At 36.0% G+C, this 133114-nt stretch overlaps 3 protein-coding genes across 7 annotated transcripts in view; all 3 read left to right on the top strand.

The window, feature by feature from the left end:
• garz (Sec7 domain-containing protein garz) overlaps positions 1-2594 on the top strand; it is a 146625-nt gene extending 144031 nt beyond the window's left edge. For both annotated transcript variants that reach the window (XM_089089637.1, XM_089089636.1), the window contains one exon: positions 2456-2594. In XM_089089637.1, the coding sequence (XP_088945763.1) occupies positions 2456-2500 (45 nt within the window). In that variant the 3' untranslated portion in view covers positions 2501-2594. The remainder of the gene's footprint in view (positions 1-2455) is intronic.
• A 14781-nt stretch (positions 2595-17375) lies between these two features.
• Cds (CDP-diacylglycerol synthase) lies at positions 17376-126459 on the top strand. Of its 4 annotated transcripts, none has more exons than XM_089089629.1 (11): positions 17376-17457; positions 27910-28055; positions 43426-43568; positions 44920-45016; positions 50284-50460; positions 56056-56258; positions 65948-66104; positions 90691-90843; positions 92906-93037; positions 95638-95772; positions 124378-126459. In XM_089089629.1, exons 2-11 carry the CDS (start codon positions 27942-27944, stop codon positions 124465-124467), a joined length of 1401 nt encoding a protein of 466 aa, XP_088945755.1. In that variant the 5' UTR covers positions 17376-17457; positions 27910-27941; the 3' UTR covers positions 124468-126459. The 4 variants fall into 4 exon arrangements, with proteins under 4 accessions (XP_088945755.1, XP_088945757.1, XP_088945756.1 ...); XM_089089631.1 differs by having other exon boundaries at positions 17439-17457; positions 27927-28055; XM_089089630.1 differs by lacking the exon at positions 17376-17457 and adding an exon at positions 17613-17633.
• Positions 126460-128420: 1961 nt separating this feature from the next.
• The window catches only part of LOC148952166 (uncharacterized), an 81007-nt gene continuing 76313 nt past the window's right edge, over positions 128421-133114 (top strand). Inside the window, exon 1 of the mRNA XM_089089633.1 lies at positions 128421-128574. Within this exon, the coding sequence (XP_088945759.1) occupies positions 128517-128574 (58 nt within the window). The 5' untranslated portion in view covers positions 128421-128516. The remainder of the gene's footprint in view (positions 128575-133114) is intronic.

Here is a 133114-nt window from a genome sequence, read left to right as displayed (position 1 = left end):
AAATGGAGAGGGGACTCTTTGGGGGGGGCCGGGGAAGTCTTTGGGGATCCGGGGGCCCTTGAGCACCGATTGGTCCCTTGGGAGCCCGGGGGGGATCTTTGAGGACCGGGGACGGGCCTTTGGGGGCCCGGGAAGGGCCTTTGGGGGTCTGGGGGCCCTTGAGTGCCGATTGATCCTTTGGGAGCCCTGGGAGCCCGGTGAGGGCCTTTGGGGACAGGGGGAGGGCTTTTGGGCGCCTGGGGGACCTTTGCGGACCGGGGGCGCGCCTTGGGGGGGTTGAGTATGGCCTTTTTGGGGTCTGGGGGCCCTTTGGGTGCCTGGGGGGCCGTTGGGGACTGGGAGAGTGCTTTTGGGGACTGGTGGCGGCCCTTTGGGGGTCTGGTGGACCTTGGGAGCCCGGGGGGACCTTTGAGGACCGGAGAGGGCCTTTGGGGGCTCGGGAAGGGCCTCTGGGGGTCTGGGTGGCCCTAGAGTGCCGATTGGTCCTTTGGGAGCCCTGGGAGCCCGGTGAGGGCCTTTGGGGGTCTGGGAGACCTTTGTGGACTGGGAGAGTGCCTTTGGGGACGGGTGGAGGGCCTGTGGGGGTCTGGTGGACCTTGGGCGCCCGGGGGGACCTTTGGGGGGCTGGGAGACCTTTGTGGACTGGGAGAGTGCCTTTGGGGACTGGTGGAGGGCCTTTGGGGGCTGGTGGAGGGCCTTTGGGGGTCGGGGGGACCTTTGAGGACGGGGGGGGGGCCTTTGGGGTCGGGGAGGGGCCCTTTGGGGTCCGGGGGAGGGCCTTTGGGGTCCGGGAGGGGCCCTTTGGGGTCCGGTGGGCCAGTTGGGAGCCTGGGGGCATTTGGGGACAGGATGATGGCCTTTGGGGGTCCGGGGGGTCCTTTGGAAGCCCAGAGAACCTTTGAGGACCGGGGGCTTCCTTCGGGGTTGGGGTAGGGGGATCGGAACCCTTGGGGTTGGGGTAGAGCAATCGGGGCCCTTTGGGGTTGGGGTAGAGCTATCGGGGCCCTTTGGGTTGGGGTAGAGCAATCGGGGCCCTTTGGGTTGGGGTAGAGGACCTCACAACACTGTTCAAATGAAACTTGTGTATTATAACGACCACACTCAAAACCTCCTCCAAAATCTCTTCAAAAATCATATTTTATAATGTCTCTAAGTGTTTCGCCGAAATAATTCCATAAAATAGCTAAAACGGTTTCGCCAAAATTACCCCCCAAACGGAATTTCGGCATGTTCCTTTTGTTTGGCATCCCTGCGCTAATGCATTTCAAATTATTTGGAAACCTTTTCGCGCGCTAAGATCAAAACATCTGCCTCGGAATCAATTCTCTTGTTAGAACTCCAAATTAATTTCCCTTTCGTGAATCAATTCTCTTTAGAACAACAAATTAATTCCCCTTTCGTGTCAATCAATCAATCATGACATCAAGTGTGATCTAACTGTTTCTCGGTGACAATTCTCTTTGGAAATACAAGGACATTAATTAACTTGACGTCATCTGTCAGACATTAATTAACTGTTTCCGGGAACCTCATAACATCTGGCTCGTATAACAATAACAAATACTATTTCTGGATCATAACATTTGCATCGAGCGTGCACTTACAACAACAACAACAACATTGACCCCATTAACCATGTGTTCTCTCTAATTACTCTGTTCAAAACAACAACAACAACATTGACCTTGACATTTTGCCTCGGAAACAATAACAAATACTATTTCTGGATCATAACATTCGCTGAGGGCGTGCCAAAAACACACCTGGAGAAAGAGGTCATGGAGAAAGAGGTCATTGACCCTGTCCTCATTAAACTATGTAAAAAAGTTGTAGGTGGCAGCAGGGGTGAGCGATCGGAGTTATAGGGTCATCTCTACTGTCTGCGAGGTTGTGAAGGACCCATTTATAGAGCGGAAAATGACGTTCCCCCGCCCTTTTCTAAAGGTCAGATTCCTGTGCACGTATGGTCCTTTAGCCATCTACATTTACCGACTATGCATGTAGTATATAATGTCTGTGATATATATATATATATATATATATATATATATATATATATATATATATATATATATATATATATATATATATATATATATCTACATTTACCGACTATGCATGTAGTATATAATGTCTGTGATATATATATATATATATATATATATATATATATATATATATATATATATATATATATATATATATATATATATATATATATATATATATATATGTATATATATACTCATCTTTTTTTTACTCTTTCTTCTTTTTTTTCTCTTAGTACATTGGTTTCTTTCTCCTAGGAACTTGAATTTGGTTCTAAGGACAATTACTTGGATAACTTCTGAACTCTATATAATGTGTAATTATCCTGTCATGTTTGTTTTCTCTTTCATCTTGTTTTTACTCTTTCTTCTATTTTTTCTTATTACATTTTTTTCCTTTCTCCTAGGAGCTTGAATTTGTTTCAAAGGCCAATGACTTGGAAAGCCTCTGAACTCTGCCAATTGTGTGACTGTCGAGTTGTGATTTTTTTTTCATTTCGTTTCATGTTTTTATATGATATTGGAAATACATTTATTTTAACGGTGCTAGTTTCCTTACTTAGTTGCTCTAAGTTTTCTTTTTCTTTTTTTTTATTTGGTCCTAATTTTAAATAGTTTTTGTCGTATACAACCATGTAGAAGGGCGACATTAAAGTTAAAAAAAGAAGTTTTTCAAAGAAAAGTAATAACCATATTAAAGTTAAGATCAAAAGGAATAAAAACCTACATTAACTGAAACTCAAAACGACCAGAAATTACTATTAAAGAATAAATGAAACCCAAAACGAACAAACATTAAATAAATAATCATAGAAAAAGAGCATACAACAGGTACTAATATAAATGAATAAATATATCTTAAAACGAGTAAAGGTTAAATCCAATATGCAAATCAAGCTTAAAATGAACAAAAATATTTTGCTATGGAAGTATAAATGGAACCCAGACAGAACAGCAATTAAATAAACAATCATAGCAAACAAACATACAATAGGTACTAATACTAATGAATAAATGAATCTTATATCGAGTGAAACTTAAATTGAATATGCGAATAAAGCTTGAAACGAACAAATATCACTAAAAATAAGAGTTTGGGTACCGCCTCCTTCTCTTACTGTGAAAGTCTAAAACTTGTGGCGTTATTTGCGCTTTACTAAAAACTATGGGTGTCTTGAGCAGTCTTAGAAAGCACTTGAGCAGTCTTAGAAAGCACATATAGAATCAAACTGAATATTTGATATATAATGATATTCATTTGAAAAATCATCAGTTCAAGATCTTTTTTCAGTGTAATTTGTATTTTCATTTTCAATGCTGTAATAACTGGAAAAGAAAATATTTGTAATATAATTCGTTTTCAGGGAAGCGGCAATGACGCTTTAGGCTTTAGACTTTAATAGTTAGGGAAGGGGTCAGTATCTAAACTCTTGTTTGTAGTGAAACTATAACTGTCTTGAACAGTCTTGGAAGAACTAATAAAATTAAACTGAATATTTAATATAAAATATTATTGATTGCTGAAAACTCATTAGTTGAAAATTTAATTTTTATGTATATTTTCGATGTTGTAATAAGTGCAAAAGAAAATATTTGTAATATAATTCTTTTTCAGTAAAGTGCTAATGACGCAATAGATTTTAGACTTTTACAGTGACAGAAGGAGGCAATACCCAAGCTCTTGTTTGTAGTTACTTTTCTTCGTTTCAGGCTTGATTTGCATATTCAATTTAAGTTTCACTCCTTTTAAAATTCATTTATTCACTTATGTTAGTATGTATTGTATGTTAGTTTACTATGATTGTTTATGTAATTTCTGCTCGTTTTGGGTTTCATTTATCCTTCAATAGCAAAATATTTTTTGTTCGTTTTAAGCTTGATTTGGACATTCAATTGAAGCTTTTCTTCTTTTAAGATTTATTTATTCATTTATATTAGTACCTGTTGTATGTTTTTTTGCTATGATTATTTATTTAATTTGTGTTCGATTTGGGTTTCATTTATTTTCCAATAGAAATTTCTGGTTGTTATATGTTTGAGCTATTGTAGGTTTTTATTTCTTCTGATCTTAAGTTTAATATGGTCTTTACTTTTCTTTGAAAAACTTCTTTTTCCGGAAGTTTTTTTAATCAATTTCTGTTCGTTTTGATTGCCAAAGGTTCAAGTTTTTCAAAATTTCCTATCTCAAAACAATTTTTATTCCAAAATAAAACTATATGTATCTTGAACAGTCTTGGCAAGAACTAAGAAAATTAAACTGAATATTTGATATATAAAAATATTAATTGCTGAAAGCTCATCAGCTCAAGATTTTATTTCACTGCAATTTTCATTTTTAATTTTTAATGTTGTAACAAGTACAAAAGAAAATATTTGTAATATAATTCGTTTTAGTAAAGCGCCAAATACACAGTAGACTGTATGCTTTTACCGTTAGGGAAACGGGCAGTAGTCAAACTCTAGTTTGTAGTGAGAACTATAGGTACCTTGAACAATCTTGGAAAGCGCTAATAAAATGAAAATGAATTCCCATGATTTTTGGAATAAAATAGTCTTAATGATTTTTTTGGGGGGAGGGGGTTGGGCCGTGGAGGGAGGCCCAGGGGTCAGATGCCATAATTTGTGGAATAAAATATTACTAATAAGTTGTATTTGGGGGGGGGGCATGGAGGGAGGGCCAGATCCCATGATTTTTGGACGATAAATAAAAGTTCAAATAGGGATAAATCCTTTTAACTGACAGTGATGGTGATAACAGTGATAGAAATTCACAAAAATACCAGATATCACTGTCTACTAAAAGGATTTTATTTCTATTTGAACTTATATGTATCGTCATGGAAAGGCAGTGTGTTCTCCGAAATTATCTATAATTTTTGGAATAAAATATTGTTAATAAGTTGTTTTTTTTTGGAGGTTTTTGCCATTCCATCACTTTTGACTCTTAAAAAGGGGATTCGAACTTTCAATTTCTTATCATTTGAGTCCCGTCCGAAGTTGATACGACGACCTTTTCCATAAAAACCTTATATTTCCCGGGGGTATAACTTGCGACCCTTCCCCCAGGCTCTGGGGGTTGTGTTGACCTCAAAGTTTTTGTTATCTTAACACTGGACTATTTCGAACAAAATGGCTATCTCAAAATTTTTATCGGCTGAATTTGGAGAAGAGGGGGTGTGGCGGGGGGCGGGGGGCAGAGTCCTTCCGGTCACTTTTGACTTAAAAAAGGAACTAGAATTTTCAATTTCCAAGCAAATGAGTCCCCCCTGAAGTCTATACGACCACCCTTTGCATAAAAACCTTATATGCCCCCGGAGTATAACTTACCCCCACACCTGCACCCGGGTTCTGTGGGGCTGTGCCAACCCTGGAGTTTGTTATTTCATCTTTGAACTATTTTGAACAAAATGGCCTTCTCAAAGTTTTGCCCGGATACATTTGGGGTAAAAAGGGCCTTGGGGGGGGGGGGGCTAGTTTCCCACATCACTTTTGACTCTTATAAAAGACACTAGAACTTTCGACTTCCAATCGAATGAGCCCCCCCCCTGAAGTTTATAAGATCATCCCTACCATAAAAATATATATGCCCCCAAGGAATAACTTACAACACTTGCCCATGGACCCTCGGGGGGGGGGGGGTAGGTTTCGACCCTGGAGTCTTTGTTATCTGATCTTTGGACTATTTTAACAAAATGGCTATCTCAAAATTTTTATCAGATAAATTTGAGTAAAAGGGTATGGGGGGGGGTGGGTAGTTGCCCTCCGATCACTTTTGACTCTTAAAAAGGACTCTAGAACATCCAATTTCCAATCAAATGGGCCCCTCCGAAGTTTATACGACCACCTCCGAAGTTTATACGACATTCCATATGAAATGCCTCTGGAAAAAAACATTGGAACCTTATGGCCTTTAGTATAGGCAACGCTATAGCGTTGCCTCTGATTTCTGAGACCACACAGGCTAATCATAACAAAACGGAAGTCGCAAAGAAGAGATAAATGTGGATAAAAACAGCCAGTGAAAAACAGAAGAAAAACTATGCAAATATTTCGGTCGAGACCTTCGTTCTGTCGTTCTAAGTGCAGAATAATAAAAAACATACAGATAATAGTCCTAAGGACAATAAAAAAAAAAAACTCAAAACCAACAATGAAGCTAAAATAGGACCCTTTCTGAGCAACGATAAAAGGATAACTGAATAAAAAATGCAATACTGAATGGCATTTAAAAATTTTATTTTCGAAATGTCAAAAAAAAAAATGAAATTTTGAAACGTCATTCAGTACTGTATTTTTTATTCAGCTACCCTTTCATCGTTGCTCGGAAATGGTCCTATTGTAGTTTCAGTGCTTCTTTTGGGGTTTGATTTTTATATTGTCCTTTGGACTTTTATCCGTATATTTTTGTTATTCTGCACTGAGGACGGTTGAGCGGAGGTTTCGACCGAAATATTTGTATAATTTTCTTTTGTTTTTCACTGGCTGTTATTATCCTCATTTCTCTCTTCTTTGCAATTTTTTCGTTTTGTTCTTTTATTTCTTAAACTTTTCGTATAAATTGCCTATTTTTGAAGTCCATTTTGAAGTTGTGCTCACTTTCCCCCAGAAATAAATTTTTGCGGATATTCTTGGCTTCAAACATATTAACTTTGATTTTGTGATCATAGTGCTGTGTTTTTTTTGTTTTTTTTTTTAATCCATATTGTTTTAAAAGGGTTGGGGCTATCTATACCTTAGAATTTAAAATGAGAGGCCCGGGGATTATCCCCCTCTATCATGTTTGACTTGTGCACGTCTCGGTTTTTAGTCTAGATATATACTATCTTTAAGTTAATGTTTGTAGCTGGTAATGTCTAATCGCATCTACGCATTTATGGTTTTACTTATAACGGTGTTGTTAGTGCGTCGTTTTCAAAATTCAGAAACCTCATTATTTTCTGACTAAAATCTCAGCTGTATTATTCTGAGCTAGTGTCGATTAAGCTAATTGAGATTATTGAATGTTAGCACTACTAATGCTGTTACTAACAACTCACGGTAACACAGAGCTGTCTGAGGATGACAGCGGTGTATGCTCCTTCTGCACCTCAATTTATCCTAAGTTTTACTCTTTACCCCTTCTCATTAAGTTGCAGTTTCCTTATAAGCTTTCTTATAACCTCGTCTCACATCATCTTTTGACGACCTGATTATCGTTTGGCCCCAAATGGATGGTTAAAAAAACTCGGTTTCTGGTAATCTACCATCTTTCGTCAGCTAAACGTGGACTAGCCATTTTAACCTTTTTTTCATAATAGCCTTAGAAAATAGAATAAACTATGTTTTTCGAACAGCTTATTGTTTGATTAACGATCAGTTAAAGGAGTACCTATCCCTCGATTTCAGAACTATCGTTTGACCATTTCTCTTGAAAATATCTGCCTATCTTCCTCGATCTTTCAAAATGCAGGCGTTTTAGGTTTCAGAGCCAACTTCACTGTTGTCGTTACCATGGCTTCCATATCTTAGTACTCTTCCAAACTCTTTTTAACTGCAAAAAAACCTTGTGTCTTGGCTATTCTACTTTTCATATCTTCACTACATCCACTATTTTTACCATTTATAATAAGCTTCCCAAATAAGTGTAACTACCTACTTGATCAATTTTCTTGCTACCTTCCATCACCACTTCATCCTCATTTGTTCCTAGTTGAGTCTCTTGGTTTTCTTGACATTAATTTTCTAATCTGTTCTCGAACCTTGAACTCTCAGCACCTCCAAAAACTCATATGTTGCTAGTCTTTTGTACACTCAAATCTGCTTCATGATCTTGGTCTACGAGAGCCTTACCTTCCCGTTTGATTCCATATTCTCCCTTATCCTTTACTGTGTTCCTTAGGAGTAGGTCCATCAAAACAACTCATCCAAACGAGGGAAGGATACAGCCCTTTTCAACTCCTGATTTCACACCAAGCCATCTACCAACTTCACTTCCTACCTTAACCACAGTAGTATTGTTCTTGTGCATATCACTAACCACTTAAATGTACTTAGCTGGTATCAGTGTTGTGCCAAGTACTTTTACATTTTACTTAAGTACAAGTACCAAGTGCTTACGTATAAATATCACGTGTTCCTCCAAGGTTATAATTAAGTAATGAATATTTTTTAAAAGTACTTTGGCACTTAATTACTCGAGTATTTCCACAATACTTCAGTACTTACGTAATGAAATACTTAAGTTTTACTTCCCCTCCATAAGTGATCACTGTAGTATCTACTTGGTCACTAACAAATACCAAACGAGCCAGGTAAACATTAAGGAATACGACTTACTGTTACCTCACAGAGTTGACTAACAGAAAGTTTCAATGCTGATATTTGTAAGAAGAACTCCTATGGGAATGGTACCACGAAGGAAATCTTTCCTTCAGACCCACAAGAAGAGCATATACCAGTGGCTGGCAAAACCTCACTAACTCTTTCAGCATTTTAAACTTATTTTCAGAAGAATGAAGGATAAATTGTACCAAAGTAGCATATTTTTTTTTTCTGTGAAGGATATTCAGAGCAACCGCTAATGGCTCCATGACTTTCGTCACGAGAACCAAACCTAGAAATCCGTAAAGTATCGCAAACATCATGAAGCTTTTCTTTTTTGCTATCCATCAAATGTTTGACACTGTTGTATTTTGAATTCCATCGGGTCAGACGCAGCCTGGTGAGGTGTTTATTGTATGCCTTTTTGACTCCATTTTGCGGCTTTTGAGCTCTTGTCAATAGCTTCAGAGATAGCAGTACACTTGGCAAAAGCGGCATTGTACTGCCGCTTATGTGCATTATCATTCCATGCTTTATCAGCATATGTGGATACAAGCCAAATGAATGTATGGCTGACATATCTGAAATGAGAAGGAAGTGGGAAATACTCAAAGCATTCTTGCTCATCCGATTTCTAAGAATCTCTCCAAGGTTTAAAAACGAGAACAAATCATTTTGACATGCTTTATTCTCATTGCTGCTCGCTTGAGAAGCAATCGTTGACGAACACTAGAGATCGTCGGAAATTCTTTAAATTACTGAAGTTTGAAGCTTTGTCATTTACTAATCCGTGCACCTTTCCTTCATCTGTGATTTTATTTCTCCCAAGGACACCATTCAATTGCTAGCCCTTAAAACCTGAACAGCATATGAAACCTTAAAACATGACCATGCCAGAGCAAAATATTTCCACCTATGATCTACGTCAAGCAAATGGGCACTCATTCCCAGGTAGCTTATGTTGTAAGCAGACCAAAGGTGTGCAGTCAAGGACACGTAGTCTGTCAGTTCAAACTCACAAATTATAGCCTTGTGTACTTCACAGCTGAAATCACAGCCGCAACTGTATCTATTTTCTCTGTTAATCTAAAAAAAAACTGTCCATTCAAATTGAAAGGTAATTGAACATACTCCTTGGTGTCCTTATTAAAAATTACAGTAGCTGGGCAATATTTCAGAAAAGTAGAATACCTTGTGAAAGGATTAGAAAGCTTCGCAGAGCGACTTCCAAATAAATCTGGTGTCGAAATTAAACACTGGTCTAAAAGTAATTAACTACTTAAGTACCCTCGAGTAAAATATGTAAAAAAGGAAATATGGTTTAGATGTTGCAAACTATCCAAGGGTCCTGAAATCATTTCTAATAAATGAGATGAGTCTACTACAAATTTCATGTTGACTCATAATACCTAATGAAATATGGCAGAAAAATTTGGTATGTTGGTCTATTTATATCAGACATCATTTTGGGCTTCTTGAGTTGTGGGCCACTTCTATGTCTTAGATACCGTTGCTGATACGATAAATTTAAATAAAATATTTTTTATTTTACTCAAAAAGTCTATTTTTTCTTTTAAAAATGCCTTGACTTTTTGTCAGTTCCTGAAGTTGGAGCTAAGGTCTCAGCATAATGCATGTAATTGTTGTGGGTCTAAAGCGCAAAAGGTGTTTCATAAATTTAAGAAAAGGTGTGACTACGCTTACAATGGTTTTAGATAATACGCCAGATTGGAAAACAAATATTAACAAGTATTCTTCAGAAAAAATGCAATAACAAGGATTAAAAATGGTTCTTTTATCTAGGTGTTCTAAGCCCTCTCTTCATGCAAACTACTTTACGTTGTGCGATGTTCTGTAGTTTGGGACAATATTTTAATTAGGAAATTATTCTTCTGTTATCTTGTCTTAAATGTATTCTATCTTTATTTCTGAATGAAGTTTGTGCACTTGTCTGAATTTTAATATTTAAAATTCGAAGGTTTCAAGAATAAACTCTTTGTCTGACACGCCCATCAAAGGAGCACTGAGACTGGGCTCATGCACATGAATTTGTTTTGAGGCGAAGGGCTGGATCAGAAATTAAAACGACAATAATTGCAAAAAAAAAAAAGTAAGGGGAATCAAAGAACAGTTTAGATACGGTTTGAGCCTGTGGGACAAAAGCAAGTATGTAGTCGATCTAGGTCAGATAATTTAAAGAATTTATCCCTATTTGAACTTTTATTTAACTCCTCCTAATCTTTTCTGATTTGCAGAATAATAATCAAATGAGGAAAATGTGAAGGCGAAAAAACGAGGATATTTCTAGCCAGTGAAAAAAGCAGGATAAATGTGCGGATATTCCGCTCGAGACCGCTCGACCTTCCTTCCTTTTTTCATTGGCTAGAAACATCCTTGTTTTTTCTTCTTCGCAATTTTCTTCATTTTGTCATTTATAGCCACTGTTGTCTTAGCAATTATTCTAATTATATTTCTTTATAATTCACAAGCCAGAAAAAGTTAATTAACTATAAATGGGTGAAAAATAAATTAAAAAAAGGGTAAATTAAAAAGGACAGCAAAAAAGAAAAAGTGAACCAAAGTTAAAAATATAGTATACACTGAAAGAAATGCACATATTCCGCATTAGAAGACATGGGTCAGGACCCTGTACAACAAGGCTACCTTACCCGATGTATTGGGAAAATAAAACTTATGCATTATAGTTTGCTACTTTTATACAAGTAAAACTTGAGGAAATTTGCAGAATAAACAGTTCGAACATAGTTTGTATCAACTCTTTCAAATTGTCAAATTTTAAAGCAACTACTTTTCTAGCCAACCTTGCCACCACCAGGAGTCGCATATGGTAGCCATCATCACCCGCGATAGGGGCCCGCTTTATTAGGAACTGCTTTGCCGCCTGGTTCTGAGATATCTCACCCAGCATTTGGAATGCATTCTATGGGAAATGAAATGCATCACCACTATTCGTAAGTACTCTTATTTTTAGTTATTTGCTAAATATGCACAAACACAGGAGAGAACCAGAGCGTATTGCCCTAGAAGTTAGGATTTTGCGGAGCAACAAAGATGCATAGGTACTGAGAATTCGAAAAGAGAAAGCACCGAGAAAATGGAAAGCTGTGTATCATTAATTAATCTTAAGGTAAAACAAAAGAAAAATTCTTTGTGGATTCTATTCAAGGAAAATTCTAATTTCTATGGAGAAGGCAAAACAGATGTAATATTGGGAATAACATTTCCTAAGACAAATCACCGGATAACTAAAAGATTCCGCTCTCCTAATGCATCCAATTATATGTGAAACTTGAATGGTAATGGTAAATAGTAAATAGGTAAAATGGTAATTGGGAATGATAAATAGGTATATTGGGAAAAGTAAGATGGACAAAAACCTCTTAGTTAAATTACAAATAGAAAGAAAGGAGAAATAATTTGAGAACAGTGTTGTTTATCCAGTTTAAGTTATTATTTTTTTCTCGTTCTTCTTCCTTATTTGTATCGTGATAAAGCCTAAAAAATCGTTATTTAAAGTATCTAAAGTATCGTGATAAAGCCTAGTGCTAAATAATCAAGGAATAAATTATCTTGGACGGGTTAACCAAACTTAGTCCAACCTCAGGCCAAATGGCCCATTGTCTCCAATTAGATCCTTCCAGAAAATTTGAAAAAACCAAATAACTGTTTAAAAACCAACCTGTTTTCTCTTTTAGCTGTTCTGAGGTGCTGGAAAAAAAGGCAAAGTTTAGTAGATGTCTTTCCCTGAAAAATGCAAAAATATTGGCATAAAACTACGCTTAGGTGTGTAACCTCTTTCTTTTCCAGCATATTAGTGTTGCTGTATAATCAATTTAACAAAGTACGTTTAATTCCCAATGTTCTATGCTGATTTATTTGTAGAGATGACTAAGTGAATAGCTCGTTTGATAGTTGAATAATCATACTCCTTAAAAAGGGAATAAAAATATATAACTTTATTCAAAGCAAGAGTTCTCTCATTGCTTCCAGAAAGTGTACCTTGATTTACAATTTTCTGCATTAAGATTTTATGATTTTGACGTATATGGGAAGTGAGAGGCGATGCTCAACTGAATGTCAGTTAATCTTTCTGTTAAAAAAAGAAATAAAAATACTATTAATTTTCAAAGGAATATTTATCACTTTTTCTATTTATGTAGTCAGGTGGAACTGATCTGTTTTTCTTTCTTTGTAGGCACCATGCTGGGATGCCAAGGAGCATTGAAGGACCTATGCTGCCACCTCACCAATGGCCTCAAGCATCATTCCCTCAGCCTCAGTAGGTTTCTGCTGTTTTCCATGGATTGGAGTTGATTTTGTGCCCATTTTTTTATTCATTTTAAGAAGATGGCGCTTTAGTTGACGGTATATTATTACATATTTCCTTTGTTCAGCTTTTTTCTTCTTTTATTTTTTTAGGGATTTTAGCTGCTTAAAGTAACCGAGTTAGGCCATGTTTGTTTTGTTTTGTCTTCTTTTTTTTTAATGGTCCAAAAATCATTGGACCCATTTGGAACCATCTTCTTTTTTAATGGTCCAACAAATCATTGGACCCATTTGGACCCATCTTCTTTTTTATGGGTCCAAAAAATCATCGTCTGATACTTCCACATAGAGAAAAGTTGGCTGGTGAAAGGGGGACATCCCTAGATCTCTAAAAGAAGACCCCCTACCCAAGCCCCAAGAAAAATAAAAGAAAACTCTGGGTTAAAAATGCATTTTTTTTTTTTTTTTGGCATCTTTGACCTTCCTCTTTGATGAATTCAGCTAATCCTCCCACCTTGTGAGGCATAAATCTACTTGTATGCATGCTGTGGCATGTATTACAAACATATTTAGTTGTGGTGTAACTTTACCGTAATGTGTACAGGACTTCTGACAGAAGGATTTTGGTTCACTTGACTTCATAAATTCTTCTTTTTAAGAGAATAATGCAATTGCAATTCGCTAGTTTTATGTTCCGTTCTTCCTTTTATTCCAAATTATTGAATACTCGTTTTTCATAATTTTCGTTTGAGCATAAAATAGTGTAGGAGATTATATATTTTTCTGTTTTGTCTGCTGAATAAATCCATATCCGTTTTAAATAGTTCACATATTTTTAATTCAAAAAATTGATAGTGTACTTTTATTCTTTCTTTTTCTTTGGTTCCTTATGAAAGAAACTGTCACGTTTGCCCAACTTATTGTCTTGTATTGCTTGCAGAGTGATGTGTTTATAAATTGACTACGAATACCACTCTGCCTTTACCGCAAGAACCAATGAATTCCGAACCATGAGGTGCTTTTTTCAACTAAGACTCTAAAAAGAAACCAACATAGGCTATATGAATGTTTAGGCTATGTAACCAATGGCTGTCCTCCGCCAAAGAATAAAAACGATAGAAATAACGAAGAAAAATGGGAATTAAGTTGAAAGAATCTTAGTATCATAACTCCAAGGGAGATTGGATAATGCTTTGATTAAGGATATGAACGCTCCTTTAATTTAAGTCCTGTTTTTATTTATGAGCTATTTCCATCGTTTTAATTAACTTCTTTCTCTTGGTTACATAATCAAGCCATTCGCATATGTTGGTTTTGCTTTCACTATCTTAATTGGAGCTCCTCATTCTTGACATTATTTTGTTCCTTTGTAAAGAAATCTTCTATCACTCGGTATCATATATTTTGATATCTCGTCTGATACATCAGTTGTCGTGCATCACTGCGAAAAAAAAAAATCACGGACTATCTATAAATTTGTGGATTATCTACTAAATGTGATTTAATCCCTGTGTATAGGTCCATGAAGAACGAAACACTAAGATGGTCTGGACGCGGTACAGATGGATAATAGGCTACCAAATAATCTGCTTTTTTGCAAGTGGCGAAAATAAGAAAGTCCTCAAATGGGGTGATAAGAGGTAGTAATTGGAAAGAGTAAAGAGTGAAGAACTGAAAAGAATGGTGGGGGGAGTGTACGCATTAATGTTGCCCTCGTATGGCTTGTCTCGTGACGACTTATGGATAACAGTAGTATTAATGTGAAAAAAGTTCATCTGTCAATGAAAGACCTTAACCAGGTTCAAATGGATCAGAATCGTAACCCCACCACTCGTACAGATCCATTTATTGCCATTTATTTTTATATTCTGAGTATTCTAATAATCTATAAATTTTAATTCATTATATGTTGTGCTCTTTAGACATTCATTTTTGACAGTTAAATTTGAAGATTTGACGTCTGATTAAAAATAAAAATAGAAATATTCCCTAGACAGTCCGATTGACGAATTTGGTTTTTGCTAAGGAATTCAACAATAAAATTTTCCCTTGATTCGTGAAATAGATAATCTCACTTCTGCGCAAAATTTGCCATTTTTATTTGTCGGATTAAAACACAATTATCAAAAATGTGCATAAATATACTTCTATTAATTTATGATATTTTGGGGATATTTGTTGTTGGTGAAAAACATTCATTCGGCTTTTATGTTTTCATCATTGTTTTGCTGTTTTTCTGTTCTCTTTTTGTGTGGCAAAAAAAAGAGTTACTGATATTGTCATATTAACTATAACTACGGGCCTATACCGGGCCTTATTGGTTTTTTGTACAAATAAATTATTCAATTATTACTATAAAAGAAAATATTGATGGGTTATATTGCCTAAACTTTCAAGTCTGATTGAAAGAAAGTTTACCCTTGTAGGTTTTTTAATCATTCAACATTGTAACTTTTCATTTGAGGATGCTGCTTTAAATCTGGATAGAGTAGTATATATTTGACAAAAAATTTAAGTTTCCGACATAAATACAACGGAAACTACTAATAAAGTTTTATCATTTATATTTACCATTTAAATTCTATGAAAACTACATTTGAAAACTACGATCAAATAATAATATTTATCATTTATTTTAATCATTTAAATTTTATGATAAATATTTTGATTACGATAATTTGACAAAATATGCACACCTACATCTATTTATGGAGCATAAATAGAGAAACAACTTTGAAAAAAAGTGTAAGTAAAATGCATTATATATATATATATATATATATATATATATATATATATATATATATATATATATATATATATATATATATATATATATATATATATATATATATATATATATATATATCTATATATATATATATATAGAACAAAAAATATATATATATATATATATATATATATATATATATATATATATATATATATATATATATATATATATATATATATATATATATATATATATATATATATATATATATATATATATATATATATATATATATATATATATATATATATATATATATATATATATATATATATATATATATATATATATATATATATATATATATATATATATATATATATATATATATATATATATATATATATATATATATATTTGGTTGCTTCAAAATTATAAAGTTTTAGGGGCTCTTCATCATTTAGGGGCATTCATCAATCCTTTTAAATAAACTTGCAAACCTTGGACTACCCCGCAAGCTAGTATCTTTTATAAAATCTTTCATAGAATTTCGAAGTTTCATTGTTTGTGTAGGTTCAGGCTCTTCGCCCAAACATACATGAATCACCGGCCGGCTTCCGGGAGCAGTCTTGAGCCGCCTGCCTTGTGCCCTATATAACCGGGACATGACCCACCCCAACACGAATGTCCAATCTTCTAATGATTTGGTCCTCCGTTCATCTGGCAACACCTTGGAGATTGCACGGTCAAAGCTGCAAAAGTCACTTTTCCAATTTGAAAAATTCTCTCAACATTCAGATTTACCCATTGCACCTACCAAGTCAAAAATAGTCCAATTCCACCGAAAGTGAAATCATGTTAATGCAAGACTAACTCTAAATGGAACAACTATTCCAGAAGATAATCACATTAATTACCTAGGTCTCATGCTTGACTGAAAACTTAATTTCCACTTCCACATTTCAAACACAATAAAAAAATGCTATAGGAAAACAAGTACACTAAAAAGACTTCTTTCCACACCCTGGAGCTGTAAGGAGAAAACCTTACTCCAATTATGTGAATCAAATATGAGACACCATATTGATATGAGGTTCATTCTATATGGTGCATATGCAAAGAACCAGATGCACAAAATTGAAAAAATAAAATGATATAATATGTACCATGTTTGGTCTTTAGAAACCCACAAGCACCAATTTTCTGCTTATGGAGAATGGATTAACAACAATAAGGGAGAGAAGTAGCTTTCTCTTGATAAAACATCTTACAAAAATTGAATCAAATAGCTCACACACCCTACATTGTAGCAAGTGGTGCTTTCCTTCCTCACCTGAAAATTGCAATGGGTGAGAGATTGTAGACTAATGTACCTATAATGTCTGCAGATTTAAATGCTATAACCATGATATTAGAACACATTAAGGAAAACCAACCTTTGATCGCAATTAAAATCATATAATAGTTTTTTCTGAATCTTTATCAAGCCTTGAGTTGCTGTCTTCAGCTCCTCAGTATAAGTTGGATATTGACACTTATCATTGTCTTAGTATTATAGATAATCTTGCTTCAAGTGGAATAAGAACTTATCTTCAGTATATTCCTAGCCACTCTGGTATAAGTGGTAATCATCAGGTTGATGAAAATCAATTCCCCTATTCCCTCTTTGCAGGCATCGTAATATGAATAATGAAACAATTGACCATTGCCTATTTGAATCTAATATGCTGACGTCTGCACAACATACCTTGCTTTGTAAACTGTAAAAATGCTTCAAACACCACCAAATCTCACTATCAGCCAAGAGCCTAGCCAACTATACCTGCACACAGAGCACAGAAATCGATATCTATCATCTTATATTTGAACTCCTTGAGTCGAAAGATCTACTGAAAGATATCTGAGAATATCTAATAAATAAGAGACAATCAAGCCAGTAGCTCTGTAGCCCACAGAGTGAAGCAAAAAGAAAAGGGCTAAATAGTACCAACTGAATAGCCCGCCTGCTGTGAATTAGAAGAAGAAGAAGAAGTCCTGAACAGAAAAGGAAAAGTCTTGGTAAAATAGATCATAGAGATCTTCTAACTGGTAAGTATTTTAGATATGGGTGAGATACTCAGTGGCAGCTAGAATCACTGTAAAATCTCTTCTAGCCTGTGCCAACTTGAAGATTTCCCAATTTGGATAGGAATCTGAAAGGTCTTATAGTCCTGAACAGAAAAGGAAACGTCTTGGAAAAATAGATCATAGAGATCTCCTAACTGGTAGGCCTAAGTGTTTTAGGTTAGGGTGAGATACTCAGTGGTAGGTAGAATCACTGTAAAATCTTCTCTGGCCTGTGCCAACTTGAAAATTGATTGTTTCACCATTTGATTTGTCTGAATATTTTGGATAAGCATATAATTAGCATAATTTTTAACCATATACAACTCTTAAGTTTTAATTACACTAGACAAGACTAATGGTAAATAGTAGAGTGGCATTAGGCTATCAGAGTGGTAAGTTATTTGCAGTTCATATTATTGATGTACAAATAAAGTAAACCTAGCTTACCATTTGATGCTCTTTCCAAATATAATAATTATTTTGTTGCAAGTTAATTTTACCCCCACTCCTATATATACCAATGCAGGGTATTTATTTGCACATTAGGGGTTAGGGGTAAAGTTTATTTCTGCTGCAAAAGAGGGGTAATTTTAAACTTTACCAACCCCCCCCCCCCCCCTTAATGTGCAAATATACACCCTGAATTGGTATATATAGGGGTGGGGGTAAAATTCATTTGCAACAAAAATGATTATTATTTTCATAGAGAGCATAAAAAAAGGCAGTAATTTTTTTGCAGTTCATATTATTGACTTACAAGTAAACATACCACTTGATGCCTTTTTTATGTTCTTTCCAATTATAATAGGCTAATCATTTTGTTTGAAATGGATTTTACCCCCACCCTATATATACCAATTCAGGGTATATATTTGCACATTAGGGGGGGGGGGGAGAGGTGGTGAATTTCATTTCTGATGTAAATGAGAGGTAAGTTTATACTTACCTCTCACTCCCCTAATGTGCAAATATATACCCTGAATTGGTATATATAAGGGTGGGGGTAAAATTAATTTCTGACAAAAATTTCACTGCAAAAAATCTTCTCATCCTGAATCCAATTATGACATTCATTTCCAGTGCAAATTTAATTTTAAGCCCATTATGGACCCTTAAAGATGATACCTCTTTCTCTGATCTTAGATACAGCTAACAGCTCATATACCTGTTTTATCATAAATTTTGTCAAAAACAATGTACCCATAAATTGAATTGATGGCAATAAAATCAAGAATCAACAAATACATGGGAGATAAATAATACAGGCTATATATTTGGGAAAGGTTAGGCTAAAATTGAATTTGTGATGGAAACAAATGTCATAGCCTATTTGGATTCAGAGTGAAATTCTGATGACAGAGGTAAGAGAAAAGGGTATCATTTTGAGGGTTTATAAAAGGATTAAAATTAAATTTGCAATGGAAATGAATGTCATATTTGGATTCAGGATGAAATTCTAGGTAAGTTTATTGCTTGGCTATTTGAATATTCTGTTAATACATACCTTTACTGACAATTTTTTAATGAAGTTCAAATTTTCTATAAAATTTTAGATGAGTTACTTTTGTCTATATTGCAAAGGGAGTTAGTTTTGGAAAATGAAACTTACAGGGATAGATCTACAGACTAAATTGTGTCCTTTGAAGGTACTTTAAAGTATTTACCTCCACTCATTGTCTCTCAAGAGGGCACTCATCATTGAAGATCTTTGTGTTATTACCTTAAAACTTACCTTTAATTGCATTGTCCAGCAACTAAGATGAATCCTGTGATGTTGCTGGTGAGTGATGGCAATGATTCCAATTGGCAGCCAGGGGCAGGGAGGAGCATACTGGCCCTCCAAAGTTTTTGGTATTTGATAAAATTTTTGCCAAAGGCAAAAATTTTGGCAGAAATGTTGCAAAGTTGCCTGAAATTTAGCAAAATTCTTGATTTCTGCAAAAAATTTGGCATAAATCAGATAGCAATTTGGTAAAATTTACAAAAATCACCCCCCCCCCCCCCACCAATGAAATGAATCTCAGGATGTCCCTGTTGGCAGCATCCCATTTTGTTTTCCATGGTTGATTCAGCCATTCATGATCAACTCCAGATTTGAAAGCATTGGGGGTAGGTGCTGTTACCATCTCATTAGTTAAAGAATTCCAGAATGACAATTCTTTTGGAGAAGAATTGTTTGGGGTAAGAAGGAGGATTGTTGCTGGTTAAAAATTTCTTAGTCATAATCATGTTTTCCCTTTGTCTTCTATAAATTAGTGAAGGTAACTTAAGTTTTTGTAATCTTGCAGGCCCTGTTGCCTATTTGTTTTGTATTATATTATTATTATACATTTTGTGGCCTTTCATTGAATGGATTCAAGGGTAGCTACATCATATTTATTGATAGGGGAGGCAACAGTCATTCCATATTCTGTGACAGGCCTAACTAGGGCTTTGTACAACTTCAGATTGGTATGAGGAGCTCTGGAGCAGATTGTCCATTTTTTTAACCCTAGTCTTTGTGATGCTTTACCAACAATCATTCCTGTATAGGATGTGAATTTCAACTTGTTATCAATAATCAGCCCAAGATCTCTATCTTCAGTTGCAGCTGAAATGGGCTGGGGTTGTGTATTAGTTGAACCTATATTGTACAAATGACTATGGTTGATTTTCCCAAAATGGATAGTTTTGCACTTTTTAATGTTTAGTTCAAGGCATCAACTCTATCCATTTAGAGAAAGAGTCAATATCACCTTGTAAGGTGGTGTCTGCATTTACTGGGCCAATTATTTTAGAATCATCAGCTACATGTGGGGCATCATTAATATAGATATTGAAAAACATTGGCCCAAGCACAGTACCTTGGGGGACTCCACTGGAGCTCCTCAAGGTACTGTGCAACTCCAATTTCTCACTATAAAAATGAGACCTTGCAAAATAGATATTCTACTTAAATAAAAAACAAGGAAAGTGTTTTCAGCTGCAGAACTGTGCTCAATCCCAATTTATTAGGTTTCAGTGGTCTGCAAATACATTTCCTAAATTTAGAAAAAACCCAATGATACAGCTGAAAATTCTATTCAAATAATAAGAAATGCATTTTCAAAACCAGAGAAAAAGAAACTGAAAATTAAGGTATAATATTGTTTTGTCAAAAGTCCAACAGGAATTTTATTGGTTTAAATAGTTTAGATTGACTAATAATTAGGTTTAAGTGACAAAATAGTTTAGATTGACTAATAATTAGGTTTTTTGACAAAACCAATGGTGAAACAATCCGCTTTCTAGGTGGCATGATATTAAATACTTTTTTTTATGGAAACAACAGCCAAATTGAGAATTTGTGGTAAAGGTGTATTGAAAGACATCATGTGTTTCAAGAACACGCTTTAAGTTTTTGCCTCTTCATTATTATTTCAGTCAGCAGTTTCTCCTTCTTTCTACCAATTGAAATACAAAACCAACATTTCATAGAATTCTGCTGGCTGCTGTGTCTGTCTTAGCTGTCCAATGTAGTAATCTTCCTCTGCAAGCCTTTTTATGGCTCACTAGCATGCTGCCTATGATCAAAAACATGCAGCAGAACTAAGTCATTTTCTGCGTGGCCAGGAAGAAAATTTTCTGCAACTCCAGTGCATGTATCATGAAATAGGCCTCCAATTTAACTCTGATAAATTTACTATGTTGTTGTTTATTTCAAAAGAAAGTGCACATGTGCCAGCTTGATTAGGTAATGCTAAAGTTGAGCTAGTTAATTCTATTGTCTATCTAGGTCTCCTGTTTGGGCATTCAATTACTGAAACCTGTTGGCTTCTTATGGCTCACTTCCACAAACACGCATCATGCACCTACAGCTATATTGTTACACATAAGTGGAAATTTGATTGCCAAACTCTATATCATGACTTTATAACGCTATGGTTCTCCCTCATTTGCTGTACCTGAGCCCATGCTGGCAAATTTTTACTCTGAGTGATAGGCATAATCTTCGAGCTACATATTATAGGTTTGCAAAGTTTTGCTGTGGGTGCCCTCATAGACCGGCAATTGGTACATGTCTAGGTTTAATATAATTGGCCTAGAGGATGCTATGGGAGCACACATCCAGTATTTTAATTTGTGTATTTGCAGCCACTTGACTTACTTTGACTTAAGTCCCATCCAGCCTTTGTGGCTGTTTTGGGGCTTCTTCTCTTCTGAGCAAATGATGAATGTGGCGACGGTAGTTTCATCTGTCTGGCGCTAGACAAAGTAGCTGGGGGAGGTTATGGGCTGGGAAATTGTTGGTCTGTCTCTTACAAGGTTGGCCTCTGGAGCACATGCCATGAACCTGTGTTCTTCAAATGTGATTTTTGGAAGCTGGTTGGCCGATTTTTGCTGGATATGGCCAAGCCAGTGGAGTTGTTGGCTTCTGACCCTGTCCATGATGGTGCAGGGACAACAGAGTAGTTTTTGGAGGTCTTCATTTGAGACTTGGTCAATGTAGGTAATCCCCACAATGCATATAAGGCATTTAGTTTCAAAAGCAGAGATTCTTCACTCATCATCAGCCTTTATTGACTAAGTTTCACTTGAGGATAAAGCTATTGGGATTATGAGAGAGTTGAAGAGTTGCACCTTCAGAGAAGTAGACAGAGTCTTGTTTTTCCAGATTGGCAAGAGGTTCTTGAAGCTGGTGCTTGCCAGGCCAAGTCTTTGTTTGATCAATTTCAATCAGTCATTATCTGAAGTTAGGAGGCTCCCTAGGTAGACAAAGGAGTCAACATTTTCTACTGGCTCTCCTTGGTAATTGATTCAAGTTGAGGAGAGTGTGATAACTGACATTTTCAGTGATATTAAAATTTCCTAAATAAGATAATGGACAAGGCAATTAGAAATCGCAGAAACAAAGTGAAGTGTTAATATGCTAGAAATGTGCATTTGTAGCTAATGTGATAGTTGCCCACACCCCCAATGGGGTAAGAGATAAGGCTAGGCTATATGCAAAACTGGGAAAAGATGGATTAAAATGGAAGGAATTCTGAAAATACAATTGACAGAAATTTTCTGTATGTTTTACAGCAAGAAATTTGTTATTATAGGCTAGCATTTTCTTGTGGAGTTTTGTCTGTAGCCCAGGACCATATAATGGCCCCATTAAAGAGGGGGCAGGTAAAATTGTCTTTCAGGGAAGCTTATATTTTGAAAGATTGTTGAATAGGGAGTTGCATGGCATGTTTCTTTTGTTCTCCTACAGTGTTTTCCTACTTCAGACAAATCTCTATGCAGGATTACCAGAAAAGGAATAAAGAGAGGTTTTGTATGTGTCTACTTCAGTGCCTAATATTGGCTAAAGTAACACTGTCTGATGCTCTAACACTTCCAACAAATTAAATCATTATTTGATTTTACAATAATTGACCAATAATTTTATTATCTATTGAGACTAAATTGCTGTAAATTGTACCTTTGTCTGAAACACAGTCATATTATTTGGTAAAATTCAGGATTATAGGCTTTGATAACAGTCTTTTTCATGCCCTCTTCTAAGCTAAACACTATAATAATAAAATTGTTACTTCATTGTCTTTACAAAAATAATATTAAAATTTTTGGAATTGCTTCCAGTTTAACTGCATTACAGGCCTATCCCTCCCTGGGCTATATACATAAGCTGCTGATTTCGTTGATTTGCATTGTTTTTTATTCACTTTTCATCAACAGCTAGCTCATAAGGTCAATTTGAAAAAAAGTACAGATTAATGAGATTCAGTGTTTTCTTATATGACTTAAAAGATTGAAATGTTTACTGAAAGAAGTATTGCTCTGATTATCTTATGACTCTAGTTAAGATGCTTTATATTTTCTTATATTTATTAATTAAAAAAACTTTTCCCACAAAATAAGATTTTCAAAGAAAAGTAAAGAACTCCATTAAACCAAAAGTGAGCAAAAATAAAATCAAATAATCTACCAAGCGTGAAACTACCACAAATAAGCATTGATAAATAAATGAAACCCAAAACAAACAGAAATTACAATAAATAATAGAGTCAAACTCAAAACAAGCAGAAATTAACATGAGTAGGGCTAAAAACCCCTATGCCATCCCAAGGCCAGAACATAATTTGTACTTTACCAAAAAAATATAAATGTTTTTACTTTTATAACTTTAATAAGTCAAACAATAACATTTTGATTAATAAATATCAGTATATGTATATTAAACCGACAATGCACATTCATTTGCATTTTTTTCAGTAAAGTGCAAATTATGTTCTGGGCTTGGGAAGGCATATGGGGTTTGAGTCCTACTCATGTTAATATCTGCTCGTTTTGAGTTTGGCTTGGTTATATATTGTAATTTCTGTTTGTTTTGGGTTTCATTTATTTATCAATGCTGATTTGTGGAAGTTTCATGCTTGGTAGATTATTTGATTTTTTTTGCTGATCTTTGGTTTAATGGGGTTCTTTACTTTCCTTTGAAAAAATTATTTTGTGGAATAGGTTTTTTTAATGAATTTCTGTTCTTTTTATATTGACATAGTCTTTTTAGGGAAAAAGAAAATAATACTTTAAATCTTTTCCATTTTTTTTAAGACTTTATAGTTTGGCCTGCTATTTTCATTCTGGAGAAAATTTTCAGCAATTTTTAACAACATACACCCTTTTAAAAATCTGGAAACAAATAGTAATATTTAATTTAGTTTCTTGAGGGCTGTGAGGGGGTTGTCATCCTCAAAGACCTAATTACTGGACCTTTCAACTATGTTGAACAAAATGGCTATCTCAAAATTTTAATTGGATGTGTTTGGGGAAATGGTGGGCTTGAGAGGGGGTTACTTGCCCTCCATTGACTTTCGACTATTGAAAAGGGCACTGGCCATTTCAATTTCCAATCAAATGATTCCTTTTTGAAGTTTCTACAACAAAATTTTCTATATAAACCTTGTATTCCCCCAGGGGATAACTTGCAACCCTTATCCTGAGGGCTGTGCGGAGAGTGTCATGCTCAAAAACATAATTTCCAGGCTTTTTAACTATGTCAAACAAAATGGCTATCTCAAAATTTGATTGGATGTGTTTGGAGAAATGGTGAGTGTGAGAGGGGTGTTAGTTATCCTCAAATAACTTTTGACTGTTAAAAAGGGCACAAGCCCTTCTAATTTCCAATCGAATGAGCCCTTTTTGAAGTTCCTACAACATCACTATCTATAAAAAAACATGTATGCCCCCAGGGCATAACTTACAACCCTTGCCCTGAGGTCTCTGAGGGGGTTATCATACTCATAGACCTAATTTCCAAAACTTTTAACTATGTTGAACAAAATGCCTATCAAAAAATGTTGATTGGATGTGTTTGGGGAAAAGGTTGGCGTGAGAGGGGGGTTAATTGCCCTCTGATCACTTTCGACTATTGAAAAGGGCACTAGCCCTTTGAAATTCCAATTGAATGAACCCTTTTTCAACTTTCTACAACAAAGCTTTCAATGAAAACCTTATATGCCCCCCCCCCAAGGCATAACTTGCAACCCTTACCCTGAGGACTGTGGGGGGATTGTCCTGCTCATAGGTATAATTTCCAGACCTTTCAACTACTTTGAACAAAATGGCTATCTCTAAATTTTGATAGGATATGTTTGGGGAAATGATGGGCTTGGAAGGGATGTTATTTGCCTTCCAATACCTTTCGACTATTAAAAAGGGCACTAGTCATTCCAATTGAATGAGCCCTTTTCAAAGTTTCTATGACAACTCCTTCAATACGAAGTGCCCTGGTCTAAAGGAAAAAAAATAATACACTGTGCCAACATCGTTCTTTACTTAGGCAGTGCGAATGCGCTGCATATGATTGATATTCTCTATAGTGAGGTGTCTAATTTTCAACTTTAAAGGTACATTTTTCATATCAGTACAATCAAAAGGGGATCTCATGCCATTTTTAGAGTATTTTCTGCAATCAAAAGACAATTTTCATTTGAAATTTTATTGAAATTGAGCAGAATAGACCTAGGTCTTGTTCTGGATCTTTTTTCTTAAGAACCTTGCTTCAGTTATGAGTAGACAACAAATGTTTCAAGTTCTCAGTATTTATTATTTTTGAATATTCATTATGTCAGTCCTTTTCAATTGTAATTTTATTAATGAAAATTAAATTAAAAGACAGTGATAAGATGCATCAATAATGATAACCAAAATGTAAAGGCATTTCATATTTTTGTAAAGGCAAATCAGAATGCATATATAAGAAAACGTTTATCTCTATGAAATGCATGGATACAATCACAGATATAATTCTCAATTCTGAGTCAAATAATTCTAGATACATAACACAAAGGCACATTGATTTTAAATTATTAAAAGAAATAAATTTCTAACAAGTCAGGGGAATATCACTGATAATATAAAAGAAAGACCTTGAACAAAATAAAAGACAAATAAAATAAAATCACAGACTCAATTTATGTACTTCTTTTTGCCATTCTTGTTAATAAAACATAAGGCAGGGGGAAAAACCAGTGAAATATATGTAATTAATCCATTATCCGTGAGCTCTCTTTTTTTTAGCCACTAATATTATACACATACATATTTTGTAACATGGTCAGAGAGGAAAAATGCTTCCTTTCTTCATAGGCTACTTGGAAAATTTTCTACCATTTTATTGCATTGTAGAATCAGTTACTGGTCTTCATCATTGTCTTTGTAAATTTATTTTGATTTTGCTTAGATCAAATCTTGTCTTAATTAATAAATGTGCGAACCATTTTTTGTATTTTTTTTGCCTCTCCATCAAAGAACTTCCCTATGTTCTCTATTTGCTTATTTCTACTGGACAATTTTTTTTTATTATAAGATGGCTGTAACTAACATTAGTTTTAGGTTTAAGGAATACAGTTGCCTTTCCTTCATACTAGGAAAATCTTCTAACATTTTATTTCATTGTAGAATCAGATACTGTTCTTCAACATTATCCAATATTCCTTCATATGTATTTTATCCTTCATATAAATCAAGATTATGGGCTTATAATCCAAACTGTTGTTGAAAAATATCTCAATAGTCTGGAACTGAGTGCCCCCTCCTTTGTCCTCTTTGGTGAGACAGTTGTTTGATATTGCATCACGTGTAACAAAAGATGTTAATTATGTTTTTTTTTGTTTGTTAAAACAATTTTTTAGACAAAAATTCATTTGCAACTCTGTCAATAGATCTTTTAAATAAAAGTTGTTTGATATGTTCTAAGCTGTTTAAATAATTCTGTTTGTCTTTATTTGACATAAAATGATATAAACTAGCTACCAATTTTGACTGAAATGTTGGAATCTGGCTTTCATTTCCTGGTCCTTCCTCACTTCAAAGACAACTTGCTTACTAAGTACCATACACGACTGACTAGAAGAAATGCCGAAAAAAACGTCTACCACAGGGAAAATATATTAAGTATTTTCAGGACTAGCACTAGAGATTTCGATGGCATGAAGTTTCTACATATTTGCCTTTTTTGAAAGTTTAGTGAAAATCTTTGAATGTGTAAAATTTTAAAATCTAATATATGCTGTAAGTGTAAATAACTAGAAATTTTTCTGTAGAATTTAAACTTGGCTTAGGAAATATTATTTCCACAAAATTCAGTTCTCATAAATTTACTCTAAAGTACATATATTTTTTGGTATTGCTCAATAACTATTTTAAAAATGTAACTTTCATGCCTTCAATGTTACAAACTTCTACTGCAAATCTTCTTTATTCAAATTATTTCTTCTTCATTCAAGTCTTGGTCTATCTCTTTGTATGCAATTCAAAACCTTTATTTAATAATGTCTGTATTCAATATCCCAGTAAATAACTAGTTCAGAAGTACGTTGAAATAATAAAAACGATGCTCAAATAAAGTGCATCTTAGGCTTGAATATTTGGACCCTTTTATATTCTAACCTATTTTCAAAATTGTTCAAAGATACTGAAAAGTGAAAACAATCTGTGTAACCTGCTGTGATGCAGTAATACAAAGTGTATTTTTTGAATTTAATACCACAAAATTTGCAAGGCTACCCTATTTTGTTTTACTGTGCGAAATACTGTTTTGTTCATTTGCATGTTAGTGTAACTTATTTATACATGTATTTGACAGAAGTGTTACATCTATGGCTTGTCCTTCATGATGTATATTCAGCTTCTTATATCTTGAGGATTATATTTGACTTCAGTTTATAGTATTTAAACTGCCATGATGCGTTTTGTACAATTATCAAAGATGGAAATACATTCATGTTTTGGTTACAACTTTTGCTCCTTTAAAGTTGTAGTTTTAATTTTTTTTTTCTTCGATTTAGTGTCAGGTTTTACTAGATTCGTTGGTGCTTAAAATTGAAATCATGATTTGAATTTTTTTTTTTTTTTTTTTTTTTTTTTTTAATGTAAAAGCGTGTTTAAAAATTGCACTTAGGATAAGATGTGCGTTTTTTTCAGTTATGTTCTATTAATAGTTAGTACTAACTGTCATGGATGTAAGAAGAAGAATACCTGTTGAACCTCAAGATGTTAAAAATGATCCTGGACAAATTTCTGAAATTGATACTGACCAAGATGAAAGAGTTGCGCTAGATAGTGATGCTGTAAGTAATGCAAATATTTCTATAATGCTTGTAGAGATTTAATTGATCTCATCTAACAGTGGTTGATATAGTGGTATAATATGTGCTCTGATCAGCTTACGCAATTAGTTGTTACGCAATCAGATAGATAAGATTTGATTTGTAAAATTGAGCTGCTGCTTGGTAAGTTCTGTATGACCATATACTTGAAAAGTTCTTATAGCCATATATTTATTTTGTATTCTCTTGTGTGTTTGACAGACCCAAAAAACTAATTTCATTTTGTAGATATGGGTTTGAAAGGTATGATTTCAAAGATGCAAAATTGGATGCACAAGGGCGTCAATAGAATAAGAGAGTAACATGGAGAGTCAAATCGGAAAAAAATAGTAGTTTTGGGAGTTTAGGGATCTTTTAAGACAGAAAGAATTTTTTTTAGCTTTGCCTCCCACTAAGAAAATTTCAGTGGATGTCTTCGTAGATATGTGTATTGAAAGGTGCAGGTATGAGGTTGTTTGATGTGGGTATTAAAGATGTAAATTTCAAAAAGAAAATGACTAGTTAAAATGAAGGTCCAGAATTTCTTCATCTTGTCCTCGTCTTCTTCCTTAATATCCACTGGTCAAAATTGTTATCATTTGTTTATTTATTGCGATTTGGCCCTAATTTTGGCAGCCATATAAAATTTTCAAGGCTAATAATTGAAGATAACTACTAGCAAACTTGTTTTTTTTTGTACTTTCTGAGCCAAAGATTGAGCTGTCTTTTTTCTTGTAAAAAAGACATTTTTTAGGGACTTGCAGTTCAAATCACATTCAAGTTTGTATTAATATTGGAAGCTATTTTAATTCAGGTGCTAGGAGAGTATAAGCATTGCACATGAAATAAATAATTGGTATAAACATCAAACTTATACTCTGGAAAAATAAAATTTTGTTTTTAAGGCCAAAAAACTAGGTAGGTACTATTATCCATTTTTAGAATTTCTTTAAACAAAAACTGATGGCAACCTTGCTTGTAAATAATAGCCGTAGTTGAAAATATTATTAAACTTCAAAATCTTTCAACAAATTTGAAATTATTTTAAATCTTCTAACAAAATTGATTGACAGTTTTTGTTATCCAATGATCAGTGTCAATGTGGTAACATCGACTAAGTAAAGACCGATGCATTTCATTTTTTCCCAACTGCTTTAAATAGAAGGAACGGCTATAGAAGAAGCTTACGAGTGGGCTAATTTGATCCGAAATTGACATTTCGAACTCAGCAGCAATCTTACAAGAAAATTAAAATACATTTTATTGTGAATTATTATCGCTTCTAATCAGCAGTTTTACGAAACCAATCCTACTCAAATCATCCTCAAGACTATACTTTGGTACTTCTCATCCTCATATTATAGGGAAGGGGTTTAGATTTCTTTCTATTTTCACCTTTTTGTTTTAGTTTTGTCCTTTATTTTTTTAAATCTTTTTCCAGTAAACACTGTTTAGAAGTCCTCAAAAAAAAAGTCCCCCCAGATCCCAAATCAAAATCAAGTGAAAGTGTCATAGTGAAAGATACCCATCTTGGCTGGTCAAGCACAATATCTCAAAGTTCAAATGATAGCTCCAATTCGGAGAATAGGACAATGATAAGTGTATGGGCTAATGTAACCATAAATGATGATAATGGGTTTCAAGAGGTCCTCTCTAGAGGCTCTAAAAAAGGAAAAAAATATCCCCAATCAAAAGCATTTCCCATCTCCCTGCCCAAGATGCTCCCTCCAAAAACTTAGCAATCTACCTTAAAATTACTCCCACTACCCCCTTTGAAATAAAAATGATCACTGCAATAAGAGTTGCAATTTTTAAATTGCTAAAATCAATGTTTTCTCTTAATATTAACCGTGATGGATCTCTGCTAATAGCTGTAGAAGATCAGAAATCAGCAGATACAATAATTAACCTTAAATCCCTTCTGAATACCCCAATTATTGCATCTAATTAGAACCCAAAACAATCACCAACAAAAATAGTAGTCTATAATGTTCCCCCAGAGATATCTACTCAGGAGTTAAAAGAAGGCCTCTCAGATAGGGCTGGAAACACAATCCCAGTTGAGGATGTCACCCAACTTGGAAAACCTAATTCTAATGGCCTAAAAACTAGTAGATTCTTCTTATTCACACTGAAGGATGAAATTGATATCCCAGAAAAATTATTCCTATTTGGGCAAATCAAACCACACAAGGAATACAAACCTAAGCCTATCCAGTGTCAGAAGTGTTTCAAACTGGGACACACAACAAACAAATGTAATGAAATTCTCCGAGAGTGTAGTAATTGTAAAGTCTCCAATCATAAAGAGCTGACAACTTGCAACAACACTCAGCCTACATGCATTAATTGACAAGGTCCACATGAATCTACAAATAAATCATTATGCCCTGCCTACAAGAAAAGAGATTTATCGCTCCAAATATAAACAGAATAGGCCATCCCATACCCCTTTGCAGCAACAGAAGCAAATGCTGCCCAACGATACCAAACAAAGCCTGTATTGAAACCAACCAAAACCCCCAAGTCAAATGCCCCCAATGCATCAAGCACCCCATATAAAACACCATCTTCTAAGCCCCCTAGCTAAAATCCCTATCAGAAGGAATCACCAAGCCAACAAGCCTCCTTGTCTGGTGAGATGAGGTCAGCCTTGCCCCCCCTCCCCTCCCCAGAAGAAACAAACCAGAAACACTACCAGGAATCAATCCCTTAACCAACAAACAAGATGCACTACCAAAAATGCAATCCCCAAATATATGCTTATTCATTCTAAACTGTAATGCAGTTCAGGCCATGAACATACATCAACTACAGAAAACAAAAATTATTGCAGAATTGGCAAAAATCTACATCCCAGATGATATGCTCATTCAAGCAAAAAAGATCTTGTTTTACTTTTAACAAAGCTGAACATTGATACAAAGTCATATGAAGAATAAATCAAGAACGCAACATTTATCAATACTCCAATGGAATGTAAGATCACTCACAGGAAATAAGCTAAATGAACTAATATCATTTATGAATAATAATTCCATTAATATTGCTTGCCTCCAGGAAACTCATTTAACCCAAAATCACCAAATAAAGTCTCTGGAATATACTATCCTCAGAAAGGATAGATCTTCAGAGAGAAAAGGAGGCGGGGTAGCTTTATTATTTAAAAATAATGTGAAATTCTGTGGTATCAATTTTCCAGATTTTGCAAATGATGTTGATGTAATTGGTATCAGTGTTTTGCTGAATAATTTAAAAACCTATATAATAAGTTTTTATAACCCTAATGGCCAAACTACAGATGCCAAGGATTTCTTTAATTATATAAATAATTCTAATATGTAAAAAAATGTAATTATTTGTGGTGATTTTAATGCCCACAGCCTTTTGTGGGGGAATAAACCAGTAAATAAAGCTTGTAAATTCATTGAGCATATAACTTCAGATAATAATGAATTAGCTGTTGCTCCCCCTCCAAACCGGAATATATAGTTCAACCCCAAAAGTGGCAGATTCTCCACAGTTGACCTACAAATTGTGTCATTAAATTTTTTGAACAAAATTTACATAAATAAAATTGATAGTCTATGTACTGATCACTTTGCTATAGTTTGCTCCCTAAATGAACCTGCTGAAACTTCATTTCATACCTCAAAATATATTAACACTAAAGCAAATTGGTCTCTGTTCCAAAATAAACTAAATAATCAAAGTACAAGTTTCAGCCAAAGTTCATGCATTTCTAACACAACAGTTGACACACATGCTGAAGCCTTGACATCTTTACTAATAAATGCAGCTAATCGTGTTATCCCCAAGACAACACCTAAGAAAACATTCCCTAAACAAATTCTTAAAGCATGGTGGACAAATGAGTGCCTAAATAAATGGAGAATAAAAAAGGCAGCTAGGATAAAATTCATAAAAAAACCATCACATTCTACATATTTAAAATAATTACAAGCATAATCTTATCTTAAAAGACTATAATAGATGCCAAATATAACTACTGGAATAATTTTGCAAATAATCTCTCGAGAGAAACGCATGAGCCAATAATACATAAAGTCATTAGCCAAATCTGTGGGAAAAAGACTTCCCCCAACCCACTCCTGTATGAGCTTATACATAATAATACCCATTATGACAATGATAATGAAAAAGCTAAGATATTTGCAACTCTTTTTGTTAATAGGCTAACATAAAATAATCAAAGCAAACTGTCCACAATTCCTATGAACCCAAGTTCCTACCAACCACGGCCAGGATCTGAGTGCATAACTAATCCATTTTCAATCCAGGAAATGAATAATGCAATACATCATATTAGAACCAAAACTAGTGGCAGCTGTGGCAATTTACCCTCTACATGGAAAAAGAATCTCACACCTTCATACAAACAAGAATTGCTAAATTGTTATAATCAAGCGTGGGCATCTTCTAGATTCTCCAATGTATGGAAATGTTCGTCCCTCCTACCAATGCTAAAGAAAAATAATCCAAAAGATAACCCTGAGTCTTATAGGCCCATAATGATTACTCCTGTGATTAGGAAAATAATGGAGAAAATGATCTCTCAGACTCTTCTGGTTTGTTGAAAAGAATAATATGATCCCTTACACTCAAACTGGATTCAGGAAACAACACTCCTCAACAGATGCTTTCATTTTGCTAACAAATGCAATAAATGAATCTTTCTCAAAAAATAATGTACTAGTTGCAGCTTTCCTAGATTTTGAAGGGGCATATGACAATGTGAACCACCAAATCCTTATAAACAAACTTGCAAACCTTGGAGTATCCCCTAAGCTAGTATCTTTTATTAAATCCTTCATAGAAGTGCGAAGTTTCATCGTTTGTGTTGGTTCAGCCTCTTCACCCCAAAAGACAATAACCAAAGGCCTACCTCAGGGAGCAGTCCTCAGTTGCCTCCTATTTGCCCTATATCTCTGGGATATGAACCTACCCCACACGAATCTACAATATGCTGATGATCTGGTGCTCTGGTCATCTGGCAACACCTTTCAGATAGCACAGTCAAATCTGCAAAAGTTACTTTTCCAGTTTGAAAAGTTCTCTCAACATTCAGATTTACCCATTGCACCCACCAAGTCAAAAATAATCCAATTACACCGGAAGCGAAACCATGTTAATGCAAAACTAACTCTAAATAAAACAACTATTCCAGAAGATAATCATATTAATTACCTAGGTCTCATGCTTGACCAAAAACTTAATTTCCACCTCCACATTTCAAACACAATAAAAAAATGCTCTAGAAAAGCAAATATACTAAAAAGACTTCTTTCCACACCCTGGGGTTGTAAGGAGAAAACCTTGCTCCAGTTTTATAAATCACATATAAGACCCCATATTGACTATGGGCTCATCGTCTATGGTGCATGTGCAAAGACCCAGATGCAAAAAATTGAAACAACACAAAATGATATAATACGTCTCATATTTAGTCTTAGGAAACCCACAAGCATCAAGTTTCTGCTTATGGAGAGTGGATTAACAACAATAAGGGAGAGACGTAGCTTTCTCTTGACAAAACATCTTACAAAAATTGAATCAAATAGCTCACACACACTACATAATTGGTTAAGAAATCCAGCCATGTATAGAAGCATTACAGATGAGTATGCCAATATTCAGAAGAAATTCCCCATACCAGCAAAGTCTATGGCACCCACTTTCCCCCGCTCCCCCCCCCCCCATGGAATTGGTCATGTATCATAATAAATAATTAGTTGTCAAAGTGGAATAAAGATTTAACCCCCATTGCTTTCGTCAAAAAAAAATTGCAGAACCTAATAAAATTACATATAAAAACCATTTCCAAATATTTGTTGATGGGTCAAAAATGAATGAGAAGGTTGCCAGTGGTGTTTTCCTTCCTCATCTGAAAATTGCAATGGGTGAGAGATTATATAATAATTTATCTATAATGTCTGCTGAGTTAAATGCCACAATCATGGCATTAGAACATCTTAAGGAAAACCAACCTTTGATTGCAAATTCAAATAATATTATCATATATTCCGACTCTCTATCAAGCCTTGAGTTGCTGGCCTCAGTTCCTCAGTATAAGTTGGACATTGACACTTATCATTGTCTCAGTATTATTGATAATCTTGCTACAAGTGGCATAAAAACTTATTTTTAGTATATTCCTAGCCACTCTGGCATAAGTGGTAATCATTAAGTTGGTGAAATAGCAAAAAATGCTATAAATATTGACCAGCCAAGTGGGATACCAATCCCAATTAGAGATATTTACCGATGGAGGCTATCAGATATTAATTTTAATAAAACTAATCCTATCCTTTCCCCCTTTCCCAATAAGTATTTTTCTAAAATTTATCATAGAATTCGTTCTGGAACAAATGGACTAAATTTCCTTGCATTCTCATATAAGTTTTCTAATTCAAGTTGTTCAATTCCCCTGTCCCCTCTTTGCTGGCATTGTAATATGAATAATGAAACAATTGACCATTGCTTATTTGAATGTAATATGCTGACGTCTGCACAGCATACGTTGCTTTGTAAACTGTTAAAATGCTTCAAACACCACAAAATCGCATTATCAGCCAAGAGTCTAGCCAACTATACCTGCACACAGAGCACAGAAATCGATATCTATCATCTTATATTTGAACTCCTTGAGTCAAAAGATCTACTGAAAGATATCTGAGAATATCTAATAAATAAGAGACGACCAATACAGTAGCTCTGTAACCCACTGAGTGAAGCAAAAAGAAGAGGGCTAAATAGTATCAACTGAATAGCCCGCCTGCTGTGAATTAGAAGAAGAAGAAGAATTGAATGTTTTAGTGGCCTATTAATGGTCAAAAGGGATCGGAGGGCCAATATCTCTTCGTTTGTGCTCTTTTTTGCCCCCATAACCCCTCATGGCCCTGCATCGAAACTTTGAGCACCGATTTTGCTTGAAATGGTCGCGTGATTAAAAAAAAGAAGAATGTACCCTCTAAAGAATGAGAGGTAAAAAATACATAGCCCCAAATTACGAAAAACGGACTATTCTCAACATTCAGGCTTACACAAAAAGAATTGACATGTTGTACCTTGATAAAACTGGAATCGTGCAAAAAATTTGGAACTATAGGATTTGAGGTAAAATTGGGGCTCGTGACGTGACCTCTTCCTACTCGCTTCCTCCAATCTCCATTATAATTCTGTTTTTGCAGAATGGAAGGCATTTTTGATCTGCAAGGACTCTGAATTTCAGTGTAAGGACAAGCTTTATGGGCTGTTTTCTGAAATTTTTGACTTATTGCCTTTTGTATTTTTATTCAAGTAATGCTATGAAAAGTACACAAGATGACATGAAATTTCTTATCTACGAAACTGCTTTGTTCACTTAGAAATAATCTCTAAAGTTGTCACTTCACTTGTATTTTTTTTTATATCCTACAGGTAACTTTTTTTCTAGACAAGGTTGATTTTTTCCTAACATACATGGAAAGATCTTGATCTTTTCAGAACTGGAACTGGCATTGGTTTTCTAAAAATAAAATTCCTTCTGTGTCTTTTTCTATTTTGAAGTTTGGATTTTGTAAATTCCCTTCACGTTGTCCAAGTACAATATCCGAGCTTCGAAGCTAAACTTTTTAGAGATCAAATAACTTTGTATACTGATAGAAATTCATACTATCTCTTCGAAAACCTAAGCAAGATCTCCGTATCTGTAATAAATTCTAGGAAAATAATACTATAAATTCTTATTTTGAAACACAGAAGCTCCGATTTTGTTCTTTTTCTAAAATTTTCAATTTTGTTGTGTATTATATTTCAGACCTTTAAAGCCATGAAAAATAAGGAAGAAGACATGAAATCTTTTATATTCGAAAATAAACAGTACACTAAGAAATAATTTCTAAAGCTGTCATCGCGCATTGATTTCTTTCACATCCTAGAAGTAAATCTTTTTCTATTTAAGGTAAAGTTTTTTCCCAACGCAGATACGCAACTCTTGATTTTATCAGAACTGGAGCTGACATTGGTTTTCCAAAAGTAACATTCCTTCCGCGACTTGAAGTTTTGATTAAGAGAATTCCCTACATTTTGTCTAAGTAAAATCCCCTAGCTTCGAAAATTAACTTTTTAGGAATCAAACAAATTTGAATACTGATAGAATTCCACATTATCTCTTCGGCAACCTTAGCAAAATTTCTATATCTCTCATAAATTCTTGGGAAACAATTCTTAAAATCTGGATTTCGAACCAGAAGTTCCGATTTTTTTTATTTATTTTCTAAACTTGTTGATTTTGATGTTTAATATATTTTAAACATTTAATACCATGAAAAATAAGTAAGAAGACATGCACTGTAATATATCCGAAAAATGAACCATACACCTAGAAATAAAAGTTTACCTCTAAAATTATTTCACAGATGTTCAGTAGCCACAGTAAATAGCATAAAGTTTTAATACAGGTAAAAACAAGACGGATATAGGGTTTGGCATTACTTCGTAAATACAAAACTTATTTCAGAAGTTCTCTAATTGCACGTGGACCTTACAAATAATAACTTACAATAATCATAACGCATAACGTGATACGGCAGCATTCAAATTTGTTACCCATAGAATATATTTGCAGGGCTTCCAGAAGCTTTTTAAGCGGGTTTTAATGGTAATATTTCTCATTTCCTATTAATATACAATTTATAATGTCTTCTTGTTTTCCAGGGGTGTTCGCCCACTACTGGTGCTCAGGGAGAACATCCCTATAAACGGGTTTGTTTGACCGTGGAAATGATGATCCTACAAATAAATTTTGATATACGATCCCCAACCTCCTAATAAATATTCGAGGAGTATGTTTTTTCAGGGATTAATGTCATCTTCGAAGCATTGTTTTACAAATGTTAAACTTGAATATAAAAAAAACGAGTTGAAGGTGGAAGTAGTAGCCGTCCTTCACATTTAAAAGAACTTCGGGTAATAGAGTTCATAGTAACTAACTATAAGTAAAGAGTAACCCTTGTTAATAGAAACCTAAACTTTAAAAAGTTTTGACTTCAACAAATGCAACAGCAAAATGTACTATTCTTGCTGATTCTGAACATGCAAACGTATTAATTTTGAAGTTACAACACATGAAAATATGCGAAATTTTATTTCTTTTTCTTGAAGCATTGCTTTGCGAAAGTTAAATTTTGATTTAAATTATTGGGTTTTAGGGATGGTAGCGTTCCTTGCATTTAGGGTAACCCTGGAAATAGTATGAAAACTTTGACTTGACTATGCCCTGTTCGGCCTTTGTGGCTGTATTAGGGCTCGTTCTCGTCTATAAATTCGATATATTTGGTGGCGATATTCTGATCAGTCTGGTGCTAGACGGAATAGTTGCTAGAGGTTAAAGGCCTGGATATTATCACCGTCTCTTGTGAGGTCGGCTTGCGGGCGCGTACCATGTAGTCGTCCATCGAAGATGATTCTCTGTAGCTGGTTGACTGACATTCATTGAATGTGACCAAGCCAGCGGAGCTGTTGGCTTTTAATCGGGGCAATGATGGTGCAGGAGCAATGGAGGGGTTAGTAGAGATCTTTATTCGATACCGGCGTAGGTAATCCCCGCTAAGCAGTGGAGGCGTTTGATATCAAACGCGGTTATTCTTTGTTTATCATCAGCCTTTTTAACCAGGTTTCGCTTGAGAATAAAGCAATGAGAATTATTAGAGAGTTAAAAAGATAGGCCTTCAAAGGTGTTGACGGCGCGTTGCTTTTCCAGATTGTTAGAATGTCTTTGAAGCTGTAACTAGCCAATCTACGTTTTCGCCTGGTCGATTTTTAATGGTCATTGTTAGGAGTTAGGAGGAATTAGCGTTTTGAACTTGCTGCTCCTTTAATTGTTATCGCTGTGCCTAGGAACTGGTTGAAAAGGTGGGGAGACAAGAAGCAACGCTGTAGAACACATGCTGATGTAAGAAATTTATCGGTTAGTTCCTGGGCCCGGCTTTTGAACTTTGAACACATGTCCTTGATCAAAAAGATCATATTTTCAGGGACTCTGTAGTGTAGCAGAATGTGTCTGAGTCCTTTACGGCATATCAAGTCGAAACCCTGCTTGAAATTGATGAAAAGTAATAGCAGCTCTTTCGCTTGCTCGGTGTATTTCCACATCAGTTGCCGAGTTGAGAAAATTTAGTCTATGGTGGAATAGTCTTTTCGAAGGCCTCGCTAATATTTCTCTTTAATATGCTTTGTTTGAGATTTCAGTCGGTTAAGGGGTGTTTTTTTTTTTTAATATTATTTGGTTGACTTATGAGGCTTATTAATCTGCAGTTATTACATTCGATTTTTCTCCCTTCTCATAAACGGGACAACGGTAGCTTCCGCCCAGGACCTGGGGAAATGGCCCGTTTCCCTTCTTTATGATTGTTTTTGTAGATTTCTACCAATTTTTCTAGGTTTGATTTTAACAGCTCTGAGTAAATACCATGCGGACTGGAGGCTTTACTAGTATTCAGGAATTTTATGGCCGGGGATACTTCATCTCATAGTGGAGGAGGGCTTGACTCTCGGGCACCGTGGTAATGGGAAAAGCGATAGGACACTGGGGTCGGGCGTTATTATGAGGTTTAGCTTCTCATATCGTTTTCTTCTTTCCCCCGAGTCTATGATGGGTTATCTGTCTTTGTCTAATAATGTAGAAGCAACTGAGGACTTTTTTTGGCGGGTTTCACAGACTTTCTTGTACTTCAAGTGACTGTCACCTATAGAAGACTTCTTCAAACTTACAACACTTATCATTGACGTACTGTCTGTCGTATTTGTTAACGTTGGTGCGCTTCTGTCCAGTAAGATATTTGAATTTCAGGGTTTATACATGGTTTATCCAAGTGAATCTGAATTCCCAGAATCTACCGAGCCATGTTTCTGATGATGGATGTGCTTTCGTCGACCAATCGGTCTATTTTATTTGTGGTTGGAGCTTCCATAGCTTGGATGCTTGAAAATTTGTCTGAGAGTGTTGTTTTAAACTTGTTTCTGGTTTACATGTTTTTAAGTAGATTGACACGATATCTTGGAATGCTTTTCTTTGGCCGTTTTGGTCTCCGAAGGTGCCCCCATTTTCTTACAGTCAATGATTATTTCACTCCTTTGGGTTTTTCTCCTATGTCTAAAAATACCCGTGACGTCTTCAAGTTCTTCATTGAGTGACCTACAATGGTGTCGAAGTCTCCAATCACGAACATAACATCATCCTTGGGAATATTATCTACGGTTATTTTAAGCTGAGCGTAGAAGCCTTCCGCTTCTTGATCACTCCGGGACGAGTCTGGGGCATAGAATTGGGTAGTAGTCATGTTGGCAATTAATCTCTTGAGACAGATGGTGATGAAGCGCTCGGAAACTGGATTAACGGCAAGGAGACTCTTCGATTCGCTTAGAAAGTAGTGAAGCAACACCTTGGTGGTGAACTGCATCTTTTCTTCCAGAATGTAATGAGGTGGCTTCATTTATAGTTTCTATTCCTGTTGAGACGAGGTCAGTCTCTGATAATCCAATTAGGTTCCAACGGTAGTGGTTGAGCTCATTTGGGGCTGATTACATTTTTCCTGGTTTATCTAGTGTGTGTAAATTTTATGTTCCAAGTTCGATTGGTTTCTTAGGGGGTCAATATAGGTGAGATCTTCTCCGACTGAAAAGTAGTCAAATCGGATAAAAGATCGTCGGCTGCCTTGGACACGGTAGCATGATCAATATCATCATCGTCAAAAATATCATTTGTACAATTTGGAGCTCTAGTCAAACTGTTGGTTGTCCTAGACCCTGTAGCACAAGTTATTTTGTTTTTCACCTTTTTTCCACCAAAACGAATAGAATTCAAATTAAAAACAAAACAAGTTTTTTTCAAATGAGAGTAAAGATCGACATTAAACTTCAAACGTGTAGAAATTATTCCATATATGGGGGGCTGCCCCTTCCTCAACCCCCTGCGCTTACCCCCTGCGCTTCACGCTACAGTTTTATAGTGCTTTAAAAATATTTCCCATTCCAATCGACTGCTCAATTATGTTTGAGCAGTCGTTCTTAAAAATTCTGGACAAAAAGTCCAACTTTATCGTAAAGAGCGGGGGGGGGGGGGAGGAGGGGGTGGCCGCCCTTATATGCGGAATAATTTTTGTTCGCTTTAAGTTTTAGTGTTTCTCTTACTTTCATTGAAAAAAATGCGTTTTTGTTTCTTTTTGGATCAATCAATCGGGATTTATTTTAAAAAGAAAACGAAATAAAATAACATAAAAGATACTGCCGTGTCACACATTGGACGTTGAGACCCATAAATATAAATATTCATCACTATCAGGCAGAACGGCTCTCACTTCACTCCCAAGACAACCACACGCATCCTCCATATTTACTCATTATTTCCTTAACTATTGGGCTCCTCCCTTCCCCCAGAAGCACAATCACCTCACTATAAATACTATAAAATAATAACAATAATCTTGAATACTAAACTTGGTTTAATCCAAATTAACTTCTAATTAGTTGACCTTTCACTAAACATTTCGTTAAATTATTTTTGAAGGACCCAAGTGAGCTCTTACATCTTAGCTCTTGCGGAATTATGTTCCACTCTATAGCGCAAGTCACATCTGGGGGAAAATCCGAGCATACCGTTGGTGTTCGTCTCACCCGGATGTCAACAGCAGATCGGATGTCTTTATTATGCTGTTCAGATGTCAACCTAAGGAGACAGTGGAAAGGAGATGGAAGTGACCCTGAAAAGAACCTAAAAACATAAACTGAGCACAACAGACGGTAGAATAAACCAAGAGAGAGACAGTCATCTATACTCCCAATTATTTTCAGTGCACGCCTATGGATTGGATCAAGTCTCTCAAGTGTGATTTGAACGTTGACTGCCAAATTGTTGCACAATATTGGAGATGATGATGTTTCAGAAGTCCGTTGTAAAATAGACGAAGGGTTTTTGTAGAAATATGTGCCTCAGTTTTATGATAATGCCAAGATTGCGGGAGAGCTTCAGTTCCACAGCGTGGATGTGGTAAAACAAGGAGACGTTTTCGTCCAGAAGTACACCTAGATACCTGGCAAAACTCATTTCTGGTCGCCTAATCGTTCCTCGAGAAGTCGTAATTCTAGTTATTTCTGGATAAAGAGTTCCGATTCTCGAAAAGAAGAGAACACACGATTTGTCAACATTAATTACAAGCCGATTTGCGTCCATCCACGCGTAAGTTTCTCCAAGATCACTTGTAGTTTACTCTGGAGTGCTGCCTTGCCAGTATCACAGGAGGCCATTGTAGTGTCATCTGCGAATGCCACTAGTTCATCAGAGTCACTATCGTCATTAGAAGTGTCTTCACCACAGCATAGTTTGCAGCACCTTGAAGTTCTGAAATTTGGGTTTAGGACGCGACTTTGGTCATTCACGTGAACTAGAAATAACAGTGGACCCATTATTGATCCCTGTGGCACTCCGAAATTAACCACGATATCATTCAACGGATCTTCTCCTATGTAAATGCGGTAGTTGCTAAGGTAAGACTGGAACCATTCCAGTCCCTCTAATCTAACTCCGATGTAATTTAATTTACTTAGTAAAATTTGATGATCCATGCTGTCAAATGCTTTTTTAATGTCAAGCAAGATAACAGCTGGCACATGTCCCAGGTCAAGTGCTTTGATCACAAATAAGCTCAGTGACGTCAGCGGAATGTCCTGGTCTGAATCCGAATTGCCGTTAATTCAGGAATCCCAACTTTCGACAGATGGGTCGGAAGTTGGACGGGTTATCTTGAGGGCCCCCTTTATGGAGTGGGACAATTCGTGCTTTCTTCAGGAGGGATGGAAATATTCCCGTATGTAAAGAGAGGTTTATCAAGTGTTTTAACGGTTTCAACATGGTTAGAAACACTGCTTTCAACACTTTTGTGTGAATACGGTCGAAACCAGTTGCAGATATACCTTTCAAAGTTTTAATTATCATTGAGACCTCCATGGAAGTTACAGGAAGTATTGCCATTGACTTGACACACGCTGGGCCCAGGAAATCCTTGTAGGATTTGCCTTGGATTGTTGTAGTCTTTGCTGTTTTCTCTCCAATACTGCTGAAAAAGGTACAAAGTGCTTTAGCAACTTCCGGTGGTTCAGTCAGCGTTTTCCCATCAACAGTAATTTTTGTTGGTAGTTCTTGTTTCTGGTCATTGGGTCGCAGCACTGTATTGATGGTCTTCCACACTTTCCTTCCATCCTTACCACTTTCAACTAGTTTTTTATTGAAGTAGTCTCTTTTGGTTTTTCTCAAAATTGACTGTAGGCACTTCTTGTAAGATTCATAGATTTCCAGGCTAGCTATAATCGGTCCGTTACGGTATTGGATCCATAGATTTTGCTTGTTGTTGAAGCATCTCAGTAAACTTTCAGTAACCCACGGGCTTATTGGTGCATTGTTTTTCTTCCATGCTTAGCTGGTTTTTCTTTAAAACAATGCTTCTTGTATAGAGTTTTAAATATATTATCGAATTCTTCAAAACCTTCATTCACATCTTCTTTTCCATAACACTATCCCATTTCGTTTTTTCCAGTTCATCATTTAGTGACCTTAGATTTTCTACGCCCAGGTTAAGAATCGGCACATTGTCTCTAATTTTCGAAAATGACCTTGCTGCCTTTTGATCGAAAACGGTGCAGAGGGGGAAATGATCCGACATATCACTGACGATGACTGAAGCTGAGAGTGGAGAGTGAGAGTGAATCCGAGAAAATATTGTCTATTGAATATTGTCTATAAAAGATATTGCCATTTTTTGGATGTTACATTACATACACAGCTTTTTTTACATTTCTATAGCATATTGTCGGATTGTTGTTTACTTGTAAAAGAGTCTAAGTTTATGTGCTCTTAGATTTTATTTTGTTGCTCCTAATCTTCACTATTTGAATGTTATTCAACCCCACACTGTCCTTAAAAAGTTAGCTCAGATTTTGCCGAACTCTGGCATTAATTTACTGTTTTTCAGTGCAAGTACAGCATAAGAAAGCAATTTTGGAACAAAATTAAAAGGGTTACTTTATTCTATTTTCTACTATTTTTTGCAGTGTGTGGTTGTGAAAAGTTTCAAGAATAAAATATTCACATCTTATAATGGTTTTATTGAAATCTATATAGTGTTGGGAAAGTTTTTCTTTTTACTATTAGTTGAAACAAACAAAGCATTTCAATACTAGGTTAGGATTATAACCCCTTCAACACCATGCTATAACCTATGTTGACAAAGAAGAAAAAATCTTGATCTGAGCTTTTCACCGGGGAACAATGTGAGTGATTATGCCTGTCTATTCGTAGGCCCAAGATGTGGAAATACGCGATGAATCAGAAGACGACAAATCAAGAAAAGGGGCAAAGACTGATCTTTCAAAAACAATTCCAAGTGGAACAAACAAAGTCCCAGATTTTCTTCAAGTTTATCTATCAGTATTGCCATTAAGGTAAGAAATCCTGTTAAACAACTAATTGTTATTTACTCTCAATAAAATTATGTTTTTTGTGTGTTTTTTACTATGATCCTATGCTGGCCTAGAAGGATATCTATCTCACTTACTCGTCGTGCTTAAGTTTATAGGCAGATCCGTGAAAAAAAAATAGGGGTTTATTTACTAAAATGTTGGAGATTATAGAAAGAAAAAGAATGGTTGTGTTTTGCCGTTATTGCTCGATGCTGTACTCATTTTCCGCCACCATCATTGGTCGGATTGCTATTATTGAATATTATTTAGCAAGAACGCTTAATTCATGATAAACATTTTTAAGCTGCATGGGTTTCCTTCAATTATTAGTGATGAGTAATACCCTCTGATGACCACATATTCCAATTATCGTATACAAATTACGAATATAGTGTCAAAAACAGAAACCGTTACTAGATTTGAGGCCAGAATTAGGGCCATACCGTTTTTAACCTTTTTTCCAGTAAATGTGCCTATGCTATGAAGTTCAATAGTTTTGAGTTTTTATATCTTTTAGTTTCAGTTTCGGTATGTTTTCCACAAAATTCCCCTATTTTTGCTACTTTTTCTCAGTTTCACCTCCGCCACCATATAAATTTCAGAGCCCTCAAAACAGAATCCTATGTGTCTGATCCAGTATATGCAAAATTTATTTCCATAGACAAGAGACCTGATAGTCTGTCATATATTACTGCTTTTATCGAAAAGAAACCCTTTAGAAGCCGTTATAGTCTTAAGTGGTTTAATTCACCATCTTTATTGAAAGTTTTTAAGTTTTACTTTACTTCTAAAGACACTTTTTTTTAGTTAGGTATTCCTGCTAGAAGACGGTCGTACTGACAATACTAATCAGCTAACTATTGGTCGATGCCAATAACAAGCAGTTCTTTTTCTATACTTCTTTTCATTATGGTCGTTCGAGTTCTCACTGTTGTAAATGAAGCCGAATTTTTCCTAAAGAAGGATGCTTCTTTTTAGTTTTACCTCGATAAAGTTTTCTGGCTCGCTTATCATTCGCCTTAAAATCTGTGATTGGCGATGCCTTTGAAAATGTACAAACCAAGTATCTACTTGAAAACTAAGCAAGTTCTCTAATTCTATTTATCGCTTATGCATCTTTTTCTAAAATAATCCTTTAGAATTCACTGTAACATTATATCTTGATAAATCAACATGGATGGTTCGTATATAATCCACTTCCAGTCTCGTTTTGATTGGTCTCTATCTATCTCTCTCCCTCCCCCTCTCGCTCTCTCTCTTTATCTCCCTCTTCCCCTCTCCCCCTGGCCGACTCTTAATGTCCCTTTTTTGATTGTCTTGTTTTATTTTACAGATGGCAAAACTGGGTGATTCGCGGAATATTCACACTGCTAATGTCTCTATTCTTCGCTTTTGTTGTTTATTTAGGACCTCTTGCGCTAATGATTACGGTAAGTATCCTGGTGTACCTCTTTAAGATAAAGTTAGGTTGTTTCTTTCTTGTTAGTTAATAGTATTAATAATTTCATTGATGTATCCTTGTCTTGTCATGGAAGAACACAAGGAAGATTTAACAAAACGGACACACTCAAATTTTATTAGAAATATCTGCAGAAACTTAATGCTTTTTAATTGTGTTTTCTATGCGTATGGTAGAACTTAGCAGATATTGACAAGTTCACCAGTCTATCTGTAATTAATAACAGAAAATCAATATCTTTTTGACTAGGCCCTTATACACCTGTTGATCAAATAGCCAACTATGGCGGAGCTTGGACCTCGGCTAGTCAGCACGATGATGTCTTGCCAGTTTTATGTCTGAGGTTTTAAGCTAACTGTTGATAGAATATATTATGTTTAAGAGGTAATTACTTGGCAAAAAAAAAAAAAAAAAAAAAAAAAACTGTCGTCCTAATCTAGCAATTGAGACAAATGTGCACTTGAACAAGGCTTTTACCTTACCCATCTATCCAACTACCTAGGACCAAACAGTATACCCAAACCGTCAACCAAATCGAATTGTCCAAATCCATGCAAAGTCGTCATCAATAAATGTAAGTCGTTATAAATTTACAAGCAAAAGCACGTTAAATTTAGAAAAACATTTCCAAGTAGAACCTTCCATTTAGGGCTCATCAGAAGAAATACCACCTGCCTTAACGGATTTCGAAGCTTTACATTCTTTACCCGGCACGGTGGAGCCTCTACCATAAGATCTTTATGGTAAAACTATGTCATGTAAAACTTTTGAAATACATGCATACTAGTCAAGCTATTAAAAATTACATACAAAAAGTGTTTCAATGTTTCCATAATAAAATCCCAGAGGTCACTGAAAGAGACCATTCTGGAACAAATGAAGACATGTCCAGATGTATATTTTATTGGTATCTGGAACCAATTACCAATTTAAAGATCCTCAAGCTTGTTTGAAAACCCCTACAAACTCAAACATCCAAAAAAGAAAAGCGCAAGAGAAATTATAATAAAATATCGGTCAGAATTTCTTTATAATTTTTTGTATATTTACTTAAAAGTTCATGATGCATGTAACTAAATTTTTTGAATTGAGAACTAATTTTTTTGGCAGAAAAACCTCTTAAGATCAGTTTTTCGCTCAGCTTTTTACATCTATTTTTAAAATCTGTGTAATTGCTGCATATTTTTGCATACCTAAATAATTGGGAATAATAAGCCGAATAAGTAATATTTGAATGTATATTACTTTCAAGAAATGGAAAATTAATTACTTCAAAATTAAAATCATCCGTTTTATTATATAATTTAATAACTAATTTATTATTATTTGAAATATTAATATTTAAATCTAAGAAATGGTCGGAGTGTCCCATCCCATAGCTAGGCTCAAGAATTAACTCTTGTGGATAAATATTTTTTGAAATCTCAATAAACTCGGCACAATTTATTACTAAGAGGTCGTCCAGATATCTTTTATTATTTGAAAGGTTATATTTTACATTGCTTGGGCTATTTTTATTTATCATATATTCATATTCTAATTGACTTAAAAACAGGTCTGCTATAAATGGACTCGCATTCCCACCCATAGGAATACCTACAATTTGTTTATATAAATTCCCATTGAATCTTATAAATGTATTAAATAGAACAAATTCCAATAAATCGCATACCATATCCAAGCTATAACCACCCCACCCCCACCCCCCAAAAAAAATATTTATTAGCCATTCGCTTTCTGCTTAACTGTTCAAAAGGCTAAGAGACAAGGTTCTTTTGAAACACAGGTTAAGGCTCTTTTAAAACACATTATTGAGAAACGGATTTGTCAACTCTCGGGTGAAATAGAAGTGAACCTAATATTCTCTCACGTGGAAGGTCCTATCTGGTGGCCTGAAACCTGCTAGAGCAGAGTTCAACTCAACTGTCTGAGCTTAGTTTAAGAGATGTCCTTTTTAGAGATTTTCCGTATTATTGAGGCTGTCACTCCTCGCTGCATAAGCCTGGTCTAACCCTTTTTCCCTCTTGCAGTTTAATTTTTTGCGCAATGTATATGATGTGCTTATTTATTTCTTATGTTATTCATGAAACATTTCAGAGAAAAGAACTTGGCCGTAAAAAAGCAAACCAAAAAAGTTGCCCGAAAAAAAACCTCATTAAAAAAAATGTTGTGAAAAAAATTGTAAGAGCATGGACCTCAAAATATACAGAATTTTATCTTTTATCTATCGATATGGAATTTTTCTTGATAGCAACCGCGATTCTTCCAGGAATTTTAAAACTGCCATCTTCTGTATTTGTTTCAAGCAATTTTATTTCACAAAAAAAAAACAAGACAAGTAATGTAACAAGTGTATCTGTTCACACTTAAGAGATACTTAATAATTAAAAACTTCAAAAAAGGTGCAAAAAAACCATGGGAAGGGTCTTATGGGGCTGACAAAATACAAGAAACGCAGAATAAAGAGTACAAAGATGTTTGAGATCATGACACGGTTTAGTTAGCGACACGTTTGGTTTGACGTTTCGATCTACGAATTGAATTTGGTTTTAGGCAAATCAATTTTGCCAAGATCAATGGATTTAGTCAAATCAATTTACAAGCCACTAAGTATTTAATTTTTTCGCTGACTGAGTGAATCACTCATGTATTTGTACCTTCAATAAATGAAATTACAAGGCCTGTTGCTTGGATATATTTGACTCTGATTTTGTGTTGTTCAAACATGTTCTGTTATGTAAGGTTGAACTTCAAGGGATTAAATAACTTTGAAGCGTAAACGACATGCTTTAGTTTTTAGAGCAGGAGGGGGGTGGGGGTTAATGCTACTGCTACTAAAATACGCATGCTCCTTCTCTACCCTCGATCTGTTCAAATATTCACTCTTTACCTCCTCCCATGAAGTTCCAGTTTCCTTTAAATCATTCCTTATGATCCCTTCTTACCCTACTTCGGGACGACCTGCTTTTTTAATGGCCAAAGATGGCCAACCAATACCATCTTTAGTAATCTGTCATCCTTAATCTGTAAAACATATCCAAGCCATCTCAATCTTTCTTCTATTATAGCCCTAGATAGTGGAATCGAGCCACATTTTTGTACAGCTTGGTATTTGACAAAAGGTCCGTTAAATGAGTACCTAAAACTGTCCGTGGACAATGCCCCTGGAAAATATTTAACAAATTTCCTTCTGCCTTCTGAAGCGTCCACTTTTTAGTGCCATATTTGGCCACTATCGTTGCCCTAACTTTCAATGTTCTAGTCTTGATTCTCACACTAATCTTTCTATTCTTCCATTTTTTTTTCAACTGTGAAAAACGCCATGAGCTTTGGCTATTCTACTTTTTACGTCTTCACGGCCCTTATAATTTTACCCATCCAGATGAAGCTATACACTTGATCGATCACCTCATTATTAAAAATCACCTCTTCATCTTCATTTATTTCTAGCCTAAGCGACTTAGTATTCTTAACATGAATTTTCAAGCCTATTTCTTGTAGCATCAACTCTCAAAACCTCCAAAAACTCTATCATTTTGCTAACATTTTTTATAGAGGATATTCAAACCATCTGCAGGATCTAGGTCTAGGAGAGTTTTAACTTCCCATTTGATTTCATGCTCTTTCGAGCTTTTGTCGTGTTGCTTAGTGCAGAATCTATTCAAATAATCTATTTAAACAAGGATAGGACGCAAATCTGCTAAGTCTTGATGCAACACCATTCAAGCCACTAACCTCGATTCCTACCTTCACCGCAGAACATAGTACTAAGCTCTTAATTGTACTTATCTGGTTGTTCTATCGGCTGAATCAAATGCCTGCTCATAATCTATGAAACTGAGGACTAAAAGGAGTGTGATCATCCAGGAACTTGTTAATTTTTAATCTAGGAGTGAAATTTGGTTAACCGCATCCTCCTCCTTTTCTTAAATAACTCTGTTCTTCTCTTTAAGTTTTATATTCGATACTTCTTAATTAATGAGTATCATCATGCTAAACAATTTGCTTTCGACACAATCCAAGCTAATGCCTCTATAATTACAACACTTAATCTTATCACCTTTCTTAAAAAAGGGCTTTAATTAAACTTTTCCTAAACTCACTAGGTACTTTCCGTTTTTCAGAAATCATCTTCATAATTTCCTGTAATATATGTCTTAACTTCGTAGCCACCGTATTTCATAAGCTTAGTTACCAAATTATCAGCATCAGAAGCATTAATATTTTTTATCCTTTAGTACTGTCTCCTATTTCCCCTTGCAAAATAAATTCTCGTTCCCTTCCAAATTGTCGAGATTTTTCATTCTTTTCTATGACAATTCATACAACTTTATAATGGTTTAAAACATTCTCGAAATTTTCTATCCATCTTTTTTTAGCACTTTACTTGTTACCAATTGAGGCCCCGTTCATCTTTAACTGGGACAAGTCCAGACTGTCTACTTTTTCTTGATTTCTTAACATACTAATACAATATTTTACTATTATGCCTTCTTGCTGCATCTTCCAGATCCTCGGCAATTGTATCTATGGCTTCCATTTCATACCTTCTTATTTCATACTTTAATGCCCTCTCTTCTTCCCTTACTTTCCTCCTATTCTTATATGGTCTATCACTCGAAAACTTTTTGTACAAACCTCTCCTTTTTTCTACCAAGCTTAAAGTATTTTTGCTTACATTACTTGCTGCGTTTCTAACTTTCCTCCCTAAGATATCTTCTGCTGCTTCGCAAATTATTAACACTGTAATGAAGGGTGCATACTCCCGCCCTTTCTTGTATTTGGTCATCATATTTTAATAATTCTCAATCTCAACTAGGGTTGAGTCAAATTTGGTCAAGGTAAACTGTCTGATAGTTTTACAGTTTATTAATGTGCAAGAAAATCCTGTGGCAGCGCAGTGGACTGATCCTCTACTTGGTAAAATGGGGCCCAGGGTTTGATCCCAGCAGCCTCAAGACTGGGTGACAAGCTTGCTACCTGTCGCTGTAAAAAAAAAGACCTGGCAATGGATACGTTGACAACTGTCAATGCCGTATGTGCCATCAATGCCTCTAGAGGATCTTTATCCTATACTTTTTAATATGTAAGAACATAGCGAATGTACTTTTTTAAAGTAGGCCGCCAAGATTCTATCAATGATTTTTGAGTAAATTAACATCACGTTTAAAATTTATTTTTTACTTCACTTTTTATTTAAATTTTTGTTATGCTAATAATGAGTTACACTCTTTGCAGACTCTGTGTGTACAAGTCAAATGTTTTGCTGAAATTATCAATATTGGATATGCTGTCTATCGCATTCATGGATTACCATGGTTTCGATCCCTGTCTTGGTACTTTCTCATTGCTTCGAATTACTTCTTTTATGGCGAAAATCTAGTGGATTATTTTGGTATTGCTGCTAATCGCACTGTAAGTTAAGTATATCTTTCTACTTTTTTCTCGCTTCGTCATGCCCACTGTATCCTCAAAGAACTGACTCAGTTGTTTATCGTACTACTTACTTTCATCACTTTTTGTCATCTCCATCAGGAGCGGGACACCCCTCTCATTAGCGTGAAAAGTGGGTTTTGTTCAGACTCTTTTTACTAGCTCCTTGTAAACTTTATTAGGCGCTTCTCCGAGATAATGTTTTTGTAAACCTCTTCTCGGCTTAATACCTTGAATTAGGTATATTTTCTAAGAATGCACTGACTTTCTACTACATTTTTCTAAGACCATACGTCGTATATATGGGGAGATGTGACGAATCAAGTATATAATTTCAAATTCCACAATATTTCTTTTGCAAATGGAAGAAGATGAAGTTTGTGCAACCTTCTTTAAAAATTCAACTTATCTTTAGGCAATATTGAAGAAGAAAATTTACAACTCAAGACTTTGAATTAATCCTGTAATGAACTCTCCCAGACAGATCTAGTGAATGACCCGTAAACTATTTGTGACCTGAAAGTATTTATTTTGTTCTGTATAAAAACGTTTGTTTTGACTGTAATACTTTAAGTTTTTCTGCTGAAGACGACCACTGGTGTATGTGGTGGAAATATCCAGATTTTTTATATCTGTATTTACTGTCTAATAAAAGGACTTGTCCCCATTTGAGCTTTTATTTATTTGTTTAGTAAACCTATTTTTTTTTGTATATAGATTCGAACCATGGCAAATTTCACTGGAGGTTCCATTTAAAATTTTGAAGTGCCATTTTTACATAAATTTAAGCAAATTACAACATTTTTATAAATATTAACAATATTATTACAATATCATTTTAATTCGTGGCTTACATTGTATATATATATATATATATATATATATATATATATATATATATATATATATATATATATATATATATATATATATATATATATATATATATATATATATATATATATATATATATATTTATACGTATATATATTTATATATATATATATATATATATATATATATATATATATATATATATATATATATATATATATATATATATATATATATATATATATATATATATATATATATATATATATATATATATATATATATATATATATATATATATATATATATATATATATATATATATATATATATAGACCCCGGTGCCGCACCGACGAGAGGCCCGGTTGAACGCCGCCGGCGCGCCACAAGCACGCCACCACGGGCAGAGGCGGCGGCGTTTGGTTACCATTAACGGATTTTTACGGCTAGTCCTTAGTGTTTCAATTGCTAAGTCAAACATTTTCCTTCTCATTTGGGTTATTATTTTAATTTTTTTGATAAAAAATCAAACAGAGCGTGAAGCATCCCCAGATTTTCGGGTGTATCCCCAAAGATGTATACGTCACCCCCAAAAAAAATTTGGTTCCCCGAATCCCCGAAAATCACGCAATCACGGTGCCACCCCTAGTGATTTATCACCAGTGACTTTCCCTGCCAAATATCAATTTGTATCCCATAATTCTTCACTGCTCTCTTGTTCATTAATTTTCGTCTCTTTTGTTACTTTGCATAAAAACCAGACAGATGCAATATGCAAATTCCGATACTGCAATATACACATTTCTTCATATGTTTACAAAAAAAAAGTATCCTCTTTATCAAATGCGTTTAAATCATTTCGAATGCAGTTTCCCAATCACTATTTCTTACATCATTCGTAGTCAAGAATTTTATTTTCAAGTTGAATAGAAATATAGAACGCATTCACTACTATACAGCTTCAGCCTTTTGTTGGATTTTGAAATTGACAGCCGACAGATTGTTTCTACAGCTTAATTGTAAGTTTCAAGATTTTTTTTTTTTGCTGTTTTTAGATAAGATTTTATTAATTCTTAATACTCAATTACTTAACACATGATATAAAATACAATCTTATGTCTGGACACTTTTGACCCCCCCCCCCCCAAAAAAAAAAAGCCTTCGGGTGAGACCAAAGTTTTAATTATTCGATGGTCGGGAACAGGTTTGGGAATTAAATATTGTACCGGAAGTTACACCAAAAAAATGGTTCATAAATAAATTGTAAATTATTGCCCATAGAGGAGGGGGATAGGGGGCTATCATTTTTAAATGATAATACCTCAGGGATGCCAAAAAGATAATTATTTTTTTCATTTTAAGTGGAGACAGAAGAAAATGAAATAAAATTCCCTGGGAAACCATTGAAATATTTTGATAGACCCAGGGCCCCCCATTAGGACTTGTTCATTGTCTTGGGTATTTTACGATTTCTCATAGGCTACTGGCCTTATTTGGCTTTTGTGTGTGCTCCCTTTTAATTCGATTCTTTGGATCTTATGGAATGCCATGGCGAATCTATCACTCAGTTTTTCAGTAATTTGATGTATATCTTAATAATTTCGACATTTTTGTTTTTGTCTTTGTACCCCTTTACTCATACCCTCAATTTTTTTTTCAAGGAACAATAAGCTATTTAACGTTATTTCGCGTGTTTGTTTGAACGATATAGTGACCTAGTTAATTGTTCAGTAAATTATTATTCTAATGAAAGCTGAGATGGTATCCTATCAATGTGGTATCCAGAGGGGGCGGGGTAGGGAGGTATTATATTTAAATGATAATAGCTCGAAATTTTATTTATTGAAAGCAGGGATCCCAAAAAGTTAATTTTTTTTTAATTTAAAGCAGAGACGGCATCCTATCAAGGTGGTATCCAGAGGGGGGGGGGGGGGGTATTGAGCTATCAAATTTAAATGATAATGCCGGGATTTTTTTTTTTAAAGCAGGGGCGCCAATAAGTTAATTTTTTTTTTATTTATAGCAGAGACGGTATCCTATCAAGATGGTATCCAGAAGGGGAGGGGCATAGGGAGTTATTATATTTAAGTGATAGTACCTTGATTTTTTATTGAAAGGAGGGATGCCAAAAAGCTTAAAAATCGACAAAATGAACAATATTTTTGTGAGTTATACTTGATACAGCACTTGCATGGTTTTATCGTCCAAAGGGAAAGGGACATATGCGTCCAATCCGTTTTTTTTTTTTTTCTATTGATGAAACGGGTTTACTTTGAAGATATTCATTCATATGTGCCAGGCAGATTTACACTAAAACGAATTGGTGTGACGAAAGCGATATCGACATCCCCACCTAACGTTGCGCTCGAGTAACAATGGCGCCCTTGGTCCAGTGCCCAAGTTACATTAAAAGGCCAGGTCATAATAAAAGCTTTCAATTTGGGAAGTTCAAGGAGGAGTCTTTGACAGTCTTATAACCTCAGGGTACTAGATGTTGCAACGTTATTACGTATCTACAGTGGTTTAGAAAATTCGATCACCCCACAAATGATTACCAAAAATATGTACAAATGTAACATTTGGAATATTTTAACACTTTTTTCAAACCTTTGAAGAAAAGCAAAAAAGTCTAAATACCCCTAACTACGCTTGAAAGCTATTTTAAAAAGAAACTCTTCGGAGATTTCCATGGAAATGACCTTAGCAGAAGCTTTGAGCCTGGGTGGGGATCAAAGAGGAGTCTAAGTATTTTGACCACAAGTGACTTATTGTTGCGACTTTTTTAAATTTGGTAATTCTTGTGAGCATTTGGAAATCAAAGCTTAAACTCAATAACTGATACTAAGTGTCCTAACATTTTGCTTGGATTAAAAGTGACGAACTAGGATGAACATTTCAACATCTTCCTGGAGCTACTTCAGTCTGCATATTATTTCATTTAATTACACTTAAAACGGATGAGCCTTTCATTTTTTACCTAAGAAAATAGCTGGCACCTCATTTTTCTTCATAGCGAATAAACTATTAAGTGTTTTTTTGTGTCATTGTAATTGAAGTGTTCTCATGTGAAGTGTCCATCATGTATTTTTCAATTTGATAAATTTACTCCCTTTAGATACAGTTTATAATTTGACTTATATTAGGTATTTATCAGTTTATAATTTGGAATGAATCCCCAAAAGAAAAAATTAATGATAACCAAAAGAGCAGCCAAAAGTGATAAAAAAGCAGCAGTTCAGCCTTAGCCTACATGACATATATTCTATAAAGAAGCCAAAAAAAACCCTTAAAATGCATTTTTGTTAAATTGTAATCAAAAACCAGTTCTTAATACAAGAAGGCTTCTTAGGAATCCAAAAGAGCAAAAAAAAAAAAAAAACCAATATCAAAGTCGCCCATTTCAACTGTTTCAAATGTGACAAAACAGATATAGGCAAAGGGTATTATGAAAACATTAAGCTTCTAAGTTCAAAGTTATATTCAAAGTTTTTACCCAGATAACTGACGAATTTTGTGATACGGTATTTGTAGTTTTATATGCAGTAATGCTCGATGAAAAAAAATACTAATTTTGATAATTATTTATGTTAAGAATACATAGCTAATAGTACTTCAACTACTCGTATTATGCAAGGGTTCTACTGTCAGCTGTCAGAACAGCTTCTTCTTGCCTCATGCTGTATTTTATATAATTGTTTACACGATTTTGTTACGGATGCTTCTGGAAAAGAGTCTGAATTAGTAAAGAGGAGTTCCCGAATAAATAAGAAATAATAAACAAATTCAAAATCAAATACGTATAAATCAAAATACTTTTTTTAGGGGTATGTCTGCATCATAGAAGATTTACTGAGTAATCAAACTCTATGATATTGAATAACATCTGGGATATTAGATAGTGCAATAAGAATTCATTTTTTGAATTGTTCTAGGTTTGTCACAAAATCTTTTTCCCCTATTTGATAATCTTTGAACAAAGCTTTACAAGTGTTGTGACTAATGCATTTATCGTGAGAAACTCAAAAGCCTTACAAAATTTGGAAACAAGCTTTCTTTTCCAATCTCATCCAGAATACATCGTTGTCTGATTTGAAGGAAATTGGGGGGTCAGATTGAATGACTAATTTTGAGAGTTACACCTAAGACGAAAAGAGAAAAAGAGGGATAAAAAATATATAATTTTTGTAAACCTCGGGACCGACAAAACCAATTTGATTAGCTTGCTTTGTAATATTCTGTTAAAAAAAATTGCTAGTGGAATGACGTACATACAACAGTAATGAAAACCACCTATAATAATATGGATGTTGGGGGGATACCCTTACAGGACATGAATAGAGGGAAAGAATAAAATTTCATATAAAGTAAAATAAAATATTCGTTTAAATTAAAATTCATTTGGATGCTTTATTTTGTTGAGATATTCGAATAATATCTAAATAAGTGGACAAACTTACTCACTACATACAAAAATAAATCAAATGATATAAAACCAAATGAAAACTTTGGTCTCTACTTCCTCCCCCTATTCTTTCCGAACATATAACAAAATAGAGAAGATCTCTTCAGTCAACATTATAGGGTCATTTAGGAAACAAAACTGATTACCATTTTCACTCTTGCTGTTTCAACTACTACTATCTTCCTGACTAGTTTTATTTTTCATATGAGCGGGTTTTACTCAATTCCTCTAAATCTGTTCAAGTGAATGACTTAGCTAAGTCTTCGATTCTTTCTTTACAGGAGCTGCTCAGGGTCTTGGTCAAATACCATCGCTTCATTTCTTTCAGCCTCTACATAGTTGGATTTGTTTGGTTTGTCCTATCCTTAGTAAAAAAGTATTATATGAAGCAGTTTTCACTTTTTGCCTGGACACATATTGCTCTTCTTATTGTTGTGACCCAAAGCTATTTCATCATTCAAAATATTTTTGAAGGACTCATTTGGTAAGTAATATAAGGGGACTATCTAATTCATTTGAAAGAATATATTCCTGCTATCGACATACTAGTTTTTTAAGCTATGTTGAATGGTGCAAATATAAAAAAAAAACATCCGTAATTTTGCTAAAAAGACGTAACTGAAAGATGAATATTAGAAAACAAGACATGGTTTTCACATCATTTGTCACAATCACTGTTGGTCTTCTTATTTTCAGGCCAATTCTTGTAATGATTATAATAAAAAAAAAAGAAAAAAGATGCGCATGGAAGTAGAGCAAAGTTGAAAGCTAACATAAATATACATGATAAAACTAAAAAAATATTTAAAAAAAGAAAAACGAGGATTATACAAGCCAGTGAAAAATGTGGACTAAAATGCAAATATTTCGGTCAAGACCTCCGCTTGACCGTCCTCAGTGCACGACAATAGAATAAAAATTACTAATAAAAATCCAAGGATTCTCTAAAACAATTCAAACGTTAAAACAAAAAAAAACTGAAATTTGACGACCCTTTCCGTGTAACGGTGAAAGGGTATCTGAATAAAAAAAATACAGTACTGAATGGAAATTCAATTTTTTAATTTAAACAGAGAATTTTTAAAAGCTAAACGCTTTCCAGGTAAAACATCGTCACAGGTTAGTTTAGGTTGCAAGACGTGATTTTTTTTTTTATTTAAGTAAAAACGATCAGAATTAATTAGTTCATTATAAATGGGGCTTAAATAGGTTTCTCCAGTATCCCTATCGAGAGCTACCTTTCGTTGAATGTACTTTTTTTTTATCTCAACTGCCTCCCTGAAAACTTGGATGAGACCTTTAGCAGGGGTAATAATGAAGGTATTATCGAATAAAACGAAATGGTGCGTGTTGTCATACACGTGTTGAGCCAAGGCGGAATCAAAAGTCTCAGGCCTTTGCCGTAGCCTCATAGTTGTGTCGATTTATGATCTGTGTTCCGATATTCTCTCCCCTAATTGCTCATGGGTTCTTCCAACATAGAAACAGCCGCAAGAACATGGAACCCTATAAACACCACTGCCCAAAATAGGGCTCGTTTTATCTTGGCCGCTGTTAAAATAGTTCTGAATTTTATTAGAATTTTTGAAGGTGACATTTAAGTTATTTCTTTTTAGAATTCTTTGCAGTTTGTCACCTAATTTGGGAAAATAGGGCAAAACAATAAAGAATTTCTCATCACCCACTAAAGGGATGATATCTGTTGGAGTTTGTGGTGATAATGAATCCTTTTCTGCCTTTTTTTTTGTCTTTTTTCTATGATGGATTCCAGTAACTTGATGGGATATTCATTGCAAAACAAAATGTCCTTCAGATAATTCAATTCTGGGATTATATGAGCTTTTGAACAAATTCTTATAACATGATCAACTAAAGGTATAACTACTCCTCTTTTTACACAAGGAAGGTGGTTGGAAGAGAAATGCAAATACCTATCATTATGTGTAGGTTTTCTATAAATCGAATATTCAAGGCTGAGAGATTTATTGAAGATTCAGACGTCTAGAAAAGGTAGTTTATTATTATCTTCCAGTTCCAAAGGGAACTGAAGGTTGGAATCCAAACTGTTACGATGAGACAAAAAAGTGATAAGTACTACCTCTCGGTGATTCCACACAGAGATAACCTCCACTTTGAATACTTTCCCTCTGAAACACCGGTTCTGGGACCGGTTTGTCGGTAAAGGTATAACTACTGCTCTTTTTACACAAGGAGGGTGGTTGGAAGAGAAATGCAAATACCTATCATTATGTGTAGGTTTTCTATAAATCGAATATTCAAGGCTGAGAGATTTATTGAAGATTAAGACGTCTAGAAAAGGTAGTTTATTATTATCTTCCAGTTCCAAAGGGAACTGAAGGTTCCCCTTGGAACCTAACACTTTTTTGTCTCATCGTAACAGTTTGGATTCCAACCTTCACTTCACCTTGGAACTGGAAGATAATAATATACTGCCTTTTTTAGACGTCTTAATCTTCAATAAATCTCTCAGCCTTGAATATTCGATTTATAGAAAACCTACACTCAATGATAGGTATTTGCATTTCTCTTCCAACCACCCTCCTTGTTTAAGAAGAGGATTAGTCATATCTTTAGTTGATCATGTTGTAAGAATTTGTTCAAAAGCTCACATAGTCACAAAATTGAATTATCTGAAGGACATTTTGTATTGCAATGCATATCCCATCAAGTTACGGGAATCCAACATAAAAAACAGACAAAAAAAAGGCAGAAAAGGATTCCTTATCTCCACAAATTATCACCCTTACTTTCAGTTAAAAAAAAAATCTGTTTTATTTATTTAATTTTTGAACGTTTTTGAATTAATGCAGATTTTGATTTTGGCTCACCGTACATGAATAATTAAAACAAAATTTGTATATTAATTTTACTTTTATTTGGTTAAATGGCTTTCTCGAAACTTGTTTAATTTTATTTACGAACGTTTTTATTAGTAATAAATATATGTAACTTACGAATTAACTTACATAACGAACTTCTATATTCGTAGATTTTTATTACGTATATTAGGGGGTTCGCCCCCTAGTCAATACCTTTCTCTTTAAGCTAAAGTTCGAATTTTGTTACAATTCTTTAAAAATGACCCCCTTAATCACAAAGGCCGCTAATTAGAATAAATAGCTCTTATGAAAGTACTAAAAAATCTTTGGCTTAAAGAGCGAGGTATAGACTAGGGGATGAACCCAATCATATATTTAATATTTTCTGTTCGTTTTAAGTTTTGATGTTGCTCCTTACTTTTAGTTGAAAAACTTGTTTTTTTTATTTAATTTCTGATCTTTTTCTTTAATAATATTGTGAAATCGGGCGCCCCCTTCATAGCAATGTCCCTTCCCCCATGAAAACTTCCTTCACGGAAAGATCCTCCCATATAACCTCCGACCCCCCCCCCCCCATCTACCAGAAAAAATCCCCCCTGAAAACGTCTGTATACTTCCCAATAACCAATACTATATGTTAACATTGGGTAAAGTTCATAACTTTCAGCCCTCCTCCCGGGGACTTCTGGGCATTACGTCATCCTGAAAGACATAGTTATCATATTTTCGACCATGCCGAACAAAATGGCTATCTCAAAATTTTGATCCGATGACTTTGGGAAAAATGAGCGTGGGAGGGGGCCTAGTTGCCCTCCAATTTTTTGGTCACTTAAAAAAGGCACTAGAACTTTTAATTTCCGTTTGAATGAGCCCACTCACGACAATCTAGGACCAGTGGGTCGATACGATCACCCCTGGAAAAAAAACAACAAAAAAACAAATAAACACGCATCAGTGATCTTTCTTCTGGTAAAAAATGCACAATTCCACATTTTTGTAGATAGGTGCTTGAAACCTCTACAGTAGGGCTCTCCGATACGCTGAATATGATGGTGTGATTTTCATTTAGGTTCTATAACTTTTAGGGGGTCTTTCCCCCTTTTTTCTAAAATCAGCCAAATTTTCTCAGGCGCGTAATTTTTGATGGGTAAGACTAAAATTTATGAAACTTATATATTTGAAATCATCATTAAAATTTAATCCTTTTGATGTATCTATTGGTATCAAAATTCCGTTTTTTAGAGTTTCGGTTACCATTGAGCCGGGTCGCTTCTTACTTACAGTCCGTTGCCACGAACTGTTTGATAAAAAAAATCACATTTTGCAACCTAACCGAATCTGTGACAATGTTTTACCTGGAAAGCGTTTAGCTTTTTAAAGTTCTCTGTTTAAATTAAAAAATGGAATTTCCATTCAATACTGTATTTTTTTTATTCAGATACCCTTTCACTGTTACACGGAAAGGGTTGTCAAATTTAAGTTGTGTTTTGTTTTAAGGTTTGAAATTTTTTGTAATTTCCTTGGATTCTTATTTTATATTTTCATTTTATTATTGTGCACTGACGACGGTAAAGTGGAGGTCTTGATCAAAATATTTGCATTTTAGTCCACATTTTTCACTGGCTTGTATGATCCTCGTTTTTCTATTTTTAAATATTTTTTTGTTGTATCATGATTAGCCAGTGTGGTCTCAGTAATTATTTATAAATATACATTGCCCTAAATATGACAGGGACTGATGTCTCCTCACACTTGTCAACAGCCTCAGCCAGTAAAGCCAGTAAAAGAAGTTTAGCATGTATATCTACTGAAATTTTTTTTTTAAATAGAGTAAACACGGTTGGTTGGTAATTCCGATTGTTTTAATTCACCTATTTCGTTTTAAAACGTTCAGTCTAACATTACTGCAACTGTACTTTACTTTAAACAAATATGCTAGTGGACTGCCGCCTACCCTCCTTCTTACCCTTCCTCCCTCCCACATTTAGAACTGGAACAATACTTACAATTCCTCAGTTCTGCATTTAGAAAAAGTTTCTCGATGCCATTTGAATACAAACATTTCACATAGTCTTAGGTTGTTGGCAACATAGTCGTATTTTGGCCAAAATTATAAATTAGTGGCACAAAATGGTGGAAGACGGTGCTTAACGTGGAAATATATTTGATGTTAATTTAAAAGGGGGATTGGACCTGATGCCTGATTAAGCATAAACAAACGCTTGGGGTATTTATTATCAATTAGTTCGTGGTAACGAACTGTAAGTAAGGAGCGACCCGGCTCAATTGTAACAGATACTCTAAAAAACAGAATTTTTATACCAATAGATACATCAAAAGAATTGGATTGTGATGCTGATTTCAAATATATAAGTTTCATCAAGTTTAGTCCTACCCATCAAAAGTTACGCGCCTGAGGAAATTTGTCTGATTTTTGAAAAAAGGGGGAAACACCCCCTAAAAGTCAGAACCTTAATGAAAATCATACCATCAGATTAAGCGTATCAGAGAACCCTACTGTGGAGGTTTCAAGCTCCTATAAGTGACAAAAAAATGGACGGCAACTAGGCCCCCTCCTATGTTCATTTTTTTTCCCAAAGTCACCCGATCAAAATTTTGAGACAGCCATTTTGTTCAGCATGGTCAAAAAGTGTAATAACTGTGTCTTTAATGATGACTTAATCCCCCACAGTCCCCAGGGGGAAACGCTGCAAGTTATGAACTTTCTCTAATATTTACATGTAGTATTGGTTATTGGGAAGCATACAGACGTTTTCAGGGGGGGATTTTTTCTTGTGGAGGGGGGTTGGTGGATCGGGGGTTGCGTGGGAGGATCTTTCCACGGAGGAAGTTTTCATGGAGGAAGGGACATTGCTATGAAGGGGGCGCCGGATTTCCCAGTATTATCTAAAAAACGATCAGAAATAAATAAAATAAAAAAAAACTTGTTCAACTGAAAGTAAGGAGCAACATCAAAACTTAAAACGAACAGATATTATTACGTATATGATTGGGTTCACCCCCTAGTCAATACCTCGCTCTTTACGTAAAATTTTTTTTTAGTACTTTCATAATAGCTATTTTGTGATTAAGGGTTCTTTTTAAAGAATTGGAGCAAAATTCGAACTTTAGCGTAAAGAGCGAGGTATTGACTAGGGGGCGAACCCCTGATATACGTATTAAAAATATATTTATATAGAAGTTCGTTACGTAAGTTAATTCGTAAGTTACGTATATTTATTACTAATAAAAACGTTCGTAAATAAAATTAAACAACTTTCAAGAAAACCATTTAAACAAAAAAAAGTAAAATTAATATGGAAATTTCGTTTAAATTATTCATGTGTAGTTAGCCAAAATCAAAATATGCATTAATTCAAAAATTTTCAGAAATTAATTATAAAAAAAAACAATTTTTTTTTAAATCTGAAAGTAAGGAGCGACTTTGAAATTTAAAACGATTAGAAATTATTCCGTATATGAAAGGGCCTCTCCCCTCCTCAACGCCTCGCTCTTTGCGTTAAAGTTTGGCTCTGTCTCACAACTCTATTTTTAAAACAATGAAAAACTTTAGCATAAAGAGCGAGGCGTTGAGGAAGGGACAGCCCCTTTCATGTACGGAATAATTTCTGTTCATTCTAAGTTTTATTGTCGCTCCTTGAGTTTCTCAGTCTCTCCACTGAGTTGTTGCAACAGACAATACAACAACAACTGTAACAACAAATAAATGAAAATTTTTTCAACATAGACAAATTTCAAAGAAAAATTTAGTTTATAATACCTAACTACTTTCAATGTAATTAATAACTGCTCAAAAGAATCTTCCGAGCTGCCTTGTAGTATCATAAAATTCAATCTCAGTTACAGTTAAAAGCCGCTCTTCATATTTCACATACCCAAAAATATTCACTCTCAAGTCTTTAGATATTTCTAACTTGCTCATCTAATGGAACTGGTATCCCCTCCAGAAAATCTGTCCACGGGAAGTTCCCCCTACCTGTGGAAATCCCCCCTTCCCCGACATTTCTCCCAACATGGAAAATTGAGCAGCCAAAGGGAAATTAAGGCAAATACAAAGAATGAAGAAAAGAAGAGATTCTAGAATATTTTACCTATATTCCAAAATACATTTAGAATATTAAACAGTTTTTGGTAACGCATTAAAAGTAAGGAGCGACCCTGGCCAATATTAACCAAAACTCTAAAAAAGGAATTCTGATAAAAATTAACACGTCAAAAGAATTGGCTGATTACAAATATTTAAAATTCATTGTGTTTAATGCTACCCATGGAAAACTAAGAGCCTGAGAAAATTTGCCTTATTTTTTAAAAAGGGTGGAAACGTCCCTGAAAAAGCTATTGATATTGATAAAAATCACACCATTTTATTCAGCATATTAGAGAACCACACTTTGAGGTTTCAACCACCTATCTAAAAAATATGGAATTTTGCTCCTTTTTTTCCCAGAAGAAAGATCACGGATGTGTTTGTTTTTTTTTCCAGAGGTGATCGTATCGAACCAGTGGTATTGGAGAGGGCTCATTCGAACGGAAACTGAAAATTCTAGTGCCCTCAATAAGTTACCAAAAAGATTGTGTAATGGAGAAGTGTCCTTTCCCGCCATTTTGTGGCATCAAACCGTGATTTTGCCTCAAAGAGGACCAAGTGGCTATAGATAGAAAATTCTGAGAAAGCCAATCGATCTATAATTATCAAAAAAGCTATATATTGAGACTCCCTGAAATTTCTGGGGCGGGGGGGATATTGGCAAGTGCTACTAGGAGCTTTATTTTCCGCAATTTCGGTTTTCCTACTTATATGTACATATTAAAAAAAAACGCCCCTCATTGATACTTCAGACGGGAAAACGTTCTAACTTATGCCTAGTGGATGCAGTCTTGATCGCAACGGGGTGGACTGATATCAAGTACTATAGTTTTCGGTTCAGACCAAGCCCATGTGAATTTAGCCAAACAAAGCCTCTTAAAAGTGTTTCACGCCTTATTTGGAATTACCAGTTCTGTCAGTTTCAAATTAAATTGGTTCCAACTTTGAGTTTGACTCCATATTATATATATATATATATATATATATATATATATATATATATATATATATATATATATATATATATATATATATATATATATATATATATATATATATATATATATAGGTACTTCAGGTGGGAGAATACTTTGACACACGCCTAGTTAGACGCGTTCTTGATCACAAGGGGTTAGCTAGTACCATGTAACGTTGTTGTCAGTAGGGACTTCATGTATGGGAAAGGGAGGAGCCCCCCTGCCAGTGTTTCCAGCCATTCGTTAAAGAAAATTTGAGTCTGTAAATTAGTGGCTTCAGTTGCCACTATCTTACTGAATAATTTCTTGTTTTTAGAAAAATCACGAGGTAATACTTCTAACACATCCACAAATCGGGCTTGAATGTGGACCTAACTTTACTTTTTACTAACCTTACCAATATTCTTTCACCTTTCACAGAGAGACTGTCATTTTATGTCGTTTCTTTCAATACGTTTTTTAAGTTTTTTAACCACCAGTAGCAAATTTTTGTTCAGGTTAAAGCCCATGATGAAAATAAGGTTTTGCGCACATGAGACACCTAGACTTTTATTATTATTATTATTTTTTTTTTTTACCTTAAGAAGAAAAAAAAATGATTCGGAAACCCAAAACAGTCAAATTATTCTCTAGCTAGCTAGATAGATAGATATGTATTCAAGATAATTATTCAATGAATTAAAGTCACTAATCTCCACAAAAGCTCCGTAACCTGTGAAGACACTTCTTAATTTGGTATGTTATTCAGAATTTCTTTGTTTCTCTAAAAGGTGCTGTAAAAATTTATTTTGCATTGTGTTTGGAGCAGATCCTCTTTTATCTATAAATTAAATACAATTTTACTAACTATAGTATGCCTTACTTTAACCGAAATACCTAGTCCAATGTATGTCCAATAATCCAATGCAAGCTTATCAGTGTGAATCTTCTGGATATTTAATTTCTGGAGAGAAAGTTATAGCAGAACATTCCTAATGTATCCGTTATTTTAATCTGTAGTCACTGCCCTTTTATGCACCCAATATATCTTTCATTACTATAGCTTTAGAAATTCCCATCCAAATCTTCGACTCTTATTGCCTTATAAGGTTTAAATCAAAAGCTTTTTTTTAATTTTTATGCTTAGAATTGTGTCAACCTTAACTATGACACTGAATAATAATAATAAGCAGACAACTTTTGACACGTGTGTATAACGAAAGGGCGCTGTTACGGAAATTTAAATCTTTGGTTTTAATGCTGAATGTACGTGTTCTCTCCAGCTGCGTAGAGAGCAACAGGTGGTTGGATGAGGTACGGGCTGATGCATTCTAATGAAGATAACTTCCCATACACAAGCATCTTTCTCTTTCCAAATATTATTATTTCATTGTGATTCTTTGGTTTAAACTTTACGATAGTTTGGACATATTTTAGCGCTTGTCGTCATATTGTTTATTCTGTTGCTCAATAAGAATAAAAACACCTGCTCTTTTTCCAGGAGGATCGAGCTGTTTTGATAAGCTGTCAATAGAATATGTAGAAAGCTTCAAGTGTAAGGAAGCAAAAGTACTTTGTATAAATAAGATGTATATATAGAGCTATGAAACGGCGCGATTGGGAAGGGGCTTCGTGATATGAGTAATGGAATGTATAGGCAGGGGGATGTGCTGAATATCCCTCCCCCTTTTTTCAAAAACAAAAGTATTAAAAGAATCACCTATATTTGAAATCACGTAAAGAAAAAAAAATATAAATCAGTGATAGATCATCTGTGGTGCTAAACCCTGACTAAATACTGATGCGTAGGGGGGCTAGAACCGGCGAAACTTCTAACTTTTTATTCTATGTCAATCGATTATATTGGGAAAAATAGAACTTTGAGACCAATACTAATTTGCAAGAACAATGGAGATCGAGCAGCGTTGCTTTTGTTTATATAGAGTTGTTCTTACTCAATGTCTATATAGTATTTAAAGGTCTTTAGGGTCAACGTGCTGACCCTTTTGATGACCAGTATGTACAAATTAAATAGCTTGAGATTTTTCCGCTTTTGTATTTTATCGATTGTTTATAATTCAAAACATATTTCTACACTTCTATTATGTAATTTCAGTGTTATGCCATGGGGTTCTGTCCCCTTTGAAACCCTTTTCTTCGGTCAGATAATAGTTATGAGAAAAGGCAATTATTAGCTCTATTTGTATTGCTGTTTGTCTTTGGCCTTTTTTTCAATCTTCATTTTGTTTAATGTTAAATTTTTCTTAAGGTTTATTGTCCCCGTGTCCATGATCATCATAAATGATGTTTGTGCTTATATGGTTGGATTTTTCATTGGAAGGACTCCTCTTATAAAACTCTCACCCAAGAAGACCTGGGAAGGCTACATTGGCGGTGGTTTTTTTACCATCATTTTTGGTTGCTTGGTAAGGATTCTTTGCTGATATTCTAATCCTTCTAAAATGACTTAATAGCCGTAGCAAAGAGAACATGTCCAGAAATCGAAATTTTTGAAGAGGAAGAATATTTTTTTCTAAAAGTAAATTTGAAACAAATGTAATTAAGTGTATCTCAAATTTTTCTAGTCTTGGCCCCTCGGATCTTGGATAAAGTGCGTTGGTTTTCGAATAATTTATTGTTCTAGGAAATGATCTTTTGTTCTTATTTTGTTTTGGTTTTCTGCTCTTTTTTTGGAATGCTATATTATAAATAATTTATTTTTATTTTAAGGTTTGGTTTTATATTTTTATCAGTTTTATTCTGCACTGAGGACGGTCAAGCGGAGGTCTTGACCGAAATATTTGCATAATTTTTCAATTTTTTCACTGGCTGTTAATTGTCCTCGTTTCCTTTCTTCGCGATTTTTTGTTTAGAATGCTATATTAGATCATAAAATTAAACTGAGTTTCTAAAATATATTGCCGGGAAAAACACAATCTCCCTGAAAGTCTTAACAGTATTTTGACTTATGTAAATGCAGTAATTAAAAAAAAATTGTTCAAAACACATCGTGTTCTCAGTTGCATTCAAATGGCGCTTAAAAATTGTTTTGGGTTGTTTATGGAGGCAACAGTATTTTGACTTCTTTAAATGCAGTAATTAAAAAGAAATTGTTCAAAACACATCGTGTTTTCAGTTAAGTTCAAATGGCGCTCAAAAAATTATTCAAAACGCATCGTGATTTCAAGTAATTGTTCAAAACGCATCGTGATTTCAGTTAAGTTCAAATGGCGCTCAAGAATGGTTTGAGTTGTTTATGGAGGCACATTAAAAAAGGAGAAGATACTAACTAAATTTACTGCCGTATTAGACTACCAAGACTCACTTGATTGTCTCAAACACACTGATATTGTTAACAAACTTTTTCTGGAAGTTTGAGTAGTATTTTTGACTTTTTTACTTGTTTGGATGATAAAAATAAAGATGAATCTATTAAAAATTTATTTCGCTTTTAACAAAGTGCAAATGATATTTTAGCCTTTACGAAGGTTTGAGGGGCTGCAACACCGCCGTAATTTGTGTTAATTTCTGTTCATTTGAGTTTTGTTTCACTTTTGGTGTATATTCTGTTAGTTTTGGATATCATTGCCTTATTCATAACCATTTTTTCTTTCGTTTTAAGTTCTGAGTCTCATAAAAGTTAATATTTGTGCGTTTGAAGCTTTGATGTCCTAAAATTATGTATGTTACTTATTTTTACAAAAATTTTGCCATTTAGTTTAGGTTAGTTCGTTTCGAATTATGTGAATGTGTATGTATGCGCTACTGTGTTTTCTAATGGGACTTGCAACATTAGCTGTAAATTTTTATTCATTGAATTAAGAAGCCCTTGGATACAACCTGTGACAAAAATCGCAAGTTATTTTTAAGAAAAGTGTGTTGCATTCTCTGGTTTGCTTTAAGACTCCCAAATTACTTTTGTGTCCCATTTCTATTTAGCGAATTCAAAATTTGGAAATAAAAATTAAAGAAAATGTAACACTATTTGGGAAATGTTTACTTCCGTATGTTTCTTCCAGACTTCTATGTTGCCATATTCCCTTGTCTATTGCTACAGTTTATAACCTTGAACACCAATTTGGTAGAAATTGGATGTCATTCCTGACAAATATCTGCTAGTATTCTATTGTAGGACGCTTATATTAAAGTTTTAGCCTTATATTTGTGACTAGTGACTTCCTAAGACTTTAAACAGCATTTGTAGCGAAAATCAAATGCCATCTCTGAAAAGACATAGGGTTCGATGATGTATAAAAAATATATACATCATCGATTCCCTGAAGCAATGCTTGTGCGGGAGAAAACCCTCCTAATAAATAAAAAAATAAAAAAAAAAAAAAAAAAAAAACAAAATTAGAGCACAAATTACCGGACCCCAAAACCAACGAACCTCCAAACAACACCCAACAAAATTATAATAATTATAATCATATTCAGCTGCAACTAAACCCTCCTCAAAAACAAAACTTAAGTGGCGTAGAATAATCCATTCAAAATATACACATCAAAACAATGGTTCTTTAGCGACTTACGAAAATCCTGCAAACCCACAACATTACTCAAATCCTCTGGCAAACTCTCCCAAACTAACGGAACAACATGGCGAATTGAAAACCTAGACCTAGACGTGACCATAGCTGGTCTTCGCACCAACTGAGAAGATCGTGTCAAATGATCGTGAGTAGTAGACGCAAGACTAACCATTCCTGAAAAACATGATGGTAACTCCGAAGCTAAATATTTAAACGTAAACAGAGCATTATAGAATACACATATTCCTGCCAACGGTAGAATTTTATACTCGCGGTGAAGATGTCTCACCGATACAGATAGGTCAATTTGATTACCATAAAGAACTCTAATTGCCATATTCTGTGTTACGCAGAGCGGATGGAGGTGAGTTACGAATGTTTTCGACCAAACCATACAACAGTAAATGAGATATGGTTGAACCATAGAAAAATACAACATTCTCAGAATTTCACACGGAAAAAGATACCTAAGTTTACGCATAATACCAATATTACGAGACAATTTGCTGTTAACAGATGCAATATGGTCTTTAAAACTAAGGCTTTCATCAATTATAACACCAAGGTATCTAGTACTAGTAGATCTTACAATAGTATGGTGCCCTACTTCTATATTATTAATCCATGGATAATGTCCAGTAATTCTACCATAAATCAAAAATTCGACTTATTATGATTAAGCTTCAGATTATTTACTCGTATCCACTTTTCAATCGAAGAAATACATTGCTTCAATATAGTCACCAACTCATTTTCATTTCTAGCAGCTACAGTAAAATGGGCATCATCAGCAAAAAAAGGTGGAATTCCTTTAGTACCGTAAGTATCAAGGTCTAAAAAACAAGACACATTACTTGAAGCTCTACAAAGGTCATTAATATAAACCAAAAACAACAAAGGGCCCAAAACGGAACCCTGGGGTACTCCAATCGAAATATATTCAATTTTAGATGTAATTCCATCCATCACGACACACTGAGTCCTTCCACTAAGAAAACTAACTATCACATTTAAAAAATCACCACGTATACCACTACTATATAGCTTTTGAACTAGTATATCATGATCAACAGAGTCAAATGCTTTAGTAATATCCAAAAATATCGAAGCTATCTTCAGACCCTTGTCTAAAGCATCATTAATAAAAGTTGTTAAAAACAAAACTGCATGCTCTGTAGAATGATGACTCCTAAACCCAAACTGACTAGAACTAAAAAATTGTCTTTTTTCGAAAAAACTTACCATCCTACTATGAATCAACTTTTCAAACACTCTAGAAATAAATGGCAGTAAAGAAATCGGTCTATAACCACTAAAACATTTATTATCCCCTCCTTTAAATATCGGGATAACATTCGCGCACTTTAGACAGTCGGGAAATATTCCAGCTTTTAAACAATTATTTATCAGTCCTAAAAAATTACTAGATATAACAGGTAATATCGACTTCAAAACCTTCAACGAAATAAAATCACCTCCTGATGCACCATTTTTCATATTATTTATAACATCAAATAATTCATCAATAGTTACAGATTTAAGGTACGCAGACACATCACAATCTTCAGGTAGGAACTGACGAAAATCTCCATCTTGATCAAATACTGGCAACGATGATGACACACGCTGCCCAATAGTAGCGAAGTGATTACACATCTCATCTGCAACATTATTATTCATTCCCATATTATCTGGATGGATCAAGACGCTACCAGGGCAAGTCACCGACTTAATCAATTTCCAAGTCTTACTCGGGTTACCCTCAACTTGTTTAAATTTAACCTTATAATATTCTACCTTAGCCAGTCGGAGTGCAGCATTTAACCTACTATTATAAACTCTATATATTACATTATACGGAAGACTTTTGATACAAATCGGAAGACTTTTGATACAAATTAGAGTGGAAACTGAAATCAATTTATGAGCCATGTGGGGGTTACATACTGTATTTTCTTGTCGGACACGTGTATTGTCATTGCAGCGTTAGAACTGCTAACAATGACTTTAGATACTCTCAAATATCATCTTTGTTCAAAATAAAGCACCTTTCGTGAAATATGGATCTGGTGTATTGGTATACTGACCTTCCATATTTCATTTTTATCCTTCAAATCAACAAGTTCGGAAATCTTTGGATATAAACTAAGTGAAATTAGAGTATTTTGCGAAGACTTTATGTCGAGGAGGATATGGATAGGGAGGGGGAGGGTCTGAGTTTCGAAAGAACAAGTTATACTTCGATTACATGAAAAATACTAAATGTTATAAGAAAATCCAAAAAATCTACACATTTTAGGATAGAAGTGCAAGGGCTTAGCTCATTGGTAAAATCTACATTGCCTCTAAGGCTGATCCAAACAACCCCTCTAAGAAATTTTCCAGAACAGTTTAAGCCTGCATATATTTACTCCCAGTTTATTCCCAATGTATTCTACCCTTAAATATGTATTAAAAACAAATAATAGGCACTTAGCTGAGTATCTAACCTCTTCCCCTGAAGTTGAACCTGCTTTATGATTCTAGTTCTTTGGTGACGTGTCATTATTGTTTAAAAATCTCCAGATTATAAAAGTCCTTGGCCTACGAGCGCCTGGGCCGTCAAAGTCAACAGTCTAAAGTTTCCTAGACAAAGTCTTCCTTGTCATAGGTACCTACCTACCACATGTCAGGTGAATCCGGGCACTTTCTTGCAAAGAGTACCGAAAGTAGTGTATGTCTCTGAATATACGTCCCCTTCAGCCTCATAAGTTTAGAGTGGATTTTCGTGTAGACTTTCGTGCAGAATCCGGAGAAGCGCTATAAGCCTCTAAAAACCCTCCGTCTCGTGTCTCGTTGGCCAAGACACTTTCCCTGTATAGTCAGTGATCCTGGGACCGTTTTCTTTCAAGGGGTGGCTCACATTTGCCGCGGTTGGTTTGAGGGTGGATTCTTGGGTAATCAGGAGCGCTGATAACGAATATTGGGGTGCACAAGTTCGGACGCGTGTAGAACATGGTCATTTTACCCTATAAAGTCAAATTTGGCCTATAACGACGTCATACGGCTCTTGATTCTTTTTTTACACGGTAAAATAAATGAAAACTGTATAAACTTGACATATTCTGAATCCTAAGAACAAGTACTTTCACCTGGTATTTTTAGTTTTTCCCCACGACCTTTATTCTTTTCGTTAACCCCTATTTAATTTTGAAAACAAGGTTTTTAAATCTACTTTTTCTTAGTTTTTTCGATTTTTCTAAAATTTTGGTTTAAATTAAGTATATTTTTTTATGCTTCATTTGAACTCTGCTCGTTATTACGAGTCAAACCATCTACCTCTTTTTAAAAGAAATCTTAATCCTTGAGCAACTATTTATTTTTTTCTAAATAACGTCATAGCTTTCAGAAATTAGCCTACAATGACCAAGTTTTTTTTTTTTTTTTTGGCTATTAAAAAAAAATGAAAACGAATCAAACTGCACATCATTCAAACCATCAGAATGGCCTTTATACGTTGTTAATAAAAACAAAGTCATGACTTGAATCTGCAAGAATATACAAGCGTATGAACAAGAGAGTTCCCCCCCCCCAAAAAAAAAAAGAAAATATTCTGAATAGTGGTATTTTACTCGAAATATTTTTAAGACAACTTATGATTTTTATCTCACCAAACGATAGATCGCTTTTTTTTAACCAAATCATGTATTTACATTCTATAGAACTAATATATTTAACCAGGAAAAAAAAAAGCGAATTTGGTATATTTTCTATACTTTATTTGATTTCTGCTCGTCATTAGGAGTCAAACCATGTGCCTCTTTTCCAAAAATCTTAATTCTTGAGCAACTTCTTATTTTGTCTGTAGTAGTAGATACAATCTGTCTTACGTAGGCTCATATACGAGCCTCAAGGTGGCGAAGCCGTTTGAACATGTGGTGCAGAGGTGACTAAGGCTGATTTAATTTTTATTTTCTTTAACTCCTAGCATAGCAGGGGCAAATAATCCAATCGGTTAGATTTGGTCAACGGCCACTGATGTAGTTAACGATAAATGTCATGATCAGCTGAAAGTAAGGTTTAGACGACTGCATTAGCAGTTTAATATCAAAACAAATAAAAAATCAAATATTAAAACTGAACATGAAACGGTGGCTCAAATCTCTTTTTCTTCTTCATCTTGGTCTTCGGACTCGTTCTGATTCACATTGGAAAGTAGGCATTTTTGCGGGTCAGCTCCGCACTTGCGTGCGCTGTCACTGAAACCTATTGTGGAGCATTTCGGCTGTGATAATTAAAAGGGTGACGATATGCCATTTTAGTCAGAAATGAGTTATGTGTGTGTAATGGGTAAACCCAGCACAAGGAATCGAATGGTAAAGTCAGATTCTCCTATCTTCTACTATTCCAAAGAGAAAAAAGAGACATATGCCACTTGGACATGGAGTAGCTTGCCCAAAAAGGAGATACGTGCAGAGCACGTATCTCCTTTTGACCCTGTTCTTTTGAACTTTAATTTTTGCCTTATGTCTCCTTTTTGGCTCAAGAATCAGCCGAATTTCAGCATAATCACCGTGATTTGAAGAAAAGAAGAAACAGTTGTTGTAATGTGATTGAGACCACAATGCATTCCAGAAGCTTTGTTATTTGTCATTCCAGAGGTTAAATAGTTTCATCCCAGCTTATTCAGAACCCAGCAACGATAGTCAACAGCGAACTCAGTTTTCAACCCAGAGCTGGGGAATTTATGACAGTGTAAAGGAGCCATTTGACAACACCTCCTTTGTCCGTCACTGGCTTGATCGTCAAGTGTTGGCAACGGAATTGAACAATAATGGTGATGCAAAAATAGAGAAAAATCTGTCTCTAAATGCAAGTGAACTTGAGTTTTTGCCTGATGGAAATATACTTGATTTGGATTTGGTTCAGAGCTTGTGTAGTGACGAAAATGCTGAGACGTGATGCTCAAACACCTGAAAAGACGAGGAACTGGACATATTGGAAATTGTATGTAGTGATGGCACTGCCCGAACTCAAATTTCAGACCACCTCAAAGATGAGGAACCAAACGGATTGCCACCTGTCGCTGCCAAAATAAAAAATCTGACGGCTTATTCAGACACCGACGAAGCTTCTAGCTTTGGTTCAGATGAGTATTTGCCGGTGGAGGAAAGTTCAAGTGAGAGTAGCGGAAGTGAGAAATGCGATATAAAAAGAAAGAAAACTAAAAAAGTACGAAACAAAAACAACATAAAAACTTCTGCAGTCGAAGAAAATTAATATCAGCTGGAACAAGGCCCCAGTAGAGATCAAGACAAAGATTCTCTACCAGAGTCCAAGAAGAATCCTGTATTCAGAAGTGAAAAGGAGAAAAAGAGAAAGGAAGTGAGAAGAAAAGCAAGCATTGAAAAAGCCAAAATGAAAAGTTCTTTTATAGATAAGGAATGCTCGGCTGGCTGTAAAAGGAAATGCTCTATGTTGTCTATGGAAATGCGGAAGAAGATCCACAGCAAATACTGGGCTCTGGACCACGTGGAACGCCTAACCTACAAAAAGCCACTGATAGAGGCAGAGAATATTTTCCGGAGAAGGGTGAAAGCAGATGGCCGTTTGCCTTTCAAGAAAAAGCTCAGTTATTGCTATTTCTTACCTTTGAAATCCAGTGATGACGGCAGTGCGAAACAGTTACGTGTCAGGGTCTGCCGAAATTCTTTTATGTGGACACTAGGATTTTCTAGTACGAAGCGGATTGAGAGAGTCTGCAAGAAGATTGGCAAGGAGTCTGTGACTTTTCCAGTCAAGGAGAGACGTGGTAGACAAAGCAACAGTAAAGAGACATTAAATAAAGAACTTATAATGATGCATATCGAGTCTTTCAGGCAATGCCTGCCGCATTATCGTCGAAAAAATAGTCCAAATGTGAGATACTTACCACGAGAACTTACTGTTCAGTTGATGCTTGATAATTTTCAGAAAAACTATCCAAATGAAAACTGCTCTCGCGCTTCTTATGCCACTGTGATGCCGACCATGAAAGTATCTTTGAAAATTCCTAAGAGCGATACCTGCGAACTTTGTGACACCACAAACAAAGAGAAAAATGAGCAGCTAACTGAATCAGACAAGGAGGTAATGGAAAATCATAAGCAAATGGCAAAGAAAGCAAGAAAGGAGTTAGAAAAAGATGCGCAACACCCTCATGGGGTGGAAAAAGTGGTGTACAGCATTGATATTCAGAAAGTATTTTTGCTACCTATCACACCAAAAATCAAAGAGTCACACTTCACTACCCATTTAGAAGTCCTTAATGAGACTTTTGCTCCTGTAAAATCAGGAAGTGTGCCGGAGACCGTGTATTGTATAGTATGGCATGAGGCCATCTATGGCAGAACTGCTGAGGTTGTGGTCTCAGCCAAATACAGTCGAATTAGGAAGTCGGGAGAAGTGAAAGAATTTGTCTTGTGGCGCGACAATTGCTCAGCCCAAAACAAAAATTGGATTCTGTTTAGTGCACTTATTTTCATCGTGAATCAGAGCTGGGGACCCAACGCCATTACTATAAAGTACCTTACTAAGGGTCATACACATATGACGGCGGATGCTATCCACGGTTGCATCGAAAAGAAGATCAGGATGCTGTCGAGGATTTGAGGGATCTGGTAACTCTGATGCAAAATTGCAGGAAAAACACCCGTGTGAAGGTCCTTAACACTAAAGATTTCTTCTTGTGGAATAATGAGAAGGCACCTAAGAAGAACCCTGAAAAGGATTTTATCCTGCTGAACAAAATTGTGCAGGTTACTTTTCAATAGGGGCAGAAAGATCTATGCTACACGTACGATTTCGACGACACTTTACAACGTTTTGATTTTCTTAAACAGAAATCGAAGCGCATGAAAGGTTTGCCAGAGAACGTGAAAGGTCCAAGAGGGATTTCAAAAGCAAAGAAGCAAGGAATTTTGAGGCTACCCGTACACATTTCTGATGAGTGGAAAACACAAATTTGGATTGACTTGCCGGTGAATGAAGAGTCGTCAGATCTAACCACGTGTTTTGAAGGATGTCAAAGTGATGATTTTTAAACAACGACCTAATAAGCTACCTTGTGATTCATTTCTTCTTTTACATTCAAGTAGAAGTAGCATAAGTAGAATTTTGCACTAATCAAAATCCATTTTTGGTTCTGGGATACTACGAACTGCAAACGTGCTTAGTCATTGTTTAAACATCATCACTTTGGTGTGTCTTGTGGAAGTAAATCTTCCAGTGTTCCAAACAGGTCGTGCCAATGATTGAGTTTTTTATATTTTACTTTGCATTATTCGAAGTTCTTTCAAGAGGTTGTGCCAATTCAGTTCCTTATTTTTACTCTTGTATTATTTGAAATAAAACAGGTATATTATTTGAAGTCCTGGAGTACAAAAAGAGAAAGAAGAAGACTACGAATAGTTAGAGTCGGGCGAAGAAAAGTTTCAAAGTACTTTGACAAAACGATGAATTAATATAAAAGGAGGGTAAGATGTGCTCGGTCTGATAATATGAACAAAATGGCCACAATTCGGGAGGTTCTTGTAAGTAATTCTGTAGTACACCAAGGGAAAGGAAGAGGAAGCTAGTGCAAAAAGTAAGATTGTATCAGAAGTCTCTAGTACTTCAACGGAACGATGGTCGCAGGTAAATTTCATATCAAAAGAAACCTCAGAGGCAGCCTCTGTTTGATATTGCAGACAAAATGCCCAGATTCCTTCGTATTTTTTGGAATTCGGAATGACAGAAGAGGATTTTCTTATGGAGTTATAACACGGGGACCTGGCATATGTCTCCTTTTTTTGTCAAGGAAAAAGGAGACATACGCCATAAAATGGAATGATTTCGAGCTTGCTCAGAATACTTGAATTCAATTTATACCACTGGAAAAAGCTGGTCTAGAATATGTTCCCTTGAACTCCATTAGCCTCGCCCTTCAGAGCGACCACAACCAACAAACTTTTTTCCGTTTTCTGGCTCTCCTGAAAAGTAGCAAAAATGGCGTATGTCGCCCTTTTAATTATCACAGCCGATTTGCAGTGCGAGCCGCACTTCGTCTTGTCACAGTTGCAAAAAGAAAGCGATGCTAGCCCATGCGGCATCGCAGAAACTAGATCTGGCTTTAGTTCATGATCTTCAATTCTCCAGCCCATTTCGGTAGACTGAGGTAAATCAATACAGGGCTTGTGGCTTTGGATCCAAATCAGTAACTGGAAAATGCACCTTTTCAAATGAAGCAGAAACGAGGTATCAGTTGGTGGTAAACGCCGCAAAACCTCCAATCTTGAGTACAAAAGTGCTCGAAGATAATTCAGACTATTGAAGTTAGTCGCACTTCTGTCATACACTGTAACCACAAGCTGCTTACAGATATTGGCTAAACCATCACTTTGCGCAGATGATGGCTTTTCTGCAAGGGCTCGAACTTCATCACCTAAAGACCCCAACAAAGTTTCCGAAGACTTCGCAGCTCGAAAAAAGCGGACCTTTCCAAATCCATGAATAAAGATTGTGGTGTCAGATTCGCTCTAGCTGTGGACAAGCGACAAGGCGTTGCAAAATTTTACCCCTTGTTTTTGTGTTGCCGTATGAATAGGTATGCAGTAGGACGGAAACTTAACCCAGAGCTGCTTGAGGCCGAGACTAGCAAGATACTGGAAGTAGTATGCAACTAGTAAGACTATATCAGTATTGTTGGCTTGTATTATCAAAAGTGTGCTCTTTCGTCTTACGGAAACCGCTGTGTGGTATAATACCCGAGTGTCTGCCCCCTCATGGCAAGACGAGATATCGTCATCAACAGAGCTTCCATGATACGTAACGGTAACAGCTCTATATCGACTCTCGAAACCTCCAGCGAGATAAACCATCAGACGGGTCAAAAAATTGTACTCCCAGACCTCGAAAAGAACTTTCAAGAGTTGACCTTTGGCTGAGCGACTACTGAGAACCCCGCCTCAGAGTGTTACAACTTTGCTGGAAGAAGTGAACGGACTGGAAATATTTCCTTTAGGATCTCCTGTTCTTTTTCAACAGCCAGATGCTTCTTTGAGGTTGAACGAGTAGTCATCATGGGTTCTATCGTCACTAAGACCGTCATACCTGTCACCAACCAAATGGATAGGCTGACAAGCTTCGGGTATGTTTTTAAGAGTCCTATCGTAAACTCTTATTCCAAAATCTGCTAGTGTCTCATTTTGTTCTGGTCGATAACACCTTATGACACTCATGATATCAACTATATAGTCAGATCGAGGAGAGTCTCCAAAAAGCGTATGTGGAATAATTTTTGGCCATGACTGCAAGCCAGACTGTTACAGAATGTAGTTCAATGCTGTTGACTTTGTACCAGTACGTAGCTGAGGCTCCCTACGACTTGATGATAATACTGCAAGTGAGGCCGGATATGGCAGTAGCTCGTACTTCAGTAGCTTACAGACGGACGAAGTTTGTGTTGAATTTGCAAGATGCAGAGCTTGTCTAAGCGGCTCAGTTTCCCCCGAAAACTTTTTTTGGCTCGTTCTTTTTTCCTTTTTTGGCAACATAGGTAAAAGTTTGTACTATACCACAACTTTTACTTTCGTGGATGTCCCGTCGAGATACAGCTCATGGCTTCGAAGCCAATGTCTCGGAAGTTCAGCAGACTATTTGCTACGGCTTCTGGAGCTCTATCCCCTGTCATAAAGTTGTACACCTTTGTTCTCGTCGTCTTGAATGGGTGTCCGAGCAACTATACAAAGTTCATAACCCGATTTTTACCTTTTATTAATTAAAAAAAAACTTCCGAAAAAATAAGTTTTTCAAAGAAAAGTAAGGGCCATTTTAAAATTAAGCTCAGCATATACAAATACCTTTTAAAATTCAAACTCAAAACGACCAGAAATTACAATAAAGAATAAATGAAGCCCAAAACGAAAAGAAATTAAATAAACAATCATAGCAAAAACATACAACAAGTAATGATATAAATGAATAAATAGATCTTAAAGCGAGTAATGCTTAGATTGAGCATAAAATCCAGGTTAAGACGAAAAAATATTTTCCTATTGAAGTACAAATGAAACTTAAAACGAACAGAAATTAAATAAACAATCAATGCAAACAAACATACAATAGATATTAACAGGGTTCGGACTCGCCTATAAATTCCAATAAATTCTTATATTTTAATGCATTCCTATAAAATGCCTATGTTTTGGTTAAAATCCTATTATTCCTATATTTATGGCTAAAGATCACCAAGAACATTGCTCATTATTTGCAATTTTCACTACTCTTTAAGTAAGCCAAGATGTGCTTTTCTTTGCTTTTTACTCTGCTTGTAGACTGTGCTGTCTTCCGGTGTAGATCGATAATTAATTACAACTGTTGAGCTGTTTGAACTTAACTAATGCTTTGTGTTGGGATTAGTAAGCTGCTTCTGCCTGGGCTATGCTGTTGGGTTGACTTAGTAGCCTATGTTTCGTTTTTGTCATGTTGAGCCTGTCCGAAATGAGCGAAGATCAGTATTTAGGCTAGCAGTCTCTGCTTAATGAGACTGTGAGTTCTTGCGACTTATGTGTTTCCTCGCTGAACCCTATAAAAGGCTGCTGCGAATACGGCCCAGTTTTGGACATATCCACATTTTTTCTTTTTATGGCCTTTTAATTGCGGGATGCTATTTTGCAGGGCATGCTTGGTAATTAAGTATGGGGCCTACCAAGTTCAATAGTTCATTGCTTGCTAAGACGGATTGAAGCGGTAGAAAGATTGGCGAATAGTGTAAGACTGGGAACGACCAGTACTCTTTCTTTTGTAATCTCTGCTTGAAATATCTTGGTTGCACAGCTGGGGTTGCTCAGCTAAACCAACATGTGCGATCTGCAGAACACAAAGCCGCAGTTACTGCTCAACTACATCCCCTACAGCTTCACCTGACCGGACAATCTCGAGTGGATGAAACAACCAAGGATAAACCATTAGTTTGTAAAAACATGTTTTGTGAGTGTGATGCCGCTTATAAAGCTGAGTTAATACGGGCACTTCAGACGGTACAGAGTTCCACGTCTGCTAACTCTTCAGACCATATTGTCGCAACCTTCCATGTGATGTTCCCCGGTAAGATCCCCGATGGAATTTCCCTATGTGCGAAGAAACTCACGTATCTGATCACAGAAGCGCTGCATCCTTACTGTAAGCAAATGTTTGTGAAGGACATTCAGTCATATTCTGTACTAGAATATGACGAAACAACCAAAAACGCTGGTATGAAAGAGTTACAGATACGTGTTAGATGTTGGTCCTCATACGGAAACGAAATCCATAGCAGACACTTATGCGCATGTTTTATGGGACATGAGACAAGTGATGACCTATATATGAAGATTATATCAGCTATTGATCAGAATCAGATTCCATTTGAAAAACTGATCCCGCTTGGCGAAAGAACAAACGTCAACAAACGTGTTTGGAAAAAGTACATTGCCGAAAAAAAGAAAGTGACGGGGAAGGGAATGTTGAACATTGGTACTTGCAACATCCATATAATTCATAACGCTTTCTTGAAAGGTCTTTAGGTGTTCGGAGAAGAAAGTTCCGACTGTTATGTAAAGTTGTTATTCTTGTGCATTCATTTTTTGACGGCTGGCCTGCACGTTGTGAAGACTATCGAAAGTGCCAAAATAAAGTGGGAGTGCCAGAGAATGCTTTCATGAAGCATGTCCCAAGCCACTGGCTGACGATCGGACGTGCCCTTGCTAGAATCATGCAGCAGTGGCCGGCAATCTTAAAGTACTTCCTGAACTTCGTGCCAAGAGAGAAAAAACTGAAGAATCTTCTGTCCACTCCCAAATTTCTGAAGATTGTGGCTTATATCAAAAGTTTGACGATGAAGGCCCAACTCGAGTTTGTTCTAGCCTCACCAGAACTGTTCATGGGTTTCACCCAACTGTTCCAGAAAGAAGAGCCCCTCATTCATTTCTGCACTCAGAGATCAAAAGACTAGCTATGACGCTTTGCGGACGGGTCTTTACTCCAGATTTCGTGACTGAGACTGCAAATATCTCACCAGAAATGTTGGACCTTGCTGAAATATTTACAGATAACGCCATAGTTTCAGAAAATGTGGAACAAGCTTTTAGTGAGAAAGCAACACTGAAAGACAAAACCATGTTCTATATCAATGTACGAAAACATTTTATTATGGGCATTCGACATATTTTGAACAAATGTCCTCTGGAAAAGTAGAGTTTTCTAGAGGCTTTACGCTGTTTGAGTCCGATCAAGATGAAAGATTCAAGAAGCATTTCAGACAAAGCCGTTGTGGCACGCGACATTACGGTTGGAGTAAGCTCAGACATCGCCTAGGCTGAGTGGCTGCTTTTGCGAACGGAAACTGAACCCCATGAGGACATTACTCGGATCGATCATTTTTGTAGCCATTATTTTGGACTGGTGAATGAGCGCAGGGACAGCAAGTACCCGGAACTTACCAAGCTTATCAAAGCGGTGCTGACGTTGTCGCATGGCAGCGTAGATGTTAAGCCTGGGTTCTCGCGTTCTGGTAGGATTCTCGGTGAAGACCAGGCCTTGATGTCTGAACGTGTTCTGGATGTGAGACTCATGGTATATGACACGTTGAGGCTTTATGGAGGAAAACCAGAACGGTTTGTTATAACAAGAGAGCAGTTGAATCTCGCACGATCCACACGGTCTCGGTATCAACAATATCTGGATGAAAAGAAAAAAGAGGAGCTATCCGAGAAGGAGAAAGCAGCTTTCGAAGAGGACGGCAAGCGGAAGTTGCAGGAGGTCCATGACAAAAAGAAAGAAATAGAAGACCTGGAAAGCAAAAGGAAAAAACTTAGAGCATCAGAGCACGAAAAGAGAACAGTAACAGATACTCTACTTCAGGAAGTGACCGACAGAATGAAGAAGGCTGCCGAGTCCAAGAGTTCCATAGACATTGCCCTAACTGTTTCTTTGCTGGAAGGAGCTGTCAAGTCCAGAACAAGTGAAAGAGAGCAGATGGTGGAATTTTCGAGAATGGAGCAGTTTCTTGCAAAGAGAAAAACTGACCTCATATCGAAATTGATGCCCAAGAAGCAGCAAGAGTGATTCCAAATATTTTACCTGAATCAGTCAATCTTTGGCCCAGTATGTGTATCTGATTTTTTTTACTGTTTTTTTACTATTTGTACAGTTTGTATTTGAAATAAAAAAAAATAAAATAAATAAATGCAAAAACTCGGAAAATGACGAATTTATGTGACCAGGCATCCCACGCCATCTACCACAGATCTGATCCCGAGGACTTCTGAATCCTATATTTGGCCTATATTTGGGCCCGGGAAATCCTATAAAAATAGGACAGAGCCTATAATTTGAAAAGAACCGACCTGTCCGAACACTGTATTAATGTAAATTAATAAATAAATATTAAAACGAGTGAAACTTAAATTGAATATGCAAATTAAGCTTGAAACAAACAAAAATCACCACAAACAAGAGTTTGGGTATGACCTCCTTCTCTCACTGTAAAAGTCTAAAACCTACTGCGTCATTGGCACTTTACTGAAAACCAATCTTGTGACAAATATTTTCTTTTATACTTATCTCTGAAAATAAACATTAAAATTATAGTAACATTTTGAACTGATGAGCTTTCAGCAATTAATATCATTATACATCAAATATACAGTTTAATTTATTAGCTCTGTTTAAAGTTGTTAAAGACGAATATAGTTTCCCTACAAACAAGTATTTGGATACTGCCTCCTTTCCTAACTGTAAATAAAAACCAAAAGCCTACTGCGTCATTGGCGCTTAACTGAAAATGGATTATTACAAATACTTTCTTTTCCAGTTCTTACAGCATTGAAAATAAAAATACAATTACAGCGAAATAAATCCTTGAACTGATGGATCTTTCAACAATTAATATAATTATACATCAAATATTCAGTTTGATGTTGTTAATACTTTCCAAGACTTTTCAAGACGCATATAGTTTTCAGTAAAACGTCAATGACGCAGTAGGTCTTAGACCTTTGCAGTGAGAGAAGGAGGTCATGCTCAAACTTTTGTTTTTGATGATTTTTGATTGTTTCAACCTTAATTCGCATATTCAATTTAAGTTTCACTCGTTTTAAGATTTATTTATTTATTTACATTAATATCTATTGTATGTTTGTTTGCATTGATTGTTTATTTAATTTCTGTTCGTTTTAAGTTTCATTTGTACTTCAGTAGGAAAATATTTTTTTCGGCTTAAGGTTGATTTTCATATTCAATCTAAGCATTATTCACTTCAAGATCTTATTTATTCATTTATATCATTACTTGTTGTATGTTTTGGCTATGATTGTTTATTTGATTTCTGTGTGTTTTGTGTTTAATGTATTCTTTAATAGTAATTTCTGGTCGTTTTAAGGTTGAATTTGAACAGGTATTGGCATCCTTCGAGCTTAAACTCAAAATTGTCCTTACTGTTCTTTTAAACATTGATTTTTCGGAAAGTTTTTTTTAATTAATTTGTGCTCGTTTTTGATTGCAAAAAATTTAAAGTATGTTAAAACCCCTCACCTAAAACTAGTACTTTAAATAAAGAAATCAAATATTCACCAAAGTATCAAAAGTGGCACCAAAATAACAATATCAAAGTGAAAAAATGAGGTTGTATCGACCTTTGAGTTTCAAAATTTTTATCGGATGGGTTTGGGGAAAAAGGGCGTGGGGGGACTAGATTAAGCTTCGGTCTCTTTAGACTCTTTAAAAGTGAACTAGAACTTTCTATTTTCAATCAAATGAGCCCTCTCTGAAGTTTATACGAGTATCCCTTCTATAAAACCATATAAATCCCCAGAGTATAACTTACAACGCCTGTCCCTCGGCCCTGGGAGGTTGTGTCGGCCCTGGAGTTTCAATATCTGATGGTTGAACTATTTTCAACAAAATGGTAACCTGAAATTTTTATCGGATGGCTTTATCCATCCGATACGCCCAAAGACGTGGAGGGCGGGAGGGGCTAGTTGCCCTCCGATCTTTTTCACTCTGAGAAAATGAACTACAGCTTTTAATTTCTATTCAAATGAATCCTCTCTAGATTTTATACGAGTATACCTTCCATAAGAACCATATATGCCCCCAGAGCAATACTTACAACGCCTGTCCCAGCCCTGGGGGGGGGGGGGGATGTCGACACAGGAGTTTTTATTATCTGACCTTTGAACTATTTTTAACGAAATGACCATACGTAAAGCAGTTTTGTTATATGATCTTTGAACTATTTTTAACAAAATGGCTACCTCAAATTTTTTATCAGATTTATTTGGGGGAAAAGGGCTTGGGGGGCCAGTTTCAATTTCCTTTCAATTTCCAATCAAATGAGCCATCTAAAAAAATTTTACGATCATCCCTTCAATAAGAACCATATATTCCCCAAGGGCATAACTTACAACACCTGCCCTCGGGCTATGGGGGGCTGTGTTAGCCCCTGAGTTTTCGTTATATGGTCTTTGAACTATTAAAAAAAAAGCTATCGCAAAGTTCTTATCGGATGGGTGTGAGGAAAAAGGGGCGTGGAGGGGGGGGGGTTAGGTGCCCTCTAATCTCCTTTAACTCTTAAAAAGTGAACTAGAACTTTCAATTTCCAATCAAATGATACCTCTTTGAAGTTAATACGAGCATTCCTTCCATAAGACCATATATGCCCCCAGGGCATAACTTATAACGACTGCCCTCGGACCCTGGTGGGTTGTGTCAACACCGAATTTTTTATATAATATTTGAACTATTTTTAACAAAATAGCTATCTAAAAAAATTTATTGGATGCATTTGGGAAAATAGTGTTTAGGAAGGGGGAAGCTGATTACTCTCCAATATCTTTTGACGCTTAAAAAGTGAACTAGAAATTTCAATTTCCAATCAAATGAGCCCTCTGAAGTTTATACGACAATGTTGTCTATACAAAACCTTATATGCCCCCAGGGCATAACTTACAACCCTTGCCCCGAGGGCTATGGGGGAGTTGTCATCCTCAAAAACCTAATTTCTAGAACTTAAAACTAGGTTGAATAAAATAGCTATCTCAAAATTTTGATTGTATGTGTTTGGGGAAAAAGTGGGCGTGAGAGGGGGGCTAGTTGCCCTCCAATAATTTTCCACTGTTAAAAGGGCACTAGCCCTTTGAATTTTCAATTGAATAAGCCTTTTTTGAAGTTTATACGACACCGCCTTCTATAAAAAACCTTATATGCCCCCATGACACAACTTAAAACCCTTGCCCTGAGGGTTTTGGGGGAGTGTACTCACCACATAAATATTTTCTATCTGGAAATCAACTACGCTGAACACAATGCCTCTCTCAAAATTTTGATTGGATGTGTTTGGATGAATGATGGGCGTTGGGGGGGGGGGGGTAGTTGCCCTCCAATCACTTTCGACTATTCAAAAGGGCACTAGCACTTTGAATTTCCAAACAAATGAGCCTTTTTTGAAGTTTCTACGACAACGGCTTCTATAAAAACCTTATATGCCCCCAGGGCATAACTTAAAACCCTTGCCCTAAGGGTTGTGGGGGAGTATCCTCCTCAAAAACATATTTTCTGTCTGGAAATCAACTACGCTGAAAAAATGGCTATATCAAAATTTCGATTGGATGTGTTTGGGGGAATGATGGGCGTGGGGGGGCTAGTTGCCCTACAATCACTTTCGACTATCAAAAGGGCACTAGCCCTTTGAATTTCTAATAGAATGAGCCTTTTTTGAAGTTTCTGCGACAACGCCTTCTATAAAAACCTTATATGCCCCCGGGCATAAATTAAAACCCTTGCCCCGAAGGTTGTGGGGGAGTTTCCTCCTCAAAAAAATATTTTCTATCTGGAAATCAACTATGCGGAACAAAATGGCTATCTCACAATTTTGAGGGGATGTGTTTGGGGGAATGATGGGCGTGGGGGGGCTAGTTGCCCTTCAATCACTTTCGACTATCAAAAAGGGCACTATCCCTTTGAATTTCCATTTGAATGAGCCTTTTTTTAAGTCTCTACGACAACGCCTTATATAAAAACCTTATATGCCCTCAGGGCATAACTTCAAACCCTTGCCCTGATAGTTGTGGGGAAGTTTCCTCCTCAAAAATATATTTTCTATGTGGAAATCAACTACGCTGAACAAAATGGCTATCTCAAAATTTTGATTGGATGTGTTTGGGGAAATTATGAGCGGGGGGGGGGGGCTAGTTGCCCTCCAATCAGTTTCGACTATTAAAAAGGGCACTAGCCCTTTGAATTTCCAATCGAATGAGCCTTTTTTGAAGTTTCTATGATAACGCCTTCTATAAAAACCTTATACGTCCCCAGGGCATAGCTTAAAACTTTTGCCCTGAGTGTTGTTGGGGAGTGTCCTCCTCAAAAATATATTTTCTATCTGGAAATCAACTACGCTGAACAAAATGGCTATCTCAAAATTTTGATTTGATGTGTTTGGGGGAATGATGGGTGTGGGGGGGGGGTCTAGTTGCTCTCCAATCATTTTGACTGTTAAAAAGGACACTAGAACTCTCGATTTCCAATCGAATGAGCTCCCTTTGAAGTTTCTACGACGGCCCCTTCCGTATGAAGTGCCTCTGGGGAAAAAAAATAAATAATAAATCATTGGAGCCGTATGGCCTTTACTATAGGCAACGCTACAGCGTTGCCTCTGATTGTCAGATTCGTAAACACAGTGGTATCTTCATGTTGCTTCATTGCCTCGTCATCCATATTCAGGTTTGCTTTCAGCGTTCTGGTGGCTGCTTTGAGAAAGGGGAGAGTTGCCAGATATCGATCCCTGGCATTTTCATTCGTTGTCGCACGAAAGATACCAGAATCTCTTCGATGACCTTTGATGTCCAGATTCAAGGTTCGATTCTAAAGCCCGATCACATGCAATGCTGCAAAACGGCATGGTTGTTTTCCTAACAACAAAATTGCCACTTAAAAACTCTCTGTGGACTTCTGGCACTTTTTCAGGCAGGCGTAGCATTTCTTCTAGGTAGTTACGCACAACTGCGGCGTATTTATGGTTTCCGGGTGTGAAGAAAATCGGAACCATCTCTTTTGTGGCGTTTAAGTGTGATCCCTAGTCCGCAACTCTTTCAGCATAAAGATAGTCGTTTCCGGTACTGATAAGATTTAAATAGTTGATCCAGAGGCTATGATTCCTTATGGTAGATCTGGACTCGTTGTGCTTCGAGAAAAGCGGAGCAATGCTGTCCAACGCATCTCCTATCTGTTTACATGCTTCAGAACTAGTTGTACCAACATGGTGTGCCTCACGCAAGACAACTGACACCTCCTAAAATCGTTGTTGCCGGAATCCTTACCTTTAGCCAGATCAGATAAATATCCCAAATCCTTTCCTTTTATGTCGTAGTTTTCAGTTCTTTATGCAATAGTCAGTGATCCAAGGCTCGCTATCGTTCAAAAAAAGGGAGGGGATAGCTCACATCAGCCACAGTTGGTTTGAGTACGGATGCCGGGATAATCTAAGGTGCTTAAAACGAATATTGGGGTGCACATGCTCGCACTAACGTAGAACTTGACGATTTTAGCACATAAAGGAGAAATTAGCTTTTTATAACTAAGTACGTTATGCAACTAAAACCCGATATGTAAGATGCTCGGCTTTTTTTATTGCTGTGGAAACCAAATTCGCGCTTGCGATCGCAGAACGAGGCATCTGCTGTTTATTTTTTTTCTGGTTAAAAATTTTAGTTGTATAGAATTTAAATAAATTATTTGTTGATTCAAAAAAGAGCGATCTATCCTTTGGTCAAATAAAAATTATAGGTTGTGTTGAAAATATTTAGAGTAAAACGCCACTACTCAGAAAATTTTCTTTTTGGGGGGAGGGGGGGGGGAATTCCTTGTTTAAACGCTTATATATTCTTGCAGATTCAAGTCTCGACTTTGTTTTTATTAACAACATGTAAAGGACATTCTGACGGTTCAAATGGTGTGCAGTTTGATTCATTTTCATTTTTTTAACAGCTCAAAAAAAAAAATAGTTACTTAAGAATTGATATTTTTTGAAAAAAAGGCACTAAGTTTGACTCGTAATGACGATCAGAATTCAAATAAAGCATAAAAAAATATACTTATGTTGGCAAAAATTTCAGAAAAACCAAAAAAACTAAGAAAAAGTATATTAAAAAACCCTTGTTTTCAAAATTAAATAGGGGATAACTAAAGAAATAAAAGTTGTGGGGAAAAACTAAAAATATCAGGTGAAAGTACTTTTTCTTAGGATTCAGAATATGTCAGGTTTATAAAGTTTTCAGTTTATTTTACCATGTAAAAAAAATCAAGAGCGGTATGACGTCGTTATTGGCCAAATTTGACTTTATAGGCTAAAAAGACCATGTTCTACACGCGTGCGAACTTGTGCACCCCGATATTCGTTGTAAGCAACCCCGATTACCTTAGAATCCACCCTCAAACCAACTGCAGCTGATGTGAGCCACCCCTTCCCTTTTTTTGAACGATAGCGAGCCTTGGATCACTGACTAGTTAGTATCATGCTGATTAGAGGGGAAAAAACCGCTAGAACTGAGCTTTCCTTTCGAAAGCAGGAATATTGCTTGAAGAAACTAAAACCTGGTGGAATATCTTCAGATTTTCCTATCCAGCATAAATTTTAAAACTCCACTTGATCTCCCACGCCAAAGGCTTTGGGTCAGGGACAAAGGAAATTCATGCTTTTGACTCAGGACAGGAATTATAAGAAACTTTTCAAAATTAAGTGTCATTTTCATCTTCTGGCCTAAGATCCACACTTTCTATAAAAACTGCAGACTTTAGATCCTTGCTACCTTGTCGCAACGATCCTAAATTACTATAGTGGCATAGAAAAAAAAAAACAAGACAAAATAAAACTGTTGTTCCAATAACACAAAAATTAAAAATATTAGCTGATTTTGTTCTGATTAATTGGATTTAGCATACTAGTTTGTCAACAGGATTTCTTGATCACTATAGCGTAGTCAGATTTATATTTGGGTCTGAGCTATTTGTTTCGAGGGGGGCTAGGGGTCAAAGTCTATGTTGCCGTAATAGCGCAAACCTAGTAAAAAAATAGTGTATGGTCTATAGTAATTCAAGTATCTGAATTTGGGGAAAAGTATGCACTAACATAATTTTTTGGGGGTCTTTTTAGTGACCCCCAAAGGCCTCGACCGAGTCCGTTGATTTTGAATTGAATTTATCAAGTATTTTGGGCAATAGGTTGCATCAAGACTGGGCTGGCAATGCGTGTCGAACAGGGAATTTTCAGACATATCTTCAAAAAAGTAGTGAGAACTGGTTCTTTATCTGGTTCTCACTAAAAAATTAAGTAGTAAGGAAGTGTAACAATCATTGCCGTAAGCTGTTCACCTAAATTTTTAAACCACAGCAAATTGCCAAAGGGATCTATGACTGAAGATGTCATAAATCCTAAGAGGTACTAGACTTGAATAACAGCTTTCAACTGCATAAAAAGGATAATTTTTACTAGGTTCATGTTCTGTTAATCAAACGGACTTATGAGTTTGCGGCACATTTGGTGATCCCTATGCCGCTGCCTGATTGAAAAAAAAAATATTAAAATATTAGTACTGTTACCAAACCCTAGGGTCATTTATAGTTTAGGAGCTGGGTCAATACAAGTGCTTCATTTTCCCTGCTTCTATTAGTGACCCTGCTTACGTGGGCTATCCTGGAAGGTTATTTCGCATGTTTTGTTGTTGTTGTTTTTTGTTTTTTTTCGGTTTGATTGCTGTAAATCTTTGGTGTAGCCAAAATTTTATATCAAACGGGGTTCCACTAAACCTGGGGGGGGGGGGGGGGGGTGCGATTAAGAAGGGTCTGAACCCCAAAACCCTTTGACCGCTGAATAGAATTGTTGTATGCCGACATTTTTCTGTCTTTCGTACGAATAGAACTCTCCATTGTTTGATTTGTGGTCTTCTTAAATTAGGTAAATCTACTAGTATTTATGGAAAATAGGCTGTGGCTTTATTGTGTGTGAAGGTAAATAATGTCAAATGCATTTAGTACAATTCGGACGGATAAGCCAGGCTCTTTTTAGTTTTCTATGGACCACCCTGTACAAAAATCGCTATTGCTTTATTTTGCGCCTTGTGGTCGAACTAGGCTGATCATATTATGGGATTATATAATGTGACTGTAGTGGGAAAACGGTGAAATTGAGGCTCAAAACAAGATGGGCATCAAAGAAGAAAGGAAAAAAAAGAAAGAATAGTGAAAGTCAAAAGAATAGACATGGAAACTCAAGTGTATCACATTTCTACGATGAATGTAATTTGTATTGTAAATTTCCAGTTCTGGAAACCAATTTGCAGTTTATATGATCTTTTGTGTCAGGATAACTCTAGCCTATTTTAGCTGCCGGTACGATCAAGGTTTTTTTGTGGCAGTTTTGTTTGTGGTTCATTATCTAATTTTTTTCAACCAATGCTTATTGATGACCAAACTTGAAATAACATTTGTAGTATTATTCAGGAAGATAATTACATATTACTCTAGTTTTGTTTCTGAATTTAATCATTTAGCATAATGTTACCCACGGAATGAAGGAAAACGAACAGGAGTTGATTAAGCGAATTTTATCCTTTAGAGAGTGATCAAAGAGCAAAATTCAAACATGAAGCATGCAAAATTAGCTAGGTAAAAGCCCTGAAATTTCTTTTGTTTGTTAAGTCGACAGTATCGTAAGAACGCGTATATTTATGTTTTAACATTGTAGAAAATTAAGCAGCAGTGAATTAAACAGGCCATTATACTAGTTTTACTTTCGCCAATAATTATTGAATAAAGTTATTCAGCTTCTAAAACCCTTTCCCGAAATTGTTGTTTGTTTTTCAGACTGAGAACAAAAAGATCAATTTGTATTGACAGGGTTTAATTGTATCAGAAACTAAGTATTTTGGGGGGATTTTTCTTCCCATATGCTCATGAGGCTTCGAAGGATAAATATCTAGAAGGGCCGTAGTGCCCCCTGTATAGGACTTTTCCATGTTTTACAAGGCAATCTCTCCAAAATTTCAAATGGCAGGCCTCATAAATAATTTTTTTTTGACATCCCCATGAGAAATGAAGCATATTTTTCTTCTCTTTTTTCTACATTTATAAGTACCCCAATCAAAAGTTGAGCATATGGAAAACATTAATTGGGGTTCAACTGCTTGCAACTTTTTACCGGAGAATTTTACCAATATTTGCATGCAAACATGTATCATCTTTCATTTAGAATCCCTATATATTTCATCCCTATAATTCATTTTTTTTTTTTTTTTGTAGCAATTGCCATAAAAAAAATTCCGAGTTACTCCTGTAAAAGGTACCAGGGCCCCTTCTATTTTGCTGTACTTATGATAATAAAATATGCAATATTTACTGCTTTGTCACTTTTTGTATTAGTTTTTTTCTAGTTTAATGATCTAAAATCTTTCAGATATCTCACTTTCTATGTCGGTATGATTATTTTGTTTGCCCAGTCGCATTTGACGAAGATCTAGGGAGGATGTCTATGGCTTGTGAACGTTCGTACCTGTTCCGACTGGAGGACTACGCTCTGCCTTCGTTTCTCAGCGGAATTGTGAAAATGGTAAGTCCTGGCTTAACATAGCTATATAAGACCATCAGTAGCTACCAGACCATTTTTCAAAAAGACAGCAATGCAATAGAAAAAATCCAAAGGAGGGCTACTAAATTTGTTCCATCACTTAGAGACTTATCATACCAAGACCGTTTGAAAAAATTGTCGCTCCCAAGTCTCTCATACCGATTTTTGAGAGGAGATCTTATTGAAGTATTTAAAATATGCAACAGATACTACGACAACATCCCTCCAGAAGAGATAACAACATTCAAGAATAATAACCTGAGAGGTCACGAGTTTAAGCTAACCGAAGAACGTTTCAGAAGAGATGTTGGTAGATGGGCATTCAGCAACCGCACTGTCTCCGAGTGGAACGCACTACCATCAGACACTATCAACTCTGATTCAGTCAATGCATTTAAGAACAAGATTGACAATATTGTAGTGAAAAGGCATTTTATTATTTAAATTTTTTAGATAGAGGCGCAAGCCTGTTTTCGCAATATATTATTATTATTATTATTATAACTAATTTTAAATGTGGAGACTACCCAGTGTTTCCAGTTCATTTTTTTTTTTGAAATCCCCTCTATTATTCAGAAAACTCCTAACAATCCCTTTTTACTCGACGAAAGCCCCTAAGAAATCCCTGCCCTGCCGTACGTTTTCTAGGTCTAATTACAAGATGCGCAAAAAATTGCCGCTTTTTGGACTAGTTGCTCTCCTTTAATTTTAAAATTTAAAAAGGGCGTTAGAACTTTCAGTTTTCAATCGAATGAGCCTTTTCCATAGCTTAGAAGACCATCAGTACGAAGAACTAAAGATAATTAGGCGTGTTGAAAATTATTGAAAAAATACAACCTATTTATAATTAGGGATTAGGGTATATACTTTAAAACTGACCATTAGTATGATGATATTAGACTAATTTGGGGACTTTTTAAAATGATATTGCATAACGGATATTTTAAAAATCTTCCTCTTTTTTCTCCAAATGTAGCATTCGCATTATATTTATTATGTTTTTTTTTTACTTACGTATTAGGGTTTATTAGTTATGAGATTATGGTTCATTTTGATTAATCCAATAGAATTACGTGTGTAATAGTCTCTGTAACTTGCAAAATTTATTGTAATGTAGGCAAAAGCTCTTTAATTCTTGGTTACGAACATTTTAATGAAATACTAACTGCACTTAGTAAGTACTAGTACAAGTAGTTGGTTACGAACATTTTAATAAATCGCCAAAAGTATATTTTCTGTCATAATTTTCTGACTTTTCGATGACATGGCTCTTAAGAATATTCTTTTTCTTAGTGGATGTCACCAACTCAACCCCCCTGAGCATGTAAACAAACAGGTGTAATCTTCTAGTTTGGATCCAAAATGAGTAAGACTAGCATCCATTTAGGATACGTCTTATTTTTTTTTGTAACGATTTGTCTGCTATAACTTAGGAATATTATTAGGAAATAGTACAAGGTTCATTGACTCTTTAATTGTCTTTGTTAACTGCAAAGTGGACATGTATACTGGGATTAAAATCGAAGGCGGGGGATACTTCACCCCCCCCCCCCCAACTATGTTTTGTGAAAGTTTAAATATTTCTACATTTTGGAAAAGGAGAGTGAGTCCAAATCTCCACGCCTCCTTGTTCATGGCTGTACAAAGCCCAGGTCGGTCATTTGTAACAGAAGCACGGCTTTTTATTTTCAAACATGAAGATGAATTAAATCTTATGCGTTTCTAAGATAAGAAAATCCATATAAAGAGTTATAAATTTGGACCGATAATGGCAGTTTGAAAATATAAGAATACACAGGCTCATCAAATATCATATTATGTGTTTATGTTCGTAAAAAAATGGTATTGGTGTTATGTTTATTCATAGCTTTGAATAAGTGGGTAATCACCTAAAACTTTAGAATATTTTAAAAATTACCTCCGTTTTTTGTTTTTATATTTATTTCTTCAAACTGATCTACTTAGTTTTTTATTTGTTTCTTTAATGTGTAGATCAATAATCGCTTCCAATCTTTCCATGTCGACTGACACTTTTATTTTTTAGCTGAGTTTTTACCCGGTGATACGAACCTACCCATTTGTTATCCACTCCTTCTTCTTTGCTCTCTTCAGCAGTATCATAGGACCTTTTGGTGGACTTTTCGCCAGTGGCTTCAAAAGGGCTTTTAAGATTAAGGTAAGTTGAAGATTATGGTTTTACATTAAGCAATCCGAATTTTCGTAAAAGCACAACTTAGACTGTATAAATATTAAAAAGACTTGCTTTCTGTTTGACTTGTAGTATTAAGCAGGCCTGTTGACACTTGGAGAGGGGAGTTGCAAAACTAGTCATATTACGTGAAAAAAATAAATTAGCAGCTTAGGTACTATTTAATCATAAATGAAAATGGTTGCAGCAATAGAATAACATCAACAAAAACTGTTTTAACGGTATCTTTGCAATATGCTGTTTTAACGCCCCAAACACATCAACCCACCACTAGATTTTTGGTGAAAGGTAGGTATGTTGCAACGTATTTATGCGGAATCATACAAGAATTTGCAATTTGTATCAATGTAGATACAAATTGGACCTCTGGCCCCTCCAGCTCTTGGCAATTTTTCAGCAAAAAATGTAGGTTTATATTTTCTCTGATTAGCTTGAAACTTGCGGGTTAAAGACCTTGGGCCAATAGGACGCGAAGAAGACTATTAACAAAGGTTTACGTCTTTCTCCAAGTTTTATACGAAAGTTCTCCAGTCTTCTTGAAACTTATGGGGTGAAACTGGGCAAGGTGACATTAAGGGTGGATTTTCAGAAGGCTTAGGATACGCTAACTTCCGAGTCCCACCTGCTTCTCACCTGAAAGGCCCGGATCCATTGGAAATTTTAGGGATATGTAGCTATAGTCAACTAAACTTCTTCTAAGAAATTTCCGACTATTCGCTCTTGAGGTTTTTTGGTTGGAACCTTAGCAGGCTTTAAAGTTTCAAAGGTCCGAGACTTTCCGAACTATGAAACTTTTGAGTGTGCCAGTGCCTGGACTGTAATCGTTAGTAATCTAACATTTCTCGTGGAAAGTTTGTTTGGTTATAGGTGCCTGTCAACTAAAATTCAAGTGGATATCACCACTTCCGACTTTTAGTCATTTCCCCGGAAAGCTACCTCAGAAGTAAATCAATTAAAAGAATTTTCTATTCCTAACTTTCGTCTACCATGCTATAGCCTGCCGGCTGTTGGCTACGCAAACTCCGTGCCACGCTCTTCAGCCCTTAGATATCTCTTGATTGCCTCTGTGTATTCTTGTGATTGGATCTTCTTATGATTGTGCTGTATGTACTGGAGACATAAAAAGGGCTCGTAAATCTGCTAGCCTCCCCCAACGAATAGTGCGCTATTTCTTTATTGGCGTCCCTGTAATAATTGCATTATTTTAACTTAAAATAGAAGCTCGTTCTTGCTTAAGGTAGAATTTAGACGAAGCAGAGACGAGCAAAACTCGTTTTGCTCAACATAGTTAGAATTTAATTAGTTAGAATATTACAAAACGGTCATATATAAAATCTTCAGCAAAAATATTTTTTTATTGGTAAGATATTCTGTAGACTTAGTTTAAAGAAAACATCGTTAAGAAAATGGAATTTACTTTGTAAATTCCATATGTATTTAAAGTTTTTTAAGGCAAGAAAACAGAACTCTTTTTCATAGATGACCCTAGCATTTAATTTAAATGCATTAGCAGCTATAATAAAACAGAACATGAAAAGATTCTTTTGTTACAGTGACGGAATAAAATGTGTCTATTTTTTTTTTTTTTTTTTTTTTTTTTTTTTGTCCCCAGGATGGAGGTCTAAACTTATTGCACAACATTTCAGCAACTGGAAAATGCTGACTGGATATTCAAATTGTGCCTATAACCTAATTTGTAATCTATAATTTTAGTTCTTTAGGAGATAATTCTAAAGCTTTACAAATATTCCTATAATAAATCACAAATAAAACTATGTCGAGTAGAAAATAAAGAAGTATTGATTAAGATAACAGGTTCAAAAAAAAATCTTTTCAAGGAATGTAAAGAGAACATTTAAACTTCTAATAGGCATAAATAAAGTCTTATAATTAATCAAACTCCAAAGTAGAAGAAACTGCCACAAATAAGATGGGGCTAATGCCCTCTCTTACCCTTATAGGCTATTGACTGTCATTGGTCTTTAGGGAAAGCAAAATAGATTACAAATAGTTTTTTACTTTTATTTTAATGTTGAATACTAAAAACGTTTCAAACATTAAACTGCTAAAACGAATTTACAAAAAAAGTAAACATGATAGGTCGGAAAAGAAAAATGCTCGACTAACATGAAGACTAATTGGTTCATCCCGTATTATGTCATATATGATACAGCGCTACGCATCAATATCATGCAATGCGCACGAAAAGCTTGAAAACATGTAACCATAGCAGCGACGGAGAAAAGGCGTCTATTCTTGCTTAAGTACACGTTAATTTTACTTGACACAGTTATGACATACCTCGCATTTTTTGAAAGGTCAAATGACACGTGATACTGACGTCTGTAGTAAGAGGTAAAATAATTTTTAAAGATAGTGGTACTTCCCATTTCAGTGTAAACATTGTGATTATGAGTTTAGAACCAAGCAAAAAAAAATCGGGAGGAGACACGTCTCTTTGTGTATTTCTAAGAATAACATGAACATTTTTTGGAAAATAGATTTTGGAAGAGGAATTCAATTGGCAAACCTCAATGGGCGTAGTCTAATGCATATTCCTTTTGCAGGACTTCGGTGATGTCATTCCCGGTCATGGTGGAATAATGGATCGTTTTGACTGCCAGTACTTGATGGCGACATTTATTAGAGTGTATATATCCAGCTTCATAAGATCTCCTTCTCCTCAGCATTTGCTTTCGCAAGTAAGCCCTTCTGTATATTTCTTCTTTTTGCTTTTATGTCTTTTTTTTCGATTCTTTTTGTCAAGGGATTTTTGATGTTTTCGATAGAATGTCAAATTTTTTCTTGTTTATCTAACAGATAAGACCTTTTCCAGTGACCAGTTGTCAAGCCGGACACGTCTAAAGTTTGTATGAGAAAAACTCAAGTAGTGATTTATCGGTACTCATAATATCCAACAGTTTGAAAAATCCCTGAATGATCGATTATTGCAATGGTTTTAAATGAGCCATGCATCATGCATCTACTTGTTGTTTATTTATTGTTAAAGTAATTATATGCCCTGCCTTTATTTTCAAATTTGGTATTCACTGAAACATAATTTTTAGCTTTTTAGCCTATAGACAGCCCTCTCCTCTCCCACTTTTTTAGATTAGCTCTTGACGTGCCCCGACTAGTGTATAACACTACCAGACAATATTTTATTTTTATTATACAAGTTCGTCTATGTAACGAGACCACGAATCCATCAAAAAAAGGGTTCAACATATAAACATTTTTACAGATACCAGTTTGTATTGATTAAAGTAATCACGTGGAGTGCTTGTCACATTTTATGCAATAGCCAGACCAATTTAATCGAAGTCAAATACTCACCAACCGGCAATATTGCACCGGTTAAGGTGGGAAGTCAGGCTAGTAGAAAGCGTTTGGCATACTAGTCCATTATAAAGCCTGCTACGGCAGGTATATTCTTAACCCGGTGTGCGACGCTTTTGCCATGTCTCATATCCTCGCATTGACTCCATTTTGGAATATGTTTACAGCCACCGATAGAAAAAAGTTATCCGGTCAGTATTTTTTCGTTTTACCAAGTTTCTCTTATGACTCACTCTGACTGACCTATTTGACTTAAGTCCTAACCATCCTTGAAGGCCATTTTGGGGCCTCTTCTTTCACCAGTCTATTGATGGAACTCCTATATGAACTTCTATCCTCTGCCAGGCGGAGAGGTTGCGACAAGTTGAGCGACGAGAAGTTGTCTTTTCATCTCTTTGGTGACACAACTGGAAGGGGACTTGAGCTTCTTGATAACCTGGTGGGGGAAGGCCTTGCTTGGAGCAACCGGGGCTGGAGCCTTGCTTTCATAACCAGAGGAAGAAGAGAGGTTTTTGATCTTGCAATCATCTCTTCCCGACATGAGAGACTGTTAAAGGAATAGAATTGCCAATCTACCTCCTAATTGACCGATGAGGATCTTGACCAGGAGGGAGAAAGACTTACTGAAAGCATGAACAGTGCGTTTAAACAGGCAAACCCTCGAACACTTGTGGAGGAGGGAGGAAAAGGAGGTAGCTAGTTATTACCTGGGAAAATTTTCTACAGTTTTTCGGGCTGAAATGCTTGGAATAGAACGGGCGGCTGGAAGGCTATTACAAACGGTAATGACAAGAAAAGATATATTTTTCTTAACTGACAATCAAGCATGCCCCTCCCACCACAAATGGAGTATAGTTTTGGGATGTAGAGGCAACGGGCCTTGATGGCCTGAGCCTTGATCCAATGACAGTGGGTCCACCCCTCATCTCTTTGAGAAGACGCCCTCTAGGTCGTAAACCATGTTCCCCACCTTCAAAGGCTATCTTCGGGACACGAATACTTTCCATGTATTTGGTATGTCCTAGCCATCTAAGTTGCTGTAGTTTCGTTCTGTTGAGGATGGTAAGTTTAACCTTTAGATTACGGAGACATTTGGTTGTGGAGATTCTATCATTATATCCAATACCAGCAATGCGTCGTAGTAATTTTGTTTCAAAGGCAGCGAGACGGTACTGATCATCTGTTTTTAGAGTCCAAGATTCGCAGGTATTTCTCTTTAAGCGTCTATGGTAAATTCTTGTCCATCCAGATGGGCTTCAGATATTTAAAGTTGGAATCCGCAAGTCCCAGGTGTCTCTTAATGTCCTTGGAATAGTTATTTTGTCTGTGGTGATTAAGCTAACAAGGCTGGTAAATTCTTTCAACCACTCTATATTTTTACCTGGAACCTGGAGTTTACCTCGAAATCAGACAAATAAATATTTCTTGATGATTCATTTATTAGGTAACAATATACACATACCCATGAAAATATGGAAATATATAGTTTTAGAATTCGTTTAAAAACATATAAAAATCTAAGATAAAAATTCCACAAAAGTTGAAAACTTGTCTTTATTATGCTTACAATGCCCTATTTTTCATCAAAATTGAATTTTTTGCAATAAAATAAATACAAAAATCAATCTCAGTTAAATCAATAAAAACGGATTTTGAATCCAGGCTACCTTTTTGAGATCAATATTTAATATAAAATATATACGGAACTAGGTTTCTAGGGCTTTTATGTGATCTAAAATAATTTTTGCAATGATAGTTTTACAATGATTTCACTTGATTGTGAAATTTTTGACACTGGAAAATAATTCGAAAGATTTTTTTCTATCCTATCTTTCCGAATTTTAATCTTTTTAATAAAGATTTTAATTTTATCATTAGAAGTAAATATATTGCAATATTTTCCTTGAAAAGACAAATTGAGATCGCTTAATTTCGCAAAGGTATCAAACAAATAACACAGCCTGGATAGTCATAAGTCGTTTTGAAGAAAACCATCAAGTTCACATTTTCGTTTGAAAAAAATATAAATGTTTTACTTTTATAACTTTAGTAAATCAAATAATAATAACATTTTGATTACTAAATATCGGTATATATATATTAAACTGACAATGCACATTCATTTGTATTTTTTTTTCAGTAAAGTGCAAATTATGTTCAGGAATTGGGGTTTTGAGCCCTACTCATGTTAATTTCTGCTCGTTTTGAGTTTGACTCGGTTATTTATTGTAATTTCTGTTCATTTTGGGTTTCATTTATTTATCGATGCTGATTTGTGGCAGTTTCATGCTTGGTAGATTATTTGATTTTATTTTTGCTCATTTTTGGTTTAATATAGTTCTTTACTTTTCTTAGAAAAACTTATTTTGTGGAAAAAGTTTTTTTAATTAATTTCTGTTCGTTTTATATTGACATAGTCTTTTCAGGGAAAAAGAAAATAATACTTTAAATTTTTTCGTTTTTTTAAGACTTTATAATTTGGCCTGCTATTTGTGTGCTGAAGAAAAATTTTTAACAACATACACCCTTTTGAAAATCTGGACACAAACAGTAATTTTTAATTTAGTTTCATACCTCCTCTAGTTGACCTGAAATAGAAAACTTGATACCATTCGCAAAAAAACTGTGTCTACTTTCTTTGATAGCTTGGATACACTTACGCTATTTTGATTTGGTTAAATTTTAAGAGCAGAAGTAGCCCCGAAAGTATGAACATAATACCCTCAGTCGTTCTTGGGATACTGCTGAGATGCCTTATTGGGAATTAGCATTAACACAGTACATTTTGATTTAATCTTAAGGCAACATTTAGTTTTTAAACATAATGGGCAAATGGGAGGGTGTTCGTGGGAGGGGACTAGTTACTCTCCAGTCATTTCCGACTCTAGAAAAGGGATTTATCCTTTTCTATTTCAACTGAATGATGCTTTTTCGATGTTTCTACAAAGACTCCTTCAAAACGAAGGACCCTGGTCTAAGCAAAAACAAAAAAAACATTGAACCCAGATCGATCTTTACTATAAAAATGTCAAGTCTTTCAATCACTTTCGACTATTAAAAACGGCGCTAGCCCTTTCAATTTCCAATCGAATGAGCCCGTTTTGAGTTTCTGCTACAACGCTTTCTATAAACACCTTATATACCCCCTGGACATAACTTACAACCTTTGCCCTGAGGGATTTGAGTGGTTTCTCATCCTCAAGGACCTAATTTCCAGAAATTTCAACTACATTGAACCAAACGGCTATCTCAAAATTTTGATTGGATGTGTTTGGGGAAGTGTTAGGGTTGAGAGGGGTGTTAGTTGCCCTCCAATCACTTTCAACTATGAAAAAAGACACTAGCCCTTTCAATTTCCAATTGTATGAGCCCTTTTGAAGTTTCTACGACAACGCTTTCAATAAAAACCTTATGTGCCCCCAGGGCACAAGTTGGAAAGTTGCTTTCTATATAAAAAAAAAACATATGTCCCCGGGGCATAACTTACAACCCTTGCCCTGAGGGATGTGGGGGGAGTGTAATCCTCAAAAACATGATTTCCGGACTTTTTAACTACATAGAACAAAATGGCTATCTAACAATTTTGATTGGATGTGTTAGGGGAACAGTTGGGCGTGAGAGGGGGGTTAATTGCTCTCAAATCACTTTCGACTATTAAAAAGGGCATTAGGCCTTTGAGTTTCCAGTTGAATGAGACCTTTTTCAAGTTTAAACGACAAAGCTGTCAATAAAAATCTTTTATGCCCCCAGGGTATACCTTACAACCCTTAGCCTGAGGGTTGTGGGGGGGAGTGTCATCCTCAACGATATAATTTTCAGATCTTTCAACTACGTTGAACAAGATGGCTATTTCAAAATTTTGATTGGATGTGTTTGAGTAAAAGGTGGTCGTGAGAGGAGGGTTAGTTGCCCTCGAATCACTTTCGACTGAATTTCCAATCGAATGAGCCGTTTATCTAGTTTCTACGACAAAGCTGTCTATTAAGACCATTTATATCCACAGGGCACAAATTACAACCTTACCCCTGAGGGCTGTGGGGGGAGTGTCATCTTCAAAGATCTAATTTCCGGACCTTTCAACTACTTTGAACAGAATGTTTATCTCAAAATTTTGATTGGATGTGTTTGGATAAATGGTTGGCGTGGAAGGGGTGTTAGTTGCCTTCCAATCCCTTTTGACTTAAAAAGGGCTCTAGCTATTTCAATTTTCAATCAAATGAGCCCTTTTTGAAGTTTCCACGACAACGCTTTCTATAATAAAAAAAAAACTAATTTTCCCCCAGAGCATAACTTACAACCCTTCCCTAAGGACTGTGGGGGGGGGGGGGGTCATCCTCAAAGACCTAATTTCCAAAACTTTCAATTACGTTAAAAAAAATGGCTATTTCAAAATATTGATTGGATGTGTTCTGGTAAAAGGTAGGCGTGATAGGGGGGTTAATTGCCCTCCAATCACTTTCAACTATTAAAAAGGGCAGTAGCCCTTTTAATATTAAATCGAATGAGCCTTTTTGAACTTTCTACGACAACGCTTTATATAAAAAACCTTATGTTCCCCCAGGATAAAAACGGATACACGTGCGCTAGGTGTTGTGGGGGAGTGTCGTGCTCAAAAACATGAGTTGCAGCAGAAAAGTAACGACGTTGAACAAAATAGTAATTTCAAAATTTTGATTGGACCCGTTTTGGGGAACCTATGGGTGTCTAAGGGGTGTTAGCCTCTCCTCAATCCTTGTTAGAAATTAAAAAGGTTACAAGCCACTTTAACCTCGAATCAAATGGTTTCTTTTCTAAGTTCTACGACAACTCCTTCGATACGAAGTGCCCTGGTCTATGGAAAAAAATAATACATTGTGCCAACATCGTTCTTTACTTAGATAGTGCGATTGCGCTGCCTATGATTTCTGTTTGTTAGTGGGGGGTTTGTGATATAAAAACCTTATATGCCCCAAGGACAGAATTTACAACCCTTGCCCTGAGAGGTATGATTGGAAATGCCCTGTGGGGTATGATTGGAAATTGAATGGGCATTAGCCCTTTCTATTTCAATCGAATGAGCCCTTTTCGAAGTTCCTACGACAACTCCTTCGATACGAAGTGCCCTAGTCTAAAAAACAAAAAAAAATACATTGTACCCACATCGATCTTTACTATAAAAAAGTCAAGCATTTCAATCACTTTCGACTATTAGAAAGGGCACTAGGCCTTTCAATTTCCAATTGAATGAGCCCTTTTGAGTTTCTGCGACAACGCTTTCTATAACCACCTTATATGCACCCAGGGCATAAATTACAACCCTTGCCCTGAGTGCTGTAAGGGGGTTGTCATCCTCAAACACCTAATTTCCAGAACTTTCAACTACGTTAAACAAAATGGCTATCTCAAAATTTTGATTGGATGTGTTTGGGGAAGTGGTAGGGTTGAGAGTGGTGTTAGTTGCTCTCCAGTCACTTTCAACTATGAAAAAAGACACTAGCCCTTTCAATGTCCAATCGTATGAGCCCTTTTGAAGTTTTTACGACAACGCTTTCAATAAAAACCTTATGTGCCCCCAGGGCACAAGTTACAACCCTTGCCCTGAGGGCTGGAGGGGGGGGGTTGTGATCTTCAAAGACATAATTTCCAGACCTTTCAACCACATTGAATAAAATAGTTATCTAAAAATTTTGATTGGATGTGTGTTGGGGAAATGGTGGGCGTGAGAGGGGGTTACTTGCCCTCCAATTACTTTTGACTATTAAAAAGGGCACTAGCCGTTTCAATTTTCAATCGAAATATCTCCTTTTTGAAGTTTCTACGACAACGCTTTCTATAAAAAAAAACCTTATATGCCCCCAGGGCATAACTTACACCCCTTGCCCTGTGGGCTGTGTGGGGAGTGTCATCCTCAAAAACATGATTTCCGGACTTTTTAACTACATAGAACAAAAGGCTATCTCAAAATTTTGATTGGATGTGTTTGGGGAAAAGGTGGTCGTGAGAGGGGGGTTAGTTGCCCTCAAATCACTTTTGACTATTAAAAAGGGCACTAGGGCTTTGAATTTCAAATCGAATGAGCCCTTTTTCGAGTTTTTACGGCAAAGCTTTCAATAAAAACCTTATGTGCCCCCAGGGCATAACTTACAACCCTTACCCTGAGGGCTGTGGGGGAGTGTCATCCTCAAAGATATAGTTACCGGACCTTTCAACTTCTTTGAACCATATGGCTATCTCAAAATTTTCATTGGATGTGTTTGGGTAAAAGGTGGTCGTGAGAGGAGGGTTAGTTGCCCTCGAATCACTTTCGACTGAATTTCCAATTAAATAGGCCCTTTCAAAAATGGAAACAACGACTGTGTTAATAAGAACCTTACATACCAACGATGCGCAAATTACAACCTGTCTCGTAAATGCTCTGAGGGGAGTGTCATTTCCAAGTACATAAATTTCGTACCTTTCAACTGCTTTGACGAAAATGGTTATCTCAAAATCTTGATTGGATGTGTGTGGGTAAATGGTGGGCGTGGAAGGGGTGTTAGTTGCCTTCCAATCCCTTTTGACTTAAAAAGGGCTCTAGCTATTTCAATTTTCAATCAAATGAGCCCTTTTTGAAGTTTCCACGACAACGCTTTCTATAAAAAAAAAAACTGATTTTCCCCCAGAGCATAACTTACAACCCTTCCCTAAGGACTCTTGGGGGGGTGTCATCCTCAAAGACCTAATTTCCAGAACTTTCAACTACGTTAAACAAAATGGCTATTTCAAAATATTGATTGGATGTGTTCTGGTAAAAGGTAGGCGTGATAGGGGGGTTAGTTGCCCTCCAATCACTTTCAACTATTAAAAAGGGCAGTAGCCCTTTGAATTTCCAATCGAATGAGCCTTTTTGAAGTTTTTACGACAACACTTTCTATAAAAAACCTTATATGCCCCCAGGGCAAAACTTACAACCCTTGCCCTGAGGGCTGTGGGGGAGTTTCCTCCTCAAAAACATAATTTCTATCTGGAAATCTACTATGCTGAACAAAATGGCTATCTCAAAATTTTGATTGGATGTGTTTGGGGAAATGGTAGGTGTAGAAGGGGCGTTAGTTGCCTTCCAATCACTTTCGACTATTAAAAAGGGCAGAAGCCTCTCTAATTTCCAATCAAATGAGCTCTGTTCGAAGTTCTACGACAACTCTTTCGATACGAAGTGCCCTGGTCTAAGGAAAAAAAGTAAATAAATAATACATTGTGCCAACATCGTTCTTTACTTAGATATGGTAGTGCGATTGCGCTGCCTATGATTTCTGTTTGTTAGTGCGGGGTTAGTGATATAAAAACCTTATATGCCCCAAGGACAGAATTTACAACCCTTGCCCTGAGAGGTATGATTGGAAATGCCCTGTGGGGTATGATTGGAAATTGAATGGGCATTAGCCCTTTCAATTTCCAATCAAATGAGTCCTTTTTGAAGTTTTTAAAACATTGCTTTCTATAAAAAAAAAACTTATGTGCCCCCAGGGCATAACTTACAACCCTCACCCTGAGGGCTGTGGGGGGTTTGTCATCCTCAAAGAAATATTTTCTAGGGCTTTCAACTGCGTCGAACAAAATGGCTATCTCAAAATTTTGACCGGATGTGTTTTGGGAAATGGTGGGCGTAAGAGGGGGGTTAGTTGCCCTCCAATCACTTTTGACTATTAAAAAACTAGCCCTTTGAATTTCCAATTGAATGAGCTCTTTTTGAAGTTTCAATGCCTTCTATAAAAACATTATATGTCTCCAGGGCATACATTACAACCCTTGCCCTGAAGACTGTGGGGGGAGTGCCCTCCTCAAAGACATAATTTCTAGATCTTTCAACTACGTTGAACAAAATGGCTATCTAAAAATTTTTATTGGATGTGTTTGGGGAAATGGTGGCAGTGGAAGGGGTGTTAGTTGCCTTCCAATCACTTTCGACTATAAAAAAGGGCACAATCCCTTGCAATTTCCAAACAAATGAGCCATTTTCGAAGTTTCTATGACAACTCCTTCGATACAAAATGCCCTGGTCTAAGACCAACCAAAAAAATAATAAATAATACATTGTGCCAACATCGTTCTTTACTTAGGCAGCGCTATTGCGCTGCCTTTGACAATCTTCTTAATCTTTGACCTCTTGACAACCATGTCACTTTTGGATCTAATAATAAAGTTGTATAGACGGAATCCATATCCTTTCAAAGATTTGAAAATAAGTGACTGTTAAGGCCATGGCTCTTAATAAAATTTATAATGTTAACAGCATTCTGAAGCACATTGTTCAATTAAGGTGCTAGTTTTTTTTTGGTGTTTTTTTTTTTGCTGCAAGGGCTTCTCGGTGAATAAGACAGTGAGTAAAAGCTATATGGTCATAATGAGTAACTTGAAAAATGTAATGTTTTTGCCTGTCATCGTTCTTGCACCATCTTTGCATATTCCACAGCAATTTTTTCCATTCTAGACCTTCAGTCTTTAAAAATTCATGAACTTTACAATATATATTTCCTGTAGTATGTTATAAATATTTGACTCTAATATTTAAATATTTGACTTTAAAATCTGTTGCAGCCCATTGTTTTGGGTATGCAACCCCATTTGGGGTCGCGACCCATTATTTAGGAAGGCCTGCCTTAAATCCTTATCCTTAAGTCTAGATTGTTACGTCTACAGAATTGCCGTAATCTAAACCTTTACAATTTTCTTTTCCAAATTCACCTAGTCTTGGATATATCCTTGTCTCTGCTGATCTGGGCATCAAAACTCCTAATAAAAATACTATACTTGTATCTAGTATCCTGTAACTGTATTTAAAATTCGTCAGATTCACTACTGTCTCTGTCAGTCGCTTCTACATGGGCATATACTACTATGACTGATACCTTGCATTTTTGGTCATAAAATAAGCAACTAGAATTCTATTAATAGCATCCCACCTTTAAAAGCCTCCTTATTAATCATGAACCTTATTCCCTGCCTATGTACCCCATCCTACCTACATGAATAAGTGAATTTTATATCATCTAATTTCATGTTTTCTATCCCTGGGGGAGGAATTTTTAAAGCTCTCAATTTTTGTATTATTTATAACATGACCTCATTAATAGCAATGAGTCTGATCAGTGCAGGCAAGGGACTTATGTTTCTTCTCAAGTTTATTCAAAGCACTCAAGTCTACTTAAAACCGGACTGGAAGAAATCCCTGGAACCTATAGTTGAAAGAGACTTTGAGAAACCCTGAGTCCATGTTGGTCGCTACAAGTGTAAATACGTTCTAAGACAACACTGGCTACACAAGACGTTTGACAAAAAAAAATATGAAAATTAAAAATAATTAATAAGACCACGGTTTTTCCGCCAGTTGGAAAAACGCAGCGAAAAGGCAAAAATAGATATATCGGAAAGGACAGCCGCCAGGCCCTCCTTAGTGTAAAAAAAAGGAAAATAGTATACTTCTGAGGTGAACGCTAACGAAGCAGAAGAAAAACCGACACAGCAAACAAACAAAAAGTTAGATCAAATAAAGGAATATTCAAAACTTAAAGTGGTCACGAACAAATGAAGATACTTGAAGTATCTCTTAAATAGAGATACTAGGGATATTCTTATAAACCTTATTTACGATAATTTGATACAAAGAGAATCAAGTAATGTTCTTTCTTGTTTTAAACCAAGATCCTTTGACCATTTTAATAAAAATGAGGTTAATAGACAGGCTGCGTATCGCAGGGACAGAACTCTTGCCCAGTTTAATTTTTAAATAATCTTTTAGCTGTTTTTTATTTTATTTTTTATTTTTTTTCATTTCGGTGTTTCTTCTGCTTTATTAGCGTTCACTTCAAAGAGTTTGTATTTTTGTCATTGTTGTTGTTCTCTGTTGTTTTTTTTTTTTTTTTTTTTTTTTTTTTTTTTTTTTTTATAGCAACGAGGAAGGCTTGGAGGAGCTCCTTGGCGGAATATCTAGTTTTGTCTATTTGCTTTTTTTCAACTAAGTGAAAATTGTCCCCCTTTTCTTTGTTTCTTATTTTTATATTTTGTCATTAATTTTTTGTAATCATACTACACTACATGTTTTCTACACTTGGCGATGCTCTTCTATTAACAAGAGTTGACGTCTTGCAAAAGCAGGCTCAAGCCTATTACCTCCCTCTCGTTATATATTCATGCCTACAAATATTATACTACAATGGGGAGGCAGCCCACAATAGATTTATCATGGCTAAGAAGAGGCTATTCAGCCCAAAAAAAGCTTACAAAAAAATAAATAAAAAAAAGAATAATTATCCGTTAATAAAAATCCAGTGCAATGGTATCTCGTTTACTTGGCTATAATTTCCTCGAAGGGTGCCATTCCTCAAGGTCAAAATATAGCGCTGTTTGCAGTCACGGGTCTGGTTAGGCAACTCGTGAAAGGTCACCCTGACACCACCATTAAACCGCTCAAGCAGGGTTTTCCTTCTGGAGATAGGGACGTAGAAAGGAGTTTAGGAGAGAGCGAAGACACCAAGCCATCTCAAAGCACCGATACAGCAGTAGAGGTGACCCTATTGATCGTGACCCTCACCCCTGCTGCCATCTACAATTTAGTTTAATGCTGACGGGACATAATTTATTCAAGGATTATCGATCGAGTCTAATGTGGGTGTGTCAAGTTCAATCGATCTGGTGTTGTTTGGCCATGTGCGACTGACATGAGGGATGATTTACATAATCGATGGTGGAATTATTGATTCACGAGCGTGGGGAATTATGAAACAATATGGTCATAGAGTCCCTATGGGAGAAAGATTACGTAATCGCTCAATGACCTCTTTTTCCAAGATCGATTTATTTGTTGTTTCTATGTGTAATAACTGGGGGGGCGAAGGTTACACCTGCACATTGTATTCTAACGGGAACAATGTTATTGATCTAGGAGTCGAGGGGGAAGTGAATGTCCAAGAATTTGATTGCGTAATCGATTGGGAATTTTATAGATCCGATAACGGGAAACAGTTAGATCACGTGTTTCCTTCTCAGCCAATCAGCGAGTCGGTTACATCCCCCATCTCAGCCAATCAGCGAGTTGGTTATAAATTATTGGCGGAGGGAATATAAGGAAGGGATTTTTTTTATAGTGTTATTAGTCTGTGAATAGAATTCAAAGGGGTGAGAAGAAGAAGAACAGTTTGACTTTACTCATTTTGGATATATATTTGTGTGTGTTGACGATGACGATGAGTGGAATGTTTACCCTATTAGAAGTTGATAGTGGAGTTGATGATAATAGTACAAGAGCACCAAACATTGCGGTGGAAATCACGAAAGGATCACGGCTTTGTCTGGAATGGGATGCAGTATATGCAAGATATGTGATATCCTTGAGCAAATTTAAAATGGAGGATCAATTATGTTTCGCCGATAAATTTGATATAGCAAATGCGAATAGACTTCAATGTGCTTTAAGTGCATTGGTGAAACATATAGAAGAAAATAAACAGTCTCTCTGAGCGTACATGATATTTATTATTGATGTTTTTGTTTTAATTATTCAATAAAATTGTTTTGAAATCGAAAATTTTCTCTTTACTTTTTGGTTAGTGCTAACGAATCAGGGTCAGTTTAGAATCAGTAGTTGGAGTGAAAGGACTGAAAAATGAATAAATTTGAGAAAGAGAGACTTAGATCAAATCTAGTGTTTATGGAAAAACATTTGATTTTGGATGATGATTTTATCGAGTTATCTCTTAAACGCAGGATAGTCTCTTGACGGGGAACACTTGAAAATATAATGAGGAGTGAGTCTCCCCAATTGGACTATTGTATGAAGCTTTTAAAATGTGATTCAAATGCTTATAGTCAATTTATTGATATATTAATTGGAACAAAGCAGAATCATATTGTGAACATACTTTTGAAAACATTGCCAATGGATTCAATGTAGATGGCTCCCCCCATCATTCTATAGAGGTAACGTCACAGAGCTACTCCTCTCTCCCACCATTTCCCTCTCATTGAATTTATCGAACGAAGAGGATCAGTTTCGTTTTAGCTGTGAGTGAGTTGACATCGGAAACCGAAAAATGTTCTATATATGTCCATTGTGCATGTACACTCTTGGCAGTTGGAATCAATGTGAGAATTGTACAATTATTGATGACTATAGTGAAAAGTGTAAATTATGTAATCCTTGTAAATTACATAGAGGCTATGCAGTACAAATTAAAGGATGTAATTCATGTCTTGAGGAGGTGTGTGACTCTCATCCTAGAGGCCATCTGTGCTCCAATTGTCACTATGATAAATGTGATCAGTGGGAGAATACTTACCCCGCTATGATTTGAAAGAACCCCAAACGTGATTTCAGTTAATTTCTCCGAGATTGGTATCGTCGTGGATTTAAATTATTCTGGGAAGAGGAATCTGGCCTACGATTCAACTGTTAGGGTAACAAGACAATTTGGTTTCTACGTCATAGCTGTGACGACACCACCAATAATGACTATAAACCAAGAGATTTTTATTTGGCTGTGATTGAATGTGATTCAACACATGAAAAAACTGTTTGTGAAATTGCTTCAAATAGACAGATTGAAACTCGTGAATTTCATAATATGAATGCAAATAGTATCATTGACTATACAAAGAGATATGACAAGAGTGAAGTTAAATTGTACTGTAGAAAATGTAACACTGACTTTGCAGTCAATCAAGATCAATATACAGTGAATCCAAATGATTTATCGGCATTAGTGGTTCACGACAGTTGCCTATACATCGAAGATGTAGAAATCTAAAGTGACGATTTAAAGACATTGTTGTATATATATATATATATATGCATTTTATTAATAAACAAATTCACAAACATTTTTTAAGCACTTTACTCTTAGGGCACTGAAATCAATACTATATAGGTCTGAGAGGATAATTTCAACTAGAAAGTCATTCAAACGAGGATTGTCAACATAAATGTGGAGAAACTGCTTGTAAGTATAGCCGCGACAACAGAACACAAAATATAGTAGTGCATGGAAGCCACAGCTTTTAGTCGTTAGATCCTGCACCCTCTTTCGATTTTGAATAATAGTTGTCCCACTGCTCTCAATATAGTTGCTGATTTGAGGCGTGTAGAATGTCTAGGTTAGAACAAGAGGATAAAAAAATTCAATCGTCTTCATTGTTTGAAAGATGCACAGCCAATGACCCGTCAGCACAGTCGACGGACTGCTATTAACAATAGTCAAGGTATTGTTGACACGTTGAATTTTTCCAAAGAAAGTCCGAGGGCAGACAATAGGATTTGTACTGGGACATGTAGGGGTCCATATTAAATACATTGATTATTTGACTGGTGTTCATGGCGCCAAGTCTAGTAGAACACTGCCTTCGGGAGTGATTTCACAATAGGTTTCATATTGATTTAGTGAGATTAGGGCAATACTCTCAGCCAATGGGTCGGCAAATGTACACTCTAAACGCACACTCCCTGTACGTACTATACTCATATCCTGTGTACCGGACAAATCCAGTACAATGATACCATGTGTTTTAGCAAACATATCTTCGGTTATACCATTTTCAAATAGTTGAGAGTCATGATCTAGGGTTTGCATGGTCAACTCATACAATGTTCTATAGGATTTATCAAAAGATAGATTGTAGAGTGGGATACTGTTTACTTTACACACAAGAGATGAAAGTCCAAACATCTCGAATTTATGCGGACATTCAGTCCATGATCCAATTGCACTGGAGCTTTTTACAAAGTCCCTAGTCAATTTCGACAGAATTTCGCCCATGATAAATGATAAATCGGTGAAGGTGCGTGAGCCCATTGCAATATGACGCTGATTGGTGATTGTATTAGGACCAAGTAGTTTAATATTGTTACCATTGGCTCTCAGTTTGTCCACGGCCAATGCAACAGAACTCATGACCTGCTGTTTGCGTACCTGTAGTGTTGCTGAGGTGAGGGAGAGATTCGTATCTGAATTGACAGCAAGCTCTTTTCTTACTTTAAAATTGAATGATGCAAGTGTTAGTTTTATATCCACTTTAACATTGGGCGGAATCCATTGGGGTATATTAAATATTTCATTATATATTTTCCCGACTAGATGTAATTCAGTAGTTTTAGCATTTTCAAGTTCATCCGTACTATCAGTATAGGTAATGTATTCATATCCATTGGAGGCACATCTCAAATCTTTGTATGACTTTGGTGTCATCAGCATGAATTGTATATAGCTTGTATAATTTGAGAGATTGTTGCTTGTGCTCACCAGCGTACCATTGATGTAGACGCTGATTTGACGAAATAAATGATGTAATATACAATTTTCATAAGATATTCCCTCGTCCCGAATCGGCATTGAATTATCGGATTTCCGGACTTTCGTTTGTAAATCTATAAATGTTGAAGACATGTCCATAGAGTAGTCTTCATTGGAATAAATTTGAAAGTGGATATTATCGGAGAGGGGTTGTTGTGGATAAAATTGTTCATAGTATCCATGCTTGACACTCACATCAACATTTTCAGCATTGAATAGATTCAATGAGGCAGTGATTGAAGGTTGGGAATCCTTATGTGGTAGGTAGGACATTTTAGGAGAAGAAATCTAGTTTCGATCTGACAATTCTATTCTTCCTGGGACTTCTGGTTACACTACGTGTCGGCTTTTTCCTTCTTGTCTTTGACAAAAGAGATGTCTTACGTTTCCGTCCTGAGCGGAGACTGATGAGTGATACGTTGTTTCTTGACCTTTTTAAACCTTTATCATTCCGTTTTAATTTCTTGCCAAGGGTTCGCGCACTGGACCTAAGATTTTCCGTAGTACTTTTCTTAAAATCCTTGCCAGACCCCCAATCGTATATTGTAGAGGAGGCAAAATCTGTTACATCCGGTACAATATATTTTCTAGTCAGAGGTAGCGCAGAGCGAAGCACCTTAGCAAACCAATTGCCAAGACCTTAGCCAGACATTGACGAGCGACCTTTGTAGTATTCCATTCCATTGACCTGTTGTCTCGGGCCAAGAGTATTAACATAGAAGTCAATATCAGGACAAGTGAATACCACTTTTTTATTAGGCATCTTGCTGTTGAACGATGGGTCGAAAATGACATGTAATCACAGCCAAACCTTTTGAAATTGCTATGGGATCACCCAATTCGGTTCTTAGTGTTAACTGACAGAGTTCCAAATAGGAAGTGTTTACAGGGATATACTGAAGATGCTTCATATTGTAGTGATGAATATGTTCTTGATTGGTTTTTCGTTCAAGAACTCGTAGGAGGGGAACATTTGAGTTACCAACCCGAGATGTTTCCAAAAATGAGGCATAGAGAAATATACAGGTGTCTGTGGAGAAGGCAGGCGGGTAGTCAGCAAAAATGAAATTAGTGTTTCCGGCACTTTTACCATTGATTATATTGAGCTTAAAGCCAAGAACATCCTTTAGATTATCATTGAGAATAACCTTTTCACTGGAAATAGGTGAACTAATGTAGATCTTACCCTCCTCCTTTGAATAGTTGAAATGAAAAGCACCTTTTTTACGAGCGGAAATTCTTTTATTAATAGAATGACATAAATCAGTCATGCAGGTGAGTTCCTCGTTGGGTAATTCAATATATGGATAATCCAACCAATTCATTTTTTGAATTTGTTCTTGATCACCTGGTGGTGGCGGCTAATCATAGGGTCTAATTTTTATTTCATATTTACGATCCTTTCTCAGGATGTCATAGGTATTTTTGAGAATACAGTCGACAAGAGCCACTTCATACTTTCCGTCGTCGAATTTGACGGTGGGGGAGAGTTTCGTCCAAAAATCACTTGTTCTATTCAGATCATTGTAGAGAGGATCAGAAACATTGGACATGAAAGTCACATAGAAATCATTGGGCATTGTTAATATCTTCAGCACTGACCCAAGAATCAAAATCTGAGTTGTATCATAGCAAGCGATCAAGCAACTTTTTCTTACCATGTCGTGTACTACTCTTTAATATCTTTTAAATTTTATAAATTTAACTAGTGTTTCTAACTGTTTTCAGTTCATATTAATAAAAACCGCCAAGAATCTCATCATCTTTTCTTTCTCGCAGTCGATAAGCTATTGGCTTGGTGTCCAGGATTTTAGACACTTTAAAAAATTCAGTGCTCCATAAATAAGTACCCTTTTCAAAAATATTGGTGGTTCTATTACTTCGAACAGTATAACCGACATTGAATTTATTCTTTTTTTCTCTTTTTCACCCTTGGAGTATTGCTTCAGAGAAGCATCAAATGTATTTTCATTGTAGTGAACATCCCGAGGGCTTGAGTTGGACAGAGATCGATGAGGTCGTTGATTATAAATCAACATGATTTTATCTAAATCATGAATACAAGACAGTGTATTTTTCAAAGTGCACTATCTTGAAATTAATATACGAATCGGTCTTATTAATAGTTCAGCCCATGTAGCCTTTATCAAACATTGACTACGATAAAGTGTTGTATTATATTTCAAAAGAAGCTTTTGCACAGGGGGAGTAACAAATTCACTGCCACGATCCGATTGAATTTTTCTATATGAATCCTGTTCTAGAATACTTTCAATGGCCCGAGCAGCTTCAACACCTCTCTGTGACCGTAGTGGACTGGCCTGGGCATAGCGACTAAAGATGCTGAGTGCCAGTAGAACATATGTGTAGGTGACATTGTGACGTTGTTGTAGTGCGTCCAAAGTTAAAGGATCCGTTTGCATTATATGCAGAGGGGAAAAGGCTTTAGTTTGTCGATATTGTTTACTGCGAAGCCTTTGATTCAGATATTTTGTGTAACTCTACTCATTTTCTAGATTATCTTTTCCTTTTTTCAATATGGTGGTGGTGGTGCCGGAGACAGCTTTGGAAAGATTTTTGGGGGAACTTAAACTTATCGTTTCGCCAATATTCTCATAGACACCTTTCAAAACTTCATCCATTTTGAGCGTAGACACATAGTGTAATGTCCACTCCCTTTTTGAACACTGGCGGGCGAATCAATTCGTCTTCGCTTTTGAATAGAAGCCACAGGTTTTGTAAAATCATTGCTGATGCTCATAGTATCTTCAAATATTGAATCTTCTTCTTTTTTAAATGATGTTGGAGGACTATATTCTCTTAGTTTCTTTAGAATTTGCTAATTGCAAATAAAACTTTTGGGACAGTCTATTGAACACAGAAAGGTGTATATATTATCGTCAAATTATAATAGTCCTTTAAGATTCGTCACCATATCACAAATTAAATCAACTAGATTATAACTTTTTCCCTGAATTATAATTCGTTTACCTGTGCACTTGACTTGAACTTGATGCTCATCGCCAGTTTCCAACATGAGATAAGATAATACTCTTTTACTCTGTTCTCGATAGGGCAATGGCAATAGGTGTCCAAATTTCAATACACTCGAATTCAGTTCCTTCCTCTTTGATACTGCTGCAGAATCTTGAGGAGATTTTTCATGTTGAGGGGAATCTGTGGTGACGACGGTGACAGGTCTCTCAAGATCAGGTTTATATTTGTCCAAACGTCGCAATGCATCTTGAAGTAAAAGCAGTTTTTTGTCATCTGCAAAATTCTCATCGTTAATGTATTTGCTTAGACTGTCTTCAAAATGTTCGATGGGCGAGAGGACAAGTTCAAATGGTGTCAATTTATAGGGTTTTGCCATTCTCTCACTAGAGAAAACTGTTTACAAGTCCTGCAATTATCGGTAGTAAAAGTGTGAAAAAGCTACCGCCCGCTTGAAGGAACCGTTTTATTTTAAATTTTTTCCCCTTGTTTTGAAATACCCATATGAGGAACGTGGTACGATTTTTTGTTTTATTATTCCGAGCAGCATTTATAGTAAAAAATTGCTTGCGTTGAAATTTAAACAAAGTTCAAGTATTAGGTTCATGAAATCATTTTAAAACCCCTTTGCGAGTATAGCATTCCTAAGAAACGGTGTTGAAATGCTTAAAATGGGCCACAGATGCCGTAGTGTATGTCGTTTCTTCAGTGTCATAATGGCGACTGTTAGTCTTTTCTACTGTTCACCGGAAGATATACTGTAATTTCATTGTTGAAAATGTCGGTGACTACACGTAGATCCTCGGGCGTGCTCTGATTAAGATCCAACAAAATGTAACCGTAGGGCTTGCTAGTCGCCCGGGTGTACGCTGACAACATACCTTTCGGGGCGCGGGGATATATCTGATTATTGAGAGTAATAAGTGAGCTAGAATCACGCACGACTCGATAGATAATATGGACAGTGCAATTCAATGTATGGGTTCGCATACATTTGCTCTGGTGAAACAGATTGTGTAGAACTCGGTTAATGGAAATGTGTTCATGATGGGAGCGAACGGTGAACAGTTGTAGCATTTCCTATGAGAACTGTTCAATGGATTAAGCCAAATCATCAATAATCAACCACGAGTTCGATTCAATACTATTGAAAACATCAAGTCCTCGTATGAATTGTATTGGTATGGTTGTGGCACTAGCTTTTATTTTATCATAGGACTCCTGCCAAATACTATATCAATAGTAGATTTTTTTCGGCTTTGCCAAAAACATTTTATTGCAATTTTGAATTATTTCAGCTAAACGTGTTGTTTTCCCCGACATTGACGGTCCACACAGAAACGATCTGAAGGGTGTTTTAAATTGATACCTGTTGATCTTGGGTACAACAGTCTGACTGTAACTAACTGTCAATCGTATGTGCTCAATGAATAAGTAGCAATAATTTTCCCCGGATATCTATCTATTAAATAACCAAAAAAAACAATATTTCACGACAGTATTTATTTAGACACTGCATGAAAACAAATAATTGTGCAGTCAACAAGCACAAAGAAAAAAATAATAATATCACTCTTTAAAATATAACAGTTGTCAAAATCTATACGGTTGCAAAAATTAAAACTATATTTGGTCAACATTAACACAGGGAAATTATAACAATTTATAAATAAGAACTTTTTTTATTCAAAAACAATTGTTTTAAAATAAAAAAAAAACACTTTTTGTCCATAATCAACATCAACACTTTTATATACATCACTTTTTTTTTTGTCAAATTAAACACTTTTCTATACAACAAAACTTTTTATAAAACAGAGAAAAAACAGACACTCACTCCGGGAACTAATAGCACATTTTACCTTGTTTATTAATTTAAAGGTGTGTGGGTTCCCCCCCCCCCCGGGACCGCGGGGCCGAAGGGCGGCCCGCCGTGGCGGGGGCCCCCACCCACCCCCTGGGCGGCCGCGGAACGGGCCCCCCCCCTCCCCCCGGGAGCCGCGGGGCGAAAAAGAATAGTTGTCATCACTGCTACTGCGGGTTAGTTGAGGTTGTTTTAGTGGTGGTGGTGGTGAGGGTTAGTGCTTGGGTTAGATGAACAGTTGAGTTAGGTTAATTTATGTAGAGGTTAGGTTGAGGGGTGGTTAGTGGTTGGGTTAGGTTAATTTATCCAGACCAAGTTGATTGCGATAGTCAATGCATTCAACTCGGTCTGAAATACGGGAGTGACCGTGGGGTAGGACAGTCACACCACTCTCGAGCACATATACCTTGTCGGATATACATGACATTGCATTCTTTTCCACTCTCACAGTATAATTTCTATACTGTAGAGAGCGAATTGCAAGCACTTGTGCTCTCGGCACTGGGCTACTTTCTACACAGTCTCTGTACACACTCATGTTGACATTGCTCTTTACAAAATGTGTAGGCACCCCTTTACACGCCTTCTTTTCTTCCCCACTATGAGTTTCAACGCAATAGACTTTGGGACCCGGGAACACCCCCCTGGATATCAAATCACTCCCCGTCTCTGATGTTAACATTAATAGTTGGTTGGGGGCTTGACGTTTCACCAGCTCGGGGTAGAGAGATGGATTCCAGTTGATGAAATCCATCCGCGAGCTGATGTGTTCCCCCTTTTGCAAATCACCCAATAAATCCAATTCAGTCCCATTTACCTTTAACAGCAGAGAGTCTGTATCACCATAGTAAACTTGAACCTCCCCCTCCCGTGGCCATTGCACCTTGCACACATTGTAAAAGAACGACAACATGAGCTTTTTTGAAATTTCTAGTACTGAACTGCCGCCTGCGATATTCTTGTTCAGTACTACATTTCGCTTTCACCTGTGTAGAAGAACCATGCCGGCCTCTATGCTCGTGAACAATGTCAAATTGGGGTTGGCAATAATTTGTGCACACTCTCGAGGGTCAGTCACGACATCGCAGCGAGACCTGGTCCGTAAGCTCTCACACATTTTGCCAAACGCTGAATTTAGAATGAGCTTATACATTTCCTTCTCCACCTTTGAATTTGCCCTAGAGAGTTTATCGCCAAAGGTTTCGACAAATTTTTTCAATTAGGGTCGCTGATTGAAATGTAGGACCCTATGTATTTTAGTGATATTGAAGCCATTTATCACCAACCAAAGCAAAATCATAAGGTGAACAACAATATTATACTTAGGGTCCAAATCAGCAATCAGTTTATGTGTAGAGGGGGTCCAATGCATCCCCATATCATTAGCCACTGAACTAGTGTAGGGGCTCAGAGAGTCCCTGCTCACGGGCCGATTGATTCAAGGAAAGACAAAATCTTTGACTGATTCGTGAAGCGCCAGCGGAATGTGACCATCAACTTCAAAGAACCATCCTTGTGGCCCATTGTCCTCGACGGTGGTAATGTCGGGGAACTCACAAGGATTCTCAAGCCATTGATAGTTCCCACACGGCAAAGAGTAGTGTGACATTGCCGAGGGGTACAATGAGTTCATGTCCAAGAACACTGCATTTTACTTTGCACCGGTGCTTTGTCCACTCGGATCGGTTGATAAGATGCGGTCCCCATGAAAATCATACCCACCCCTCATTAAACGCTCTACAAATCGGTGTTCGTCTTCGTCGGTGATTAGGCCTTTTGTCTTCCCTCTAATTTTTTAAATTAAATCCATCACTAACTGCGGTCTGGAAAAATAATAGTCTATATCTAAACCGAACTCTGAATAGATCTGGTCTGTGTTCTTACAGACTATATCCAACAGAGTTAGAACGTTACTGGCCAAGTACAGTCTACAATAATCCCACCCATTTTTACAATCCCCCTTGGACCACACCTTCTTGGCAAACTCATACTCCTCGGCTGTGCATTCACTGTTGGTCAGTGAATTGTAAAAAACCTCAATTGGAGGTAGTTTCTCCTCACTTAAGCGTGCGCCAGAACAGTAATAATCGTATGCATATATACCTTTGCAGGTCAACAGGTCATACATTTCACTGTCTGGAAAGTGCTGTTTAAGCAAGGGAAAGCTATCAAAATTGTCGCTTTTTTGCACTTGAATAAATTGACTCAATGCCTTGGGGAAAAAACTAAATGAATCTAAAAACCTGATTTTATTCCAACACGTATGCCCATTATCCACTGCCTGCCAATTCAGTTCGAGAAGCAATAACTTCTCGGCTGATTTGGGAATTATGTTGTAGGTAAATGAACTATTTACCCATGGACAATCTACTCCCCCTCCCCCCCTATGCATACGTGCCAGTACCTGTAAAATAAATTTCAAATCATAATTGGAATTATTAATAAAAACAGGGATAAAAAACTGCTGGCTAACATTTAAATTACACGATCGATGCGCAACTCCCCTCAAATTACTAGCCCCCGAGGCTCGGTACGGCCCTCAATGGTTCTGTTCTCTAAGGGTCGCCCGCCCCCCACGGTTCCCGTTTGCCACCGTTTCCCCCGCCGCTGTAAAATCCCCCGTACAAAACCACCAAATTTTTTTGATTTTTAATAGCGAGACGATCCTCTACAGACAAAACCATTGGATAATGGGTAGTTCTAAAAAGAGAAAGAGCACCAATAGCCGTGCCAATTAGTTTAGTCACTGCCGTGTCCCAGCACTCGTCCCCCTCATCCAATGGGTCAACTATTTCTAACACCTACATGTTGTTAGAATTGTCTCTTTGTGCGTGGGCGTAGAACACTGAAATGGCCAGATGTTCTTTGACTCGGTTTGGGTATTTGTGGTCATTCACCTCCACCAGCTTAGCTTCACAATCTAAAGATATTTTGTTGCACTGGAGAAGGGTATTTTGAAAATTTTTAAAACGTAGAATGGTCTTATCCCCTGAAACCGTTTCCACTGTCTGATAGCCATGCTGAATATAATGCTTCATATGATTTTGTAACTTTAATTGAGTCCAGAATCTAGAGAGACATGTCTGACAATAGAAACGGGCACTCTGTTTCTTACCCCCCCCCCCCAGAACTCTACTAATGTCAGTGATAGGATTAAAATGACTGATTGTGTTCGGTTGAATAGGTGGTGTGTATAGCAACCAAACCCAGTGTTTAACCAAATCAACTGAGGGGCTCCTTACTGTGAATACCACCCCCTTCTTTTTAGAGCGATTTCCATCTTCAAATTAAGTTTCATATTGTACCAAAGTAACGCCAATATTCCAATGTGTATTAGCCCTTTCAAACATGTCAATAGATCTTAGCGTTACTGGGTATTTTCCTTCTAAACAAGAAAAATCTACAACTGGGAAAACGGAGCCCTCCTTCCCATGTACAGCCCAATTGTCTAAATTCTTCTTGGTAGCGTCCTGAGCTAGAGGCTCGAATGCTGAGATGAGGAAAGCATATCTGAAACACTTTTGATCTGTTTCAAAACAAATCCGCTGGACACCTTTACAACCCTCTAGATCTGGATTATATTTTAAAACTGTCTCCCTTTCATACCCCCCACCAGCCCCCCTCTTAAAATAAAATCTTTCTTAATTTTACAAATATTTACGCATAAATTTTTAACAAACATAACGAGAGAGCCAATACAGTTTTCATTAAAGTTCTCGAGATGCGTTATAATTTGTTCGACCCAAACCGTGAAAACTCCCCCAAACTTTTATAAATTTGAATAAACCAAATGCTTCTCGGAATGTATAAAATGATAGTAAACTTCACTTTTCCCCTCATTCAAATAAAAAAATTTTAGAACAATGGAAACCTTAATTTAATCCCTACCTCCCCACAACTGAATTTGATTCTCCAGAAGTGCACGAATTTTATCTACATAGTTGTGTACAATTTCTACAGGGTCAAAGACAAAATTACCACACAAATGCGAATTAAAAGGGTCACCAAACGCTGCAGTGAAAACAACTATATTATTTAAAATTCTGTTGGAAAGCTGAAAGTCTGGGAGAGTTGTACGCCCCAACCCCTCGTGGATAGTACCCCCTCCCCCAAGCTGTTGAACAAAATCTGGTGAATGTTCCACTTCAGGTGTTCGAAGTGGAGTCGTTAGGGTATCGGAGGTTGGAGGGTTACCAGTTAATCCCCGGGTAAAATAGTATAAAATTTTAAATGTTTTTGGACTTGGCAAAGGTAAGTCCCCCTGTTCAACTGTGCTATTATCTACTTTTAAAAAATCAGCAAAAAACTCATCAATATTAAAAGGAATTTGGTGTAAATCATCCCATAGTGAATTGTTGGGGAGCTCCACATGTGCATCTTCTTCTCCTTCTCCAACTGACGAGCAGGGGGGAGATGGGGAGTATGGAACCAGGACAACCTACAAATGAAAAAATAACTTATTTTCAAAGTGTTCAAATCATCCCTACTGCTTTTAAAATTTGGATTATTATTGCTTAATAACATTTGTTTAATTCAACTGAATATAATATAAGATATTACAAGGAAGGCGACAATTTGTTCGTTTATTTTCAAAGTGTTAAAAAAAAATTTTTTTTTCGGCACGGCCCCCCGCGCCCCCCCCCCTAACCTTGCCCCCCCGCCCTTCCCGGCCCATCCGTGGTGCTTCGCGGGGCCCGTGGCGCATCCTGTGACGCTTTCCTGACCCGTGGCGCATCCCTTTGGCGCTTTCCCTGGCCCGTGGCGCATCTCTGTGGCGCTTTCTCTGGCCCGTGGCGCATCCCGTGGCGCATCTCTGTGGCAATTTCCCTGGCCCGTGGCGCATCCTGTGACACTTCCATGGCCCGGGGTATCCCTCTGGGGCACTTTCCCTAGCCCGGGGTACATCCTGGGACACTTCCCGAACCCGGAGCACATCCCTAGTAAGCACTCCTAATCTGTGGCACTTCCCTGTGGCACTTCCCAGGCCCGCAGCGCTTCCCGGCCCCACAGCGCTCCTCGGACCCGTGACATATCTTATATTAGTATAAGATATTTACAATCTAAAACATGACATAGTAGGTTTTGATTTTGTTCAAACAATTCCTCCAAATAAAATTTCATATTAATACTTTTTATCTGCTCTGGGGAAAAAAACATGATTTGAAAAGGATAGCCATCTCCTCTCATGATACACAACTCATTCAGATATAAAGTTTTTTTTTTTATATTTGTAGAGGCAAGGTGAAGCATTCGTTTATATCGCAATAGAAATTACCAAACCTTAATATTACCAGAATATAGTGACTTTTTTTGGCTTCACTAATCTAATTTAGCAAAAGTGTGAAAACATGACATAGTAGGTTTTGATTTTGTTCAAACAATTCCTCCAAATAAAATTTCATATTAATACTCTTTTATCTGCTCTGGGAAAAAAAAAACATGATTTGAAAAGGATAGCCATCTCCTGTCATGATACACAACTCATTCAGATATATAGTTTTTTTTTTAATATTTGTAGAGGCAAGGCGAACCATTCGTTTATATCGCAATAGAAATTATCAAACCTTACTATGACCAGAATATAGTGCCTTTTTTTGGCTTCACTAATCTAATTTAGCAAAAGGGCGAATGCATGCACTTGACGTGATTCAAAAGGGAGAACATTATATTTCCTTTGGAGAGAAAAAATCTTTCAATATTGCCAGTGAGATATACTTTTACGCAGTGTTCGAAAATGTTGTATGCGGACAAGGCATATAAAAGTTGGATGAAATTGATAGATATTTCTCTACGAAAGGTAGGAAAAAAACGCTTATATTTGCATATCCCGGCTGCAGTATTTGAATGCCCGAAGGTCCAGGCGAAACTTGTTGCACCATCGGTGGTGGGCTTTGTGTAGTCGGGGCAGGTAGTCCATAGAAAGCAGTTGTCCATTTACACTTTAGTTTTTGTCCTGATTGCAGTGTTGTCTGCACAGATGGTTGCACTTGTTTTGGGGTCGAGCCAACGTACTTAATAATGGATGGTCTTGTCTCGTCCACTCTTGCTTTCTTGAGTGGAGGGGATTGGCATTCTTCAAAATTGGCCTTAAAAAGAAGGGGAAAAGTTAGTATTGAAATAATTTGCCCCTTTTTTACAGAAAGAAAGTTAGTATCATCATCCATGTAATTTTGTTTAGACAAAGCATTTATCACTAAGAAAGCACAGCGTAAAAAATTTCGTGAAATATACTAATTGCATCCTTTTTTGAATCTTTGAAAGAAGACTCACTGAGCCGTTCAAAGGCCGGCCAAGATTGTATATTTATCACACCCCAAGAAAAAAAAAACAGCCCACGGAAAATAACCCCCCCCTAAAATATCCCTGAGAAAAGACATGGAAAAATATCCCCTCCCCCCACACCGAAAGATATGGTAAAAAAGCTATTAAATTTACGCATAATAGAGCAAGGTATCTTTTTCTTAAAGAGAAACCTTTGGTTAAGCCGCTATCCAAATTCTTGTATATTTATCAAAGCCGGATGTACTTTAAAGGGGTGTCAGTAATTATCAGATAATTAAATCGTTGCGAGAAATCTGTAAGTCAAGCCATAGCAGACTGTATATTAAGGGAATGACAGAAAGTTGACAGTTGCTTTTAGATAAGATACGGAATTTATCGAAAACAGAATTAAGGTCGTAAACAGAGGGGGAAGGAAGGATGGGGTTTACATAACGAAAAAAGAGCGTATTTTACACTTTTTATCGAGTATAAACATCATATAGGGACGTTTGTATAGGGGGGGGGTTTTACCCGAATATGGTAGAGGGTGACCACGGAAAACAATTTTATTTTGAAAATAAAAATGAAAACAGAACTTACATTGCTAATTGTGGCAGCCAAGGCTTCAAGTCCATCAATAATTACATATGTTCTATCCATTGTGTTCTGGAACTTTCTGATAATTTAATCACATTGCATGCCCGTTATATACGAAATCTCAAGGGTGAATTGTTATGTAACGGGGAAATCATATGTAAGCAGGCCTCTGATTGGCTGAGAAGGAGGATGTATCCGACTCTCTGATTGGCTGAGAAGGAAACATGTGATCTAACTGTTTCCTATTCCAGGACACCTTGACAGTCACCCCTAGCATGCACTTGTCCAAAAACAACAATAATAAATAAATCCCTCAGGCCTAAAGATTAAAGAAGCCTTAATGTTTCTTAATTCTCCCCTTCGTGAATCAATACTTTCCACTAGCGATTATGTAAATCAATTTATCAGGTTAAGATAACCAAACACCAATGAAGCCATTTTTGTTTCTTAATCCACCCCTTCGTTAATCAATAATTTCCCCTATCGAGTATGTAAATCAAGTTAACAGTATAGGCTAGCACATAAATAATTAAGCCATGTTTGTTTCTTAATTCCCCCCTTCGTGAATCAATAATTTCCCCGCCGATTATGTAAATCAATTTCTCAGGTTAAGCTAACCAAACAACAATGAAGCCATGTTTGTTTCTTAATTCCCCCCTTCGTGAATCAATAATTTCCCCTAGCGATTATGTAAATCCACGGAAATTCACTTCCCCCTCGAGTCCTAGATCAATAACATTGTTCCCGTTAGAATTCAATGCGCAGGTGCAACCTTCGCCCCCCGAGTTATTACACATAGAAACAACAAATAAATCGATCTTGGAAAAAGAGGTCATTGAGCGATTAAGTAATCTTTCCCCCTAGGGACTCTATGATCATATTGTTTCATAATTCCCCACGATCGTGAATCAATAATTCAACCATCGATTATGTAAATCACCCCTCATGTCATTCGCACGTGGCCAAACAACAACAGATCGATTGACCTTGACACACCCACATTAGACTCGATCGATTCCTTGAATAAATTATGTCCCGTCAGCATTAAACTAAATTGTAGATGGCAGCAGGGGTGAGGGTCACGATCAATAGGGTCACCTCTACTTACAGCTCCAACCTTTTATACCCATCCTATGCTCGTCAGGGTATTTGTCAGGGTTGTCTTTTATCTTAAGTTGAATCGTATCTTTATTCCACGGCTATTAGTTATTCAGTCAAAATATTCAATTAGTTTTCTTCATTCCTCTGGCTTTAATCCTGTGCTTTTCTAATGTCTTAAGGTTATAGTATTTGACTAGGAAGAAACTAGTCTGTAAGCTTTGCTTCTCTACTTAAAATAGATGACGCAGGTTCAGTGACAAAAATATGGTAGATGCCAATGTATGTTCATAAAGAACATGTTGGAAATAAGTGCTCGGCACCCTTTCTGTTTTTTTTTTTGGTTTTTGTTTGTTTGTTTGTTTTTTGTTGTTTTTTGTTTGTTTGTTTGTTGTTGTTTTTTTTTGGGGGGGGGGGGGAGAGGAAAAAATGTCTTATGTCTTTGTTTGGTCTAAATCCTTTCAGATCTCCCTCGTATATTATTCATATGCATGCACATATATATGAATGGTTCAGTTTTTTTCGTATTTTGTTTAGGATAGCATTCGAGAAGAACAGGAGTACAAAAGAATAATATACAAAACAATAGCTCTATAACTTCCTAAGACATTGTCGTACCGGCTGACTGCGTATTTGCAACTGCTTGGTACGGATTACCTTTCTTCGGCTTTGTGCTGTTTTGGGATATTTTATAACGTAAAACCCAGATACCGAAGGGACATCTTGCGAAAACGATGAGACCTTTAGTGATTTGTTTTCATTTCGTGGTTTTCATAGACGGTATTCAAAAATTCATGTCTGTATGCAGATGGTTTAAACCATTTTATATATACTATACATATTCTTCTTTCTAGCTTTTGAAAATACCTACTGAACATCAGTTAGTGATCTACAAAGCTTTACAGGAATCATTAGAAAGAGAAGGCTATGGAGAGTATTTGTGAAGTTGTATTGGATCTGAAGAAATACTCGTTTAAATTGTTGTTGTTTTTTTAATGTGCAATCAGTTGACCATCAGCTGCAATTCGTAATTTTAATGCCAAAGACAAATGATCACTGGTATTTTCTTTCTTGGAAGCCTTCTTACCAGAAGCAGGATTAAAATGATTTTATCATCTTTCTCGTCTTTGGTCAAAGTATTGCTTCCACAAATAATTTAAGTTGGATTAGATTTACTATAAAAGTTTCAGTTGTCGGATAATTTACTTCAAGGGCCAAGAGGAACTTTGTTTCCTGGAAAAGGCTAAGAGGAAGTTTTAATATTGGCCGTTCATGCCTTTTAAGTGTTAATAAATTTGTCTATAAATTCAGCTCCAGTTAACATCATTAATTAATTTGAGAAAACATAAGGCCTGTTTCCTTCTCGATTTCCAGTTAAAAAGCGAAGAATTTCTTTTCGGCATATTTCCTCGATGACGAGCAAACACGATGTTTTTTTGTAGATTTTCATAAATTATTTCCCAAACGTTTTATTTTGGATGTCACATTTCTGGAATTAATTTAGCCATTCAGGTAGTTCCATTTGGTTTCCTTTCTGTCCCAATTACATATATTGCTAAATCCAATCCCCGAAAAAATTATTTTCTCTAAAATCCCTAAGAAACATGTGAAGACAAACTGTTTCCAATACCATTTTAAAATATACACCTTTTGGTTCCAACTGTTCAAATAGAATTTTTAAATGTGGTTGCTATTTTGTTGAAGGTTTTTAAAGCATTCTACTGTTTTTCACTTCATTGTTTCTTATCGTTTTATGAGTGCTACAGTGAGTTTTCACTTACGTCAATTATATAGTATCCTTAGAGAAAAGAATGGTTATTTCTACCGTTCTTGATTACCTTCCGAAATAATACTGATCCCCCCCCCCATATTTTTCTTTTTTTTTCTTTGCGGACAATAGGAGTTTTACACGAGCCATTGTAGGAACAATTGCGAAAATTGTATAATTGCAGGGTCACAAGAAAATTGGGAAAATAGTGGATACTTACGAAAATAAAGAAAATCTGAACAGAAGGCAGATCCAACAGTGAAAACTTCGTATGTCGTACACAACGGCTACTTCTTTAAGAGGCCACTTATGTTAGATAATCCTCTAGTTCATCTTTAGAACTATCCTTTCGTCCATTAAACAAACAAGAAACAAATTTGAGGGGAAATAAAAGTGAAAGGCTCGAGAGTGGACACTAGTAACAAAAGGAGAAGTAATTTTCTTACATAATTACAGAACCTACTGACTGACATAAAATACAAATTCTGATACCACATTCAACGAGGGGGAAGGTTTGTGACTTGGTGCTAGGTATTGGCAGCCCCAATAAAACTGAAAAAATCCTCATTTTAAATAGAAACTATACTTTTCTGATGCAATGCGTCTCCCATTTACTCTAATGAAATTGCTATGCCCTCTTCTTCTCTGGAAGCAAGCTCGAAATCATTGCAGTTTGTGATGTGTATAATCAAGTACATCCTCGGAATAGCTTCTGAGATAAATGCCGAAAATCGTTTGCTAAACTTTTCTCAAAAGAATAATCAACAGGATAATGTAGAGTAGGAGGATCAGAGTGTTATTGAACCATGGTTGTCTTTCCTGTCAGAATCGCTTAGCAAACGGTTTTTGGCTGCTATCTCAGAAGTATGAAAATGTAATGCAGGATTTATAGGGGCGTTTCGGGCGTGAGCACATGCCTACAAAACTGCTTGAAGGTGTCCTGAAAGAGGATTATTAGTTTTTACTCATAGATTACTAGTAGGATTGATAATAACAAGGGGGGGGGGGATAGGATATTCAAAATTAGATACGCATTTTTTTCGAATAAAGGATTGATATTTATATTTCGTGTGTGGAAAGAAGAAGAAAAATGATCATAAATCCAACGAAAAAGTGGTAAAAAGAAATCATAAATAAAACATACGACAGTAAAGTTATTACCTTTAACTTGAGAATGGCTGCCAAAGTCCTGGGGCCGTCGTCAAACTTCTTCAGTGCCCTTACCTGGCACTGGGTTGCAATCAGAAAAATGTTCCGTGCCCATCTTGATGGGCTGCCAGCTCTTTCAATAAGCTGCCTATAAGTACAAAGTTCAGTTTGAAAGGAAATCGTTCGCATTTACCGTAAAACCAATATATTCCTGTAAGTAATGACATGGCTAGTTATTTTGCACTTTCTTCAGAACAGAAAAAAAGTTGAACTTCTGCTCCAGATTGAGATTAATTATTAACTGCAAGTTTAATTTCAAAGACGCTAAAATATTTTAGTGGAGAAACACATTGTGGAAATTTGGTTGTGGCGGGAAGGAGTTTATAATTGAAGTTGTTCAAGTGCATTTAAAATATAGGGTTTTATGGACTCGTATGCATGGGGAAGGGGGAAGGTGAATACCTGGCGGTAACAATTTTTCCATACACGTAATTATTGTAAACTAAATGTGTCAAGAATGTGGTACGTTTGATTTTGCTATGAAGTGGGATTTGTATTGGAATCCTTCAAAAATTACCGCTTTTACGTCAGCAGTTAGTATGTTGTCTTCGATTTTCTAAAGGGTTTATTTTCCATAATTCTCTGTTACCATGGAAGGTATTTAAATGCTGTGCATATATATATATATATATATATATATATATATATTTGGACTTAGATGCATTAAGTTAAGCTGTGTTTATGCATATGACTTCCATTATTATTTAGAATAGTTTAGAAGAATTCTGAAATCTGGGGAAGTTCAAACAGTCTAGGCATTGAAAGAAAAAGTTCAATGGATAGCTATTGTTTTTCAGTTTAATTGATAGGGAACTATAGAAGTTGTACTGGGAAATCTACACATGCAGTTAGCACCCCCGTCCTTTTGCTTGGCTACAATTAATCTGTGTTGCAGTTTTCATTCAAATCTGAGGCCGAGACTTATCGAGAAAAAACGACTTAAAAAAATCTACTCCACCAGTCGGCGATCCTTTTGGAAAATGACAAAATGTGAAAAATGTCGCAAAATTATTAGAGCCTCCCCTCCCCCCACGCATCCAAAAATTCTGTATCTGCCTCTGTCTATGATTTTTTTTTTTTTTCTTTTTTTTTTTTTGACTTGCAAAGTTTAGGAACAGTTTGTAAATACCTATTTTAAAACCTGTAATCATTCTTAAACAATAAAAGGCTAGGAATAAGCCCCTGAAATCACCACCACAGTCAACAGCCCTGTAACTAAACTGGCTTCCCTTTCAAGCTTAATCGAGCTCAGCCTGGTCGTTAGTGCGTTCATAGATTTTTACCCTGTGACTCTCAAGTCTGTTAGAAAGCTTCTTTCGCTGTTTAGGATTAAGGGGCACAATATTGGAATACCATAATGTGAGGCTTTCGCTCGCTAGTGTGTTTCAAGAAGAAAATAGCAAGTGAGATCTGTGTAAACTGATATAACATTTTGAAACGTCGAAAATTGAAATATGGTATTGCTTGTTTTAATTGTTTGTATTTATTTTTATATGCTATGGATATATTGATTACTTCTGGCATTACTTCTAGTGCCCAGTAATTGTAAAATATTGTTTCTCAGACCTTGTTTAAAACCCAATTATCGTTTGGGAGTTTTTCATATTGCCTGGGCATTGTCAATAGTGTCAATTTGATCAACTGGTCCATAGTTAGTACTTATATAGCTGTTTAATAACACTTCCGTTTATTTTCGTGCCGTATTCACCATTGGCAATATTTAATTTATGTATTAGCATAATAGCTGTGTTGATGTGACTGTTGTAAATGAGAGCATTTTAATTATATCGTTTAATTCTAGTCCTTAGTGTGCGGCGTTGCTTTTCGAAAATTTTGTGTAGACAATCTGTTAGTTGGAAAAATAAACATTCCAGCAATAAAGGTCTCTTAATCTCTCATGTAGATTGCGATAGGCTCCTGACATAAAATTTCAAAGTTTGCGTTATCTTATCTGTTTGTTCAGTTCTACATATTCCCAATACTCGGTTTGACCATTTAGAAGACTAAGTGGACGATATGAAAGGTGTTGCAGTTTTGACTTTTCTCGTTGGAATTTTGGCCGTGTCGACTTATGGTAAGTTCTATTTAAGTAAGCTACGAGATTAATTGAGGTTAATTAGATAATTTTTTTAATGAATATTACAATATAATTTAGACAGCAATGTCGTTCTATTTTTTATTTGTTCAAATATCAGAATAAAAGATATTTATTCATAATTAGCTTGAAACTCATTAAAGCCTCTATACCTAACAAATCTGAAAAGAAAATATTGATCCATCAACTGAAGTAATGAAGAACAAAAAAGAAAAAAATAGTGAACGATGACAAAATTCTATGACCGATACATTCTAGTTTTGACGATGCAACTCATGTGTAATTGTGTTTGGATCTTTACACTTAGGTTTTTCTACGTTCTCTTTCGACTGTATACATTTTTTCCCTTTTCTCCCCTTAGTCCCTCTTTGCAGTATTGTTCTTCATTACTTTTTTTCATCCGCATAGATTTAGTTTACCCTGTTTTAGTTTCGTTTCTTTATTTTTGTTCTTAAGATAGGTGTTATTGGCTTCTTTGCACTCTTTGTTTCTCTTTACTGTCCCTACACCTGATCACACCCAATTGTGAAATATTACATAGGCGATGCGTTCATCAAAAAGTTGCAACCACCAGCGTTGATTGTTAGCTTAAAAAAAGACATATGACCATATTCAGACAAAAGGGAGTATCTGACAGTTTCATAATTTGGTAGGAAAGGGAAATATAGGCTTTAAGTTTTTATAGGAACAATTTCAAAAAATCTAATCAGAAAAATATGCAAAAATTACAATTATTAGCTAAATTTATTAACTAAATTATGTAATTTGTTTTGGTACATTGAACATACTATTATGTTCAGCTTTCTGTTAGCTAGTAAACACTTGCATAGGATATCATTTCCGCCATGGGCCATAAAACGGCCCATAAATTAACAAGATATTCATATGATGGTAAGATAGCTAACCTTATTGATTAGGTTATTGTAAACCGAAGGCTAGCAGGATCGATGCAAGATACTAGGATATATAGAAGTGTTGTTATTGATGTTAAAAGTAAAGATCCCCTGTAGTTATTCTAAAGTTAAAGTGTCTAGAGTTAATCTAAAGGTGAAATTTAGGAAGGGCATTTATCTCCCGGGATGCTATGACGTTGCAGACTTCAGGATAACAATATGAGAGAAACTTTCCAGGAACAGTTGAATACTAAATTGGAGAGATTATAATTTGAGAATTTAGAAGATGGATGAAATAATGTTGGTACAATAGTTTGTGAAGTTGCTGATGGTGTCTTATGGAAGAAAGTTAGAAACGTAGCTAGGATTATTAGTACAAAAATTTTATGTTTAATAGAGGGGAGGGCGGGCTTGTACAAGAATTATTTTATTGATAGATCATAGGAAAATAAAGGGAATGTAAAGAAAGTGGAGAAAGCATTAATATATTAATTAAAAAGGTATAGATTGGAGGCCATGGATAAATTTGCATGTGAAGGAAGATTTATTTTTTGAGGAAGAATTAATGACAGTACTAAAAGGATTAAAAAATAATAAGGGCCCAGGTGCGGATAGTCTGGCAAATTAGTTCTTTTAAATATAGTTATTTTGAAGTTAGAGATATCTTTAGGCCAAACAAAAAGCAGGTCGCCCCCAAATGGGGCGGGACGATGTCGTAAGGAAAGATACAAGATAAAATGGAAAGTTCTTGGAGGTCTAAAGAGGAAGGCCTTGAATAGATTGCGACGGAGGAGGAGCGTGCGTAGCTGTGTTGGCCTCAGGTGATTTGGTGCTGCACTGAGATGCTCGTAGTAGTACTAGTAGGCCTATTTTCAATTCTTTCCCTCTATCTGTAGCTTTTTATTTCTTCAAATAATAAATACAAAATAGTAGTTCCAGATTTCAATTGGATTTTTTTTTCTATTTAATAATATCATTTGTCTACTTTGTCTTAAATAACAAAATTGTGTTTTTAGTCTCGGAATTTTGGGGTAAAGGGCTGGGCACACGTAGCTGATTTCGGGAACTAATTTCCAAATCAGCGCCGATTTTAAAAGAAATCGGTGTCAATTTGAGCTTGAAAAATTTTCTAGTTTTCGGCGCTGATTTACAAAATCAGCACCGATTTTCATCATGATCATCACAAAAAAAAAACAGGGATACAAATAAATAGTCAGCCAGAGGTATCTGTGGTGAAAAACCCAACTACTGAGCTGAGAACTAAGCTGAGATCGATCAAACAACTATTAATAAACAGTAGTATGTTACCTTATACTTCTACGACTTTATGTTCCTTCCGGTTTTTCTGGTAGGCAATTCTATTCTAGAGGTCATTACATCTTTGCCAAGAGATTTATGCAATTAATTAAACCTGTATTATAAAACCAGCGCGTCTTGTTTCGAGTTTTAACGGACAAGTTTTTGAAAAGCAGACAGTTTTTTTTTCTTGTTTAGCATTTGCAAAAAAGGGGTTATTAGTGAGTGGAAAATTTTTTAATGCTTTTACAATCGAAGATGTTTGATTAACCTTTGCAAAAAAAGGGGGTAATGGGATTTGTGAATTCGAGGAGATGCCATGATTATGTACTGTATAATACACAAGTGATGTTTTGGAGCGTATTGTCAATTTAACGAGAAATGACTGAAAAGTGTTTTGAGGGAGATGGGTTGCTTGGAGGGTTGAGTTGCATGAGAGTTCAGTTAAAGGGGGTACATTTAGACGGGGGTTTTGGTTATACAGGGGTTCAGTTACACGGGGGTTCAGTGGCACGGGGGTTGAGTTAAATGGGGATTGAGTTCCACGAGAGTAGTGCTTTGTCATAGTTTAGCGTGTCACAGTTATATTCTTTTGATCATTCAACGGTCACTATGATTTTACTTACAGGGGGGGAGCAGGAGCACGGGGGTTGAGTTAAATGGGGCTTGAGTTCCACGAGAGTAACGAAATTTTTGTGTTAAATAAGTAGTTTTTGTATCTTTTAAAAGAGCTTTAAGGGATTTGAGAGACTCAGTTGACTGATTCCGTGTAGGTTTTATTTACTTGGTTGTCATTTGTTGTATCTTTTAAAAGAGCTTTACTGGGTTTGAGAGACTCAGTTGCCTGATTCCGTGTAGTTTTTCTTTAATTGGTGGACATTAAAAACTAACTTTTTGTGTTAATTAAGTAGTTTTTGTATCTTTTAAAAGAGTTTTAAGGTGACTGAGAGACTCAGTTGTCTTATTCCTTGTGGTTTTTCTTTCCTAGGCGGCCATTAAAAAATAAATCTGTGTTTTGATTAAGTACTTTTTGTATCTTTTAAAAGAGCTTTAAGGATTTTGAGAGACTCAGTTGCCTGATTTCGTGTAGTTTTTATTTACTTGGTGGTCATTTATTGTATATTTTAAAAGAGCTTTAAAGGGTTTGAGAGACTCAGTTGCCTAATTCCGTGTGGTTTTTCTTTACTTGGTGGTCATTAAAAACGAAATTTTTGTGTTAAATAAGTAGTTTTTGTATATTTTAAAAGAGCTTTACTGGGTTTGAGAGACTCTGTTGCCTGATTCCGGGTTGTTTTTCTTTAGTTGGTGGTCATTTGTTGTTTCTTTTAAAAGAGCTTTACAGGGTTTGAGAGACTCAGATGCCTGATTCCGTGTGGTTTTCATTTACTTGGTGTTCATTAAAAACTAAATTTTTGTGTTAAATAAGTAGTTTTTTGTATCTTTTAAAAGAGCTTTAAGGGGTTTGAGAGACTCAGTTGCCTGATTCCGTGTGGTTTTTCTTTTCATGGTGGTTATTAAAAACGAAATTTTTGTGTTAAATAAGTAGTTTTTGTATATTTTAATATATATTTATGTGGATTGAGAGAATAAGTTGCCTTATTACGTGTTGTTTTTCTTTACTTGTTGGTCATTTGTTGTATCTTTTAAAAGAGCTTTACAGGGTCTGAGAGACTCAGTTGCCTAATTCCGTGTGGTTTTTCTTTACTTGGTGGTCATTAAAAACGAAATTTTTGTGTTAAATAAGTAGTTTTTGTATCTTTTAAAAGAGCCTTAAGAGGTTTGAGAGACTCAGTTGCCTGATTCCGTGTGGTTTTTCTTTACTTGGTGGGTCATTAAAAACGAAATTTTTGTGTTAAATAAGTAGTTTTTGTATCTTTTAAAATAGCTTTACGGGGTTTGAGATACTCGGTTGCCAGATTCCGTGTGGTTTTTCTTTACTTGATGATCATTAAAAACTAAATTTTTGTGTTAAATAAGTAGTTTTTGTATCTTTTAAAAGAGATTCACGGGTATTGACAGATTCAGTTGCCTGATTACGTGTGGTTTTTCTTTAATTTTTTGTCATTAAAAATGAAATTTTTGTGTTAAATAAGTAGTTTTGTATCTTTTAAAAGAGCTTTACGGGGATTGAGAGACTAAGTTGCCAGATTCCGTGTGGTTTTTCTTTACTTGGTTGTCATTAAAAAAGAAATTTTTTTGTTAAATTAGTAGTGTTTGTATCTTTTAAAAGAGCTTTAAGGGGTTTGAGAGACTCAGTTGCCTGATTCCGTGTGGTTTGTCTTTACTTGGTGGTCAATAAAAACGAAATTTTTGTGTTAAATAAGTAGTTT

The sequence above is a fragment of the Artemia sp. Qi Xiang Cuo genome, chromosome 5 (genome assembly GCF_049724085.1).
Source record: "Artemia sp. Qi Xiang Cuo chromosome 5, ASM4972408v1, whole genome shotgun sequence".
Lineage (NCBI taxonomy): Eukaryota > Metazoa > Arthropoda > Branchiopoda > Anostraca > Artemiidae > Artemia > Artemia sp. Qi Xiang Cuo.
This window is presented reverse-complemented; position numbering and strand designations above follow the sequence as displayed.

Excerpts from the sequence above, each read along its gene's own strand:
- Cds (XM_089089629.1), top strand. The coding sequence starts at position 27,942 with ATGGATGTAAGAAGAAGAATACCTGTTGAACCTCAAGATGTTAAAAAT. Across the intron at positions 56,259-65,947 it reads ATTTTTGAAGGACTCATTTG|GTTTATTGTCCCCGTGTCCA; the intron begins GTAAGTAATATA and ends ATTTTTCTTAAG. Across the intron at positions 93,038-95,637 it reads AAAGGGCTTTTAAGATTAAG|GACTTCGGTGATGTCATTCC; the intron begins GTAAGTTGAAGA and ends TTCCTTTTGCAG.